This window comes from Pleurodeles waltl, chromosome 5, assembly GCF_031143425.1.
Source record: "Pleurodeles waltl isolate 20211129_DDA chromosome 5, aPleWal1.hap1.20221129, whole genome shotgun sequence".
NCBI lineage: Eukaryota > Metazoa > Chordata > Amphibia > Caudata > Salamandridae > Pleurodeles > Pleurodeles waltl.
Window position 1 is genome coordinate 1,535,321,729 of NC_090444.1, and position 144,179 is coordinate 1,535,465,907.

Below are 144,179 nucleotides of genomic sequence, written 5' to 3' on the forward strand. Positions count from 1 at the left end.
ATTTTCTTGCTTAAACGATTCCTGTGACTGCCTTTTTGTGGATTCCCTATTTGGGTCAGTTTGACAGTTGGTCTGGTTGCACCTCTCACTAGACAGTGACACAAAGGGAGCTGGGGAGTCTGCATTTCCTGATGAGCCATCTGTGCTAGGAGGGAGGGGAGAAGTGGTCACTCACACCTGAAAGGGCTGTGCCTACCCTCACACAATGCAATCTCCAACCCCCTGGTGTGTGTATGGGGCCTGGCCTGGGAAAGGCAGGATTTCACAAACAAGAGAGACTTTGCTTTGAAGTAGGCCTACTTCAAAGGGCAAAATGGGTATAAGAAGGGAACCCAAAACCACAGACTTTAGAACATTTCTGTAAACCAAGAGGAACCTCTGCCTGGAGACGAGCTGAGGAAGAAGAGTTTCCCTGCCTGTGACTGTGCTTTGTGGAGCTATGCTGCAGTTGCTGCTTTTGCCTGTGCTAGAGGACAAAGACTGGACTTTGTGTTGCATTCCTTCTTGTGAAGATCTCCAAGGGCTAGATTTAGATCTTGCCTCTTGTTGTTTGAAGTCTCAGGGACAGCAATGACTTCTCTCTGCCAGCACCTGGAGCCTCTGGAGAACCTCATACTCTGCCAGGTGGTGCCCATCCAGTTCCTGGGGCCCTGAAAAGAGAAGCTGGCAGCCCAAGAGTGAGAAATCCATGCACCGACCGCCGTGTGGGGAAAAGATCAATGTGACTCTGATCTGCGGCTGAAAAATCAACACGCCGCCAGTTTTGCAGCTGAAAATCAACGCTCGCCTTCAATAAGACTGGAAGATCGACACCCAGAGCTGGGGAAACAACGTGCAGTATCGCTGACGGAGGCTGGTGAAAGTGCAACCTGCGCTGTGTGGTTTTCGGACCATTGTGCGGCTGAATTTCTGACACAAACACCTCTGGGCGTGTAAAAAAAACGCAATGCCTGCCCGGACCTGAGCGTGCTGACGGGATCAACGCATCGCTCTCCTGCGGAGAGAAAAAACTACGCATGCCGACCCAACGATACAAGGTCTCACTTGTGAGTGATATTGACGCATCGCAAGCCCTTTTTGACGCAAACTCACCCATGCTGGGTTATTTTTGATGCGCCCAAGGTACATTTTCATGCTAACAGTGTTAGCGTTGTGTTTAAAATTACATTAAGCCTCTTTTTACATTTTTTGTGATAACTTGACTTGTGTATTGTGGATTTTTTTTGTTTTAGTCTTGTTTCGTTTAGATAATTATTCTCTATTTTTCTAAACCTGTGTTGTGTCATTTTGTAGAGTTTTCATTAAGTTACTGTGTGTGTTGGCACAAATACTTTACACCTAGCACTCTGAAGTTAAGCCTACTGCTCGTGCCAAGCTACCAAGGGGGTAAGCAGGGGTTAGCTGAGGGTGATTCTCTTTTACCCTGACTAGAGTGAGGGTTCTTGCTTGGACAGGGGGTAACCTGACTGCCAACCAAAGACCCCATTTCTAACAGCCTTGCACCATAGTGAAAGAATGCCTATGTTGGATCCAGACAGCTTCATCTGTGGCATCACAGAGAAAGAGATGAAGAGCGCCATACCTTAGTAAACATGCTGCTTTTCAGCTTTTCCCAATTCATGCAACTTGGCACTGCAACTTGCCTAGCTCTGTTGCATCGAATGAATGCTAAGTAGATATGCCCCCATGTGTGTAAAAAAAAAAAAAGCCAAGCAAACAGGGAAAAATAAAGGATTCAATCATGATCTGGCTTAGTAATCTAGCATTTGCATTTCTTTATTGGGGTCAGGTGCCTCTTGAAAAATCTTTAAGTGGTTAGAAGAGGGTGAGGAGAGTTACGTCCTGTGCTCGGTGTGCAGTCTGTTCCCCTCTTGTGTATCTGTTTGCTACTGTAATGACCTTCTAGGCACTCCTCTCCCCACCTGCTTTGTTGGGCAATTCTGTGTGCCGAATTTGTTGCAAGAGTGCTTCATTGTAAAGGTGGTGATAGGCAAGGTATTTTTGGGGGGAGGCCCTTCAGGTGATCATTGTGATTCTTGAGCTCCCCTTGTTTTATTAGCATCCCTTCATTTCCTTGTTTAGCTGCTTACTTGTAGACATCAGAATGATGGGAGGTGCAGTCTTCATGTGACTGGAGGTATGGCCTTCAACTGATCAGTGATGTGGTCTATTTCAAACACGTCCTCCATAACATGGATGCTTGGCTTTATTTTCCCCTTCATGTGTGAAGGATCTCCATCACCGGCTCCACCTTCCTTGTTGCCTGCTGTATTCTTTTGTGGACACGTATTCTTGGAGGCCTGAGGCAGCACCTTTTGTGTTTTTTCATTGAGGATCTTCATACCCATTTTTGCAAGGAGCAATAGAAGTGTTAGGCTGCAATAGCAACTATTGGTTCTTGATTATCTGCCCTTTCCCTCCCCACGTCAGTGCACTGTGTCTTAATTTGTCTTTATAGGAGTTGTTGAAATAGATTCCCAACTAGAGGATGATTGTTAAACACAGCAGCGTTGCGTTTTATTATCCTACTCCATAGTCATATCCTTTCTTTTCATCTATGGGGTGTTATCAACTAACAATATGGAAGTGCACTTGCTGCCTCTGCAGTTGGTAGAATATGAAAGAATTTTTTTTTTTAGATAAATTATTTTGTTACATTTTTTTTAATATGTAAGGCAGTAAAAATACATTCACGAGACAAAAACCATTGTAAAGGCGTTTCTATAGAAATAGTAATAATCTTATAGGATTTCATTAACCCTATTGGTGAGTGTGTCAGCCAATGGCTGAAACACACACACCCTCCCTGGTGCACGCCACAACCAGTAGCCAATGCCAGGTAAGGGTTTTTAAAATCCACTGGTGCTTTGCAGCAGAGGATTTTTTTTTAAATGTATTATCCCTCGAGAGATACAGAAGAGCTTCCATGTCTCCCCCGCCCCCTCACCCGCCCCTCTCTGACGTCAGTTCACCAAGAGGCGTGCTGACATCACAGTTTGTTTTCCCCACTGAAGCAGGAAGGGCAGGTAAGGCCACTTTCTGTTACGGTGAGGAAAACGGGCCCCCCAAGGGATACAAATTAAAAAAAGTTGTAAAAATAAATTACATTGATGGGGGTAGGCCAGGAGCAGGGCTGACCCCCTGTGGGGACAATTTCTTTTTATTTTTATATATATTTGTGTGGTTTCCCCTGGGAGCCATGGTTCCCCCCAGGGAAACCACACAACCATATAAAAGTGATCTCTTTACATATACTTAAGGAGAGAGTGACACTCTCTCCATAAGTTTTATATATATAATCTCTCTCTCTACATATCTCTCTCTCTCTCTCTCTATATATATATATATATAAAGAAGAAAAAAAAAATATATATATATATGAAAGGTAGGTAGGTAGATAGATATTCGATAGAGGTTGTCTTGCAGCACTCGACTTCAAAGCAATGCACATACTCCAACCTATGTGTTTTGACCCTAGCTTTTAGGAAGCAACAAAAATGTCAATATAACTCTTGTGATTATGTTCCTGCTCGAAAAAAAGTCAGACTTTTGTCTAGTGGCAACATTGATGCCATAAAGTAGCACAGAAGGTTTATCATCCTGCTGAATCTGTATTTTATGTGAATAGCAGAGTGGATTAGTAAAGCCAGCCATTACCTGTGCTTTAAAACAAATGAAATGTATGTGCAAGGGGGCTATAGAGAGATGAAGTGCACTTTTGCAGGGTTGTAGTGAGGCAATCCGAGGAGGAGGTCATAGGAGTGACCACAGATGCTAAATACGGTGAAGATGGGTCTGTAACAAGGTGAAGGAATAGTGTGTCTTTTTTGTTTTTGTTTTTTTCAGTGTCTTCAGAGGACCTGCTGATTCAGCAAAGAAGCGGAGTTAAGGTGACTGATATTTACCGTTGCACACATCTCACACACACATCAACCATCAATTTTGTGATCCTTAAATGGTTCCTAGGGGTCTTGAGGTCCACTAGGTAGGAGATCTTCTCCCTTTTCTCCTTACCCCAATAAGGTCACACCCATTGGTCTTCTAGCGTCCTGTGCTCCACTGGCTCTATCATCCACACTTTGTGGCCTGGCTGAAACTGGACCACAGCAGCCTTTAGGTGACACCAAATCTTCATTACCTGCTGGCTGGCTTTCAGGTTTCCAGTAGCATTTTTCCAGAAGCGCTTCATCCGAGTCCTGAGAGCCAGCATGAAGCTGACTACATTCTTGGGAGGTTTCTTGGTATCTTGCTTCCAACCCTCTTTGACAAGGCTGAGAGGCCCTCTCACAAGAGGGCCATACAGGAGTTTAAGGGACTGGAACCCCACTCCTCTCTCTGGCAGCTTACTGCAGACAAAATATAGGCATGGCAAGAGGATGTCCCACGTCTGTCTCAAGGGTTCTGATAGGCTCAAAATCATACCTTTTAGGGTATTGTTGACCTCTCAACAAGCCCAATGGTCTGGGGGTGATAAGTGATAGCAAAATTGTAACTCCACACTTTCCCCACATTGACTTCATGTAGGCTGACACAACTTTAGTGCCCCTGTCAGACAAAACTTCTTTGGGGAAGTCTACACATGTGAAAATCCTATCAGGGCCTTGGACACTGCAGGGTCAGTCAGTCCTCAGAGATATGGCCTATGGGTACCACGTGCCAGGGTCCATCAAGACCAGGATGAACTTGATGCCTAGGGTAGTCTTCGGCTTCAAGGGACCAATAATGTTGATACATATTGTAAGAAATTGGTTTTCTAGTTGGCAGAGGTATATACCCTTGTCCAAGTAGGGACCACAATCCTAGTCAGGGTAAATCAGAACACAACCCAAATTATCCTGTGCTCACCCTCTGGTAGCTTGGCACAGAGCAGGAGCTTAACTAAGAAGGCAAAGTATAACATATTTGTGCAATAACTCATACAGTAACACAGGGAAAACACAACAGAAATACCCCACACCGGTTTAGAAAAATAGTTCATATTTATCTGAATAAAATAAGGTAAAAACTGTGAAAATCCAATGTTTAAAAGCAAAGTTATCAATTTTTAAAGAGTAAATTCCACTTAAGCACATAGAAACACAATAGCTCCAACTGGGTCTATCACAATGTCGTTGACGGAGTCGTTCCCATAAATCCAACACCATAGGCATCGGTCACGGGCCCCCAGGAACAGTACATTTGAAAACAAAGAAACAAAGACATTGCACGGAGTTGTGAAGGTGAAGCGTCGCTGGAGCAAGTGGGGCGTTGGTCCCTTACGGCGTCCGGGGAGGTGAGGTGTCAGTTCCGTACTGCGAGGCAGGGGAGGTGAGGCCTCGGTTCCGTCTGGTTGCAGGGGGAGCTGGTGCGGCATAGGGGTGAGGAGTCGGTCCCCTGTGACCCAGCAGGGTTGATGAATCTAGTTGGTCAAGACTTGATGACTCAACTTCGTAGTGTTGCAATCACACTGCGTGACTTCAGCAGGGTTGCAGCAACGTCGGACCTATGCTACAGGCTGCAGTTGTAGCATGCAGCCAGGTCCGTGGGGCAGGAGCAGCTGCGTCGTCGGTGCTGGCATCGCTGAAGTCCTTCATGGCATCACTGAAGATTGAAAACTAGCTAAACATCTAGGTGGTGAAGTGCTTTGTTGGTCCTGAGACTTTACCACAGGAGGCATGCTCAATCCAAGCCCTGGGAGAGCACATTGCGGTCCTTCCAGCAAAGCCAGATGCCGGCAAGCAGCATTGGAACTGCAAGGCAGCAGTTCTTCCCAGCAACACAGTCCAGATGAATCCTTTGGGCAGATAGGAGGTCCTCTGACAGGGTTCAGGTGTTGATCCAGAAGTGTCTAATTTGGTGGGTGGGATCAGAGACCCAGTTTATGTACTCAAAAATGGCTTTGAAGTGGGGGAAATTTAAAAGAGTAGTTTTGAAGTGCACAAGTTCCCCTTTCAGCCCAGTCGTGTCTGCCAGGATCCCTGTGGTGGGTTATCAGTCCTTTGTGTGATGGCAGGCCACTGGCCTTTGAAGTGTAAGAGAAAGCCCTTCCTTCCCAGGGAGACACATTCAGTAATGCAGATGAATGCAGATATGACTGAGTGTCCTTTGTTTATGGTTGTCTAGGTAGAATATACAAGGGAGCTATCAACCAGCACAGACCAGACCAGATGTGGATTGGAGACAGGGCTGTAAGGCACAGAAGGCAGTAAGTGCAGGGAAATGCCCACTTTCTAAAAGTGGCATTTCTAAAATAATAATATTAAGTTCAAATTCACCAGTTAGCAGGTTTTTATATCACCATTTTGGCAATAATAAACATGACAGGGCTACTCCCTCCAGATCAGAACCCACCACTTAAAAGTATATGGTGGCAGTTCTAATGCTAGTCTATCAGTGGAGCAGGCCTCACGGTAGTGGAAAACTAATTGGTGAGTTTTTCACTACCAGGAAATGTAAAACACATAAATACATGTCCTGCCTTTTACTTACATAGCACCCTGCGAAATGGGGTACCTAGGGCCAACCTCAGGGGTGACATATGAAGATAAAGGGGAGTTTAAGGCTTGGCAAGTAGTTTTAAATGCCAAGTAGACGTGGCAGTGAAACTGCACACACAGGCCTTGCAATGCCAGTCAAGAGACATGGTTAAGGGGCAACTTACGTGGGGGGCACAATTAGTGGTGCAGGCCCACTAGTAGCATTTAATTTACAGGCCTTGGGCACCTGTAGTTCACTTTACTAGGGACGTACAAGTCAATTAATTATGCCAATCAGGTTTGAGCTAATGTTACCATGTTTTAGGGAGAAAGCAAATGCACTTTAGCACTGAACAGCAGTGGTAAAGTGTCCAGAGTCCTAAATCCAACAAAAATGAGGCTAGAAAAAGAGGATTTGGGATAGTATTTGGGAGAAACTTCCCTTAGGTTTTTTTTTGCCTCCCCCTCTTTCATCTTGTGAGAACCCTATCCACCCTTTTAGTGATTCCCTCGCTCCCCCAGATCCTGTTTTGGACACTCTGGTGCTGACTCAGAGTTCCGCCTCCTGGCAAGCTCCCTAAGTGAAGTGAGCTTGTTGTCAATGAGGTGTTGGTTCAACTCTGTAAAGCAAGTACTGAGCGTGTGCTCTCTCAAAATCAGATCAAACAGCCCATTAAAATCACTTACTTTGCTGCCCCTCACTCAATCACTGAGTGCAATACTAAATTAAATCAAGGAAATACACTCAAGACTGGTTTGGCAGCCTTTGGCTGTGTCAGGCCTGCAAACCTGGATGTGCTCCAGTCAAGAACTCTTAAGTCATTTATCTAACTTTGCAGGGACCAATGTTTTGCACATACCAATGCTTCTTTACAAAGACCAATGCTTGTTTAGAACACGTGTTGCTTAAGCCTCCAGCATCCCTATGACTGGGTATGGCTTCCTATCTCTCAGACTGGGTGTGGCTGGATGCCGCAGGTATTTAAACCACAACCGGCCTAAATTAAGTGCTTGTTGTAAAGGTCAACCGCTGCAGAGAAGAAGTCTCTGCTTCTCCACGTTTGATTTTCATGTTCAATCCTGGATGCAGCTTCTAGGGAGACAAAAAGATGGAGAGAATTGATTACTAAAAAGTGCATTAATGTGCTGCACATGGCCGAAAGGCATTTATTTGTGTAAACCTGACACTTTCTGAATTGATATTTGTCAGTCGGAGCACGATGCGCCTAATAAGGCACATCACTGATGTTTAAGGTCACTAGGATGCGCGTTGCTAGTCACGTAATAACGCTGATCATTGTTGCTTGCTATCACAGAAAGGACATTTTTTGCCATCACTAAGTTTAATATGACATTTGCATAATTGATGATGGTGATATGGAACATTCTGTGTATGGTCTGAAAGTTTCATTGTGATGCTCAACTTACGTTGTGATGTAACAGAGATAAAACCGAATGCTTGTGTCATTGGAATTATCTCTATGTTCCCAGAGTGATGCAAACATTGCACTGTGATCTTTTGTTACTAACCCTATGCTCCTAGAGTGATACAAACATTGCACTGTGATCTTCTGATATTTACCCTATGTTCTCAGAATGGTGCATACATTGCACTGTGATCTTTTGATATCAAAACTATGCTCCCCGAGTGATGCAAACTTTGTTCCGTAAACGTTTGATATTACCCTATGCTTTCAGTGTTATCAAAAAGCACCAAATTGTGTTCCTTGGAGTTCTAAGTACAGTGAGTTTATTAACCCATGAGTGTCTGCAAACCCGAATTGCATGAGAATTTGTTGTCATTATTTGTTATATATTTAAGTGTCTATAGAGTCGAGTGATTCAGAAAGATATCCACGGAACCTCAAGACGCTTAGGTACGCATTATTTGAGGTGAAGTGGGACCAATCTGGGGGTCACAGTGGGAGTAGTCATAGATAGAATAGGAGGTTCAAAGTTCTTATTTAATTACATGTAATCCACGTCATTTCCCGAAAATTCCTACAGAGAGGGAGAGCCATTGAAAGCAGGAAAGGGGAACCTGACAGGTACACCTATCTTGCACATAGTAATTAGAGACTAGTGTATACATGGGTTATGAATAATGAGCTATTTGACTGATAAGTAATTTATCATAGGAAATCCCGACTCTTCGAGGACCACCACTAGTTGTTTGGATCCAGACCTGAGGCTCCAGTTTCTCTCTCTCTCTCTTTCACCCATCCCCTTTTCCCTTAGGCGTTCCAGTGACGATCATGTGCTTTTAAGTAGAAGGCATGCAATGTCTAAGATGAATTGGGAACAAGAAACTTCATCAACATTGTGTCTTCGTGGACAAACAGGTTAGTGCTTGACAGGCTGTCCCTAAATCTCATGCAGTACTTCTCTGGGCAGAGCCCAAACACAGTGATAACAATGGCTTTCATGGCGGCATACCTCATCTGATCATCTACCTCTAGTGTTCGAAGGGTAACTCTTCCGACAGTAGGCATGTGTTTTCAGAGACAAAGCTTCTCTGGCACCCTGTGCATCCTTAGGGCTATTTCAAAGGTTGAAAAACGTTTATTAATTTCATCCCCCACCACACAGCTAGACACCATGTTTTAGGGAATGTAGATCCTCATGTCTCCACTAGACACTAAATTGCCATTGTTACTGCTGGGACCTGTTTGCTGCTTGGCTAAGCGGTCCTGCTCTTTCTTATATATCTCATTAGCCAGCAAAATGTTCTCCACCTCCAATACAAGTTCCTTTCCTTCAGGGCCTTCTGGGGAGGTGCCTCCCCCATTTTGAGCTTTGCTAGCTGCAGCTTGAGCTGCCTTTCAGCCTTCTTGTCCTCCAGTTCCTCTTGGGATAGCTTGCAGGAGAACCCACTTTTCCCTGCTCTAGCAGGGAACTTCACTCCTTTTGGCAAGGAGTCTTCCTCCCCCTGTGGGTGCTACAGACAAGGACCTGCGGCTAGGCTATATCCTTCCTCCAAGTCCATCTACCCATCCTGAGGGCCATCATACTCCTGCTCATCTAAGGTGGCCTGAATTCTCCTCCCAACTGCCTCAAAGGTTCTGATGGCTATCTGGAGGGCCATTGTGGCAACCCTCCCACATTCAGTGCTCTCTCCTTGCAGAGCCTCTGCAGCTCTACCTTGCCGAGGTTGTCTACGTTGCTCAGCTGCATCTCCAATGTAGCAAAAATAATGCGAGGGAGGAGTAAAGATTAGGAAAAAGGAAAAAAAAGACAAATCAGAAACTAACAAGAATGTAAAAAGAATCATGTTTGATGTCAGAATATTAGTGTTGGATTTGAGTAATGAACAAATCACTGAGTGCCACTGCACAAACACAAGTACTGGATCCCACCACTGCCACCAATATAAGAAATTGGGTGATTAGTTGAGGTGGGTGTTAACCCTTCTCAGGCAACAACCACAGGCCTTGTCAGGAGAAACAGTAAAAGCTACTAAATTAATCTGTGCTTACCCCTCTAGTAGCTTGGCCCAAAGCAGTCAGGCTTACCTTAAAGGCACTGTGTAAAATATTTATGCAGCACTCAAAAATTAATAGTGAAACCACAAGACAATAAATATCCTAACCCAATTTAGAAAAATAGAAAAAAATGTAGATAATAAAATGGCTCAAAAATTTATTAAATACAATCAGTAGAACTAGAGCTATGACTTTTTAATACTTTTAGTGCAAAACGGCACCTAAAAGATCAAAGCAATTCCCGCAGGGATCTAGTCACACAAGACCAGGGCAAAGTCAAAAGTTATAGCAGACCGCAATGGAGTGCAGGTCGGATCCACAAGGTTGATTAGGTCCGGTTTCAGGTTACCTTCGCATTTTGAAGAAATCCTGTAGAAAATTTCCTGAGAAGGTAGTTCAGTGGGGCAAGGCAGCAGGCAGTGCACAAGGAGGAAGAGGTATCATCAGCAAGTCACTGGATGATGTTGTTTTGAACATTCCTACCTTCAGACTAAGTCACATTTTTAAAAATTAAAGACAAAGCTACAGGCTGCAGAATACCAAGCCTCCACGAGGCCAGATACCTTTGTAGAGAGGTCTCGCTTGAACAGAATTTGCTGCTGCAGAGAAGAACGTATTGGGAGCTACCATGTAGGCAGGCTGCCTGGCGATGCACCTTGGGCAACTCAGCTGGAAGGTAGGTCCAGGTCATTTGTTGGTTCTCAGGGCACTATTTGGTGAACATTTTATTTTTTAGGTCCCAGGTTATTTTTTTGGGATGAGTACCACCAACACCACTTACAAGGGTCCAGGACCTGGGGCATCACTTTGGGTAGTCAGGATTTACTCCATCAGAGACCCAGTGCAAGCTTCGAGGCCCCAGGTTCCTATAGCCTACACAGGAAGCTAGCCAAGTAGCCCTCTGAGTCACTTCTGGTGGTACAGTTCTCCTTCAAGCATCAAAGCAGGCCTTCTAGCAGCAGGGCAGCTCTCTATTAGCAAGGTAGTCCTCTGGGGGTCCAATGCAGTCCTTCTGAAGTCTTCCACAGGTCCAGGAGTGTACTGAAGAGTTGTTCTGATGGTCCATTATTTATACTTCGTGCCAGCCTCTGAAGTGGGGGAACAGCCTGGACTACTACATCTAGTTCTGGAAAGTTCTTCTCTTCCACTATCAGGGCTTCAAGAACTCTGGGGTGACAAAAGTCTAGTGTCCGGTTCCTTTGTGTGTGCTAGAGGCAAGTTCCTTTAAGTATATGTGGGGCAGGGAACAGCTTCGCTCCCAGCCCTATCTACACCCAGTCCTCATTGTCTTACACTTGGCAAGAACACACAAACCCCAACAGCAGAGCAATTCACACTCATGTAACCCATGTCACTGGCAGCAGCAATCAAATAGTTAGTGTAAGAAAATGCTAACTTTCTAAAAGTGTCACTTTCAGAATAGTGACTTAAAATCTGTCTTTAGCATTGAAGAGGATTTTACATTACAATTCATTTGAGTCCAAACATGACATTTTACCCGCTCTTAATCAAAAGTCAGCACCCACTAAATGTAATAAGGTAACCCCATGTCATGCAATTGAAGAGATCGGCCTCACAGTGGTGAAAAACAGCTTCAGGAGTTTCTCACTATACGCAGGGGTGTGGAATTTATTAAAATATCTACTTGTCCAGGGGACAGGTTGCTTCTCAAATCTACTTGTCCTGTAAAAAGATCTACTTGTCCCTTTGGTGCCATGTAGTGTGGCGACAAATTATGGCAGCAATCTCATTATGTAAGAGCTCTGATAATAGCCTCTCTGATTATGCCAGGGCTACTACCATAGTAGGGCTTGAATACTTGCGTTTCAATCCCTACTGTAGCAATTTCCTTATTTTGCCACCTTTCTGCAGATCTGCATACTGGGGCTGGAGGAAGCAGTAAGCAATAGTTCCAGGGCTGGAATGCCTTTGAGTCTGCAAACCTACTAACCTGCATGTTTTAAAGATTTTCACCAGCTTCTCTCTAATATTTTCCCATAATAAGAAAGGTTGGACATTTACTCCTGACAATGGCAGAATTAGAACTTCTTCCAGGGTTGGGAAGAAAGTGGCTGGAGGGAAGATGAACTTGCAAATGCTCAATAGATTTTCACATGAGCAAATCTACACATGCGTATTTACCCATGCTAAAATACAGTTCACCAATATTTGATAGGGGTACGACATATACCATGGGTGCACTTTTGTGACTTTAAGAATTTGGGGCCACATGTAGGTAGGTTCAGATTTGCGACCCACAAATTGCGAGTCAGAGCGACTCGCAATTTGAGATTTGCAAATCCGAATGTAGGATGGTGTCCCTGACACCATCTGTGATTCGCAAGGGCTTCGCAAATGCCCACCTAATGAATAATCATGAGGTTGGGTCGCATTTTTCGACCCCCTTGTGAATGGCGGCCCTCAAAGGGATAGTGGCCTGCTGGAGACAGCAGACCACCATGTCTGTGACTGCTTTTCAATAAAGCAGTTTTTTGTTGTTGTTTTTTTTGTAATGCAGCCCGTTTTCCTTAAAGGAAAACGAGATGCATTACGAAAACGAAAAATGAAACGTTTTCGTTTCATTTGCCTACTCTGAAATTTTTTTTACAGTGACATTCACAATGGGGAAGGGGTCCCATTGGGACTCCTTCCCTTTTGCGAAAGTGTTAGCACCCATTTGAAATGGGTGCAAACTGCGATTGGTTTGCGCCCGCGTTCGCGGTCACAAAACAATCCTACATTGCACTGCGAGTCGCAATTAGGAAGGGAACACCCCTTCCAAATTGCGAGTCGCAAGCCCGTTTTGCGATTCGGTAACCAGGTTACCGAACCACAAAACTGGGTTTGTGCATCGCAATGTGCTTTTTGCACATCGCAAACAGCGAAAGTCGCTGTTTGCGACATGCAAAAAGCTACCTACATGTGGGTCTTGGTCCCTAATTAGGTCTGGTGTTAACTAAGACATTTTGTTTTTATTAAACTTCTTTTTCTCTCTCTTTCGGCTGGCTTTACTATGAGTGATCGCATTCTGCTCTTCCACAAGGAGCATATTGGCACACAAAGTAGTTTTGTTCAGTGTCAGGAACTACAGTGGCAATCAGCGACGTAACGAAACTGGAGGGTGCCCCTTTGCAAAGAACATGGAGGAGCCCCCTCTCCAGACTCACTCAGGGCAGGTGCTGTGCTGAAGGGGCCCCCTGGAGGGCGGCTGCGGGCCGTTGTTATGCCACTGGTGGCAAATTGTGCTTTCAGATTTCAAAAACTTTTTTTTTTTTTTTTTGCCAGTGTTTGTTACAATGTTGAGGGCCTGGTCGCTCCCACAACAATAAAGTGTTACAAAAGCCATGTCAAAACAAGACACGCATTGATGAAACTAAAAGACTTATAAAAATATGTGAGATCAGTTGGCTTTGTCAGTGTTTGTTTATTTTCATGCTTCCCATAATCGTGTTGAAAATGGTTACACTGATTTTCCATTAGAAATATTTTTGGGAAATACTAGCATGCATCAACACATTTTACTAAATGACATTTCATTTGCATATAATCAGAGAGCATTCTGGGAGCATTATACTTAGCCTCATAGCCTAAACTTTTCAAACATGTGTATACACGTTTTATTTTTTTTTAGTACTGGAACCAACGTCAGTAGTGAAGTGTGACCTTAAAACATTTACTTACAGCACTCACCCTAATAATGAAGGTTTTCAAATAATGAACCGTAAATACAAGTTCGAACAGCATTATCTTTTGGTAACACATTACCTCAACTGCAGAGAGTTCCACTCTCTGTAAACAGGCAGCCAAAGGGTTTGTGCTGCAGAGGGTTGGGCATACTTGTCCCAAGGACAAAGTACACATAAAAACTTGTTGCCCTTGACCCCAAACAAGATGTCCCGGGCGTCGGGCGATAGGAATTCCACATCCCTGTATACGGCATGTAAAACTTACACCCACGTACCCTGCCCTACATGTATTAAATAGGAAGGTTTAGGCTTGGCAAAAGGTTTAATTTTGCAGGTCAAATTGGCAGTTTAAGATTAAGACTGCACTACAGGCTACAATGCAGGGCCTGAGACATGTTTTAAACTGCCATGAGGCCCATTAGTAGAATTTTAATTTACTCGCCCTGGGTACAAGTAGTACCACTTTACTAGAGACTTAATAGTAAATTGAAGTCACCAGTCAGGTGTACACCAGTTTTGCCATGTTTAAGGGAGAAAGCACAAGTACTTTGGTACTAATTAGCAGTAATTAGCAGTCCTAATGCCAATAAAAACAAATTCATAAAATAGAAGGGGCGAAAGCAAAATGTTTGGGGGAAGTCCACACTAAGGATCTCAGGTCTAGCACGTGCTTGGCAAGAAAAAAGTGAGAAATAAATGAATACCCTCCACCCTAGTATTATGATTGCAAGACTGATTTTGAACCTGGTGCATCAATACCTAGTACTCTAGTACCAGCACACACGGAACCAGAAACAGAACATACTTAGACAGTATTTAGATTAAAATATGGCTAACAGGTTTATTAGACCATCACAATCACCTACCTCCTCTTATACCTGTTTTAGTAAATCAGATCCGAAAAGCCAAATTGTTCACTAAACTACCTCTCCGAAAAGCATACAATTTAGGACTCATGTGGATTGTGGCTGGGGAATTTGAGTCCCATAGAGACTCGTGCCTGGAGGTGCTACTGCAAGAGGGGTGGAGGAGACAGACACACCCCCTCACTAGCGCCTGAAATTCATTGTGAACTACTAAAACACAGGCCGTGCTCGGACAAAGCCTGGGTCAAGGGTGGGCCCATCCACAGCCCAGAGGAGGCTGGGCCAACCCTCTTTCATCTGTGACCGTGGAGGTCCTGTCTTTAAAGTATTTTTTGAGTGACTTGATCACTGTAACATGTGGTGGTGGGCAAGAGAAAAGCTGTAGGAGGTTTTTCCACATCAACCCCACCCCCTAAAACTACCGCAATCAACATGATGTTACAGAGAGCTATGGGGGTCATATCCACTGAAATAGAGTTAATAGAAAGGAGACGGTCCGCTGGTTTTGGCAACGCATCTAATGCTAATGTAGCCCCCTTACCCACTAACAAGGCAGGGCTATTATCAGATGCCTCCTCCAAAGCAAATAGTTTGCATGCTCAAGCTGCCAATCCATTGCCTTCCACAGACTCCCCACAGCCATCTGTGATTGCTCAACAGTCCAGGTGGATCACTCCTGCAAGAAGAATCAACGCACCACATGCTGTGCAGCAGAAATTTTCATGCATCGCCCAACAGATCAACGCAGCCTCCGTGACTTCGTCCTGTACACCCAGGATTTCAACGCATCGTCCCCGGGGCGTCCAAAAACTGCACAACCCTAAGAGGATCCCAGTCTACATACCAGAAATCGATGCAAAGCCTGCCCTGCATGAAAACTCAACAACGCATCGTCTGTGTGTGCCGGAAAAATTGACGCACACCTCCCCGTTTTCCACACAACTGCTCCTTTGCATTCCCTTGAACGCAAACCAGGTACTTTTGTGCTTGCAAGAGACATTAGTTACTTTTTTAGAACTGAAGACTCTTTTTATCATTTTCGAAGTGATATTTCAATGTGTACTTATTGAATCATAATTGTTTTTACCTACATTTAACCAGATACATATTATATATTTTTCTAAACACTGTGTGGTGTATTTCTGTGGTGTTATACTGTGTTATTGCATGATTTAATGCACAAATACTTTACACATTGCCTTCTAAGTTAAGCCTGACTGCTCAGTGCCAGGCTACCGGAGGGTGGCAACAGGATAATTTGGATTGTGTGTGACTTACCCTGACTAGAGTGAGGGTCCTCGTCTGGACAAGGGGTAACCTGACTGCCAACCAAATACCCAATTTCTAACAGGATTGTTGTCTGGAGCTTCTACTTTACACTGTACTTTAATGCCATAATGAAAGGTGCACTTATCCCTACATCTTGGGCTGAAGCAGAAATAATACTGACAGACAATAAGGGTTCCAGATTGCTCCTGATAAACTAGCAGCCCATAAGAACTTCTAGATAGCCCTCAAAAGCTGTTTATTAGGATCATTCTGGGTAGGCTACAGGTTTGGCTAACCGCGAATGAGACACTGACCCCACTGCAAGCCGGTTTTCATGAGTGCACTAGCACCACAGATAAAGTATTCCAACTCCAGCCCTTATTTTAGAATATAGTTGCTCTAGGGGGTGGCCATCTCCATGTGGTATTCGTAGATCTACCATCTGCATTGGGCTTAGTACCTACATCAACACTCTGACAGGTGTTAACTGATGCAGGGATCCCCCAATACCTCTTGGACACTATTATTAGGCTCCATGAGCATACTTAAGCACAGGTGAGATGTGGCCAATTGGGTAAATTGACCAATATGTTCCCTGCCAATAGAGGGGATAGACAGTGCTGTGTTCTTGCCCCCACTCTAGTCACACTGTATATTAACGATCTGGTAGACTACCCTGATCAGTGCTTGGCAAACAATAGAGCCCCCACTCTCATGTTTGCAGACAATACGCATTCCAAATCACTAATGGGACCATTTTGACTGCTTCTGCAGGCAGAGGGGATTTGAGATTAATGTAGATAAAATGAAGTACATAGTGCTAAACCCCTGTCATTCTGCAGGACCTAATCCCACGTTAAATGGGACCTCCTTTAGAGTGTGTGCATATGTTGGAGTACTTAGGGATCACACTAACAGGGCAGCTTGAATGGCATGGCCACATTGCGCAGCGTAGGTTTAAACTCGAACAATTAACTGGGTGAATAGTGAAAATGCACTGAGGCACCCATTTCCAGCCCACATCTCCAGCATTCCAAATTTACAATCAGCAGGCTTCTCGGAACAGCCCTACATGGTGCAGAGTTATGGGGTTTTAGGAATCTGAGCACCCTGGTGGCAGCTGAAAATCGATATATGCGTAACTGACGGCCCTCCCTATCAGTACCCCCATGCTCCCACTTAGGTTGGAAAAAGGATCTCAGACGAACCTCTGATGGGATTGGTGTGAGACCTGTTGTGTATTGGAGAACGATTTGGGCAACACCTGAGTTATGCTCATATCGACAGGGCTTAAAAGAAGTTCTCCTCATCTACAAGTCCGATAACATTCCCTGGATTAAGTATGTAAAAGAGACCCTTATAGTGCTAGGGAATAAGAGACTTTTGTCTACCTCCAGGGAAGCATGTGTGATTTCAAAATCACCCATCAAGCGTAATTTTCGGCAGCATAAGAAAAGAAACATGAAGGGCAGTCTACATTAGGGGCCAGATGTAGCAAGGCTTTTGCGCCTCGCAAACAGTGAAAATCGCTGTTTGCGAGGCGCAAAAGCCACATCGCAATGCCTATTCCCATTTCGCGAGTCAGTAACCTGGTTACCGACTCGCAAAATAGGCCTGCGAGTCGCAAACAGGAAGGGGTGTTCCTATTTGCGAGTCGCATCGCGATATAGGATTGCTTTGTGACCGCGAACGCGGTGGCAAAGCAATTCGCAGTTACCACCAGTGTCACACTGGTGGTAACCCATTCGCAAAAGGGAAGGGATCCCATGTGAATGGCCTTGAAAACATTTTTTCAGAGCAGGCAGTGGTCCTATGGACCACTGCCTGCTCTGAAAAAATGAAACTGAAACGTTTCATTTTTCATTTTGTAATGCATCTTGTTTTCCTTTAAGGAAAACAGGCTGCATTACAAAACAAAAAACTGCTTTATTTAAAAAGCAGTCACAGACATGGTGGTCTGCTGTCTTCCAGTTTCCTAAAATTAATGAGGTGGGCCTTTGCGACCCCCTTGTGACTCGCAGATGGTGTCAGAGACACCATCCTGCATCTGGCATTGCGAGTCGCCAATTGCGAGTCGCTCAGACTCGCAATTTGTGAGTCGCAATGCCAGAATTTCGTACATCTGGCACTAGGGGCCTGATTACAACTTTGGAGGAAGGTGTTAATCCGTCCCAAAAGTGACACATATACCACCAGCCGTATTACGAGTCCATTATATCCTATGGAACTCGTAATACCGCTGGTGGTATATCCGTCACATTTGGGACGGATTAACACCTCCTCCAAAGTTGTAATCAGGCCCTAGGTCTCTTAACTGATGCCTTCATTATGATGAAGGGAGAATTTGAGGAACAGCAGTTTCTAGACGAGATTGAACCTGTAGCTGCAAGGAAGCTCTTTTAACAATTTCGATATGGACGCTTCTGCTCCTGTGAAGAGCTTAAAGAAATGGTGGAGCACATATTATTTTGTTGTCCAGCCTACCCGAGTATAGGAAAAAATTAATTATACCAGTGTGCCGGAACTTAGGTGTCAGGGCACACAAAGAGGGATTAAGATTTTTGAAATCACACACCAGGCAAAGCATAGTTTTTGCAGTCTCACTGTATTTACTGTCAATGTGGAGAATAAGGCAGAAGCTGAATACCCAGCAAGTAGTATCCAATAATGTTGAGATACCGCTTTTGCACTAAATGTCTTATCCTGCCATAGACCACAGTACCTCAGTTGAGTGAGGATATAATTTAAACTTATAGATGTCTTATTAGGAGACTTGTGTAAATGTTACAGTTGCCAAGAATGAAACTTTCAATTTATGTATTTTATGGCACTAGATTTAAATATTTATTCCATTCTTGTTTTATTTACAGTACAGACTCAATTAATTCATCGCTGTATTTTACCATGTACTTTTATGGCGATTTGCCGAAATAGAGAGTTTTGAGTGGGATACGATTTCCTGAGAGTCCTAAATGGTGAAGAATGGAAAACTGTGATTCATAACCCACAGTTTGGGTTGAATGAACATTAAGTCAAGGTTTTCAAAGTCTGTAACACTCCTGCAGTGTTTCAATATTTCTCCAAGGAGGTTTTGGGAGGTACTTAGATGTAGTTTCGTATAATTTATTTGGATGATAGTTTGAATTATTCATACTCTGGAAACACACACATAACAGATCAAGGTAGTCTTAAAATGGCTAGGAGATCATCAACTTTAGTGAAGATGGATAAGTGTCTCTTTCATATTACTACTCAACTGCTTTCAAGACAAGGAGATACAAAGTTTTTGTAGGTTCTATAGAAGTTTCATTCATCAGTTTTCTGACTCAGCAAGACCCATAATCAGGTGACTACATAAAGGCTAATGAGCATGACAAAACATTTAATTTTTAAAAAATAAAGTGTTTCGAGTCCTCTTATTTTGCAACATCCCAATGCAAAGCATCCACGTATTGTTGAAAAGGACAAAGAGGTTTTTATCTCAAAGAAATCCAGACACTGAGCAGGTTAATCTAATAGCTTATTTTTTGGAGGCATTATATGTTGGGATAGGAATACACCCATCACAGAAATCTGAACTTTTTAAAATCAGCTGGTACATTAAATTCAAGATAACTTAGACGGGATTTGTTTCTTTCTCCTTTCTGAATACAAGAATGCAAAGACCAGGTCCTAATAATGGTAAATCAGACACCTTGTCTTGACAGACGCAATCTGAAAATGAGAACAAACTGATAAATGATCCACCAATAATTTTGCCATCCAAAATTCATAACAGTCATTCTGTGGATCCTGAGTGGATGGAGTGCATGAAGTTGTGGTGTTCTGAGTGGTGAGCAGGTTCCATCAGGTGAATATGTTGTTGCTGCGGGCGCCTGTGGGGTCTAGAAGGCAAAGGGTGTCGGTGGTGGTGGGTTGGGGCTCAATGTTTCTGTATATGGTGGATATCTTGGCAAAGTAGTTGGCAAGGGAGTCACGTAGGTCTTGGGAGGGGAAGGTGCTGTTTTCAATTGCTAATGGGTAGGAAAACTCCTTGACAGTGCTGAAGAGTTTTTTGCTGTGGTTGGAGCTGGCTTGGATGTGAATGGCTAAGACATGCCTTCTGGTGTGCCAACGGCCATGAGCATCACTATCAGCATGCCTCCAAGCTGTACATAGTAAATTGGTCATCTAACCTCAGTTGAGCTGCTTCATTTGAATATTTACAATATTTGTCTAGATCCTCTTTCATTGCGGTTGCATTGACATTGTTTTTTTTCTCTGCCTTGAATGGTTGCCTTCTAGTGTGAATTTCTTTCCCTTTGTTCCAGGTATTCTTTTTTTTCATTGATTTCTTGATCATTTGAGCTGTGGTGCCCTTTGAATTGACTTGTTGAATTTCTTTAGGTCCATTTTGGCCATCACCTATGTTCAATGTATTGTTTAGCAGAACACTTTTGGTAAGCCTTCTTGATGGATGTGATCCTGGTTTCCATGCTTTTACCTTGTACTCACTCTTGTGTTGACCCTTATTTCTTTCATTGTGTTTTTGGTAGGTTGCTTTCTCCTAAATGTCTTTTTGACAATGTCCTGTTGATGGCCATGGTCAATATAACCTTAAGGGCTGAAACATCAACCTATTTATAATATGGACTGCAATAAGTGTTGGAATAAATTGTTCTAATTGAGTAAGTTCAATTTACTAACTGATATTTGCATTCATTGTTTTTCAACTGCAGTCTATTACTTGAATTTCATGTTATGCTTGATTGCACCTGAACCCCTTAATTTGTTTTTTCATTCAATAGTTACATTTTGACTTGGTTTTCATCACTGTATTTGATTTTTGAAACTGACTGCTGAGCGCATTTAGTTAATTCACAAGGGAATTTATCACATTTTGGCTTACCTTCTTTGTTTCCCTTAATTTTCCTGTGTGAATCCATTATTTGAGATACTGATATTACCCTGGTTCTTCAGTTGTTGTGTTGACCTAGTTTATTGTTATAGTAAATTAACATGGTCATTCTTGACTACAGTGCAAACAGAAAAACAGTTTACATATAAAGAATATTATATTATAGAACAGGAAAATGTAAACCAAAAGGAGGGACTGCTGCATCAAAGGAGGGCCATGGACTTGCAATCAGTTCAACTAAGACAGCAGGCTAAGAGTTGGCTTCATGATTCTAAAACTGCTGGAATATCTAAAACCCTATCAATAGCTGAAAGATATGTTTGGGGGGCAAGCGTATTAGTTGATGTGAAGCAATGTATTCAGAAAAGATTCATTTGTGGTCCGATAAAGATTTGATAGATTATATATATATATATATATAAAACCTATGGACATTTTGAGACTACTTGTTACATCTAAACTTTGGGTGGAACATGTAACCCAGGTATAGCAGAACCTGCAAGCAGGTAGTTACACAACTGAAGGTAATTACAGTTTCAGAAAAGAAAGCAAGAGTATGACCAGACTTAGGATACAGAGAAGTGTGGAAGAGTACCTCACTCCTGCTGGATCTGCAGTCCTGGTTAGGGCATTCTCACACCTTTGGGGAGAGAAGAACACCTTTCCATAAGATATATTACCAGGACTTTCAGCTTACTCATTGCAACTTCAAACGTCTAATGTTGGTTGGACTGGAGGTGAAGAAGATAATCTATAGAAATGGTCTCTGTTCATTGTTAAGGCTAGATTATAAGTCGAAGTTCATGTCTTCAGCACGAAAAACAATCGAAGGAGAAGCATAGGATGATGGCTAATAGAGTCCGCAGTAGGGCCCTCCATCTGCTAAAAATGTTATATCCTAAAGAATATAATATCTCCATTCTCTTTTTTCCCCATTGGGCATTAAAGATCAATAATTGAAACAGATATGTTTCGGATGGCATTTTTTTTTTTTAAGCCATTTATGCAGCTGCTAGGACAGGTTAGTCCAACATAACCACTATTCTGCCGGAAAATAAAAAAAAAGTAAACTGTGAAACAATCGCTCTTTTTCAGTGATCGCCCCCATTTCTTGCAGACTGGTTTTGAACTGTGTATGCTACGGAACTGCTTTCCAGTCCAGTGTATCTGCTCTGATCCCTAAAACGTGGTAAAATTGGTAAATCCCCAACTGGCATATTTAACATTCCAATAAGGCCATGGTGTAGGATGCAGGAAAATATACCAATAACTTGGAAAGCTAAATGTCACATGTGGACTGCAGTACACCATGTGCCATCCACTAGGAGGAGAATAAAAAAAATAAAAAAAACATTTTCAGGTTTACATCAATGGCCTGACTAGTCATTGGTTTTCCCTCCAGGAACCAGTACTTTGATATGAAATAATTAAGAAATAAACAACTATGATTATATCGTACGCAGATTCTTAACATGTTTTGATCTTCAATTGTTTCATTGAAATATGATTTGAATTTGATAACCAAGCTAATGCAAATACATTCATGTTATTTAACAATATTTGCTGAAGCATATCATTATTAGCCGTTATGAACAAACTGAGCTTCTAGAAAGTTAGAGGCATATTTACAATCTTTTGATGCAGGGCGGCGCAGCAAGCCTTCTTTTTGTGCAGCCCTGCGTCAAAAGAAAAGGGCAGGAATGCACTGTGTCTACAAGATACATCACATTCCTGTCCTTGTCCCCTGTGCTGGCGCACATGTGGCTGCTATGTGCCAACGCAGACACCCTTGTGCCATGGTACAAGGGTGTCTGCGCTGCAGGGATGATTGTTTTTGTGCAGGAAAGGGCATCTTCCTGCACAAAAACAATCACAAGAGGTGTTTTCCTCTTTCTATGTGCGCTGCAGAAGGCAGCACAAAAAAAGGAAAAAGGGAAGAGAAATAAAGGTATTTCTCCTTGTTGCACCTCCCTTATGCCTCCCATAGGGAGGCATAGACTTTTAAAGCATTCCCAGTTTTACAAATCCTTATAAATCTGGGAATGCGTCAAAATCTATGGGCGCTGTGTGGGAAAACCCACAATACCCATGCAATGCCTCTGACACAGAGGAAGGCAACACAGCGACTTGAGCTGCGCTGCCTTAGTCCATATCTGCAAGGCCATGTAAAGCCACACAAAGTGACTTTGTGTGGCCTTGTAGATATGGCCCTGCAGCCTGCGTCATCGGTGCATAAAAAAAAAAAGACGCACCAGCGGCACAAGCCGCTTTTAAATATGGTCCAAGTGATTGTATGTTAAGTGTTGTTTTCTCTCAAGAAACATTGTGTAATATTTTGGAAAGGCTTAAAGTCGATTGCACTAATTCTTATTGATTGTTTATTCTAAAAGTCATTAGCAGGCCTCTGAATGTTACAAAAGTGAGCATAAAGGGATAGAAGATAGGGAGGAGAAATTTTGTCCAAGTTATCAAGCCAGGCCGGGCACTACTTCAGCACTCACTTCAATGGAGGGTTGCTGTGGGGTGGCGAGTTGCCTTCGTTGGCTGTCCGAGTGGCTGTATTTGTTCCTCAATACACAACAGCTGCTCTGTGAGATATATCAGGATTGCTATTCATTCTGAACAGTCCTGTTGTTCTGAACCAGGTATGAGAGGGTATACCACGTTTGAAGCTCAAGATGGGCTTGGTATTTGAGAATCTGCTACAGCTAGCATATTGACCAGAAGTAGCAAAAAAAAAGAGTGTTCATTCTAGAAGAACAATAACTTTGTTAGAATAGGTCTTGCTTTTCAGTGCTGATTCATTTTCTAGATTTACGGTTTATATATTTGTTTAATTATAATTCAAATCATAAACATTAGATTGGGTTATTAACCCCTTGGGTGCTGAGGATGTAACGGTTACATCCTCGACTGCACTGCTGGGGTGCTGAGGACATAACTGTTATGTCCTGGAACCAGCCAACGGGGGAGCGCTCGTGCTCTCCCTGTGGGCCTCCCACCCCTCTCCCCTGACCCCCCACCAGCGATGTCTAATGATGTCAGAATGCGATCGCGTGCTGACCTCATCAGAGGTCGCCCCCATCGTAACCGAGGAGAAATAGATTAGTTCTCCTCGGTACGGGGAAGGTGGAGGACAGAGAGGCATCTTTGAGTATTGCTGCAACATGATCGCATAGCGATCGTGCTGGAGAAATGCCCACTAGACACCAGGGAGTTTATTTTTCTTAATGAAATTGGCATGAGGGGAGCGTCCCCTTGGGCAAGGGTCGCTCCCCAAGGGGGCCATTTTTGCCCCCCATGGGGGCAGATCGGCCTATTATTATTAACACCAGGGACACCAGGGACTTTTTTTTCTCTATAACTTCGTAACGGGAGCGACCCCTTAGGCAAGGGTCGCTACCCTGGGGGGGGGGAATTGATTTTAGGCCATTTCTGCCCCCCTTGGGGTCAGATCAGCCTATTTCTATTATGCCCATCTGCTCCCCTTGGGGACAGAAAGCACTTAGGCACGAGGGATTGGTGTGTGTGTGTTTTGTTTGGGGGCACCCCCTTGGGCAAGGGTCGCTCCCCGTGGGAGTACATTACTGTTGGCCATTTCTGCCCCCTTTGGGGGCAGACTGGCTTATTTTCGTAAGGCCCAAGAAAGCCCACTGGACACCAGGAAAGAATTATTATTATTTTTTTTAAAAGAGGGATGGAGTATGGCCATACCCCCACCCTAAATACATGGAGAAAAGTTGTTCTGCCCACTGGTGGGCAGATGGGGCAATTACCCCCGATCCACTCCCGTGGGGGGGGGGGGGGGGGGAAGCAGAAAGCCTACTAGATGCCAGGGAATTAAAAACAAATAGTGGAGTGGTGGCTACCAACCAGTATGGACATGGTTATGCCCCCACCCCAACTGAAAGGGGCAACGGTCTTTCAGCTGAATATACGACGAAACAACGACTGCAAAAAAAACTACTGCCTTAACAACGAGGTCTGAACACCGACCTCGTTGCTACTACTAATGATTTTACCACTAATGCCTTAACAACGATATTTCGTTGCAAAGGCATTCCTGATAAAATCATTAGCAATAGGCACCATTCACCCTACATCCCTCACCCCACCCCCCCAACCCCACCCCAAAACCTAAAACCCGCTGACCCCCCACCCACTCCCCAAAACCAAAAACGCCCCACCCCCCCAACCCCACCCCAAAACCTAAAACCCCTTGACCCCCACCCACTCCCCAAAATCAAAAACGCCCCACCCCCCCAACCCCACCCCAAAACCTAAAACCCCCTGATCCCCCACCCACTCCCCAAAACCAAAAATGCCCCACCCCCCCAACCCCACCCCAAAACCTAAAACCCCCTGACCCCCCACCCATTCCCCAAAACCAAAAACACCCCACCCCCCAACCCCACCCTAAAACCTAAAACCCCCTGACCCCCCACCCACTCCCCAAAACCAAAAACGCCCCACCCCCCAACCCCACCCCAAAACCTAAAACCCCCTGAACCCCCACCCACTCCCCAAAACCAAAAACGCCCCACCCCACCAACCCCACCCCAAAACCTAAAACCCCCTGACCCCCCACCCACTCCCCAAAACCAAAAACGCCCACCCCCCCAACCCCACCCCAAAACCTAAAACCCCCTGACCCCCCACCCCCTCCCCAAAACCTAAACCCACCACTTACCTTCGCCAAGTCCCTTCTTTGTACCTTAACCACGCATATTCGTTGTTCAGAACATACGTAGTTAAGGCACAAAAAACCGAAGTCGTGGTTAAAAAAAACGTTGTTGCGCTTTCGTTAACCACGACCTTCGTAAAAAAAAAGTCGTAAAAAAGGATGTTTCCCCTTTCAGCTCCCCCCGCACACTAAAATATCTTCTCCCAACGGCAAGCAAGAGAACATTTGATTATTTTGGTTTTTAATTTAAATTTGAGCCATGAGAGCTTGGCTAAACCTCAAAATCGTCCCACTTGGAATGGTGAGGGCTGCACTTTTGGACTTTGGAATGCTGTCAACTAGGGACGCTGCCATCTAGAAAAATCTACGAGACCTAGACACATCTGAAAACTAAACATCTGGGTGAGTACAGGGTGATGTGCTTCACATGCACCCCACACCATTTTCTTACTCACAATGCCCTGCAAACCTCAAACTTTGGTTGAAATCACACATTTTCCTCACAGTTTTGTGATGGAACGTTCCGGAGACTGCAGGAATCCACAAAATTCCTGCATCACAGCATTGTTGCTTCTATACCAATAAAATTTCTGCCACACTTGTGAGCCTAAAACATTTTTTTTTGTCAAACCGCCCTTTTGGACCCCTTTGGTTCCCCCTCAAATTAGACATGTTTTTGGCCCTTCCCTGTCACAGGCACTAGGCCGAGCTACACAAGTGAGGTATCATTTTTATCAGGAGATTGAGGGGAACGTTGGGTGGTATGAAATTTGTGCAAGTGCAGAGATCCCACACAGAAATGTTGGGAAAATGTGATTTTTGTTTAACTAAATTTGAGGTTTGCTGAGGATTCTGGGTAAGAAAACACTGGGGGATCCACGCAAGTGACACCTACCTGGATTCCATTGGTGTCTAGTTTTCAGAAATGTCTGGGTTTGGGGGGTTTCGCTAGATGGTTGCTGAGCCAAGGACCAAAAATGCAGGTGTCCCCCCTGCTAAAACAGGTAGTTTTGTAATTGATAATTTTGATGTGTCCACATAGTGTTTTGGGGCATTCTCTGTCACGGGCACTAGGCCTATCCACACAAGTGCGGTACCATTTTTATCGGGAGACTTGGGGGAATGCTGGGTTGAGGGATATTTGTGGCTTCTCTCAGAATCCAGAACTTTCCATCACTGAAATGTGAGGAAAAGGTGTTGTTTTGCCAAATTTTGAGGTTTGCAAAGGATTCTTGGTACAGCCCCACAAGTCACCCCATCCTGGATCCCCCTAAGTTTCTAGTTTTCAAAAATTCACAGGTTTGCTAGGTTTCCCTAGGTGCCAGATGATCTAGAGGCCAAAATCCACAGCTAGGTACTTTCCAAAAAAACACATCAGATTTCATTGTACAAATGTGAAGTGTCCATATTGCGTTTCCTGACGCGGGCACTAGTCCTACCCACACAAGTGAGGTACGATTTATATCGGGACACCTGGGGGAACACAGAATAGAAGAACAAGTGTTATTGTCCCTTGTCTTTCCCAAATTTCCTTCCAAATGTAAGACAGTGTGTAAAAAATTCTATTTGAGAAATGCCCTGTAATTGACATGCTAGTATGGGGACCCTGGAATTCAGAGATGTGCAAATAACCACTGCTTCTCAACACCTTATCTTGTGCCCATTTTGGAAATACAAAGGTTTCCTTGATACCTATCTTTATATTTCACCAAATAATTTGTTGTATACCAGCTATACAATGAAAACCCATTGCAAGGAGCAGCTCATTTATTGGCACTGGATACCTAGTGTTCTTGATGAACCTACAAGCCCTATAAATCCCCCTGCAACCAGAAGAGTCCAGCAGATGTAATGGTATATTGCTTTCAAAAATCGTCCATAGCTGGAAAACGTTATAGTAGAAAACGTGGACATAAATGGCCCTTTTTTCACCTCAATTTCAGTATTTTTTTTATTCAAGCTGTTACTTTCCATAGGGAAACCTTGAAGGATCTACACAAATGACCCCTTTCTGAATTCAGAATTTTGTCTACTTTTCAGAAATGTTTAGCTGTCCGTGATCCAGCTTTGGTTTCACACTCATTTCTGTCACTAACTGGAAGGAGGCTGAAAGACCAAAAATAGTACAAATGGGGTATGTCCCAGTAAAATGCCAACATTGTATTGTAAAATGTGGTTTTGTCATTCAAGTCTGCCTGTTCCTGGAAACTGGGAAGATGGTGATTTTAGCAAACCCTCTGTTGATGCCATTTTCAAGGAAAAAACATATGCTTTCTTCTGCAGCACTTTTTTCCCATTTATTTGAAAAAAACTAAAGTTTAGCTGTATTTTGACTAATTTCTTGGTCTCCTCCAGGGGAACACAGCCTGGCAGTGAATGGGTGAAAAATAAACATTTTAAAATGCATATTTTGTTCCCTAGAGCTCTTTCAGTGTGTAATTCATTTATGAGAAAGGATCTGGGTTTCTATTAAAATGTACTTTTATTGTCACATGGGGCTCAATGCTCCCAGAAACACATATTATGCCCAGTGGGTTGTGTAGTGGGTGCTGACATACTGATCTTAAGGTTTAGGATGGCACATTGACTGAGTCCTTAGTGCCAGGGAGCTAGAGTATTGAGTCATGTTGTTCTAGAAGGCAATAGAAAACATATCAGACTGCTAAAGCTTTTACACCTGCAGGCAAACCTGTCAAAATAACTCTTTTGACTGGAAGGAACCCTACTTTGAAAGAGTAGGTATGTTACCTCTAAATAGTCCTTCTAGCCCACCTCAGGGTGCAGAGTATTTAAAATCAGTGTATGCAAGATTTAAATGATGACATGTTTCTACAATGACTAACCCCCAAAGCTATTTTCACTGTGAAGGGCTGTAGATGATCCTATGATAAACTCTGAAGTGCAATTATAAACCTATTTTTGATAACTTTGGTTTAAGAAAAGCTACAGAGATGATTAAACCACTTTTTCTAATATCTTTTAAATGGCTGCGTTGCAGTTTGATGAACTGACCTTTAAAACGCAAAACCTTGCCTGCTTGAAGGACAACTAGGCTAATTAACATTAGCCTGCCAGCGCCCCCCCATCACCTTTGGTGCTTTCCCCTTAATGAGGTGTGAAAATTATTCCCTGACCCAAAACCTGGAGGGCTGGACCTGCTGTTCATAACACTGATGGAAAACGGAAGTGCTAGACCTGCCCCCTTTTGTACCCTGGACTGAGAAGTAGTCTGCAAGGATCGTATGGCTGACTTCCTCTGTTGCTATAAGGACATACTAAGCTGTATGAGTCCTTTTTTTTTGGAGTGATCAGCTCACCAGTTGTTACAGTACTGGACCCTGCTGACGGTCTTCACTTGGAGTGAGTCCTGGCCCCAGAATACTGTCCCAGAGTTCCTGGGAGCCTTGTATGTGACCAAGAGGAGCTGTTCCTAAAAGTGTGAAAAGTTAGGACTTCTAAGACCTCCATAGCTTCACAATAAATTCAGGGTTAGTGAAAGTTCAATAATATCCCAAAGGTTTGCTGTGAAGAAGGAAACCAATCAAAGAGGACTCCAATTTCCAAAGAGTATTTTGTTTATTACTTCACAGAGGTTGTTGCCACTTTCTTTTTCTGGATTAGGAGAAAGGTCTCTCCACCGCTCTCACACTTTAAATCGCCAACGAGTTTTGGGGAATCATGGGAAAAGCATCCCATTTTAAAAGAGCTTTGTCAGGTATAGCTTCAGCCTTGTCCCAATGGAGAAATTTGAGCTAAAAAAAAAAAAAAAAAAAAAAAAAAAAAAAAGACTCTCAGAACTGGGCAACAAAGTGAAAACTTTCTTATCAACAAGAAGACTTTCTCAGCCATGAAATTAGAATTTTCCCACTCAGAGGTTTTCTGCCAAAAAAATCAACTACTTCAGCAAGACTTCATGCAATGGATAGGCAACCTCGAGAGGACTTCCGTCGCGAACGCCTCTAACCTTTCGCTGCTTGAGGATTTCTATTTCAATCAAAAAGACTAAGTCAGAAGGTAAATACTTTAACCAGGTCGACCCGCTTGGTCTATCCAACCTTTAACTCCCTTGCGATTGGCCTGAAATTATCCCCATCAACCACAAACAGTAATTTAAGATTGCCACTTTAATTTTTCTTATCACGTTTTGCCCTAAAGCATAAAAATAGTATATCTCGATTTTTATCATTTTGTGAAATGTTTCTAATTAAAATGTTCTGTCTTTAGAAACTGGTTGCATGATATTTATATTGTTGTGCTTTTACTTTGTAATTGTTTTAATACTGCTAAATACTTTACACTTTTCCTTTTCTTATGTCTGTCTGCTCTATGCTAGAGATGCCAGGAATTGAGCCCAGATTTCTACGTTGAACGTGAGTTTTGGTCCTGACAAGAATTTGGACTTATTACTTGGTCAAGACTCACATTATCCCCAAATAGCACATTTTCTTACAAAAAGGAAAAATAAAATTTAATTATAAAACCCAACTGAAAAGACAGGACCATACATCCCTTATATAATCTGATGCATTTTGTTTGTGTTAACTGCAGTCCTCTCCTGATTGAAGGAAGCACTAGGTCATGGGTACTCTCAAACATTTCTTCACACTCCAAAATACACAGTCTGGATATGACTGGGAGCAGCACTGATGTGTGCCAGTAAGGGGGGCGAGAGGCATGATGGGTAGCATGGGGGATGAATTTTGCAAGAAGGGAAGACACTATGCAGGGGATTCAGAGACTACAAAAGCTATGGTAGGGCTGCTTATATTTCTCAAAAGCTTTTCCAAATGACTACAAAAAAGCTGCACTGTGAAACAAAAACATGTGGATATGGTTGAAATTTAACTATAGTGTAGGTGTGCATCCCACCCTCAAGAAAATGTTCAATTAATTCAAAGAAAATGGTTCATTTTGAAATACAAATCACACATCTAAGGATGACAAGCTCTATTAATGGTTGCTCCCCCCTTCAAAATAAAAAAAAAAACATTTTAGGATTTGAAAGTACAGTCAATCCAACGCTTTTTCCTTAAAGTATTTTATTATCATAATACAATAGGATTTAGATTAGGTATTCCATGGATTCTGATTATTAGATACTGTGTGACAAAGTTGGCAAAATGCACATTAATATTCATAAACAAAAATGAAAAGCAGCTGAGGCATAACAGGTTTCTCATTACACAAGAATAGATTATAAGAGAGAGACAGAAAACGTGCTAAGTGTTCCTCTGGATGCAAGAATTGCACTGCAACCCTCAAAAACTTGGAAGCTGCACGTGGAGTGGTATTCTGCTCTTAATATGATTGTGTGAATGAGGTATATATAATATAAAAGCACACAGGAGGAAAGAACATCTGTTGTATTCAATGAACACTTGCATACATTGAACCAAACATACATATTTTCAGTGTGAATACCAAGAGCAGAAGAATTTGTCTGAGACCACAATTGTGTGAGAATTCTATTGGTTAACTACCCAAGAAAAAGGCTTCAAAATCAGAGTAGTGTTACAGGTCAATAAGTTTTGTCTCAGCTTGTGTCATTTTCAAAGCAATAATAAATTTATAATTCCTTGCACTAACCAAACATCATTTTCAATGAGTAAGAAGAGTGGGATGAGAACTCTCAACAGAGACAAATATCCTTTGATAGCTGCAGAATTGTCCTTCAGATATGGCCACAGGTTTAGGCTCAACAATATTTCTTGTGCTTTTTCGACCCTCTGAGTTAAAGCCTGCAGTTTGGGAAAGTGTCTCAAATCACCATCTTCTAGTTGTCCTCTAAGGAATATGAGTTTCCATTTAAAATAATCTAATCACGAAGCTTCTTGGTGCCCAACTGAGATTGTTAAAATCTTAGAACGTCACAATGAAAATGAAGCAGGGTTAGCCCTATCACATCAGTGCAGAGCAGAACTGTCCTTGAATGATTTAGAACTGCTCATGATTTAGAACGGCTCAGTGTCAGGAAGCAAAGAAATAAACCTAACTATTACTTTACCATTGCTTATTCTCCTCACATTTGTATGCTGCAATAGGTCTGCATATTCTGTTTCTGTCTCCTGCAGTAGTATGTAGAGTCTATGGTTAAGTGCTTTTGCACAAAATAAAACAAAAAAGTCTCACTACAATATCATTTTGTTTCCCTTGTTTTCTTTTTGCTCAGAGCTGCTTAATGGATGGCACACTGCTAATCTATGAAAGTAGAGTATGAAAGCTAGCTTCTTAGCAAAGATACAAAGCCCCCCTCGCGGCTATCAAATGTAAATGACACTTAAAAGATTGTTAAATGTCAGGTGATGCAACTGGAAGAAAATGCACATGCTGTTCAATATAGCTTTTTTGTGTGACAGTGAAGTGGCAGAAGACAGAAGAGCATTGTTACAAATACCTCAACTAAACCAGTAATCAAGCCATATCATCTTCATTTTTTGACTCATCAACAGCAATGTAGAAGCAAGGGGTTATTTTAACTGTGTGGATGACCTACAATTGAACACTGACACTTACTGCCTCAATTCTATGTGTGCATGTGGAATCAGACAACTATAACGCACATAGGGCCAGATGTAGCAAAAAAGCAATTTGCGACTTGCAAATTGCGAGTCCCTGCGACTCGCAATTTGCAAGTCGCAAATTGCTATGCAGTACGGTGTCTCAGACACCGACTGCAACTCGCAATGGGGTCGCAAGGACCCACCTCATGAATATTCATGAGGTGGGTCGCAAATTGCGGCCCCATTGCGAGTATAGGCACTCGCTAACATGGAGGCCTGCTGACGTCAGCAGGCCTCCATGTTAGCGACCTGCTGTTCAATAAAGCAGGTTTTTTTTTTTTGAAATGTAGCCCGTTATCCCTAAGGGAAAACGAGCTGCATTTCAAAAAAATCCGAAACCTTTTGTTTCGTTTTTTTCAGGGCAGGGAGTGGTCCCTTGGACCACTCCCTGCCCTGAAAAAATGTTTTGGGGTCCAGTCTCAAACTGGAAGGGGTCCCATGGGGGCCCCTTCCAATTTGCGAGTGGGTTACCATCCACTTGAAGTGGATGGTAACTGCGACTCCATTTGCGACCGCGGTCGCAAATGGAGTTGCATACCACTGCGACTCGCAAATAGGAAGGGAACACCCCTTCCTATTTGCGATTCGGAAATGCATTTTGCGAGTCGGTAACGACTCGCAAAATGCATTTCTGCATAGGAAACACGCATTTGCTAGTCGCAAACGGCAGATTTTGCCGTTTGCGACTCGCAAAGTGTTTCCTACATCTGGCCCATACTTCCTTCTTATTGGTAGATTATTAGAACAGTTGACAAATATTTTTTCTGCTGCCAAAAGGAAATGTTTGCTAATTAGGTCTGCATCTGTAAATGGATCCTTATGTTTAACTAGCAAGTAGCAAATTTTGAAAGATGTCTCAGTTACAACCTCAAATTCATTATTCTGACAAAAAGAGCGTGCACTGTGATAGAAAAGATTGCATCCATGATAGTACCTTTGCAGAACGCAGTTCTGATTTCACTGGGAAGTTATATGTGAATCATGAATAACAGGTTTTATACAGCCACTCAAGGTAATATATTTTTAGAACATTCACATTCCCTTTGCATATCAGATAAGTAGTAGTCTCTTTTGACCACTCCACAAAAATATATTATTCCCTGGAACACCCTGTATTCACCCTGTATGGGCCTTGGTCTTTTGCAAGACTTTATCGCCAAGCAGCATGACGGTACTGTGGGGTTGCTTATGAACAAGGACCGCGAATCAGGATTTTTCTTCACAATAGATGGGACAACCCTTTTCATGAACTATGACATCATCCATCTCATGGCCAATGGCATGACCCAGTCTCACAACAGATGGCACAACCCTGTCTTGGTTATAGAGGTATGCAAGTAACAGATCTGGAAACACCCTTGTGCTGCTATTTGTGGAATACATTTTAAAATAAAAAGTGGCGTTTACAAATATGTATATACTGAGTGTTCAATTGTTATTGTGTGTTTTGAGCCTGCCCTTTGTGCACACATGTAGAAGGTATTCATGCAGGTAAGGTCAGATTAATAGTCAGAATGCCATGCCCAAAACTTTGTGTTCATTGTACAGTCAGGACACTTAATAAAATCTTGATACATGAGTGTTCGCGAAAGGTGACCTTCAAGTTAGTATAGTGCAAAATGCATGCGAGTAACACATGCCTTGCTGTACATGGTTCCTTCCTACTGTAAATTCCTGCATGAAATACACGCTTATTTTGTGCAACAACAAAAAAGTTTATCTTGGTGTTAAAAAAATACTGTTCTCTTGTCCTGACTATTCAATGAACAAAAGTGTTTTCTATATGAATGGCACAGTGGTGTCCTTCATGCAGGTAAGGTCAGATTAATAGTCAGAAGGCCATGGTGGTGTCCTTCAGTTTTTTTTTAGCAGTGGGTGTTTTCTCACTATTTTAAATGTGTGTTGCTCATGCATACATATATCTTTTCATCCAGTTAGTCCAGATGACAACCATGAACTAAGCCCTAATGACGATCTCTCAAAAAGATGCCCCCAACGTTGGCTGTCAAAATGCATTGGCGATTTAAAGCGCGAGAGAAGTGGAGCGAACTTTTTTCTATTCCAAAAAAAAGAATGTGCACCAAGCCCATAGAAGTAATAAACAAAATACTCATTGGAAATTGGACTCTTTTTGATTGGTTCCTCTCCTCAAAGCAAACTGTTGGGATACGATTGAACTTTCACTAATCCTGAATTTATTGCACATGGGTAGCTTTTTGATTTATCTTCCTGGACTACCAAAAAATACAAACTTTATAAATGCTCATTTAATTTCTTCAAGTTTGCACTTTTTGACTGTCCGCAACATTAATTTTGAATGTACAGTTTTAATTTATGTTGTTCTCATCACTATTGTGTAAATATCTTAAGTTTGAGGTTTATTTTGTGTACGCTGTAAGCAAGATTTGAAATATAGGATATGATTTTTAAAAACTGTTTAATTACACACAGGGTTTATCGGCTGTTTTGTGTAGTAGCAAATGAAAAAAGTAATAGCGAATGGGGTTCTGTTCTTTGTGGTATATATTTTAAAGCATATTGTTTTGTATTCTGCTTAAGTGCCTTGTTCCTTGAGTCATTCGTGTTCCATCATAAGGAATAACCCTGTTCTTCAAACTACCCTTAGAGAAAAAATAATTAACTAGCAACTAAAAACGGAACTGTAAAATAGCTGTTAGCATGATAATGCAGCTTAAAAAAAAAATGCAGGACCCCTTATAAGGCATGTCTAGACACCCTTGCCTCTTGGGTGCAGAACCCACTCTACCTCGCTTTGTTTACAAACCCTCCCTTCTCATCTGCCTTTTTCTTCGGAGCCCTCCACCCCCTTCCGAACGGACTTGCATTGAGGAAATACCCACTACAGATCCTTGATGTGGTGGATCTGATGCCAGCTTCCATTCAGTTGTATTTCTGAGAGATCAGAAGCTGGGGACTGTAAGTAGCATGTGTCCTGACCTCAAAGGAACTGAAGACAAGAGCGTGAACTTGTTGTGGATGGAGGCCATGCAAGGTTAATGGAAGACAAATAAATGGAGAAGAAGGCTGGAGGGCAGCACAATGCTGTGGAGATCTTATGCTAAAAGTGCAGTAGCAGCAACTTACTTTCTAAAGGCATTTTGTTCGCACCAGCAATGTGAAGTCACTCAGAGAGAGACATCATAGCAAAGAGTGTTCATTCAATATAAGCTTGTTAGAGAATGCGGCCCCCAAGAAACAGCAGTTCACGTTAATTGCTGCCCGAAGTTATTGAGCGCTGCTGTTTTTAAGGGCTCCATGCGAAGTTCTGGTGGTCTGCAAGCAGTTCGCAGATCCTACTATGACTACCACTGCACTAGATAAAAGAAGGCCAAATACGTAAATCTGACAATTTACGGAAACACACTAGATTTTTGTAGCTCTTATGGCAAGGAGACTATTTCAGATCATGCATCAGTTCTAATACATGTGAAAGCATCTGTAGTAAAAATCATTGCTGGATGAGTTTTGTGGTCTCAACAAACACTCTACTAATACTGCCCCTGGAGGAAATCACAAGCTTTATCTTCTGAATGTGGCACTTTTAATACAATTTCATGCTAATGAAAAGAATCAACAAGGTTTTTAGTGGAACTATGTAAAACATGCATCATTACTCACAATGTGGGCAACTTGACTACAACCTTTTGAGCTTGACAGCTCCCTTCCTTCACATGTCTAAAGAGCTCAAACAGAGTGTCTATTAGAACACAGTTCTAGATGCATTACAGACAGCATGGGATGGGTTCTATTAGGCAAGGACTGTTAACACGCTACATATTGTAAGTAGTTTTATTCTGCACCTGTAATAGTGTGATGTTGCACAAAGGCAAGTGATGCATGGAGGGAAATAAGTTAGGATATTAAAGCCAATGTGCACTCACACATTTTCTCATAGACACAAAATTGGTAAAACTGATACACGAGGCCCTTGGTCACATTTTTCTAGATTAAGTTATAGGTAAGAGGTATGTGAGCAGAACTAGAGCAATTGAAACAACAATTGTATATCTCTAGACAATAAAACACCAGGTTCTCACAAACTAGGTATTTATGTTAAATTTACACTGTTAAGCAAAAGAGTTCTGGAGAGCAATAGAGAATATACACGTTATGGATTCTGATATAACAATGCAGTGACTTTTGCTTTGACAGGCATACACTTGGGCCAGTTCTGTTCCATCGAAATATGTTAGCAGATTTAGAGTGAATCGAAAACTGTGATAGTACATAGCGGCAATAAAAGACTATGTTCCTACAAATTGGGTATGTGTGCTAATGTTGCATTTTAAATGCGTTCTGGTGATCAAGAGAGAGTGCATCCAAGACCTTCCAGGATTTATTTAACTGTGCAGTAGGTCTGTTAGGTTAAGCTTCATTCAGTTCTGTTGCATAACAGCAGTACGCCATTTGACCAAAGCGATCTTCTAATTTTGAGGGAAGGGAAATAAAGGATGTAGAAAATTTTGGAACTATGATGTCTTCTTTTTTATATCTCCATTATCTTCTGCTAAGGAATGCTTGTCATGTTCAGATGACCTTTCAAAGTTCCAGTCAACAGGTGCTAAAAGCTGCAGAGTTTTTTTGTGTGTCCAATATGGATTTAATATGAAAGTAAGAAGGCTCAGACCAAAGAGGAATACCAATAAGTAGGAAATCGGGATGTGATCTAAAAGCTGTTCCCAATTACAAAAGCACACCCACCACAAGTGGTACGTCAGGATCATACGGCAATGAAACATGTGGATCATTATCCACTGGTTTGCTTTCCAGATCAAAGACTGCGACCAGCCAACCTGAAAAAGAGAAATAAATTAAATTAGTGTGACAAAACACCAGTCATCTACTTTTGTTTACACCACAGCCATTAAATCACTACTAATGCAGCACAGATGGTTTTCAGTCAGCACTAGGTAAACTACCGAACTGCAAGCTCAAATACATTTGAAAGTAAGACACTCACTTCTCAAAGCTTTCTTTTTCAAACAATCCCTTTCCCTCTCGGACCTTTACACCCTAATCCTGCTTTACCACAGATGGTGCTCAATTGGTTGCACTGCAACACAACACTTCTAGCCAATACAATAGAGATATTATTTATTTTTTTGCCTGAAGAATAGAGGCTCCCAGTTAAGCAGTTCAAGGAAGCGGGAATTCCACACATCTGTGTAACATTTATGAACAAGTATCTAGTTAAATGGATAAATGTACCTGCTGAAGAGATATGGGTTTACGGTACAGGCTTCAGGTTGACATTTCAGCACATCTTTTCACTACTCCACAAGAAACACCAATAATTGAATATATCGATGATGGTACGCACTTGAAAAGCTGTTCCATCTTTACTAGTTAAAAAATATGAGCTAGTAAAGTGTTTGTTACTTGTGGTTTTAATAGCAGTATACAGAACCTGTGAAAGTATTAACCAATCCGTGTACTAAATTTATTAGTCTAGGTATGATGATGAATGGCTGAGGTAGAATCTTTGATTCTTCAGTCTCAAAATGGTTTTCAGAGATGGTGCTTTATCACCCTTAGCAATCTTAACTGGTTTTAAATAGACTCTAATGGCACTTTCTACAATCGCATCTACAAATTTAGTGAAACTGTATTAGTACTTCAATAAAATACAATTACTTTAACACTACCAACGCTTCGCTCAAGGGTATTAAACCTTTACCGTGACAGTACTAGCAATTCTTTGATTAGGGCTGAAGCACGTAGAATTCAGACCTTGTTATTCCGGGCAGGGTTGGTGGCACTAACAGCCCTCATTAAAAAGTTGTTATACCTTTTATATGATAACAGGGTCATTTTTGTTGTGAGATTCAGCAGCCTCTCTCGGGTCTCAACTGACATAGAGTCTGAACTATTTTATTATAAGTTCATTTTCATTTACAAACCTCACGAATGAGTTAGGATCTTGGTACTGTCGGGAACACAAAACAACCAGAGAAAGGGCTGCAAAACTGAAATAAATATATACACATCGAGAAATAGAGATATAAAACTAAGGGCTAAATAGCCTGTTTTTAAGGATTTCTCTCTTTAAAAAAAAAAACACGATGGGCTCAGCTGGGAGCTAGAAAACAAGAGAATAAAAGCATTTTGCAGAACTAATCGAGAAAGTTCGGTTTCTATAGGTCACCATTCCAAATTTACTTAGGAGGCAGGGGTGCAGTAGCAGAATTTGGTAGGTATAAAATACAAACTGCCTGAGTACATATCCTTGTTACAATTGTCATAGCTTTAAAGAAAACGTCAGCGTAATGATCAAATCACAGGGGAGATGTGTTTACACAAGGAAAGGCCACTTAGTAGCCTTGCACTAGCATTTTGCACAAGTTCAAGAGCTCATTGTCTATTCTAGTGCATCTAGATACACACCATTGTCGGGACAAGGCCCTCCACAACATCGCACCTGTCCACATCAACCACTGCTTCTCCTTCTACACCCCCTCCAGGCAAATCTGCTTAGTGCAACTGGCCCTCGCCACCATCCCCAGTATCCAGAACAGCACAGCTGGGGGAAGATCCTTATCCTAGCTTGCAGTGCAAAACTGGAACATAATGCCGTTTCACTCCAGGCAGTCCCCATTGCTGGCTCAGTTAAGGAAGGACTTCAAGACCTCTCTTTGACTTACCCGTATCCCACAGCTAGCGCCTTGAGACCCCCTGGGTGATAAGCCTTGCTCTATAAATGACTGACTGACTGATATTGTTGTAACAGAACCAATTTTTGTTAGACGTGGCATCCTTGGTGTGGTCTCCCCTGTCTTTTTTGCCTCTGCTTCCCAGGTTTTGACTGTGTGCTGGACTCTGTTTTTGCTGTTTTTGGTACTCTGGGCACTTTATCACTGCTGACCAGTGTAAAAGTGCAAATGCTCCCTATGTAAAATGTATGTGTGATTGCATTATATATGATTGCCATATTTGATTCACTAGTAAATCCCTAGTAAAGTGCACTAGGGGTGCCTAGGGCCTGTAAATCAAATGCTACTAGTGAGACCTGCCACTGCAGTGTTTGTGTGTGCAGTTTCGACCTGGCAAGTGTACTCACTTGCCAGACCCAAACTTTTCCTTTTTATACATGGACGGCCCTCCTAACGTAGGTCCTAGGTAGCCCCAAGGGCAGGGTGCATTGTATGTTAAAGGTGGGACATGTACTGATGTATTTTGCATGTCCTAACAGTGAAATACTGCCAAATACGTTTTTCACTGTTACAAGGCCTATCTCTCTCATAGGTTAACATGGGGGGCTACCTTTAAATAACTTGTAAGTGCAAATTCCCTTTGGGAGCAGATGGAAATGTGGAGTTTGGTGTCTCTGAACTCACAATTTAAAAATACATCTTTTGGGAAAGTTGGTTTTTAAATTGTCAGTTTGAAAATGGCACTTTTAGAAAGTGGGCATTTTCTTAAATCTTAAATTTCTTAAACCATTCCGTGACTCTACCTGTTTGTGGATTCCCTGTCGGGGTCAGACTGACAGTTGTGCTGTTTCTGAATCCCCTCTAGACAGTGAGACAAAGGGAGCTAGGGAGTAGCCTGCATATCCTGATGGGCCTTCCAAGCTAGAGTGGAGGGAGGAATGGTCACTTACACATGAATGGGCTGTGCCTACCCTCACACAAAGCAGTCTCCAACCCCCTGGTGTGTGTCTGGGGCCTGGCCTGGGCAAGGCAGGATCTTGTGAACAACAGTCTTTCCTTTGATGTTTGCCTACTTCAAAGGCAGAAAGGGGTATATAAGTAGTGGACCCAAAACCCCAGACTTCTAGATTACTTCTGGGATCAAGAGGAACCTCTGCCAAGGGGAAGTTCTGATAAGCTGAGGAGAAGTGCTGCCCCTGCCTGTGACTGTACTTTGTTTGGCTATCCTGCAGTTTCTGCTTCTGCCTGTGAAAGGGGACAAAGACTGGTCTGTGTTGTGCATTCCTGCTTGAGAAGGATCTCCAAGGGTTTGAATTGAGCTTGCCTCCTGTTTTGAAGTCCCAGGGCCAGGGCCATCAAAGACTTCCTCTGCCAACACCTGGACTCTCTGCTGAGACTCCTGCCCTGCCAAGTGGTGTCCTATCCAGTCCCTGAGTCCTTGAGAAGTGAAGTTGGCAGAAAAAAGATTGAAATCCACGCACAGAACGCCGTGCAGGGAAATTTCCTACGCACCACCTGCAACACGGCTGAAAAATTATGTGCCACCTGCTTCACAGCAAAAATCTACCTGCATGCACGGCTGGATAAACGACACAACACCCGCTTGCGGCTGCTTTTACTGACACAAATCCCACGTAGCGCGGTTTTTCATCATCGTGCAGCAGGATTTCACATGCATTGTCAGTGGGTGTCAAAAGTCAACGCAAGCCTGCGTGGATCCGAGATGCCCGTCTCGAAATCAACTCATCGCTCTTTTGCGGGAGGGAAAAACGATGCAGCGCCTACCCGACCGGAGAAGAAAACGATGCAGGTTCTGGCTTCCAAGTGGGAAATCGACACATCGATGACGATGGCCGGTGCAACTGTATTTTCACTGCAAACCAGGTACTCTGTGTAACAACAATGTTGCCATTGTTTTCTATGACACTTATTCTTTTGAAAATTCATATCTTGATTTGTGTATATTAGATTTTTGTCGTTTTGGTCTTGTTTGATTTAGTTAAATATTGGTACAAATACTTTACACATTTCTTCTGAGTTAAGCATGCCTGCTCATGCCAAGCTACTAAGGGAGGTAAGTGGGGGCTAACTGAGTGTGATTGTCCTTTACCCTGACTATAGTGAGGTCCTTGCCTGGACAGGAGGCAACCTGACTGCCAACCAAAGACCCAATTTTTACCAATATTCAATCAGGGAATTGATTGCAGGAGTTACAAAACCATGGCTCAATAAAAACAAAGTACCTTTTTCAATGAGCTAAAGTGACAAAAATATGCTTTGGTACTGTCACTATTTTGGTATACAAAGTCAAATTAGAATCAATCTATGTTCCCAGATTACTCTCTACCTTAAATGGTGATGGAAGAGTGTCTGTTGCATGTGACCAGCAAATTTCAGCAGCTGGAATAGGGGATGACTAATAGCAAGTCACTGTTGGTGGGGTTTAACTTAGGAAAGTTAACCAACATCCACTGCTTGGCGATATTATAACAACTAGCCAAAGCAGAGGAATGATGGGTGTTCCTCTAGGTGTTGTCTGGATACGTGTTGAACTGGGCCCCAATGTTATGGAGTAATTTGGGCAGGGGCCATGTATATGCCAAAATTAAACAAGTGGGGCAATATTATACAGGATACTACAGCTAAATTTCTAGTTCTCTAACGTAAATGGTTAAAAAGCCACAGCCTGATCCTGGCTTTCAGTCAGCGAATCAGTTAAGATGGTATGGTTTTTGGTATTAAAAAGGACCACCATCTACTAGCATACGGAGGTCATCAACCACCAGTTTGTTTCCATTTCAAGGGCAAAATTTGTCTGGAAGTATACAGAATATATTTTTCATTCAAGAATAGTTGCTAGAGATTACGTGATGTTTTTAAAGTATTTTACCTAGGTAAGATAGAAAAGAGATGGGGCAGGCCTGATTTCAGTCCTTTATGTTCAAAAAGGGCTTCTTGAGAAGGTGCTTTACTATTGCAGACCTCTAGATTTTGGAACACCCTAGGATGCCTGGGAATTAATTGAATTAAAGCAGAGGTTCCTCCTATAGGTGCCTTCTGTCTCTTCATGACTCTTGGGTGCAAATGTTGTTTGGAGAGTTTAAAGGATGACTTTCCATGAGGGTAGCCAAAATTGAGACTCAGTATTTCAGTTAAACTGAGAAAAGGAACACACACTTAATGCAGTCAAGATTACCATTGTCAGGATGAGAAGAAAAATAGCATGTCACTATTGCATAAAATTTAGTAATTGTAAAGACCCTCATAAACCTGCAGTGAAGGGGATTCATTGTTGACCGGCAAATACCGCAAGATTGTAGAAAAAGTCCTTTGCTAAGATTCAGGACACTACTAATATACTCAGCATGCTTTTTAAACTGGGCCTTGTTAGTGGTACCATAGGCATCTTTTGAGTCCTCAGAATATAATTTCCGCCAGCATCTCTTTAATTGATTCAGTTTTCATTTCAATTTAGCAACTGGGAGAGAGACAGAGAACCAGTCATTTATTTTAGTTAAGTGAGTTTGGGTTTTATTAATATTCTGGTTTGAAAGGAATTTGTGAATGACAGTAAGTCGATCATAAAAAAAGAAAAAAACATGAGCTGGGCTGCTGTTCTGTGGTCAGAGAAGATGTGATTAATTCTGTCTGAACTGCAGTAAGGAGGAGTACGGTGGTCTTCAAATAAAAAAATTGGACATACTGATGAAGACAGTTAACAGGTTCCGCAAAAGTATTTCTCCAGTAATCTGTAAAAGTCACTAGTGGTAGAAGTGCTACCACTAAAGTTTGGGAATATGGGGTCCAGCAAATGACCTGCATGTTGGGTTCTACTACAATCAAGTAAGTTAAGGGTAAAATCTTTTCTAGTATTTCATAAAATGAAGTGTAGGTTCATTAGATTACAGACGTCCAACACATCACATTTTTCGCTTAAAGTAAAATGCCCAATCTTCTCTGCCTATGCATGTAGTCAGGGCTGTTCTTAGCGCTGGTGGCACCCTGTGCGCCGTTTGTTGGTGCCCCCCCCCAATAACCATCTCCGCCATGGATTCCATCAATATAACCCTTAGACAGTGCCCCTCAAGTTTCCATAACCATTCTCTGTCAGATGCATTTAATTAGTTTTCTATCGCCATTCGTACCAATGTAGGGTGTCTGAGCACTTTACATTGCACACACATTACACAGAAACAATCCACCATAGGTGTGTAAATCAGTGCATATGAAATGTTACATAAAACCGAGGACTACAGGGTGTACGAGTCAAATGTCAGCCATACTAGTAGGCTGTATAGTTTACGCCCATGACATATTGTTTGGGGTCAATGGCAATGAGGTTTCATGCTTATTTTGTCCTTGAGACAAGTCGGGCCAAAGCCCTGCAGCACAAACCCTTTGGCTGCCAGTTTACAGAAAAGGGAACTTTCTGAAGTTGAGGTAATGTGTGTGTCCATATGCTAATGCTGTTCTAACCTACATTTATGGTTCATTAATGAAAAGTCTTCATTATTAGGGTGAGCGCTGTAAATAAATGTTCTAAGGTCACACTGCACTACTGACAGTAGTTCCAGTAAATAAAAACAAAGTGTAAACACGTTTGAAAAGTTTAATAATATGAGGCTCAGTATAATGCGCTCTGATTAGATGCAAATGTTTGCAGAAGCTTGTAAGCAAGATTGATGGTTCTTTGCTCTCAAAATAAAATGTTCAGAGAAAAATGCAAGTAGGAAAAAAAAAGTTTAGCTACTATGAAATTTTAGGTGCTATTTCTTTGAAGAGTCATTTAGTAAAATGTGTTGATACATCCTAGTATTTCCCAAAAATATTCCTAAGGGAAAATCAGTGTAACCATTTTCAACAAGATTATGGGAAGCATGAAAATAAACAAGCACTGCCAAAGACAACTGATCCAACAGTCTTTTGGTTTCATCAATGCGTGTCTTGTTTTGACGTGGCTTTTGTAACACTTCATTGTTGTGGAAGTTGCCAGGCCCTCACCATTGTAACAAACACTGGCAAAAAGTGAAAAAAGGTTTTGGGTTACCAGTGGCTTAACAGAGGCCCTGCAGCCACCCTCCAGTGTGCCCCCTCAGCACAGCACCTGCCCGAGAGAGTCTGAAGCAGGGAGACCTCCCTGTTCTTTGCAGGCCCCCCCCCCCTCCAGTTCCTTTGCACCACTGATTGCCACAGTGCTCCTGCTACTGAACAAAACTACTCTGTGTGCCAATATGCTCCTGGTGGAAGAGCAGAATGCGATCACTCACATCAAAGCCAGCCGACAGATAGAGAAATGGAATTTTAATACAAACAAAATGAATCCTAATTAGGGACCCAATTCTTAAATAAAGTCACAAAAGTGCACCCATGGTATATGTCTTTGAATTAGAGGCTTTCATAAATTCACACAAACTTACAGAAGTAGACCAGGAAATCACACTCCTGGAAAATATTTGTGAACCGTATTTTAGCACACGCAAATATTTGTTTGCAAGCTCACTTTCCTTCCAACCACTTTTTTCCCAACCCTTGAAGAGCTTCTACTTCTGCCATTGTCAGAAGTAAACTTCCAACCTTTGTCATTATGGGAAAAGATTAGAGAAGAGCTGATGAAAAACCTTAAAACATGCAAGTTAGTAGGTTTACAGACTCAAAGGCATTCCAGCCCTGGAACTATTGCTTACTGCTTCCTCCTAGTATGTAGATCTGCAGAAAGGCAGTAAAATAAGGAAATTGCTATAGTAGGGATTGAAATTGCAAGTATTCAAGCCCCACTATAGTATTAGCCCTGGCATAATCAGAGAGGACATTATCAGAGCTCTTACATAATGAGATCGCTGCCATAATGTATTGCCGTACTACACAGCACCAAAGGGACAAGTAGATTTTTTTTTAACAGGACAAGTAGATTTAAGAAGCAACCTGTTCCATGGACAAGTAGATATCTGATTAAATTTCACAACCCTGTATCTTATAAACTGCAAGTAACAAAAGGATCTCTCTAGTAACCCACTGACCTATTTGCATGCTATGCACTTAATCTGCCTGACACACGTTCTTTGCAGCAGATATATTAACCTTCTACGCTACCTTAAAACGTCCACTAGACAATCCATCTCTTGCTAGGCAGAACGTTAATCAGCAGAGTTATCCTGACATATTTATTGTTGCCTGGAAACTTCTGGAGTGCTTTTAAAACCATAATATATTTGCAAACACAGCACCCCCATCCGAAGTCAGCACCTGTTGTGGTGGCACCGGTCACAGCGCCCTAGAGCCAGCCCTGCATGTAGTTTAGTTACTGAAGCGTTGGGGGTAAATACAGTAAACACAAAATTGTTCAGCATGCTTGTAACATTACTAGAAAAAGCAGATTCCTCACATTCTGTGAGAGAACCAGAGAAGGCAGAGTCTCAAGTAATAACAAGTAACTGGTGCACAATCACAGATTTCCACCTCATAACAATTTGCAAAAGACATCCTAATCATTTTCAGGGATCAGTTCATCAATAACAGATATGAATACATCTGATAACTAAGGCACTGTAAAGAAGAGTTTGTCAACAGGGTACAAGATCTGCTATTGTACTGCAGAACGGAAATTAGCTCTGTACAACTCTGAGTTTTATAGTGCTGCTCGCATTTCAATTTGAAAAGGAAGCTACTCAATGGAGTGGTATCAAACAAAAGATATTCTCCCGAAATATATTCTCCCGTCTTGCAATGACATATGGTCTAATTGTGAAGGGCAGAGATAAAAAGGAATTATGCCTCTGGAAAATATATGTTCAGGCATATTCTCCAGCGGCATAAGAAATTTCATCAGTGCAAGCTGGATGAGAATGGCTGATGTGGAACAGCACGGACGGGTTGAGAATGAGTAAGTCTTCAAGTGAACGTCACATTAACAAAAACTTAGGCCAATGAACCCCGAGCAGCAAGAGTATCATGTACGGGTTTCGGAAATGTTGGTGGAAAACAGATCAGAAACAAAACAATTTGTACTTGGGTGTTCTGAGCAATGGTAACATAACCAAGATTGTCAGGCTGCTGTGATGGATGTCAAGTTACATGACTCTCAAATCTGTACCGGTTATGAACAATGAGAGTCTGAAGAACAGGCCTACAAGAGTTACACACTCTTAAATTGCACTTACTAGCACAGACCAAAGGAAAATGGCAAACCTTGTTTGTGAGGCCATCAGGCAGAGAGGTCTTTAAACATAGAGGTATAGGTTGTTTACCTCTGATGACCCAGGGCCCATCCTACTTTGGCTCTGCAAACTTGGACAAGTACAATCCATTCTGCACTCAACTTTCAGATTTGTGAGAGTAACAGTCATGGGCTTCTCAAGGAGGTAGTGTGTGGATGTTCTAGCTCAGCACGCTACAATCAACGGATAGAAATAATAAAGTTGCTGTCCAGTCCAGTGCCTGTCTTTGAAAGAAAGATTGTACTTTAATCACATAGATGTACCAAATACTGCACACTTCAAGGAAATTGAACAAGTCTCTGCTCTGATCCTGGGTGCTATAACTCACTCTTCGTCCCGCTTGGTCCTACATTTTCTCTGCAATAAGGCAGTCTTGAAAGGTTGCATTCCCAACCAGACTGAAGTTAGGTGTAGTTCTAGGGCCAGAGATGGCAAAAAAAAACAGATGCAGCTCCCAACAAGGACCATAAAAGTTAGGCAGATGTAGCCCCAGACTCGCCCATTGGTAATCGGAAGTTGCAGCCCAGACCGGCCAAAGGTAATTGGCAGACTTGGCCCAGACAGGGCAAGGTCTACAGTACTCATGTAATTGCAACCTATTGCAGTTCTGCCAAGAACAAAGTGAAAAAATAGGGGTTCTTCCTGGGCACCCAACAGCCAGTGGGGAAGTGCTGGACCTCACTCTTCCTGGACAGTCTCACGTCCTGCAGGACCAGACACGCTTCTTCCCTCTCTCAGTAGGCAGGCAGGCTTTTAGTCACTACAGGGCAGAAACGCAGCTCCTCCATAATAAAATCCTGTCTTCAAGTAATGTCCCCTCATCTCCATTGAGTCTGGCTTTCAGGCAGACAACAGCATTGGTTGCATAGCAGGTTTTTCAGTGCTCTTCAGAGAGATTCCTTGCTTGGTCATAAAGGAGCTGGAACTGGAACAAATTGGAGTGGTTTGGCCCTCACTTTTATACACAACTTCTAGGTAAGGGATGTGCATTTACTTTCTCAAACTTTAGAACAAGTCTTGGGGGTGTGGAGGCAGAGGTTTCTCCTTTCAAGTATCCTCTCCAGGCTGTTCTCTAAACATAACTTTTATGTAGATTAAGGCTTCTCACAGCAGGTAGCACTGACAACATAGACTCAAAAAGATGTGACATTTCTGCTGCTGACTGTAATCAGCACAACTGAAGGAGTAATTAGGGAAAGAAAAAATGACAGGAACAACTTAGAGACTTTCTCACCATTCACAACAGTGTTTACATTATCACCCCTCAGTTCTACTGTACACCAAATGACAGTGTTAAGGAACACTATTCAGCAGCTCCTTGCGAATCAAAAATGTTCATAGAATTTCTAAAGCCAGTCCGATCTCATTTCCCTCACTTCAATTCCTGAAGAGACAAATCTTTAGTCCCACATAACTCTGGGCATGTAATAAGTGAAACTAGGACAAGTGAAAGACTAAATTTTACACAGAAATCTTTAATCACAGGAATTGTTATGATAAAGCTATTGAAAGGTATCTATAGACATGCTACTGCTGTAGTCAAAACTACTTGAACTTAAAAGAATTGGCGGACAAGTGTAGCCAATAAATTAGAGACAGTACAGTCTGTCCTTGCCAGATTATCCAAGTCACCTGCCCACCTAGGCTGCGGATGCAGAACCTACCCATCCCTCCCACTTAAAGGCTTGAAAGCACAGGATTAAGTTTTGAAAGAATGGTTCACCTTCTTTAAAATAATCATTTAGCTGCACCATGCTACCTGGGTGCCATGTTTGGCTAAGGAATGAAAACTGGAATGATTGAACATTTCTGACATATTAAGAAGGACTACCCTGCACTGCAGCTTCCACCGTGAAATTCTTCATTGATGAATTATGTCCTGACCAACAAGTCTCCTTGGAGCAGAGAAGAGCAGTCCATTACCAAATATCTGACCTGCAATTCGGATTTTGGAATACATTTGTATTAGTCCTTGTGACAAATAGTATGCTGGCTGCTACTATTCACCCCATAAGGAAACATATTGTAACACATGGATTTTTGGGGTTTTGGTCTTGTTTTATTTCTTAAATTAAGCTTTGTTTTCTAACCTGGTGTGGTATCTTTTTGTGCAGTGTTTTTACTCTATGAAGTGTTGCATAATACTTTGCACAATGTTTGAAGTGTTGCACAAACACTCTACCCACTGTCTTGTAACTTAAGCCTGAGTGCTCTGTGACAAACTACCAGATGGTGAGCACAAGTTAACCTAGGGTGAGTAACTAAGATTGTGGTTCCTGCTTGGACAGGGTACATACCTCTGCCAACCAGAAACACAATTTCTAACAAAGTGTTTTAATATTTGTCACTTTGTTTTGTCACACATAACTTCATGTATTATTCCTGATCAGCTTATGCTGTGACCTACTAAAGCTCAGAATTTAATTTTTTGTTACAGTTTACTCAAGTGGATATGAATTACTCACTTGGGGTATATTAGAGTTGCTAATATTGTCCTTAAGTCTACTATTTAGAATTAATTTAATTGGGACAGCAGACAATCTTTGGAATATGAATACTGCAATGAGACATGTGTACTCATTTCGGCTTTCATTCAATTGTTAACTCACATTTGGCCCAATCATATTTCAATCAATCAAACAGGAGTTATAAAGCACAGCTAATCAGTTGCGAGGGTATCTGGTGCTGAGATCCAAGCAGCTCCGGTGGCATCAGTTAAAAAAGGCAGGTCTTGAGTCCCCTTCTGAATTCCTAAAGAGAAGGTGAAGTCCGGAGATGGAGAGGGAGGCTGTTCCAGGAGGTGGTGAGGTTGGAAAAGGAGAATCCTTTGCTCTTGCTTGGGTGGATGCAGGGGATGTAAGCGAGGGAGAGGGAAGTGTATCACAGTATTCTGGAGGGCTGGTGGAAGCTCAGGTGGTAGTTGATGTATACAGGTCCTTGGTTGTGCAGGGCTTTGTAGGCACGAGTCAGAATCTTGAATTGGCATCTCTTATGGATGGGGAGCAAGTGGATTTGCATCAGGTGAATGGGTAGTGTGGGTCCATCTAGGGAGGTTGAGGAGGAGTCTGGCCGCTGGGTTCTGAATGGTTTGCAGTCTCTTCAGGAGGGGAGTGGTAATTCCTGCATATAGTGCATTGCTGTAGTCCAAGCGGCTGGTGACGAGTGCTTGAGTGATAGTGCATGTGGTGGAGACTGGAAGCCATTTCAAGATCTTTCAGAGGCTGGGCAGCATGAGGAAGGAGGTGGAGGAGACTGAGTTGATCTGGTTCTTAATGGTGAGTTTGCTGTCCAGGATGAGGCAAAGGTTCCAGGCGTGGTCGTAGGGGTGGGAGAAGGTCCCAGTTCAGCAGGCCACCAGAAGTCATTCCACAGGGAGGTGTTGTTCCCAAAGATCAGCACTTCAGGCTTGTCCATGTTAAGCTTGAGACAGTTGTTTGCATCCAGTCAGTGACGTTGGTCATGCACTGGTGGAAGCTGAAGGGTCTGTGGATTTAGAGAGGATGAGCTGGGTGTTGTCTGCATAGGAGACCATGTTCAGTCCGTGGTTTCTGACAATGTTGGCCAGGGGGGTCATGTAGGTGTTGAACAGAGTAGGGCTTAGGGATGAACCTTGAGGGACACCACTGATTATGTTCTTGAGGTCTGAAGTAAAAAGTGGAAGGCGGATCCTGTGTGTTCTTCTGGTGAGAAAGGATGCGGTCCACTGGAGGGTGTCCTCTTCGATTCCGATTTAATCAAGCCTCTACATCAGGGTGTGGTGGGACACAGTGTTGAAGGCCGCTAAGAGGTCAAGGAGGATCAGGACAGCAGTTTCTCCTAGGAGGGTTCAGATGTGTCAGTGGCTCCAATCAGGACGGTTTTTGTGCTGTAGTTTGTGCAGAATAAGGATTGGAATGGGTCAAGAAGATCATAGTTTTTGAGGTATTCTGTAAGTTGGTGGTTAATAGCCTTTTTAAGAACTGTGGCAGGAAAGGGAAGCAAGGAGATTGGCCGGTAGTTTTTGTCACGGTCAGTGGATGGTTTCTGGAGGAGGGGCTTGACTTCAGTGTGCTTCCACTCGTCTGGGAAGGTGGCTGATGTGATAGATGTGTTGAAGATGGCTATAAACTTGTCACTGATGATCACTGTTGCCAAGGTTGAACATGTGGCAGGGACATGGGTCCATGGGTGCTCCTGAGTGGATGGAGAGCATGATGTCAGTGGTGCTCTTCCTGGTGAGCTGGTCCCAGGCATTAATCCAATGGTCGGAGGTTATGACTGACAGAGCGAGGAGGCTGAGGATGTTGGTGGCGGTGGGCTGGGGTTTGAAGTTTTTGTAAAAGGGGGGCATCTTGTTGTGGAAGAAGTCTGCCAGGGTCTCGCACAGTTCCTAGGAGGGGGTGATGGTGTTTTCAGTCACTGAGGGGTTGGAGAACTCATTGACGATGCTGAAGAGTTCTTTGTTCTGGTTGGAGCGGACTTTGATACGGTATACTAAGGCATTTCTTCTTGTTTCTTCCAGGAGTCGGTGGTACTGGTTAAGCAATGCCTTGAAGGTGGTCTGGTCGGTGGGGTCCTTGCTGGTGCGACATTTCCTTTCCATTTGGAGTTTGCGGTTCTAAGTTCTGGGGTGTACCATCCAGTATGTTTGGTGGATCTCTAGAGTTTGGTTAGTTTGATGGGAATAACTGTTGGTGCAGTCGAAGATCCAGGTGATGAGGTTCTTGACAGCCTGCTCAAGGTTGGTGGTGTCGGGTTGGGAAGTGATGAGGGTGTCGGTCCACTGGCTTTCGGATACTTTCTTCCAGCTTCGGTGTTGGGTGCTGGAAGGTCTATTTGCACCGCTGGGGGCTGCTGCGACTGTGAAGTGGATGATTGCGTGGTCTGTCCAGGTAAGGTCAGTGGCATGTCAGTACTTGACTTTGTTGCTGGCTGTGAAGATGGATTCCAATGTATGTCCTGCGTTGTGTGTAGGGTCAGTGACTAGCTGATGTTGTTCATGCTTTCGAGAAGATTGACTGCGTTGGCAAGGTCGAGGTGAAAGTTGAAGTCTCTGAGGAAGATGTTGTGTTCGGTGTTGATGGCGTGGATAGCAATGAATTCAGGGATGGCGTCAAAGAAGCCGGGACACAGTCCAGGAGTTCTGTAGGCGAGGGTGCCTATGGTGGTGGTTTTGAAGTATATTCTGAGTTGGAAGTTGAGGTGTTCCATGATCGGGGTGGTGGTGTCCATGTGGTGGTGTAGTTGATGGGTTCTTTGTGGATGATGGTGATCCCACCTCTGTGTTTGTTGGTGCGGTACCTGTGTGCTAATTTGTAGCCATTAGGCATGGCTGTGGCAATGTCAGGTGCAGATGCAGAGTTGAGCCAGGTCTTAGAGAGGAAAACAATGTCTTGGGTGAGGAAGATGTTGGTGGCCGAGATATCAATGGCAGGTTTGAAGACCGATCGGGAGTTGAGCATGAGGCAGTGGAGTTGGTCATGCCCAGTTGTGGTTGGCGCAGTGGCAGCAGTTGCGTACATGGGTTGTCCGGTGTTGCAGGAGAAGAATCAGTGGCAGCAGGTGAATGGTCCCACTGTTGAGTGCAGAGACATGCGAGAGCAGTTGTTATTGTAGGGTCTGGAATCCAAGGCTCTGAGCTTGGTGCCAAGTATAGCTGCAGGTGTCAGAAGATCCAGGGTTCCTGGCGCTGGGCGCGGACAGACGCAGACGGGCTTGTCGGTGGCCCACCTTCGGCGCATCCGCTTTGTGGCCTCCCTGCGGCCTACATTAAGTAGGTCCTGGGAGTGGTGTGTGGTGCAGGAAGTGGGAGAGGGGAGTGATGGGAAGCAGAAGAGTGGGAAAGGAAGCGGCTGTCACCACAGAGACAATGAAAACACAGGCACAAATTACAACCAACAAAAGCAAAAACAACAGGCAGAAAGGCAGAGTTAGAAGCAGGCAAAAAAGTAACAAGCATGAGGTTAAAGTAACAGGCAAGAACAATGGCAAGTAAAGTAACATTGGCATGGCAAGTAAAGTAACAGTGGCAATGACAATGACCAGCACAAAATAAAATGGTGGGTGACTACTGAGTCACAGTGCTCAAGCAGAGAGGTGTGGGCTAGCAACCTGGACCAGCTCAAAGGGGTCACACTGCAGCATCCATTAAGTAGGTCCTGGAAGAGGGTGAGGGGTGCAGGAGGCCACAAGTAGGAAGCGGAAGCAGCAGGAGAGTAGAGTGGGAAGGTAAGTGGCAGGCACCGCTGGGACAAAATAAAAACAGAGGCACAAATTACAACCAACAACAACAGCACAAAACAATGTGAAATTAGCAAAAAGCAACAGGCACAAAGACAGAATTAGCAGAAGGGAAAAAGTAACAGGCACCGAGTTAAAGTAACAAGAACAATGGCAAGTAAAGTAAAGTGAAAAGGCAAAAACGAGTAGCAAGGCAAGAACAATGGCACTGACCTGCACAAAAGAAAACTGGGGGGTGACTACTGAGTCACAGTGCTCAGGCACTGAGGGGGAACTGGCAACCAGTAAATGTTCACCAAGTTCGAGGTTCATATATTTGTATATTTTCTAATCCATTGCAATATGCGGGGCGTGTTAATGTAACCTTGCGGCTCGGTGCAATAGTTTTACTGCAGCTCTGTACACTTTTGATTTATAGCACTATTATTATAAGTAACATTAGGTTCATTGTTTGGTACTTTCTTGCATTCATAATTAAAGCTGCAGTTTAAAAAATGAAATTTGGCTTTTATCTTTCCTGATCGGTTTTTCTAAATAAACAATGATAAGCAGAAATAAGATATTTAAGACAACATTTTTTCCCATGCTTTAGGTAATTATTATACAAAATATATAATCCCTGCATATTTCTACACGTTTTGAGCTATACGATTTTTTCCTGTATTAAACTGACTCTAATATCTTTGTGCAACAAATATCTAACAGCTTTTTAGTGTTGTAAAACGTGGAATACTGTTTGAAAGTGGTTTAAGCCTCACGCAAGTAACCACCATCCTTGACAGGATGATTCATAAAATCCGCTAATTTAATCTGTGCTTAGCCCTCTGGTAACTTGGGTAATTGGCAGTCCTGTTTAAATTAGAGGCAATATCTAAAGTATTTATGCAGAAGACAAGCACTAATAAAGATACAACATAAGAAAAATCCTAAACCAATGTAGAAAAATAGGTTACATTTTCTTAAATAAAGATCATTCCAGAACAACAAAAAATCAATGAGTATAACCACAGATACTGAATTTCAAAGCTTAAGAAAGACATAGCACCACGAAGCAGAAAGCACCACTTGCAGTTATCTGACAGTGCTAGACTGAGGGGTTGGTAGAGAGTCACAAGTTCAGGCTGACCACGATCGAGCACAGTTCAGACACAGGCACCAGATTAGTCCTGCTGAAGAATTACCTCCTTAAGCCAGCAGGCAGGCACAAAGACCTCCAGTCGCGATGGAAGAAACTGTGAGGAGCGAAGGGCAGGCTGAGTGTTGCTGATAATCATTGCTTTAGCACGAATAGCCAGTTATTCTTAGAGCCTTGTGATGGTGGTCACTGCAAGCTGTTCTGGTAGCGTAAAGTACAAGTCTCATGTTGCCGGTCAAAGTGGACGGTGGCTGTTGACACGAAGAGTAGGTCTTATCAGATCTTTGCACAGGCAGTCAGAGTGCGGCAGAGTTTTGCCGCTAAAGGTCCCATTTGCGATCACAAAGAGCATAAACTTCACAATTATCACACTTGTCTTGTGGGGGAGTTGTCACTGATAACAACAAAGGGTCCAGGACTTGGAGGGCACCTCTTGGCGATCAGAACTCACTCCAGCAGAGTACAGCAGCGGATTCAGACAGGTCCAGTTGGTCCTGGTCAGCTGGGTAGTTGTAGGGAGGCCTCTGGAAACTTGTTGTCGCTGCAGCTCCTCAGACAGTCATTCAATGGAACCTTGGAGTAACTCTGGGTATCCTGGGATCAAGGCAAGCAAGTCCAATCTTCATTCCTCGGACAGTAAGGCAGTCATTCAAGCAGAAGGGCAGTCCTTCCTCTGAATCATCCACAGGTCCACGGGTGATATGATAAGTGAATGTGTGGGTCCTGTTTCTATAGCTGGTGCCAGTCTTTGTTTGGGGGAATTCCCTGACCTATCCCCAAAACTGGTTCTGGTCAGTTCTTCCAGTCCCCTGGTCCTGAGACCAAATTATCTAGGGGTTAAAAGGCATGGGCAGACCTGGTACCAAGTTCCTTTGTGTGTGCTGTGGGCAAGGTCCTTTGAAATGTAATCAGGGCAGAGAACAGCTCCTCCCGAGCCATCCTGCCTGGAAGACAATCTACCAGCTATATTCAGGTCCTATTGTTCACAGTCTGGGCCCAATACACATTCCTCATGGGGGAACAGTTAACATGCCCAGGAAACTGGAACCTCTTAGAAAAGGCCTCAAACTTTGGGCAGAAAAATGCCGACTTTCTAAAAGTGTTTCTTAGTCTCAACCAGGTTAGACCACATAAAAGTATATTAACAAAATTACACCTTAACTGACAATGACTCCGTAACTAGATTCAGCGTAGGTCAAGAAACTTAATTACCTTGACCCATTTATTTATAAACTTAATGACTTACAACATACAATTGTATAAATTCAATTACCATGCATGCATCATAAACATTGGATAACAAAACAAAAGTTGTATGGGCACCAATCATATCATTTAAAAAAATAAAAAATATGTTTTTTGAACAGAGGTTCATGGTTAGAGTCGGTGACGTATTACATTTTAGTGTTTCACAGACTCCGGTTATCACTACACTTACAAACATTGCCTTTGGTACAGCTGTACACAAAAAGAAGCTTGCTGCATTACCTTGATTGATTCAATTCAATTTGCATTTTTAAAGATCGCTACTCACCCGTATGCTCTCAAGATGCTGTGAGGTAGGTCTTCAAGATTCAGTCAAAGAGCCTGGTCTTAAGGTCCTTCCTGAATTGAGGTAGCGATGGCAAGTGCCTGCGGTGGAGAGGCAAGGTGTTCCAGTATTTAGCAGCAAGGTAGGGGAAGGATCTCCCTCCAGCTGAGGACTTCCTTATGTGGGATACAATGGCGAGCCACTGCTGGGAAGAGCAGAGAGGTCTGGAAGTGGAGTAGAAGGTGATGCAGTGGTTGAGGTAGCTGGGTCCAAGGTTGTGGAGAGCCTTGTAAGCAGGTACGAGGAGCTTGAAGTTGATCCTTTTCTCGGCGGGGAGCAAGTGGCGATCTCTCAGGTGTCCTGTGATGTGGGAGATGTGTCTGGCGGAGGCATTGTGGATTCATGGTAGCTTGCTCAGGTTCTTCTTGGTGGTTCCGGCATACAGGGCGCTGCCGTAGTCGAGTCTGTTTGTGATCAGGGCTTGTGTTACGGTCTTGCGGCAGTCACTTGGGATCCAGATCTTCCAGAGGAGTCGGAGGTGGAAACAGGTGGAGGTGACGGTATTGACCTGTCTTGTCATGGTGAGCACTTAGTCGAGGTTGCATGCGTGGTTTGCAAGGGAATCATCCTAGGATGAGGATCTCAGTCTTGTCTGAGTTTAGCCTAAGGCAGCTCTCCTTCATCCAGGTGGTGACTGCTTTCATCCCATCTTGGAAGTTCTTCTTGGCCGTTGTAGGGTTTTCAGTCAGGTAGATGATCAGCTGGGTGTCATTGCCGTAGGAGATGATGTTCAATCTGTAGTTTGATGACTGGGGCGAGTGGGGCCATGTAGAAGTTGAACAGTGTGGGACTCAATGAGGTTCCTTGAGGTACTCCGCTGCTGATCTCTGGAGGTTGTCACAGGTGTGGCGGGAGTCTGACTCTCTGCGTTCTGCCTATCAGGAAGGAGTGTAGCCACCAAAAGGCTTTGCAGCGTATACCTGCTGCATGGAGTCTGGTGCATAGGGTGCAGTGGGATACTGTGTCGAAGGCGGCCGATAGGTCCAGTGGGATGAGGGCTGCTGTTTGGCCGTGGTAGAGGAGAGAGCGGATGTCATCTGTGGCAACAAGCAGGGTGCTGTGGTTGGTTCTCAATCCTGATTGAGGACAACATCATCCTGGACATCTCCCAATGTGTTGGCAGAGATGAGCACTGATTGCTTTTTTGGCGACCTTGGCTGGAAAAAGCAGTAGCGAGAAGGGGTGGTGATTTTTTAGATCCGTGGGGTCGGTCGTTGATTTCATCAGGAGCATGCAGATCTCGGCGTGCTTCCAGTCCTTGGGGAAAGTGGCCAACTCCAGGGAGCAGTTGATGGTCTTGTGGAGCTCGGGTGCGATCTAGGCACTGGATTTGTTGAAGATGTTGTGGGTACAAGGATCGGTGGGGCCTCTGGAGTGGATATTACTCATGAAGGAGTGAGTTTCGTCCATCATGAGGGGGGTCCGGGGGTGCAGGATCTGTATGGGTTCAGTGGATCTTGGCTGGGGTGTTGTTGGTCAGAGTCTTGTGGTATGAAGCTGTTGTAGATAACCTTGATTTTCCAATCGAAGGAGGCGGCTCGTCTGTTGCAGAGGTCCTTGGATGGAGGGATGTTAGTGACCTCAGCTTGTGGGTTGGTGAAATCCTTCATGACGGTGAAAAGTTATTTTGTGTTGTGAGTGGTGGCTTTGATATGGGCCTACAGGGTGGTTTCTGGTATCTACACACAAAGAAGAATCTCTAGTTAATAATAATGATGGCCCCACCCCCTCCGCTTGGGACGCTTCCTGGTGGCTGCCCTCACTGGGAACCGCACCAACACCCACCAACCACGCCCGCAACAACACCCACCAACCACCCCCACAAACTAGGTTTCATCCTTGACTCATTGCTCTCCATGACCCAGGAAGTCAACGCAGTTTCGTCCTCCTGCTTCAACACTCTTTGCATGCTCTGCAAAATCTACAGGTGGATCCCCACTGAAACCAGAAGGATGGTTACCCAGGCCCTCGTCAGCAGCAGGACTGGACTACGGCAATGCCCTGTACACGGGAACCACGGCAGCTCTCCAGAAAAGACTGCAACGAATTCAGAATGCCTTCGCACGCTCCATCCTCAACATCCCCCACCACAGCCACATCACAGCCCACCTGAGAAACCTACACTGGCTTCCTGTCAACAAAAGGATCACATTTAAACCCCTAACCCATGCCCACAAAGTACTCCACAACGCCGGACCAGCATACCTCAACAATCGTCTCACCTTCTACACCCCGAACCGTCATCTTCGCTCCGCCGGTCAAGCCCTCGCCACCATCCCACGCATCCACAGGACAACATCTGGTGGCAGATCCTTCTCCTACCTCGCGGCCAAGACCTGGAACACCCTCCCCATCCACCTACAACAGACCAAGGACCTACTGACCTTCAGGAGACTCCTCAAGAGCTGGCTGTTCGAGCCATAGCAGCTCCCCCCCTCAAAAAGCACCTTGAGACCCTCACGGGTGAGTAGCGCACTCTACAAATACTATGATTGATTGATTGATTGGTTGGTTGGTTGGTCCAGTCAAATCTATGAGGTAAAGACCCAGTCAGGAATCTCAGCTAAAAAAAGAAGTTCATTAAACTCTGTGCTACAAAAGATCTGAATGTGAAAAGACCAAAGTGATCTGACACCAGCAGTAAGAGAATGCTTATTACAATGCAGTCCCTCCATCTTATAAAAACTCAAGGGAACTTCCAACTTGTATGCACCATCTTAGATTGAGTATAAAGGTAAAATGCCAGGTGTAATGAAATTCTTCTGCTCAATAAATACCAACTGATGCAAAATGTTTCACCCGCACTTGAAAAAAACCAACAACTTTAGGATTTTACCAAACAAAAGAGACGGTGGAGTTCGCAAATATAGAAAAAATAAAATAAGTCTGGCGCAAATGGGTTGCACAAGCGGAAAGAAATATGAAGATGTTAGATCATTTCAATGGGTTCTTTCAGTGTTCAGCTCTTTATAAAATGCAACCATATCATTCCACAAATTCCAAATTGCTGCATAGCAAACCGCATGTTACCAAGGGCTAAATGCATTTGCAACAGAAAGAAATTAAACAAATCCTCTTTACATGAAACACAGAAGGGAGCATATCTTTTAAAGGCCTTGATTTGTTCTTTCTTTTTAAAAATAAATTGTAACATCGTATCGAATTATTTGCCGCAAAGAAGATTACATCAAAGCTGCGTCTCTCTAAAGAAACAAAACAACATCTGTTATATTGGGGTATACCAGAACGAAACATAGCTTGTTGAATAATGAACTGTGGACAATAGCACATTTTTCTCGCAATAGCTACTGCCAATTCCCTTTTTTTCTTTTCTTTCATTTGTTTAGAGCAATCCAGTCTTGGTTCTGAGGAGACCCCTGAACAGGAGGTTGAAACGCACCAACCTTCATGCACTAGGGAGTTGTAGGACTCTGCAATACAAACAGGCAACCTGAAAAGTCGAGATAGGCACCTTGTACTAAAAAATTATCAGTTGTAACAACCTCTTTGGATGCTATAAATTTAGGAGTCCTGAAAATTGGGGTAAAACAGCCAACTCCAAATACACGTGTGTTACGGTTGATTTTTGGCTTATTAAACTCACAATAGTTGAATTTTCTTGTTGAACACATTATGATGGGTTTTGAGTGACTGTTTTGTGTAATGTAAAATATCTATTTATAGTTAAATAGTTATCTGTTGACTTGATTTGATCAGTGTAGGCCCAACCGATCATACAACTTTTGGTTTTGTTATCCAATTTTTTATGATGCAACAATGGTAACTGAATTAATACATTTTTTTAAGCCATTAAGTTTATAAATCAATGGTAAGTCAGGGTAATTAATTTTCGTGGCCTACACTGAATTTACTTTCCAATAGTGGCATTTTATGAATGGTAACTTAAAATCTGAATTTACCATTAAAGATGATTTTAAATTACAATTCACTTGGGAGTACACCGCATATCTCTGTCTGCTCCTGATCTGCAGTTAGCACCTAAGTGTAATAAGACAACCCGGTGTTAATCTATTCGAGAGACAGTGAAAAATTACTTTAGTTGTTTTTCACAGCTAGGACATGTAAAACTTGAACACACATCCTACGTTTCAAATACCAAGCGCCCTGCCCTTTGACCCTTTAGGGCGTACCTTGGGGGTGACTTAGAAGTATTAAAAGGGAGGTTTTAGGTCTGGCAAAGTTTTATTTTGCCAAGTTGAAATCGCAGTTTGAAACTGCAATACAGGCTACTGTGGGAGACCTGAGACATGTTTTGCTACCTTAGTTAGTGGCACAATGAGTGCTGGTGCCAGGGGCGTAACACAGGCAGTGCAGGGGCCCCAACCATTCAGGGGACACACATTCAGTCCTAAGACTATGAATAGTTGTGAGATATAGGAGTCTTGGGGGGGGGGGGCATATCACATTCTACAAATCATCATTTTGCATTACACCACTGCTGCTGCCCACTCATAGCATTTAATTTCACAGAACCCTGAGCACATGTAGCACTATATGCTAGGGACTCAGAAGTAAATTAAATGTGCCAATCATGTGTAAACCACATATTACCATAATCCAGGGAAAGTGCACAAGTACTTTAACACGGATTAGGAGGGAAATGTGCACAGAGTTCTAACCGCCAACAAAAATGGGTTCAGTAATGGAAAGCAAAAATCTGGGGTGACCCTGCATAAAGAGCCAAATCCAACAAGTGTGCTTAATTTCGCACTACAGATTCTAAGTTCTTCATAATTTCAAATACCCCGGCTCTTTCATCTTAAAGAGCAACACACATAGGATTTATGCAGTTTGTGGAAAGGGTGATGGTGTGACTATGTATAGGGAATAAATCACTGTCTGTTATAAAAATATTTTAAAAATTTTTAAGTAATTTTGAAGTTCCATGACCTTATGAAGGAACTTGGCCTTTGGTCTTGTTTCTCTACATGGCCACGCCACTCCTCAGTGACTTGTAATGGACGGTGATGTACTTTACATGAGGGTGAGGGTGTGTGTGTGTGTGTGTGTCCCACGATCGGTCCTCATAGCCAGAGTAAACCCTGTCAAATCCAGACAAACACTATCCTTGTGAGACCAGTCCCGGTAGTGTGTTTAGGTGCTTTCGAGTGAGTGTACCAACAAAATAAAAGTGCAATTATAGTTGCATTGCTCTACTTTATAACCTTGCATACTATCAAAGCGTGTGTGGAGTTAGAACACTAAATACACACTTCCTTACAGTCAATGGCCAGTCCTCATAATTATAGTTATGTTGTGTGTGTCAAAAAATGCCATTCCTACAGAACTCTGACCTATCCTTAATTACCCTAAAGTTATTACTACCACTGAGATAGAGATATAGATAGATAGATACCAAATTTTCTGAAATTCTTTCCATTTTCCCTACAACAAGGAGTGTTGATAGTTCTTAAAAGTTTCCATTAGTATATGCAAACCTGTAACATTAACATTGAGGCTGCTAACGTGACAAGGACCTTAAGATATTTTTCTCTTTAGAAATGCAGTAAAATTATACCCGATTTTAGGTTTATGTCAAAGTTGTCTCTTGTATTAGTATTTTAATGTACGCATCACTCAAGTTGCTGGTTTGTAACTAATTATCTAAAGCAACCAAGAAGAGGAACTGTACAAAAAAAAACAGTTCCCTAAAACCAAAGACAGTAAAGAGAAACCTATTTTAAGAAGAACAATTGCATCGAGCTTAGTAGCTTGAGATTGTTCATTCTTCACAGAAAGGCTGACTGTGATGATCTATGGGCCCTTTCCAATATGCACTGGATAATTACATTAGACCACAAGTTACATTTTTAGAATGGCATCTCTGGTTCACAAAAAAAGGATTTCTAAGGCGATCTGCCTGTTCTCAAGTGCACACCATCTTGGTCGGCTTTTAAAAAGAGTGGGAAATAAGAGTCAGCCAAGCAAAACAATTCGAAGTCCCATAAAGTGACGACTTGTGGAAATAACGAACACTATATACATAAGATACGAGGTAGAATCGTTTCGAATTAAAAAAAGAAAAGAAAAGAAGATATAGACAGAAAAGGAAAGACCAAGAAAAGGGGAAATGTTAAGAAAACCGATGAAGTTAAATGATGATATAAACAGGCATCTGTACAGCACTGTTCTGCTATCAGGCTGGTCTCAGTGTTGTCGGATTCGGCTACGTTGGTCTAAAGGACTGTCCCGCAGACTGAGTCTCTTTTCTGTATGAGTAGGAGTATCAGTAGTGTGGGTGCAGTTAAAAGTTGGTGTATGTGTAGAGTTGTATTGTGCGGTGTGTGTGGCAAGTGATCTTTACCAATCCGAGGACATGCGAATTGAAAGTTTGTTATGACCACAACACGGCTTCCAGTATCTTTAAGCAATAACAAACTACTGTGTCTAGTTGGGGTCCAACATCCCTTTAAATCATTTTAGCTGTGGTTTCTTGGTTTTGGAGTGGTGTCGTTAAGATGAGTACTCTTTATGAAAAGTGTAGTGCTGCTGTGGGTTCAGTGAATTCAGACAACATAGTGTCTCAGCTACCTTCTACGTCTGCATTTTTCTGACTCATTGTCTGTTAAAGCTGTGATTGTCTGTTATTACGGTGTTTGCCGTTGTGAGATCGGTGATGCCCTGCTACATGGAATGTCTGTGATGTTTTATGTATGCTCAGTGTTCTGTCGAATGCGACATGTTGGATGCGGTCTACTAGTTCAACGCTATCTTCGTGTAAACAATGTGTTAACCGACGATTACAATTTTGAAAGATGTTAAGGGAACATCAAATAAAAGTATACATGTAAAAAAAATTATGCAGAGATTACAGCTAATAATTCATCGCAAAAAAAAATCAAATGCTGATCGGGATGTAATTGAAGTTTAATAGAAATTACATGTATCTGAAAGCAAATGAAACTAATTCTGTGGCCAACCAGCAGATGTCACAATAGGACTTGTGTTCACTAATTCCCTATTAAAGAAAAGAAAGTAGTGCAGCAGTGAGATACAAGCAGGAAAGATGACAAAACAATGTGGCAAATAATTCTGAAAACCACTATATTTGATAAGGATATCAGCACTTGAAGCAAATTATATGGATTTCGCTTACCACTGTACTCCAGAACAGCCAAGACAAACAGAATTATTTACATAAGGATATGTGTACCCAGTATGATTATGAAACACATTTGTATGATTGTGACAGGGACCTGTGAAATAATTTTCACTAGTTATATATATTTATTCGTGTGATATGCTACTTAACAATTGTCGAGTGTTCGGGGCGGGGGGGCATGAATCATAAGAGGCACAACATCAAGTTGGTCATGTTGCCCTATCCTCTAACTCAATAATGGTGATGTATGGTTTATTTAACACTAAGGCATCCCAAACCAAAATGCTATAGGAATGGTGTGGGATGCTCAAGACTAAAACCATCAGATACTCACCTACTGTGTAAAACAACCCTCACCCACTCTATTAGTGGAACAATGTTCATGGTGACAGGTGGTGTTGGGGAGGATGAGGGTGAACCCCTTCCAGAACTATTGCCTTCCAATGAACACAACGGGTCAGTGCAAAGAGTTGTCTTCTTCCCCACACTGACAGCAGAACAGCAGAGAGACTATCACCTGTTACAGGGACAAATTTCCTCTCTTTCATAATTTACCCCGGGATAACCAACTGGTGTATCATTAACATTGACATAGGGTACAGCATCCCTGTCAACAACAAATTTACAGCCTGTGTGATCAGGTAAGAGCCTGTATCAAAGATGAGGTTTTTAAGATGCTGGATCTGGGGGTTATCAAGCCCTCATGTAGTCCTTGGTCCAGCCCAGTGGTTCTGGTACCCAAGGCTGCCCCACTGTATCTCTGGTTCTGTGTGGATTACATTGGCCTCAATTTAGTCACCAAGACTGATGCTCACCCCATTTTCAGAGCTGATGAGCTGCAGTTTACCTTGCTGGCAGGTTGGGCACTGCCACGTTTCTCAGTACCTTTGTTGTGACGTCTGGGTGTTGGCAGATTGCCCATGGGTGGGGCTGAAGGAGATTAACATTCTCCACCCCGGAAGGACACTTTTAGTTGCTGGTTATGCCCTTTGAGTTAAAGAATGCCAGTTCCACCATCCAGAGTTTGATCAACTGGGTCCTAGCACAGCTGAAAAACGTCAGTTCAGCCTCCCTAGATGACATTCCTGTCTTCATCTCCAGCTGGGACAACTACCTGCAACATCACAGGGAAGTACTTCAGGCTGTGAAACACCCAGGCCTGGTTAGCAAGGCCAGTGTATGCCAGACAAGGTAGGGTTCTGTGGGTGTACCTGAGCCACCAAGTTGGTGGAGGCCATGTGCAACCTCTCCAGCCAAGACCCAGACTATTATGGCCTGGAAGTCTTCCAAGAACCAGACCCAGATGACAGCCTTTTTGGGCTTCACTGGATATAATAGTATATTTGGTAAGGGATATGGTACTATTGTCGCCGCCTGAACAAGTTGACTTTCAAATAGCAGCCAAAAAAGGAGATTTGGACAGATGTGTGCCTGAAGGCATTTGACACCCGAAAGGAAGTCATGTGTTAAGCACACGCTTTTAAGGTACCTCACTTCTGCAAACAATTCCTTGTGCACACAGATGCTTCAGGATATGGTACTGCAGTTGTTGTTTCACAGCTAAATGAGAAGGGACTGGAACAACCTATAGCGTTTGTCAGCAGGAGGCAATCGCCAAGTGAACAAAGGTTGAGTGCAATTGCAAGGGAAGCATTGGTCTGGGCACTGAAGAAACTGACCGTATCTGTTTGGAACTCATTTACAGGTTCAGACAGAACACAGAGCCTTCAGATGTCTGATGCAAATGCGGGGTGAGATCCTAAACTGTTGAGGTGGTCCATCTCCCTACAGTGGAACATCGCCCTGGGACTGCCAATGCGGATCGTCTTTCCAAATTTTCTGCTTTTGCGATGGAAATTCCATGGAGTGGATAATTATCCTCGCCTTCTGCTGGGGTTGGGATTGGACTCATGTTGGAAATTACCATCTTTTGCATGATGCACCCACAGATTACTGCCTTGACTGTTTTTGCTGGCTGCAGAACTCTGTGCACTTTAGTCCTACTAACCCCTGGTAAAGTGCATGGATTCCTCGTTACAGCATGATACAATTGGCATACACCTGATTAGTATATTTAACTTACTTGCAAGTATATGGTACTAAAGCCCAGATTTAAGAGGTCCTAGCGCCTCCTTGCGACACATTGGCATCATCGTTTTGATGCTAATGCGGCCCAACAAGGCCAAAATCACAGCGCCACATTTACAAGGTGGTGCAAACATGCATTGCACCACTTTGTAACCCCTTGCGCCACATTCTGTCTGTGCCAGGTATAATGTATGCAAGAGAGTGTTCCCCCATTAGGGGGGCAGAAAAAATGGGGCAATGAAATCTAAAAGATTCATTGGCACCATTTTTAGCGGCATTTTTGACACCTGCACAGAGCAGGCGCTAAAAGGAAGTACACCATTCTTTTCAATGGGCCTCAATGTGCTTTGCAGGATTAACATAAAATATGTTGGCGCTTATCCTTCAAAGCTCCAAACTACCGTCAAAAGTTTTGACGCTAGTTCCCTAACTACCACCATAGTGTGCCATATGTTAAATACAGAGCACACATGGTGGCGTTAGGGGGTGCTACGGGGCCCAGGAAAAGTGGCACTGCCTTGTATGCAGCAACACTTTTCTTAAATTCTCCTCTAAGTGTACCCAAGGTGTGTAAGTTAAATTACATCAGTAGGTTTGAGCACCAATTGTGCCACCCACTGCAGTTCCAGGACACAATGACTGCAGGCTTATTACTTGTAGACTGGCTGTGCAGTTAATTATAGCAGTCAGGGAATGCCAATTTCATAATTATAAAAAGAGGCACACAGGCACTGTAACACTGGCAAAAAGGAGGTTTACCCCACTGCTATAAAAGATTGACAGGCCCTTGTGACGACAAGTCTATTCACAGAGAAGTCTCTACCAAAATTATCCCAAAGAGTGTTGCCTGATCACACTTATTCTTCTGGAGCTTGCTCTGTTCCTCCCTCTCCAACAGCAAACGCCCCCACTTCTGCCACGGATTCAGATTCTTTCTCTTCTTCCTACAAATCCCAAGCTACTAAATGATCTAAAAAGGTGCAAAGTTCCCACTCCCTTCCAATTCCAACTCCTTTCACTTTTGAACCTTTGGAGATTACCCATCCCAAATCTTCTGATTGGACCCCTGCTCCTCCGGTGGCTGAGTACATGCACCTCCACCTCCACAAAGGCTTTGAAAAAGAAGCCCAATCCAGGCTCAGATCCGAATGCCCAATGCCGGACTTGCTGCATAAGACTGCTCTCACCCCTGACATAGGTGCCACGATGCTGACCTTCCTAAAAAAAAGCTCAAGAAAGACCCAAAGAAGGGTATGGACAAGGCCATCTAGGCCTCTCAGGGCAAACTTCTTGATGTCTATGGCCCTCTGGCCAAGATTTTTGAACTGGCCCTTAATGCACGAGACAGATGCCCCCGTCCACCCGGAGGTCCTGGCAGGGTGGACGCAGCGGGCAAACTGCCTCCTAGGAACGCTAATTGTGCTCCGGCCTCTGAACGTCGCAAGTCTATTGTTATGGATTGATTCACAATTAGTTGAACTGGCTTAAGCTGAACCAGACCCCCTCGCTGAAGGGCAGCTTTTTGACGTTTGCTTTGTCAAAGACACTGCAAAATTTGTGAATACTTTCACATCTCTCGACAAGTCTCAATCATGCTGACCGGTAGTCAATGATTGTCCCAGGAATTTTGACTCTACATAAACTGCTTGGAATTGCTAGCATACTCCTTCACCATAAAGTCCCTGTCTCTGATAAAGAACAGCTTTTGCATTCTCCTGTGGATGGACAATGTGTCTGACGTCCGATACACCAATTGTTTGGGGCGAACATCTCACCTTCTGGCAAACACAGTCAGGGACTTTTGCCATTTTTGTCTTTCTCAGAAGATAAGGGTTCTGGTGGGATTCCTTCCAGGGATGAACAATCTGGTGGCAGATTGGAATTCCAGATTCCTCGTGGGTTATAGAGATTGGAAACTCCATCCCAATGTTTCCAAGAATATTATGTCATCATTGGGACTGTGCCAGGTGGACCTGTTTGCGGAGCACTTAAATGCTCAACTGAACAAATTCTGCAGTTGGAGACCGGACCAGACAGCCCTTGGCGATGGATGCCTTTCCACAGATTTGGACAGCTCAAGTGAAATATGCGTTCCCACACTTTGCCATGATTCAGAGGGTCACAGCTCAAACCAGACGGCAACTGACATCCTTGGTTCTGATCACCACGGTGTGGAAGTCACAACCATAGTTACCGACCCTTCTGGAAATGTCAATAGCCAGCTAACTCTGATGGCCTGGAAGATTTCGGGATACATGGTCAAACTGAAGGCATTTAATTGGCAGCTGCCACTTTTATATACCAGGTTTGGGCTCCTTCTACCCGCAAACGTTATTCCTCAGCATTAAAGAAATGGGAGGTGGTTCCCATGGAATCCGAATTAAAAGATGGTTTGAATTTTGTTTCAGAATGTGCTGAATCTGGATTATATTACAGTTTGGCAAATAATTTCAGGTCGGCTTTGTCTGCTGGGCATGGTCTAGATGATGGTAAATCAGTAGGTACTCATCCTCTGGTGTTTAAGTTATTAAAAGGTATTAGGGTGGCAAATCCTCCTAAACCTTGTTATTCCCAGTTTTGGGATGTGAACGATTTTCTGTCCTTATTTGAGGCATGACAAGACAATTTAGTTTTATCTTTGAAGCAGCTTCCCGTTAAGCTGACTATGTTTTTATGCTTGTTTTTTTGCCGAAGAGTGTCTAATGTAAGAGAACTGGATCTCGCAGGTAGGTTGTTTTCTCCAGGTGGTGTTTCCTTTTTTTATCTCAAAGAGGACAAAATCCATGTTCTGGTCTATTGATGAGCCAGCCTTTCCTCATAATGCATAAATGTTTAAAAGTTTATGAAGAGCGCTTTGCTGTACATAGGGCTGACCTTTTTGGTCCTCTGTTGTTGGCTCTTAAGAAACCATTACATCTGTTTTCGGCAGTGACCTTAGACCATAGGGTTCTCTAGGACATGTCAAAAGCTGGCATTGATATCTCTAGGTAAGGGGCTCATTCAGCTAGGGAGACCATGGTGTCCAAGGTATTTGCATTGGGTTCTAGGCTGGAAGATATTCTTTGTGCTGCTGATTGGTCTTCTGACTCTATGCTTAAGATTTTTTATTATAAACCTAGTGTGAATGCTTTTTCTGTTGTGGTTGGTCAGCTTTGAACCAGCATAATCGGAGCCTCCAGTCCAGCCATAGAAAAGAACATTTTCTAGCTTATTTCTTTCTTTTTGGAATCTAACCTAGTTGGATTGGGGTAAACCTCCGTTGAGTATCTTCATCTTTTGTTCCTTGTTATGGACATGGTTCACTTTTGAGATTACTGTTTTTCGCAAAGAAAAAGGCAGGAAAGATGGTGCGTCTCTTTTTGTATGTTAAGCCTTGACATTATCAGTGGCTAAAGGAAGAGGCGTGGTTAAAAACCTCATGGGATATGTAGTATGGTTACAGTTTTTCCATCACCTGCTGCATTTTGAGTAGTAAAGATTGAGAAGCATAATCCTCGGCTCCACGTCCTTAATCAAATCTAAAATTCTTGTTGCAAAGCTAGAACATTTTCTATTGCCTGTCAGAATGTGGGACACAGATCCTAGTATGTTAACACAGTTGTTTTATTTGTCTGTTATTTTATGCAAATCCTTTCACTGTGGGGCACGTACCAACAAAAATTGGTTTGTTTTTCACTCCTGAGGGCCTTTTAAACATCGAGGGTTGTTGTAAGTTGCTCCAGCTTGTATGCAGGAGGAATGCTTGATATATAGAGTGTTTTCTCCAAGACTGTTAATGCTCGTTATTTTGGGAATTTCGAGGCAGTAATTTTGATTTGTTTCCTTATTATCTGTAGAACCTATGAGAAGGACCTTTTAAAGATAGCGCACATGAAAATTCTAAAATAGCCCTGATAAATGTGAATCATTGGGATGTCCATTCCTTCTATAGTTTGTATGTAGGAAGGATGTCTGGCACTTAGGGGGTCATTACAACATTGGCGGGCGGCGGTAACCGCCGTGCAGCCGCCAATGCAGCCGCACTCCCGCGGTGCCCATTATGACATCCCGCTGGGCCGGTGGGCGGAAACAGAGTTTCCGCCCGCCGGCCCAGCGGGGATGTGGGCCGCAACATGGGAGCCGGCTCCAAATGGAGCCGGCGGTGTTGCGGCCGTGCGACGGGTGCAGTTGCACCCGTCGCGCTTTTCACTGTCTGCTATGCAGACAGTGAAAACCTGCACGGGGCCCTGTCAGGGGGCCCCTGCGACTCCCCGTACCACCAGCCTTTTCCACCAGGAAAAGGCTGGCAGTAGGGGGACTCGTAATCCCCTGGGCGATTATCACCGCTGGGGCAAATGTGGCGGGAAACCGTCGGCCCCGGCGGTGCGACCGCGGCGCTACAACTGCGATCTTAATCCCCTCTGAAGCAGCGCCAGCCTGTTGGCGGTGCTTCAGCCAAAACAGCCCTGGCGGTCTTGGACCGCCAGGGTTGTAATGAGGGCCCAAGTGTTCCAACTTAGTAGCTATGCTCACTATTATTTTTGAGAATTGTTGGGAGGATACCACATTGAAAGTTCATTCTTTTTAACTCGAGTCGCTATTCCCTGGATTCGATCTTTTAACTAATCCTGCTACTGTGCATACTTTCTGTGTTTTCTCGCAGATAACTAACATTTGGAATTTCATAAGAGCTACTATAGCTTTTTTTGATTCATCCTTTTCTGATCTAAACAGTGTTGAGGTATGAACTTCTTTTATAGATGTGTTTTTTGTTAATGCATGAATTCTTCTCTCTTACTGCTTGGGAAACTCTTGATCACTTCTATTTGGGTCTGGACTGTAGGGGCCTTTCAGCTGACTGGTCCCAGTCAGTTTGTTTTCACGCTGGTGTCATGACTTTCATGGTATTTTCTGTCTGGGCAGAAGAATAGGAATGTTATATTAATTCTCATATTATTTTACATATTCAATCAGTATTCTTATGTGTGGCTTCATAACTGTCTGTTATTCACGAATTGTCACATGCAGTATACTTTGGTGGTTTTTATTGGCATTTTTTCACAAAGTCATGTGGGAATTGATGTAGGGATTTTTCTGTTAAGGTGCAATTTGTTGTATATGTTTCTTAATACATGACACAGAGTTTATATGTGTGAATTTAGTTATAATTGTATCTTTTACCGCCCTGAGGAAGTCATTGAGATCATTTTCTCCTAAGACGAAACAAGTGTTGACCGGAGGGGGTTACTCTACTCTCTGGACACGCTATTTCGTGTCCTCCTGGTATCTTTAGTTAAGGAGGTGTTTATACACACACCCCTTACAAGCTTACGCGGACTATTAAATACAGCACTATATATCGGATAACTAACATTTGGAATTTCATGAGAGCTACTATAGCTTTTTTTGATTCATCTTTTTCTGATCTAAACATCGTGTTGAGCACTGAGGAAGTCATTGAGATCATTTTCTCCTAATACGAAACATGTGTTGGCTGTTTTCTGTTTTACCAGTATATGAATATTACATCTCAAGAATGAATTGGATTCATGCTAACCTTCCACGGTCTACTTTGTACCTGATTACTTGGAAGAGGACTTGACAATATACGTACATCGATTACTGACCCTTTATTCATTCACGAGTGCCTTGACATCTGTTGATTATGCTGTGTTTTTCTTAGAGAAACATTGGAGGATGGGGGAGGATCCTCCTGCCAGGAGCACCGTGCCTATGATTGTTTAGATTATGCACTAACTTGATGATTCACTGTGAGCGCCTAGTCCTATAACCTTCTTCCCATTGCTGTCCTTTCTTTTGTACAGGAGGGGAGAGGACAACATGAGTGGGGAAAGTAAGAAGGAGCTTAAGGGTGGGAAGGAGAAGCAATGGGTGAGCAAGCAACTTGGTGCAGGCAGAGGGGAAGCACTTGGGTGTGAAAGCAACACAGAGGAGTATGTTTTTGGCATCTGTATAGCACAAATCTAGCCACAATGCAGCAGAGTACTGTACATGGTCCAAGACAAGAATAAGCTCAAGTAAAAGAAGAGGAAGCAATGTTACACACGCTTAATGCACTGTGATGTATTATTCCGTAAAAAGAGAAGTACAAGAGGACGAGCACAACATGGAGGGGGCATGGATAAGAACATGAACGATACGGGGCAACACAGAATATAAGGGAGGCAGTCGGAAATAAAATGAACTCTCATGGAGAGTTCAAGTTTATTTTAAATGCGTAGTTAATTAAAACCAATGCATCATACATACACTTAAAAAAAAAGATAGAATCAAATAAATACATACCATCCCTTGTACATTAAAAAACAACAAAAAAAGGATCAAGACTTCCCATTTTTAATCTAGGAAACCTTCCAGGTGTAGATGTGCAGTCCTGCATGCCTAACCGCGACTTTCCTAGTGTATATTCCATGGAAGAGTAAACTTTTTAAATGTTATTACTAACAGTAACCCTAACAGTAACCCCCTATTTCTATAGGTATATTTATTTCCATATTGTGTTAGTTGTATAATACATCTTTTTCTGTGTGTCCACATCTTTATACAAAAGATTCTAAAGACTATAAAGGTATATTTTAGGTCCGATTTATTTTATCTGAAGTTTCCCTAGAATCAGTCCAGGACTCTAAGTCTATAGGTACACATATGTTACATTTATACTAGTTTAAAACTTGTTGTAGTTTTTTAGATATCAAGCGTAAAACCTTTGTAAATTTTACGTTCAAGACAAAGTCTGAAGGATTAAAGCAAGCAATCACTGCTTGTCTTCCCCTTTGGTTAAATGCTGCCTTTAATAGAAGTTTTCGTTCATTTCTTAAGCTGTTACAGATGCAGATCAGGTGGATTGTTCTTCCAGTCCACATCCGCACATCCTACACTGAGGAATTGTTTAGGTGCGTTCCCATTGGGGTCGATGGGCATCACCATGAATAATGCCAAATCGATGTCTGATGAAAAGATCCTTGGCAGCTTTTGACCACCCAGCCTCCAAGTAAGGCTGATATTTCAGAAGTTTATATTTGTTTATTATCATCCAAGAATGTGATCTGGTAGCCAGTAGGCTCTTATCTACAATTACCGATCTTTTCTTCACTGTTCGGTTTAAGATTGTTTTGAATGTGTTGTAGGAGAGATTTGAATCCCATAGATCCCATACTTCCAGGCCTTCTAATGCCTGATCTAAATACTGTCTTTGCTTGGCTTTAGGATTGGAACTAATCTCCTTCCAAAGTCCTTGGCAAAGCTGATTTTCTTTAGTTAGCTCTAAGTGTTTCCAGATTTTGATATAACTGGATTGCCTAACTAGGCACTGGATTAAATTACCAAACTCCAGCCTAATTTGTACTTGGGGGGTATACCCTGGTAACTTGAATAGAGACCTAAATATTTTCCCAGTGATTCTGTTGAGGATGGTTGCATCTTGTCCACACAGTGCTCGAATTTAGTTTGGCTGCAATAACTTGCAGCAAGGGACAGTAGCTAGGGATCATTGAGCTGCTTCTTCAGGGTGTGAAAAGCAAGCAGTAGAGCGTTTCCCTTATGATATAGTTCCTGCTTCTGAGGTAGAAAAGACCCCCGTTCGTCAAACAGTACACCCAGGTCTCTATATTGGTTTACTTGTTCCAGTACTCCCCTTTGGGTGTGCCATTTTTTAAATCTTGAGATTTTATTACTTATTTCCATCACTTTGTTTTTTTTCTGATTAATTTCCATTTAGTTCAGCGTATTCCGATAACTTGATGATGAGCCAACGTAATCCTACTTTGGTTTGACTCAGAAGTACTACATCGTCAGCGTATAACAAGTTGGAGATAGGCATGTCTCCTACTTTAGGGGCCTGGGCGTTCACGTTATTTAGTTTCACAGTCAGATCTGACAGAAAAAGATTAAAAAGAAATGGTGCCAGCACACAGCCTTGTTTCAGACCTTGTTTTGTCTTAATTTCCCTTGAAAGGAAGGAACCGTCACCAATCTTAACTCTAATCAATGTATCTGTGTATAACAGCTGGATGGCTTTTAGCAGATTTCCCGGTATTTCCCAGGAGGCTAGTTTCTCCCATAGAAGGCGTCGCTGTACCAAATCAAAAGCTGATTTGAAATCTACGAAACACAGATACAACGGTTGATTCTTTTGTTTACATTTGTCAATGACAGTGGGGAGACATGGAATAATTGTGGTGGTTCCTGGGTCCTTTGCAAAGCCTGCCTGGTTGGGGGGGGAATAGTACTATTCTCGGTTGCCCACCTGCTAAGTTCCTCCAGTAAAATCCCAGCATAATATTTGGCCTCTACATCCATTAAAGTAATCAAACAATAGTTTTCGGGATAAAATTTACTACCACCTTTAAATATCGGATAGATTATAGCTCCCCTCCATAATTTTGGAATACTTCCTAGTTCTATACAGTTGTTGTAAGTCAGGGACAGTTTTTTCCCCAAAAGGCTGGGCTCATTTTGAATAGCCCGTTTGGGATCCCATTAGGACCTGGAGCTCCTCCATTTTTACTGTTCTTCATTAAATTTACAACTTCTGACATTTTAAATGTAAAAATTCCAGATTTTATTTGGTGAGTGGGGAGCTTTAATATAGATCCTTTTGGGCTTGACTCTTTTGTTATATCGTCCAGGTTTTCGATAGTTCCCTTTTTTCACCAAAATGGTAGATTAAATATTCAGTCCATACAGATTCCGCGATATTGGAGCTGGTCAGGGTCATTGGGTCTTTGTTTAAGTCATTTATCATTTTCAAAAATCCCTGTACATTAGATTTTTTGCTTAGAAATAAGGCCTTTGCCCAAAAGACATGATTTTCCTGTTGTTTATGATCCCATATTTGCTTCCGATAAATATTATTTACATTTTTTTAGATCGGCCTTCAAACGTAAGTCTGTTGGATGTGTCTTATAATGGAGAGTATAACAGAAAAGAAACAAGTAGTGCATGAAAGGCAAGCAGAGAAAGCTCAGAAGCCAGCTAATCAAAAGTGATGGTACAGAGGCAATGCTTCATAGGAGAAACAAACATAAGGTTGACACGTTGGAGCATAAATGAACAGCAGGAAAATCAGTGTGACAGGAAAGCCAGCCAATGGTAAGCAAAGGGCAGCCTTCAGGACCCTGTAGGTTTTAAGTAAGCCCACAATGTACTTGCAACAGACAATTCATTTGCTGTGTAGTAGGTGAGATTTAAAGCAGGTTCTTTGTAAAGCCCTCAGTTGCTCCCTGGATGTAAAAATGTGGTAAATAAAATTCCCAAATAAATAATATTCTATTGTGACAAGAGAAATTATTAGCACAATTCAACTTTACGTCGTAGATTTATAAAACTGCATTTACAATCTTACCTTAAGAAGCATCCATGACACACAGGTGAAAGGCGTGCTCATTTCCAAGAGCAATGTTATCATTGGTATATAATGTCCGGCTGTGCCACAAATCACTGCACCGAAGTAGCCAGCAAAAGCAACCAAGTGATGAATGGCTAAGAAAATATCGCATGTCGAGAAATAGATGTTGAACATATGGAGGGCCACATTTTCAAACAGAAAGAAGCCTGTTGACACCAGAATAGTAATCCATGTCCAATCATGCTGTGATCGTATTGGGTCTGCATACAAGTCCGTGTCAAAAAGCAGGGCCCTCAAGCCAACGATAATACTTTGAATTCCAAACACTGCACGGGTGGCAGCCAAATTCCAAAAGACTTGCTCTTTGGCCGACAGGCAGCGATAAGTAGAAATGAAACAAAAAGACAACCAGTGTGAAAAAAGAAATATTACCAGGTAAATGCCAAAGCCGGCACCTATCACCTTGATACAAACTTGCCATGAAAAATAGGGTAACTCATCATCAAAAATGGGTGTTGTTCCATCATCTGCAAGAAACATGCTTTTCAATTCTAGAGTGAGGCGCACGGCTCAGTTTCTTTAACTTCTTCAGACACACTTTGGGCTGCTGTACCTCTAGTGATGTAATCCATGCCAAACTTTGATCTGAAAAACAGAATTGCACTAAAATTGGTAGGGGTTTCCCAGCAGAATATAAATATGTGTATTATCGTTCCATTGTGCTTTGACAACCAAACCTAAATAAACAACAATCTGTAATGCATTACAAATGAAAGCTATTTCATTTCAAGTAAATCTGTTACTCAATGCCAATGCATTTTTTCAGAAATTAAATGTTACTTAAAGGAGATCCTTAAAATTATTACACGTCTCCAAATGTTGAGTTAGATTTTCAACTTTACAAGGATTGTAAAATATACATTTCTCGTTAAAAGAGTTGATTCGGAAATCAAAGAATCAAGTTTCTTTACAATTCGCATACTTTGATGACGTGCCTAACCCTCACAATAATCACCACTTATCATCATTCGTAACTATTCAAATCTTACCAATCTTACCAAGTCACCTCCTTCATGGATAGGCCACCTTCCTATCAGTAACAGTTTAATTACTGGAAGATGCTAAAAGAAAATTCAAGGGTTATATTGCATAACTTGTTCCTCGCAAATAAGTTTGCTGTGTGCAGTGCAATTAGAGGTCAGCTTAGTAAAGCATGTACTACTCTGACCAATACTAATTCAAGTGCAAGCACCACTGTTAAGGGACAATGTAAGCTTTTACTGTGTGTACCCGCATTCAGTAATCGAACAAGAACCAAGTAATCCAACAAATTTAGTAACACTGAATGGGTGTTAAAACCACTCCACTAAATACAGGAGAAGAGGTGAAACAAGTACTGGCAAAACCAATAGGCCTTGCCTATACAATGTGAGCAAGTGGTGGCTTTGCCAATATGTGTTTGTAAAGAATTGGTTTTTAAAGTAAAGGAAAAAAACAAAAACAAAAAAAAGTGAAAATACTGTATAAGAAAAAAATCTTAGGGGATAACGAAACTGTACACGGAATTCAAAATAGTCAATCTTTATAAAAAGAGTAGTTTATTTGTCAAAATACTTTCATACCAGAACCCCTGGATAGAATTTAAAAAGAATTAAGTAGTGTCACCTTGCAACTGAAAATGCTTGCAAATAACTCATTTTCTTGCTACAGAGCTCAAAACTGAAACAAACGCTAGAGCCATGAAGTGCTCTGTGTCAGTCCAAGGTGCAAATATATGGACCTCTTGGTGATGAGAGATCTTCTGTTCAATCCTGTTAAAAACAAGCCATATGCCTAAAAAGCCAGCTAAAAGATTGTAGCAGTCTGTCCCCCCCAACTACATGAATTCTGCTTTTGCGTGCCAATATTTAGGATTTAATGCAAAATGAGGGATACATGAGACAATTCAAAACCAACACAGTAATGATGGGGAAAATAGCACTTGGAAGAGAGAGTAAGAAAATGTGCAATCCAGTGTGGTGCTTTAAGGAAAAGCAATAGCTAGTTTCAAAATGTGAGCAGAAGGATACAAGTCAACCACTCAAAGATGGTAGGTGATGCTCCAGGGGATGGACAAACACAAGACGAGGAAGGCAAAATATTGAACAAAAAACAAGCAAATAAGATTGAAAAGGAAGACAATCAATGATAAACAATGGGCTGATACAAGTATTGATATTGTGGACTACAGGTCTTCAACAAAATACAGCTAAAAGCTGTCTGTAGGGGAGATCTATAAAAGGGACAAATTGCTTGTTTCATTGTTAGTGCAACATTACGTAAGCCCACATATTTGCTTTCATTATGTTTTAATGAAATTTTATGTTCAAAATCTAGCTTGTAATCAATTAAAAAACAATATCTATACCTATGAAGCTATGCTAACAAAAAGGTTGATTTCATAGTCAAAGGACTGGAAGAGAAAAAAGGCAAATCACGTTACTACGTGGTAACTGTGGCTTTGAATATTTGTAGCATTTTGCCTCTTTCATATTTGTTAGACCTGGCAGCTGTTGGCGTGGTCTCCCTGTACTTTTTGCTTCTGACCTCCTGTTCTTGGACCCTGCGCTGTAATTCGTTTTTGCTGTGTTGATACTCTGGGGACTTTACCACTGCTAAAGTGCAAGTGCTCTCTGTCTAACAGATATTGGTAACTGGATTTCCAGGACTGGCACATCTGATTTACTGGTAAGTCGCTAGTAAAGTGCACTATGGGTGCCCAGGGCCTGTAAATCAAATGCTACTAGTGGGCCTGCAGCACTGATTGTGCCACCCATAAGTAGCCCTGTAAACATGTCTCAGACCTGCCACTGCAGTGTGTTTGTGGGCAGTTTTGCACTGCCAATTCGACCTGACAAGTGTACCCACTTGCCAGGCCCAAACCTTCCCTTTTACTACATGTAAGTCACCCATGAGGTAGGCTCTATGTAGCCCCATGGGCAGGGTGCAATGTATTTAAAAGGTGGAACACGCACTGGTGTGTTTAACATGTCCTGATAGTGAAATCCTGCCAAATTCAGTTTTCACTATTGGAAGGCCTATCTCTCCCATAGGTTAACATGGGGGCTGTCTTTAAATATCTTTTAAATGCAGTTTCCTATTGGAAGCAGGTGGAGATATGGAATTTGGGGTCTCTGAATTCACAATTTAAAATGACATCACTTCATAGAGTTGTTTTTTAAACTGTCTGTTTGAAAATGCCACTTTTACAAAGTGGCCATTTTCTTGCTTAACCATTCTGTGCCTGTGGAATCCACTTCGGGGTCAGACTGAATGCTGGGCTGTTTGCGGCATTCCTCCCAAGTAGGTCCTCCAGAGGCCAACAACCCCTGCAGCTCTGGCAGTGACAATGAATCCTACACTTGTTCTGCTTCGGGTGGGGTCCCATCCCTCTCTGTCTGGAGTTGAAACAATGGGCTCATTAGCCAGGGCCTTCTCAGTGGCTTCCCTGATCCATTACTACCTTGTTCTGGACTAGGCAAATCTGGAATGATTCTGGTCTTGTCCTTAGAATGATAAACAGTCTTGTGTTCTAGTCAACACAGCTGACATGGTTCAAGCCACGTATGCATTGGTCGTGGTGCTAAAACATGGGAAAATAAATCAGTGCCTTAGAGGAATGTAGCACCTTGCTTCTCTCTCTCACCCCTCCATCTATCATGATCAACTGCCATTGACTTCTACCTCAACTCAGGTTACAAGGTACTCCATGTCTTCCCCACTGACTACCACACCTCTGCCACTGGCTCCAGGAAGAATCTCCGCAGGTTTAAGATATTCCTATTAACCATAGTCCCACACGTTCCTGCAACTTTAACAACTGGAACCTACCTCCAATAGACACTCGCTTCTAACATCAACCCCATTCTGTAAGGGTGATTGTGTTTTGAGTTATCTGAGTCTCTTTACAAATTTCCATAATCACTTGAGTAATAGGGTCATTTTGGGTCCCTTTATACACTGTCATGGTTGCAGCTCTTTCACAGACTTTCACCTGGCAGTCTCTCATGTAATACCTCTGCTAATGACATGTATAGCAAGCTATCATCTTGGGCTTGGAAGAACCTTTCTGTCCTCACGTCTCCCTGTGTTCTTATTGACTTGGAACACAATTCCCGTTTGTAAGAAACTGGATTATTTGGGGTGGATCACTATCCATCTCAAGGAATAATCACAATGTCAACGGAAACCTCAAAATAAAAAAATTAACATCAGCTGAACCCTCTGGAAGCTATGGCATAGAGCAGGCGCACTTGTCTTAGGGCAATCTGTAAGATATTTATGAAGTGCCAAAACAGTAAGAATCCCAAACCAAACTAGGAAAAAAAAAGAGTAAAAGTTAATAAACAATATGACACCAAAGCAACAAAAATCCGATGTGGTGAACTGGAAATATGTATTTTTTAAGTTTTAAAGTGCCAAAAACTACAAAGCACAAATCAAAGTTGCTGCTTGCAGTAGACTGGGACCTAGGTGCAAATGAAGGCGGACTGTGATGTAGCATGGGTCCAATTCACCAACCAGCACTGTCCTGGTCAAGGGTGGTCATTATGCCCCTGGCGGTCAGAAATGTGGCGCTATCACCGCCAACAGGCTGGCGGTAAAGACCACCAAATAATGACCATGGCGGTGAGCCCTCCCATAGACAGCCACTGTACCACACCAACCGCCAGCCCGGTACGAGCACCAAATACGGCAGTAAGCCACCTATAGGCATGCAGAAGACAAGGATACGCCCACCATATTATGACATAGCACACCGCCATGATATCCGGGGCGGTAGCAACACCACCAAAAGCCTGGTGGAAACACATCATATAAAAGGAGACACTCACCTCCAGGGACATACAGGAGTCCGCGGCCACCATGGAACCAGAACTACAGATCTTCCAGATGCTGTACCATGCCATATCCGTCTTGGAGCACCAACGCCAAAGACGACGGTGAGTAAAGCCACCTAGCACACAAGTGAAGGGGGGGGGGGGAAGAGTGACACACACCATAAACAAAACACACACCCAGAACCAGATGTGAAAATAACAGTAATAGAACCCCGAAGTAAAGAAACCCAGGACACATACACAGTTCCAACCACTGTATTACTGCTGTATGAATATGTAAAGTGCAAAAACATACACTACTGCAGAAAGAAATACATGCAGGCCCAAAGGCCAGTCCAAAGTCACAAATGCTCACAGGCAAAGTCTTAGCCCCAACCTGACCCCTGACAACAATGGGACTCCACTTTTCTGGGGCATCATTTTGGAATTGGGCAGGCACCTCAGGGGGTGTGGGCTTCAGGGGGCACCCATTGGAGGGGGCTTCCTGCCCATTGGTTCTGGAGGGGGCTGCCTGCCCACTAGTTATTGATGGTGCTCCTTGGCCTCTGGTTCTGGATGCTGCTCTTTGGCCTCCGATTCAGGATGCTGCTCCATGGCCTCTAGTACCGGATGCTGCTCCTTGGCCTCTGTTTTGGGATGCTGCTCCATGGTCTCTGGTTCCGGATGGGGCTCCTTGGGCACAGTTTTGAGTGGGGCCTCCTTGGCCATGTTTTCGAGTGGGGCCTCCTTGGCCATGTTTTCGAGTGGGGCCTCCTTGGCCATGTTTTCGAGTGGGGCCTCCTTGGCCATGTTTTCGAGTGGGGCCTCCTTGGCCATGTTTTCGAGTGGGGCCTCCTTGCCCATGTTTTCGAGTGGGGCCTCCTTGGCCATGTTTTCGAGTGGGGCCTCCTTGGCCATGTTTTCGAGTGGGGCCTCCTTGGGCAGGGATTTTTGTGGTGCTTCCTTGGCTAGGGATTTTTGTAGAAACTCCTTGGCCAGGGATTTGGGTGTGGCCTCCTTGGCTTTGGATTTTGTTGTCACCTCTTTGGCCTTGGATTTTTGTTGTCGTCTCCTTGGCCTTGGATTTCTGTGGGGCCTCCTTGGCCAGGGATTTGGGTGTGGCCTCCTTGGCCAGGGATTTGGGTGTGGCCTCCTTGGCCAGGGATTTGGGTGTGGCCTCCTTGGCCAGGGATTTTGTTGGGGCCTCCTTGTCCTGGGATTAGGGTGGGGCCTTGGCCCTAGGTTTTGGAGGTGGCCCCATGGTCTTGCCAGTGTGTTTGGGAGGGGGCGGCTCTTTAGTCCTCCGTTTTGGGAGGGAGGAGTGTCCTTGGTGTGGGGGGCTAGCATAACACTCATGTGCCCCTTAGTGGCAGCTGGAGACTTTGGTGGTGGAGCTGTGTCAGACTGGGCGCTTCAATCAATCAATCAAAGAAATTTGTAGAGCGCGCTACTCACCCGTGAGGGTCTCAAGGCGCTGGGGAGGGGGGGGGGACGGGACAGGGAGGGTCACTGGTCGAACAGCCAAGTCTTGAGTTTCTTTCTGAAGACCAGTAGGTCTTTCGTTTTGCGAAGGTCGGTGGGGAGGGAGTTCCAGGTTTTGGGGGCGAGGTAGGAGAAAGACCTGCCTCCTGTGGTGGTGTGCTGGATGCAGGGGACTGTGGCTAGGGCGAGGTCGGTTGATTGGAGGTTGCGTGTGGAAGTTTACTCTTTCATTGAGGTAGGTTGGGCTGGTGTGGAGGGATTTGTGTGCGTGGATGAGGATCTTGAATGTGATTCTCTTGTATATGGGGAGCCAGTGTAGGGATTTGAGGTGTGGTGAGATTCGTTTGTGTCGGGGGAGGCCAAGGACGAGGCGCGCAGCTGTGTTCTGGATTCTTTGGAGTTTGAGTGTGGTGCCGGCGTAGAGGGCGTTGCCGTAGTCCAGTCTGCTGCTGATGAGTGCGTAGGTGACTGTCTTTCTGGTATCTGGGGGGATCCATTTGAAGGATTTTTTTAGGGTGCGGAGTGTGTGGAAGCAGGAGGATGTTAGAGCATTGAATTGCTGTGTCATGGAGAGGGCGGGTCGAGGATGATGCCAAGGTTGCGTGCGTGGGTTGCGGGCCTAGGGCGGTGGGCCACCAGGAGGCGTCCCATGTGGTTTTGTTGGGGCCGAAGATGATGACTTTGGTTTTGTTTGAGTTGAGGTTGAGATGGTTAGTGGTCATCCAGTTGGCAGTGTCTAGGAGAGCGGCGTGTAAGTTGGTTTTGGCGGTGGTGAGGTTGCGGGTGAGGGAGAGGATGAGTTGGGTGTCATCTGCATATGAGAGGATGGTGATTCCGTGTGCTCGGAGAATGTTGGCTAGGGGGATCATGTAGATGTTGAAGAGTGTGGGGCTGAGAGAGGACCCTTGGGGGACTCCGCAGGTGATCTTGGTAGTGTTGGAGTGGAAGGGCGGGAGGCGGACTCTCTGGGTTCGGTCGGTGAGGAAGGAGGAGAGCCAGTCTAAGGCTTTGTGGCGGATTCCTATGTTGTGAAGGCGTGTGCGGAGTGTGTGGTGGCAGACGGTGTCAAAAGCTGCGGAGAGGTCTAGGAGGATGAGTGCGACGGTTTCGCCTTTGTCGACTTTGGTCCTGATGTCGTCAGTGCATGCGATGATGGCGGTTTCTGTGCTGTGGTTCTTGCGGAACCCAGATTGTGAGGGGTCGAGGGTGTTGGTTTCTTCGAGGAAGTGGGATAGGAGAGTGTTGACTCATTTCTCTGCAACCCTGGCGGGGCACGTGAGGAGGGAGATGGGGCGGTAGTTAGAGAGGATCTCCGGGTCGGGTTTTTTTTTTTTTTTTTTAGGATAGCAGTAATTTCCGCGTGCTTCCAGGGATCTGGGTAGGTGGCAGAGTCAAAAGAGGAGTTGATTATGTTGTAGAGTATGGGGGCGGTGGTAGGGCTAGCTTTGTAGTAGATGCGGTGTGGACAGGGGTCGGAGGGGGAGCCGGAGTGGATGGAGTTCATGTTTTTTTCGGTTTCTTCATGTGTGGTAGGGGTCCATGTGGATAGTGTGGTGGGGGGGTCTTGAATGGGGGTTGAGTTGGGTGGGAGAGGGGTATGTGTGGTGGGTGTGTGTGATGTGAAGCTGTTGTGGATGTCCATGATTTTGTGGAGGAAGTGGTTGGAAAGGGCGTCGCATAGGGGCTGTGTGTGTGGGGGGTCTATGTTGCTGGCTTTGGGTTTGGCAAGTTCGTTGATGATGGTGAAGAGTTCTTTGCTGTTTTGGGAGTTGTTGTCAAGGCGTGTCTTGTAGTGAACTCTTTTAGCGGTGCGTATGAGTTGGTGATGGGTGCGAATGTTGATTTTGAGTGTGGAGAAGTTGGTTGAGGAGGGTTCTAGTCTCCATATTTTCTCAGCTTGGCGGCATTTGCGCTTGGAGTCTTGGAGTTCAGGGGTGAACCATGCGGTGTTCTTGATGTTGCGGGTGGTGATGTGTCTTCTGAGGGGTGCTCGTATGTCTGCGCAGGTAGTGATCCATTTGGAGAGGTTGTGTGCTCCTGTGTTGGGGTCGTTGGTGTGTGGGGGGGGGGGGTTATGGGCCAGTTGGGAGTTTAGTCATTCTGTGGGGGTGCTTGAGGTACTGGGCTGGGGTGGCGGGACCTTCATCTTACGGGCAGGATTCGGGCAGGGGGAAGAGGTCAAGGCGGGCAAGGAAAAGCTTCTTTGGGACAATGGGACGGGATGTGGGAGGAGGGATGGGAGTGGAGGTAGAGAGTGTGGTTGTAGGAGGAGAAGGTGTGCTGGACTTGGGTGCTGGTGCATGGACAGTGTGCGTGTGTGAGGTGGATGGCTGTTGGGGGTCTGAGTGCGAGCGTGTGTGTGTCTCTGGGGAGTCAGACAGGGTGGGGGAGGACAAACAAGACGTGTGGATGGCTTTTGTGTTGTGTCTGCAAGTGAGGTGGGTGTGCTGCATAAGGGGGTAGTGGTGACTGGACATGTGGTGTGCATGTCTGCGGGTCTGCTGTTGTGGTGACTGTGGGCAAGGCTGTACAGGTTCTGGGACTGGTGATGCAGTGCATGCAGGTGTGAGTGAGGATGTGACTATGAGGGAGGAGGGGGAGACAGTGGATGATGTGTGTGCAACTGTGTGTTGGCTGTGTGAGTGCTTGTGGACTGAAGTGTGCTGCCTGGGTTTGTCTGTGCAAGTCTTGTGTGTTGTTTTGGGTGCATGCTTGTCAGAATGCGTGCGTGGGATGGGTTGGGGATGAGGAGACTAGGACTGAGTAGTAGTACTTGGAGGGGAGACGGATGTAACAGGGACACTGGCTGTCTTCGGTGAAGAGGCCAGAGCCTGAAACGATCTCTGTAGGGCCACCAACCCACTGTGGTTGACCTTGAGGAACGCACTGCATTGCTGCATCTAGGATGCCAGCCCCTGGATCGCATTCACTATGGTTGACTGCCCTACAGAGATAGATCTCAGAAGGTCAATAGCCTCCTCATGGAGGGCAGCAGAGCTGACTGGGGCAGGTCCTGAGGTGAAAGAGTTGCCCACCCTACTGGGGGAGCGGGCACGGAGAGGGGGGCTACTGGGAGGGTGGTGCTGGTATGGGGGGGTGGCGGTAGAACCTGTAGCTGGGGTGGCCCCAGAGGGGTCTGCCACCACCAGGGAGCTCCCATCAGAGGACGAATCAGAGTCAGTGGTATCAACTCGTGTCCCTGCCATGGTGCTTCCCTCACCCTCCGTCTCACTGGTCCCCTCGGCGTTGGTGGACTCTGTCTCCTGGGTCCTGTGGGATGCAGCTCCCTCACTCGCCGGTACCCCTGCTCCTTCACCAGATGATGCTAATGCACACGGATGGATGACAAAACAAAAGAGGGGGAGGGGGAAGAAAGAAAGGGAGCACAGGGTCAATCTCAGCATAGATGGCAGACACATCACTGTCACACACTAAGACTGAGAATGGGCAGTATGGACCACACTGGCATACCATTGGCTAAGTACCACAACAGGAGGAGCCAGCCACACACCAACTGGGACCAGCTAAAGCCTGTCTGAGATGAGAAGCCACCTACCTAGCTATCTAATACATGCTTCCCACCCAATTAACCCGAGCTGGACCACGCAGCAATGTCTGAACTGGTATATTGGGGCATCCACTTACTAGTACCCTGCACCCAAATCCCATGCCAGGCAACAGAGATTGTTGACAAACCCACTGTACTCACCCCCATGTGGCTTCTGTGATGCCCTTAAGCGCCCATCCAGCCCTGAGTAGGCCACCGCCAGTATGCGGGCCATCAGGGGTGTCAGGTTCCGACGGGCACCCCTCCCTCGTTGGGAGGCAATCCCCAGCTCGGCCTCCGCGGTCTTCCAGGCCCAGCGTCTCAGGTCCTCCCACTGTTTCCTGCAGTGGGTGCCCCGCCTGCTATATACCCCCACGTCCTTGGCGATGGCACACAACAACCCCTCTTCTGATGGCCGCTGACCTGCAGAGGAAACATAGAAGGTGGAACACCATGAGCCTGACAATCCATCCTGTCACACATATGGGCCATAAAAAGCATTATCCCCTCATCAGGCACACACATGACCCCGTACCCCTGCATTAGCCCTGCCACCAACAATACCCCCCCATCTGACAGACTGCCTGCACACACACAATCTCCATGCAGCCATGTTGCATGTAACATACCATCTCCTCTGACGTGAAGGCTGGGGCCCTTTCCCCTGTTGTACGAGCCATGGCATGTTCAAGACACAGGTCACAGCAGTACACGCAGTGGAGATGTTTTCCTGAGGAAAGTCAGGAATCAAGTGAAATGGTAGAAAGAAAATGGCGGTCACGTATGCGGCTGTGACCACCTTCACTGTTGATCATCATTGGTTCCCATTCTCAATTGAGGGCCATATTAGCCAATGAGGAACTGTACGGCGGTGCAAACCGCGTCCCGCCATGACGCAAACGCCAGCGGAGTGAGGTCACTTTCACCTGTCCATGAATACAGGACTGGCAGGTGCCATTTTCTAATGCTGGTACACATGTACAGATTGATAAGTGCATCATTGTAGTCAGATGTACTCACCTACGCAATTCCAGTGCCCGACATACAAGCATGCGCTGTGTACACTGCTGCACTGTGTTCATGGTTTCTGTTGTCACTCCTTTCTTACATTTGGGTAGCTGAGGTACCAACCACTGCGGAGGAATAGGAGGCACACACCCATGTACCAACCCCTTGTGGACTTGGCTACACTTGAGGACCGGCACATCATACTCACCTATCGTCTGGGCAGGGCCACAATCAAAGAGCTGTGAGAACAATTAGAGCCTGATCTGATACCTGCTATCCATAGCACCACAGCAATCCCCCCTCTCATGAATGTACTCTCAGTGCTCCATTTCCTGGCAACTGGCTCTTTCCAGGTGACAGTTGGCTTAGCTGCAGGGATATCACAGCCAATGTTCTCTATTGTGCTTGCAAGGGTTTTTGGCAGCCTTGGTCAAACACATGTGCAGCTACATCGCATTCTCCTAGGTAGATGATTTACCCGCTGTGAAGGCTGGATTCTATGCAATGGGACATATACCACATGTTATTGGGGCCATCGACAGGACCCATATTGCCTTAGTCCCCCCCAGGGCCAAGGAAGAAGTGGACAGGAATGGTAAGAGTTTCCACTCACTCAATGTCCAGATGGTGTGCCTTGCTGACCAGTACATCTCCTACGTCACTGCCAAGTATTCAGGGTTGGTGCATGATGCCTTTGTCCTGAGGAATAGCAGTGTCCCACAGCTGATGGCACAACTACAGAGGCACAGAGTGTGGCTAATAGGCGAGCCCGAGTCCCCACCCAATGTATGTGGGTGTATGCCTTCAGGAGTCATAGCCCATGCCATTGTGCAGGCCTAATTTGTGTCCCTTACTTCTTGCAGGTGATTCCGGCTACTCAAACCGGTCATGGCTCATGATGTTTGTTAGGAATCCGAGAACAGGGGCTGCAAATAGGCACAATGATGCTCATGGGCGTACCAGGAGGATTGTAGAAAGGACCTTCGGGATCCTGAAGGCTAGGCTCAAGTGCCTCCATCTGACAGGTGGATCCCTATGGTACTCCCCTGAGAAGGTCTGCTGAATTGTTGTGTGCTACATGTTGCACTATTTGGCCCTCAGGCGACATGAACCCTATCTGCAGGAGGAGGGGGGTGACAATGTGGCAGCAGTGGACACTGAGGACAGTGAGGAGGAGGATGTGGACAACAGATCACATTTGATCCTGCAGTACTTCCAATGACACTCAGGTAAGACTGTTGAACTAAACATTACTACATTTTAGTGTTGTACTGTGTGACTGCAGCATAATGCAAGTCATTCCCTTTGCATCCCACCTGACTGTCAACTATGCCTTCCTTTATTGCAGATGTTGGTGTTGTTCTAACAGTGCACTGCTGTGATGTTTACAGACTGCTGAGACACATTTGTTGGATGGAACAACATGTTACTGGACATTTACACAGGATCATGCAGTTCATTACAGTTTGATACATTGTACATTACCTTAAGATAAAGCAGTATTACTAAAGTTGTGTCCAAGAGTATTTATTGAAAATTGGTATACAATGGGGAGTGTAATAGAGTGGGGTGATGGTTGGGAATAGTCCAGTGTAGTGGGCCAGTCTGTTTGTAGCACAGGACCAGTGTCCAAGGGGCCATAGGAAGGGGAGCAATGGCAGTTCAGAGTGGACAAGGTGACACATTGAACACCAGGGGGACATTCAGGAGGGCCTCACTTCCTGGCGGTGGTCTTTGTCTTGGCAAGTGTCTTTGCTGTCTGTCTGGGTCACAGGGACCGTTTGCAAGGTGGTTCACCTTCTGCAGGGGGGAGGAGTTCTGGTGACCTGTGGGTCCTGTTGCAGGGTCTCCTATTCACTAGCTGCAGCAGATGTAGAGGGATGGTCAGTAGACTGGCTAGTGGAAGGGGGCCACTGGTGTGATGTGTAGTCCCTCATGATGTTGGCCATATCACCCAGCACCCCTGCAATGGAGACCATGGTAGTGTTCAGGGCCTGCAATTCTTTCTTGATCTCCTGGTGGTGCTCCTCCTGCAGCTGCTGGTTCTCCTGCATGATGTCTATCACCTGACCCATCTTGTCTTGGGATTTTTGGTAATCCCCCAGGACTTTAGCGAGTGCCTCCTGGGCAGTCTGTTCCCTGGGCCTGTCCTTCCCGGGTGCATAGCTGTCCTCTGACCGTCCCTGGTCCCCTGTGCCTGTGTCCCCTGAATGGTGTGCCCACTACCACTGACCGCCAGGACCCTCATTGTCTTGCCTGTGAGATGTGGACTGGGGTCTCTGTACTGGTGGGCACACTGCTGATTGACGTGTCCTGGGCACAGAGGTCTGGGGACATGGGTGGCTGCTGTGGTGATGGATACGGAGGGGGGAGGCTCTGTGGTGGACTGGGAGTGGGCTAAGGTGACCGACTGACCAGTGGTCCCTGATGGGCCAGGGAGTTCATCCAGATCCAGAACTCCAGGGTTGCTGTCATCACTGTGGGCATCTCCTGGTGGGGGACTGGGTAGCCGTGGCACCTCCTTGCCGCTGACACTGGATGGGGCACCTGTGGGTATGTAAGTGGTGTATTATGCTACATGTCTGTGACATATTCTGCATCCCTAGCTTCCCCTATATTATTGCTGTTGCCCTGCCTTCTTTGTTTGTGTATGATGATGGATTGTGGGATTGTTAATTCTCCATGCTGTGCATGAATTGTTGGTGGGTGTACATGCAGGGCTGGAAGGGATGTGCATGCAGTGGGTATGGCATGCAGGGCTTGGCATTTAGGTTTGTTAGTTGTGGTGGTGCACTGTGTGGGATAGAGTGGGGTGCTGGGTGTCAGGATAGTGGCATGCAGGTATGGAGGGGTCATAGGTAGTAAATGTTGACTCACCAGTGTACAGTCCTCCGGCAACTCCAGTGAGTCCCTTAGGATGCAGTATTGCCAAGACTTGCTCCTCCCATTCTGTCAGCTCTGGGGGAGGCAGTATGGGTTCACCGTCAGTCCTCTGGATAGCGAGGTGGTTCCTTGGTGCAAAGGAACGCGCCTTCCCCTGTAGGTCGTTCCACCTCTTCCTGATGTCATCCCTTGTTCGTGGACATTGTCCCACGGCGTTCACCCTGTCCACGATCCTCTGCCATAGCTCCATCTTCCTGGCAATGGATATCTGCTGGATCTGTGGTCCAAACAGCTGTGGCTCTATCCTAACTATTTCCTCAACCATGACCCCAACTCCTCATCAGTGAAAAGGTGGTGCCTTTGAGGGGACATGGGTGTTGTATGGCGTGTGTGTTGTGCAGAGGGTGCTGAGTAATGTGGTGGGTTGTGTGGTGCGTGACGGATGAACTGCTGGTTGTGGTGTGTGTGTGTTAAGTTGTCTCTGTGATTTGCGTGGCTAGCTGTTGCGGTCTTTTCGTGTTTGCAAAGGTTTGTGGGTGATGTGGGTGGGTGTGTTTTATAGTGCTATTGGTGGGTGTGTGTGTATTTGTGTCAGGTGTGGGGTTTTTGCTCTGGCCAATGTTGTCTTGTTTTGCCTTTGTGTTCACTGCCAATGGTTTACCATCATTGAATGTCCGCTCTGGTGATTGGTGGGTCATTATTTGGAGGGCGTAGTATTGGTGGCGTAACGGTATGGGTGGTAGTACCAACAGTTTATCACATTCAGTGGGTCTGGCGGATTTGTGGTTGTTTTCTGTCAGTTTTGTATGTATGTGTCAAAATGTGGTGGACGAATGTCCGCCTCCGCGGCAGGATGCTGGCAGCAGTCAACGTGGCAGTATTCGGTATTTACCACCGAGGTCATAATGAGAGCCAAAGTTTTAAACTTCTGATCACTACAGGAGTAAACTCCAAAAGGACACCAAGATCTAATGGGAGGTCCTTAGAAAATCATATGTTCTCAGGCAGAGGCCAACTACAGGGTTCAATTGCCGCTGGCCAACTGGGAACTTCAAGGAACGCGCCTCTTGCAGCTTGCGTTCCAGGAGCTTGAACAGGAGGTCAGCTTTATGATCATTGGAGGCCAATTCTATGTCCTAGGTTCAAAAGGAACTGGTCCAGCCTCCAGGACTCTTCCCAGTTCAAAAACAGCAGATCCTGTCCTCTTCTGGTCCAAGAAGTGTTCTGAAATGGGTGGTTGGAGTTTTCATAGTTATCCCTAGCACTAGCTAGTGGATGGGAATTACTTCTGGGCACTCCCTAACCATATGGGGGAATAGTTCCCACTATGCTCGTTTTCAAGATGGCAAAGGTCTTCAGTCATAATCAACCTGAGCTCTGATGGCAGGATAAGTATGGGGAGTGTACTATGGCCTACACTGAATACCAAAATCCAGTTTGAGGCAGCCACTGCACTGTAAGATTTGTCAGCCATAGGGTGGTCTTCCCCTAAACATGTGCCTTCATCCCCCATTTCTGCTGATCTTGTTTTTGCTGGCATTATGACTCTGAGCACTATATCTCTGCTGGCCAGTGCTAAAGTACACGTACTCACTCCTTAAATCATGGTAACATTGGTTGTATGTCGGTACGCCGCCTGCCGAAACGAGTGCATGAACAACGAGGTCGGAACACCGACCTCGTTGTTACCACTAATGCCTTTACCACGAATGCCTTAACAACAATATTTTGTTGTAAAGGCATTCCTGGTAAAGGCATTAGTAATAGGCACCCATTGATCCTGCATGCGTCACCCTGACCCCCCAACCACACCCCAAAACCTAAAACCCCCAACCCCCCCACCCCGCCCCAAAACCTAAAACGTCCCGCCCCCCACCCCGCCCCAAAACCTAAAACCTCCCGACCCCCCACCCCCGCCCCAAAACCTAAAACGCCCGCCCCCAACCTAAAACGCCCCGCCAACCCCGCCCCAAAACCTAAAACACCCCGACCCTCCACCCCGCCCCAAACCCTAAAACGCCCCACCCCCCAACCCCGCCCCAAAACCTAAAACTTCCCCCAGACCCCCAACCCCGCCCCAAAACCTAAAACCCCCGACAGTCCACCCCCACCCCAAAACCTAAAACCCACCCACCCCGCCCCAAAACCTAAAACCCCACACCCCCCCCACCGCCGCCCCAAAACCTAAAACCCCCACCCCGCCCCAAAACGCACACAAAGCCCTCTACGACAAGGGACCGGAATACCTCAACAGACGCCTCAGCTTCTACGTCCCCACCCGCCTCCTCCGCTCCTCTGGCCTCGCACTCGCTGCTGTCCCTCGCATCCGCCGCTCCACGGCGGGTGGGAGATCTTTCTCCTTCCTGGCAGCCAAGACCTGGAACTCCCTCCCCACCAGCCTCAGGACCACCCAGGACCACTCCGCTTTCCGGAGACTCCTAAAGACCTGGCTGTTCGAACAGCGATAACCCCCCCCCTTTTTCCCCTAGCGCCTTGAGACCCGCACGGGTGAGTAGCGCGCTTTATAAATGTTAATTATTTGATTTGATTTGATTTGAAAAAAAACCACCCCCCCACTTACCTGAGTCGTCGCCTCATCATCCGCGTCGTCCTCCTCAGCCGACTCCCTTGTTTGTGCCTTAACCACGCATGTTTGTTGTTCAGGACATGCATGGTTAAGGCACAAAATAACGAAGTCGTGGTTAAAGAAAGCGTTGTTCCCCTTTCGTTAACCAGGACTTTGTTATTAAAGAGTCGGCGTAGAGGACGTTTCCCAGTAACATTAGCTTATCCCAAGTTGACTAATATGATTTACTTTTAAGTTCCTAGTAAAGTGGTACTACGTGTATCCAAGGCCTGTAAATAAAATGCTAATAGTGGGCCTGCAGCACTGATTGTGCCACCCACTTAAGTAGCTCTTTAACCATGTCTCAGGCCTGACACTACAGCCAATGTGTGCAGTTTAAACTGCCATTTCAACGTGGCAAAATAAACCTGTGTGCCAGGCCCAAACATTTCTTTTTAATGCATATGTGAACCCTAAGGTAGGACCTGGACAGCCCAGGGGTCAGGGTGTAGTGTATCTAAAATGTTGGACATGTAATTTTAAGTTTTACATGTCCTGAAAGAGAAAAACTCTCAAATGTGTTTTTCACTACTGCAAGGTCAACCTCTACCATAGGATAACATTGAAGCTTCCTTATTATATTTATTAAGCAGTAATTTCCAAATGGGAATGTTGTTTGAATGTGAATTTACCTTAAAAAACAGAAGACACGAGGCGTTAAGCTAAACAAGAAAGGTTTGTTTAGTTAAACATTGTGGCCAGGAGAGCAGTTACAGAACCGGGGTCTGAGGGTGATCAGTATAGGGAAAGGTGAGGAAGACATTGTGACGCGAAGGGTTAATTAGCTTGAGCAGTGTAGATGAGCGTGATGCTTGCTGAAACCCCCGAACAACGTGGAAAAGTTCATGATATTATTTTCAAGCTTGTTTGTGTAGAAGACTCCGTCTCAACCTTGAGAACGAGAGTACAGGGAGAAGATGGAATGAAAACAAAGGCTGGGGAAGGGCAGAGCAGCCAAGTGTTGATAACATAGCTAGAAAATGCCAGAAAGAGATATAATCCAAGCTTCGAGTTATTTAAGCACTGAAGTGCGGGTGAGGGATTTAAAGCTCGCAGATGGGGTTGTGAAAGCTGCCATGGCCCAGCGCTGCCTCCCTGTTTTGCTGTTCAGAGACCGTGATGCTTGAGGGGGAGAGAGGTCCCAGCAGGCGGTAGAGGGCTTCCCAGCATTTCGTGGACTAAGTTAAGTTCCACACAGGAATGAAAGGCCTTTGTTTCTCTGCTCTATTATTATGATTGATTATTTATGCTTGCACTGTGTTTATAATCTGAAGTATTCAGCTTGTTTATATTTTGCTTTCTGAACATCGTAGTGTGAGCTTGCTGCAGTAATTGAAACATGCATTTTGGTGTGCAGTAAATCAAAGCTTATCTGAAATATTCAGCTCGTTTATATTTTGTTTCCTTAACAAAGTAGTGTGATGCATTTTGGTATACAGTTAATCAAAGCTTATATCTGTCAATTAACTCTTTGCTTATATATATGCATAGATGCTCTTTGTAGTGTACTTATATATAAATAGATACTTTTCATTGCTATTCTTATTCTACTATTGTTAATGTGCTAAATGCCTACATTTACCTGAAATTCTAGTAAAGCTAAATTGTGTTCATAATTGGCGTGTGGTCCTTCATTGAGTGTCCTTATTGACTTATACCGAACAGGTGTCAACCAGTCACATGGATAAGACATTTTGGTACCAGAAGTGGGGCATAAGTCAATAATGCCTCTTTGGGGACGTAAGAAAAGTGAGGCAGAGAGTGGAAGGCAGCATGGGGCAGAAGCCAGATCCATTCCCTGGTGGTTAGCAAGTGACCCGTTCTCTGGTGTGGCAGGACTCCTAGGCAGCGCCGGTGTTATGGGAGGCATTAGATGAGAAAGTGACTCCTCTCTTAGTGGAAGATGCGGTTGAGAGTGTGAAGCTAAGAGGGGCGAAGCTGGAGCTGAAACAGCAGGGCAAGTGGGATGGCTTTTCCTGTCTGCGCTCAGTACGGTATACAGGAAAACATTAACACAAGATGCAGAGATAAGAAAACTGCGGGATGAGGTTGCAGCCTTGCAGGAAAGGCAGTTACTTATGAAAGAGACCATAGAAAGTGCAATGACCCGGGTGATCAAATGGAGGCAAGGTGCACCGCATTAGCAGTACGAGTAGCAAAACAGAAGAGTAGGCAGAAGCCTAAAATGCCCTCAACTGTGCAAGTGAGGGCACTGGTACGCAAACAGAAGAGTAGGCAGAAGCCTAAAATGCCCTCAACTGTGCAAGTGAGGGCATTGGTACGCAAAGAAAATTGGGATCCATATACTTGGGATGGAACAGTCTCAGACAATGATGACTGGAATTGGGAGGATGAGGTGGAAGTACGTGTAACAGAACTAGGTGGAGTTGAAAGTGGAGAAGGACGTGTAGTTGAAATTGAAGGTGAAAGGGGAAGTGTAATGGAGGTTCGCCCACTCGTGCAAAATAAATCAAAGGGAGTGAATGGTGGGCAAATACAGAATTCTTGTTTGGTAAGAGATTATACACAGAGTGAGTTGTTGGAGATAACTCATATGTTTAGGCAGATGCCTGCAGAGCCTTTGTTTAAATGGTTGGTGAGATTGTGGGACACTGGAGCAAAAGATGCATTACAGAATCCTTTTAAGTTAGGTCCCATCACAGAAGGAGACCCGTTTGAGCTGGAAATGATAGTACAAGATGATGTAGATGATGTAGTGAAGTGGAGCCTATGGCAGAGGCAGGGAAAAAAAGAGGGTGCCACAATATTGGGCCTTAGTGGAAACAGAACACATAACTGATGATCGGCCGGTCACCTTAAAAACATGGGTCCCCTTACTAGGTTGGAAAAGAGAAGGAGGGGTTGGCAATAAAGTAGGCAGAGCGCAGGAGTTTACCATCGTGAAGTGGAAATGGTATCTGCAGCAGAGAGCAAAACCGGGACCAGCAGGAGTGTCGAAGTTACAAGAAGAAAAGCTGGGGGCAGTGGACTTGCAGGCAATGGCCCCTGCGCCAGAGCCCTCTGAAATGGAATCCTCACCATTTAAGACAGCCCGGCCTTTTGAACGACTCACCGAAGAAGAACAGCAAAATGCATGGTTCACAGATGGTACCGCCTGGTACTATCAAGGAAAAAGACAATGGCAAACAGTTGCATTCCAGCCTGCTACAGAAAAGATGTTGCTGCGAGGAGGGGATAATGGATCAAGCCAGCTTGCAGAACTGCAGGGAGTAGCAGCAGTGATCGAACAAGCCCCCATTGGAGAGAAAACATTTGTGTACACTGACAGTTGGGCCACTTACCAAGGACTAGTAAGCTGAGCCCCAACTTGGCGCAAGGATGGATGGAAAATTAAAGTCACCCCCATTTCAGAAGGCGAGCAGCTATGGGAAGAGATGTGGGAGAAAGGGCAAAAATGTCAAATCTATGTGGGACATGTGGATGCCCATTGCCCATCGGATACCTCACTTGCATCTCTATTCAACAACACCGCAGATCAAATGGCCAAAACACGAACGGTGGTCATCAAGGAGGAAGCTGAAGCTGCTTTAGCAAACAGGGCCCATGCAACATCCGGACATCTAGGAGAGAATAGCACTTATGCATGGGCACAGCAACGACAAATTCCAGTTACTAGAGAACAAGTGCAACAAGCAGTAAAGGAGTGCCCCATATGCAACCAGATTAGACAAATGCCCCTGCAAAAGAAGCCTAGCGGCCATATCAGAAGAGGAACTGCAGCTGCTACGGTGGGGCAAATGGACTATATCGGGCCGCTACCAAAAGAAGGAGGAAAAAGCTACGTATTGACCATGGTGGACACCTACTCTGGCCTTATGTTGGGTATGCCCTGTAAGTCTGCAGATCAAAAGGCCACTTTGCGAGGGCTAAACTACCTGATAAAACATTATGGGGCACCTGATGAGATCCAAACAGATAGGGGCACACACTTTTCAGGGAAAACAGTGCAGGGCTGGGCGCAGGAACAGGGAATTTGGTGGATTGTGCACCTTAGTTATTATCCACAAGCTGTAGGCATGATTCAGAGATATAACGGATTGGTGAAAGAACAGCTAAAAAAGTTATCAGCACATGACAGACTTGCACAATTGATTTGTGAACAAGCGTACACCCCCCACATTGCCCCCCCGAAAACACCCAGAGAGGTGAGGGAGGATTTGGAAGCACAGAAAGAACAGTATGGGTGAACCATCCAGGGAAAGAGCCAGAGGCAGGAGAGATATTGAGTCAAGGGGTGGGGAGTACGTATATTTTACTTTTAAAGAACTCTAATGTACCTGTATTTGTACCTGCAGTGAGACTTACCCCACTGTCATAAACAATGACATCTCCGTCGATGACGTGGTTCCTGTTTGCGGTCAGACCGAATGTAGCAGAGAATGTCGTTACGGACCTTCATGTCACTTGTGCATCTCAAGCCGCTAATGTAACTGATGACCAGAGATATGTTTCACTTTGCAACGTGAAGGTACCTGGAGGCAAGTGGATGGCTGCCAAAGTTGTGACCTGTGACCTGGAAGGTAACTGGACAGCAAATCCGACATGCCAATGGACTGAACGAGTTGCAGGGGACGCCAGCAACAGTACAGGCTTTGAATTATACGCTAAACATGATAAGTAAATATTGTGATACCAGGACATATGATGGTTGTTACAATGAACAATGGAACCAAAGGAGTTCGATACTCCAAACCACCAGCCTTCATGTTTTATGTAACCGAAAGACACATGGTTAGCAACTTAAGCAACGTTTCTATAGTTCGATATAGAATAGGATGTAAGCAAGCTCTGCATGCAAGCATAATTAATCGTATTGTGTTACAGATAAATATTGCCAGGGGAATGTCCCAAAGTATGATCCATTATGTGCACCATGGACACCACAGTTATGGCCCTTGCCAAAGTTACGCATTAGAAGAGATCTAGGGTCCTTGATAGCTGGGGCCACCGGAATCGGGGTAGGTGCCCTGAATTCTATTGATGTTGAAGCCATTAGGAATAAGCTATCTTCTACAGGATATAGTACAGGAGAGGCCATAAAAGCAATTTCTCAATGGGGGCCCGCACACTCACAAGAAGTATGGAAAGTCCTGCGTGGGTTGTATCGCGATTGGCAATGGCATTATTTTACTTATGAACAATTTGGAAAAACGCTTTTAAAACACACAAGCTGTCTCCAAGGGCATCCAGTGCATACTATGGCAAAGCATTGTTAATCAACACTATGCAGACTTTAAAGCAGAATGGGGACAGCTTCAGGGTGAATATTGGAGACAACAATTGCATTTGCCTGAAGAAATATGGGTAAAGCCCATACAGTCACTGTGAGGGAGAAATGTGTTATGCTCACTTTGATATAGCAAGAAGTGATTTTCCTCCTGAAATTGGTGCCCCTTTATATTGCTCCCCGTAGTGATAGGTAAAGAATGGTGGATACCTCACACTGACAAAAAGTGGATTGATTAAACAAATCACACTGTAGATCCCACTAGATGTGCAGATTGGTCTAAGGGGTGGGTATGTACCCACACTGGACGGGTGCTAGATCCATGTCTTCACACAATACCGGGAGATTGTGAATGGTTACCTTATCCTATTAAATGACACAGACTTATATCAGATAGGGACAGAGAGCATATGTTATGTCATTAATCATACCTTACTTATTAACCGATTTATACAAACCACCAGAGAGCAAGTAATGTGTATGCACAATATTACCAGCATTATTGACATAAGCACTCACATCTTGTACCGACTGACTAAGTTCACCATAACCACATTACAGACGCAAATGCTTGCGCAGTTAGAGTGGAACATCTTGCTTGTTGTTAAGCTACGCAGATTAGAAGCAATCAGGCACTACGCACAAGTTACCTTTGCTAAATTTGATATGGCAGCTAAATACACCAACGATACAGCCATACTGATGACCATAAACGCTAAACAGCTTATGCACACTGCTTCATGCATCCAGCAAATAAGTGAGCATCATTGGTATGACATCTTCTTAGGCTGGGCACTAGGAGCTATGAAGACGCTAAATATAGTGTTACTCAGCTAATTTTGTTATTGATTGTTTGTGTTACGCTAATGACTATACTATGTAGACTATATGTATGCACAAAACAGCTTTATACTAAGATGCAGGTGCTTAGAATAACACTGACAAGTATTAGTAGCAGCCTCGCTAGCAGAATGTCAAAGTAAATGATATCTGTTTCGCATGCATCGCGCTCATCTAAGGGGTGGAGTGATCAGTATAGGGAAAGGTGCGGAAGACATTGTGGCGCGAAGGGTTAATTAGCTTGAGCAGTGTAGATGAGCGTGATGCTTGCTGAAACCCCCGAACAACGTGGAAAAGCTCATGATATTATTTTCAAGCTTGTTTGTGTAGAAGACTCCGTCTCAACCTTGAGAACGAGAGTACAGGGAGAAGATGGAATGAAAACAAAGGCTGGGGAAGGGCAGAGCAGCCAAGTGCTGATAACATAGCTAGAAAATGCCAGAAAGAGATAGAATCCAAGCTTCGAGTTATTTAAGCACTGAAGTGCGGGTGAGGGATTTAAAGCTCGCAGATGGGGTTGTGAAAGCTGCCATGGCCCAGCGCTGCCTCCCTGTTTTGCTGTTCAGAGACCGTGATGCTTGAGGGGGAGAGAGGTCCCAGCAGGCGGTAGAGGGCTTCCCAGCATTTTGTGGACTAAGTTAAGCTCCACACAGGAATGAAAGGCCTTTGTTTCTCTGCTCTATTATTATGATTGATTATTTATGCTTGCACTGTGTTTATAATCTGAAGTATTCAGCTTGTTTATATTTTGCTTTCTGAACATCGTAGTGTGAACTTGCTGCAGTAATTGAAACATGCATTTTGGTGTGCACTAAATCAAAGCTTATCTGAAGTATTCAGCTCGTTTATATTTTGCTTTCTGAACATCGTAGTGTGCGCCTGCTGCATTAATTGAAACATGCATTTTGGTGTGCAGTAAATCAAAGCTTATCTGAAGTATTCAACTCATTTATATTTTGCTTCCTGAACATCGTAGTGTGATGCATTTTGGTATTCAGTTAATCAAAGCTTATATCTGTCCATTAACTCTTTGCTTATATATATGCATAGATGCTCTTTGTAGTGTACTTATATAGAAATAGATGCTTTTCATTGCTATTCTTATTCTACTATTGTTAATGTGCTAAATGCCTACATTTACCTGAAATTCTAGTAAAGCTAAATTGTGTTCATAATTGGCGTGTGGTCCTTCATTGAGTGTCCTTATTGACTTATACCGAACAGGTGTCAACCAGTCACCTGGATAAGACAGAGGGCTATCTTTCAATGTTGAGAGTGGAGTTTTATACAGTTCTCTGAGTGCAATAAAAAAACATAAAACATTCCTTTCTTGGTTAAGAACATGAACAGTTGTCATGGAGTCATAAATAACAAATGCAGTTTCGTCTCGACCTTGCATGGGCACAATGTGGGCTAGCAAGTATGTGTCCAGATGTCTGGCTTGAGGGGCATGTGGTTGATGCATGTTGCTGTGTTCTGATTGGTTAAGTGTTCCTAACTACATGTGGAATCTACATTTAAGGTGTTTTTGGAAATGCACTCACTCCTCTGGCCATTTGTGTTTTATTAGGGCCAATCTCCTGGGACTACTGCGGTGTCGCTGTGCCTATCTGTGGGATCTGATCTACGTTTCCTGTTTGCGTGTTTGTCTGCCGGCTACATGCCTCCCCACCTCCCCAGTCAGTCAGTGGCCTCAGGTGATGCAACTTTGTTCTTCGTTATTGACTAGTCCAATATTAACAGGAACAGGTAAACAGTTCATTTTTGGTGCTTTTGGAATTGTAATGGAAAACACTCTCTTATGGTAAACTTGGATTTAAAATTATAATTCTGAAAATGCCTCTCTTAGAAAGTTGGTATTTTCCTACCTTAGCCATTTAGTGCCTGTAGCCCATCCCTGGGTCACATGACTGGATAATGCTGAAAGTTAGGGCTTGTCTATTCCTCCTTGAAAGCCACACACACCAGAGTGCATAGGTGTGCCTCAATGGGCCATCACAGGCAGGAGGGGAGGGCAGAGCTGAACACAGCCCTACTTTAATGAATGAAGTTTATTATGCATAATTAGATAAAAACTTAAGCAGAATTAATTAATTGTAAAAAATAAATCACTACAACACATTGCCATAAGAAAAAATACCCATACAAAAAATAAAAACAATTATCTACAGCCAATATGTTAAAAGAAGGGCCAGACAGCCCGCAGATTAAGAAAGCAGGATCTCACAAGATTCCAGTTTTTGCCGCTAACATTTGGTAACATTTCAGTTCAGAAGAGTGACTGTTGCCTTTAGGCAAGCTGTCACGGCTTGTCTGGACGAACAGATGCCTCGCTAGTTAAAAAGTACCCCCAGCAGCCTTCTCCTCACAGTTATAGCCCCAGGCAGATACAAGTTATTTTTCTTCTCCCAAATTACACAGTCTGCCTGGATCGCCCTACTTCTAAATAGCACTGAGGCTTAAGAGTTTTATACTCATTTAGAATAGTCCAGGCGTATGATCTGGCCAAGAGAGACATTTTACCTGTTAGTACTTATGTTTTCCTCATAATGTCATTAATCACTTTTTTTCCCCATAGGGGTCGAATGGCCAGATCATCAATTGCCAGATCGAAATACTGCTGAGATGGCTCATTTATGCTTGACTGCACCTCTTGCCAAAGAGCTTGGCACAGGCAGATGGTGGTCAATGATTTTATTATTTTCCAGACTTTTATGTCAGTTCCTTTCCTTGCAACTACTTGGCTTAATAGACCAAACTTTAATCGTGTCTGGGAGGCGAGACACTCAGAGGGAGATGGAAAAGAGATCTAAATATTTTTGTAATGATCGTATTTGAAGTTACCACTTGTCTACCTCGTAGAGCCTTGCTACTGTGGGTGATAGTCAAAGGAGGCTTTGCTGATATTACTTTTATTAGGGGCAGGTAGTTTGGGTTGTCTAGAGAACTCTGTAACGTGTGAAAAGCAAGGAGTCCATTATTTCCCTTCCTCTGCAGTTTCAACCTGTGCTGGCGGAAGGAGCTCTTGTCATTGAATAGAAGTCCAAGGTATCTATATGATCTGACTGATTCTAGTTGTTGATCTTGTAGATACCATTTATGGGTTTTCTGTATCTTACTGCTCACTTCCATGGTTTTTGTCTTTTTCACGTTTATCGACATCCCACTGGCTATCGAATAGTGCAATAGCTTGTCACAGCATCCCATTGGCTATCGAATTGTGCGATAGCTTGTCAATAAGGCGTTGCAAGGCGATTTTGGTTGGTCTTAAAAGTACCACTTCATCTGCGTATAGAATGTCGGAGATATTCTTGTTGCCCAGCTTGGGTGTGCGCATTTGCTACTTCCAGGGATGGGGACAGGAAAAGGTTAAACAGGTAGGGCGTGAGAACACACTCTTGCTTTAGGCCCTGGGAGCTATTAATTCTCCTTGATAAGTAGGAGCCATCTCCGATTTTCACCCTTATCCATGTGTCCGAGTACAACTACTATATAGCTTTTAGGAGACAGGCAAGAATACCCCAGTTTGACAGTATTCTCCAAAGGAGATTGCACTGCACACAGTCGCAGGCTGACTTGAAGTCCACAAGTCAAAGGTACATTGGTTGCTCTATCAGTTTTTTCCTGTCCATAATTACTGAGAGAGACAGAATGTTGGTGGTCTTGTACCAGCCCTGTCTGATTTGGAGGATGATTTGTTTCTCATCTGCCCCATGCAACAAATCCTTTAGAAGTAGCCCTGCAAAGAGCTTTGCCTCAGTGTCCAGTAAAATCGATAAGGCTGTAGTTTTCTGGCAGATGTCGATCACCCTCTTTAAAAAAATATGTGTAATTATGGAACTCTGGAATAGTTTCAAATTGGAGTGCACTATTGAAGACCACAGCGTGGCTGGCCATCCAGAATATTGAGATCGGATTTTTACAAAGCTTGAGGAATACCGTTTAGGCCTGGTGCTCTGTCCTTTCCGCTCTTTCAAATATAAGTGCATATTTGTTCATCAGAGAGACTAGAAGTGAGGATGTCAGACATTGTGGACCTTGTCGTTGAGGCTTCGCAGGGTGATGCCATAGACCCCGACGGTAAATTACACATTTTTGCAAAAAGAGACCAGCCAGTTTGATTCTGATAGGTTTGAGTTCGAGACTGCTGATGGGGCTTGTTCAGATTGTTTACCATTCTCCAGAAGTCCCTCAAGTTTTTCTTTTAGCTATGGTAAAGAGCTGTTGCTCTGAAGCTTTATTTTGTTGTTTTCGCCTCCTAGATGAAGATTCAATATGTTTTATCAGTTTCAGTTTGGTATAGATTGCAAGATTCACTGGTTGCTTCCTGGCCTTCATCAGAATTCTGTTACGATTAATCCTAAAGCTGCGGCTTGAGGCAGATATTTTGATCTTTTTCATGTCTTGCAAATGCTATTTAAGTTGCTGAGGCTTTGGTTGGTTATTTGTCGAACAAGCGACCAGAGGTTAATCAGTGAAGAGTGACCACTTTGTTACCGGGTTGATGGATTAGTTGTTAAAACAATACCTGACAAGGCAAGAGGTCGTAGTCCAATTTACTAAGTTGTATTTTCCAACCAGCAAGAGCTCTGTAATTTGTTGTAACAAGATCTCCCAGCAAGGATTTCACCTGCTGCTGTAAAAGGCATCCGGTGTTGAGTTTTATGAGTTGTTGCCCATGATCACTATCCGCTGTTTTTTTAGTCTGATATAATGTGATTAGGTGGAGTAGGGATAGGCTTACTAAAATGTAGTCGATTGTAGATTGCGAGCTGGCCGACGCTGGTACGGAGTCCTGTTGGTACCTCCCATTCAGTGCACTTAGGTTGAGAGATTCAAGGTCTTTAACCAGTGTCACTGCCTTTACATCCCAGGTCTGTGGTTTATTGGTCTGGTGGTCTGCACTGGGATTGCCCAGAGGAGGTCCTGCTGTATTATTTTATCCTCTCAGACGAAAGGGGACAGCAGGTTCATATTAAAGTCACCTGTGACTAGAACTTCCAGGCTTGTTAGGTGTTGTGTACTTGCTAGTAATTTATATATAAGTTTTGAATGCAACAGTTTCATGGCTCGGGATGGATTTACAGGTTAATTAAAAGGAGGGGTTTTGCCGTTTATCTGTGTCATCTGTATAGTTTAACTATTAGAATGTTATCTTCATACTCCACTAGTTTGCGTTCTGTATTGAGTGCTGCTGCAATAAAGATTGTCAAACACTCCTTGGGGCTGCCAAATTTCGTTGGTTTAAGTGCTAGGCTATTATAGCTGATGAAACTGTCCATTTCAAATGGTGGAGATGCCCATGTTTCTTGCAGGGGAATAATTTTATATTCCACTTTGAGGTTTGTCAACTGAGTGTTTTAGGTTTTGGTATGCGCACCACTTATGTTCTTTGAGCACGATTTCATGTTTGCTGTTACCTTTTGCACTGGTGGTTGCTGAGATGACTGTGCGTTGGTGTGTCAGGGGGTGGCTACAACCATGTAGTGCCTCTGTTAGCCAGCCCAAGGTTAGTCAAACAGAACTGTAATTGCCATTTGGAGAGTTGTTTTTTGTGCAGAGGCATTAGGGCAGATAGAGAAACCCTTTTGTCAATCGAATTCCTAAGAATTGAATGTACTTGCTTGCTGGCTTTTTGATCTTACACCAAGGTAGACTTTTCCAGAGGGGCAAGCGGAGTTGAATAAGCTACTGAGTAAGAATTGCTGATCTTAACACCCTAGTTTTGGAAGCATTCCTCTTCTGAAGAACTTTCCTGACTAGCCGGCTAGAGGCCCAGGTAACAAGAGTAGATTCTTGCATTTTGTCTTACTTGGGGGCCAAAAACCTGACAAATTCGATGTCTGCCGTAGATGTGTTTTCAAGTGATGGAATCAGCCTTCAATGATTTTAAGATGTTTATTTGTCCAGGAAAGTCTGCCCATAAGCTGGGGAGCCCTTAGTAGGTTGCTCTTGGGCTTGAGGCAGGCCTGGTGTCCTTGTCAAAGGGCCAGTAGCTGCTGGATCAGTGACAGCTGGGGCACAAGACTGTATGTTTTTGATGTAGATTGTAAGGGCTTGATTATGATTCTATCTTGGTCCTCCTCAAGGGCTATCTTAGGCTCTTGATGGAAGCAAGCCCCCTCCCTTTGGGCCATACAATACAGGTCTAGCTTAACTGAGGAACTTGGGTCTGAGAGGAGTGATGGGTCGGCCAAAGCTGGGGCCTGGCATTCTTCAAGGAGAGAGCCACTTTGGGATGTTGACCCAGCTTTTCGTCAAAAAGGGGATATGGTTTCAGAGTCCTTGGCAAGGCTTTACTAGGTTGGCTTCTCATTTGTGCAGGCTCTTCGGTGGATTAAATTTAATTTTTTCATCCTTTTGCTGGCACTTCTACCGGAACAGGAGATGGTTATTAAGCTCATTTTTAATTAGTTCCTGGCCCTGCGCTGATTCTTCCTTAGTATTTTTGTCATTGGTATACCTAGTTGCTCTGCGGTCGACAGATGGGGTTCCTCGGGTGGATCTGGGGGGGGGGGGGGGCGGAGGCGGGAAGGGGGAAGCTCATACTTAAGTTGGGGGCGTCATTTGTGGAGTTGCCTTTCTCCTCAACTAAGATGGTTTGTTGATGGGCTCCCTGTGTTTATGATGCTTCGGGATCTCATCCTGCTGCATTTTTGAATCGGTTGGGCCAGAGATGCTGGTACCTTTTTGCTGCAAAGAATGTCTAGGTTTAGTTTTACATCTTCGGTTAAAGAGATCAGAAGATTTGGGATAGTGGCGAGCTTGTCGATCAAGGGGTCACAGGTACAGTCAATATAGGTTGCTGCAGCATGATTTTGTACCCACATTATCAGGTTATTTAGGTCGGCCAGCTTCTGGTCAATCGCGGAGACTGATTTTGCCATAATGTTTACCAGGTCCACTCGGACGTCTATTTAGTTTGACTGGTAAGTTGGTGCATCCAGCGTTAGTTGGTATGTCCTGAATTGAATGTCCCACAGAGTCCCAGCTCCTGTTGCTAACCTTTCACCTTGAATTTGGGGGCAGGGTGCTCTATGTTGGATTTCTATGTTGGTTTTCTCTGGGGTTTTCGGGACTGCAGGTGAGTGCACTTGAGGCCTAGGGATGTATTTTAGGCCTTTGTAGTGGCATTTTTGGTTAGCCGTGGAGTGCTCCATCAATTAGTTTCCTCTTCTCTTGAGGGAATATGCCATTTGTCCTCTGGCCTGGCCTTGCTGAGGTTAGTTTGCAAGGATAAGGGTCATCTGTTAGTTGTGCCCTTGGTGAGTTCAGAATAGGAAAGATGGGTTCAATATAGGTCTGGGGCTTGTCTACTCCTGCCACCCTGCTGTAGTGTAGTAAGCATCTAATTGGTCCTACTGATCCCCCAGATGCTGGTGCGATTCCTGCCCTTTACCTTTACAAATGGTTATTCTGACCTCAATTGGTAGTGGTGCGCTGTTTCTCAGTAGTGGTCACGGACGTTTGGGGGTAGGGGTAAACTGTATGAAGTTTGTGGAGAAAGGGACCTCAGTGAGAATAACTCCAAGTCTGTTGGGGGCCTCCTTGTTCTCTCCATACACGGGCTATTACAACCTCAGTCCCCATATGTGGCCCAGTGAAGTGGTGCGAGTCGCAGTAGGAGCTATTTATGTTTAAGGTTGGTTAAACTGGAGCTGGCAGAATATTTGGGTCCCCTGAGATGGAGAAGATGGTGCCAACAGGGTCCTTTAGAAAGTCAAACTTGTGTGGGATTTTTGTGACTTTCTCAAACATACGGGACAGAGGTGAGGTTAGTGACTGGTTCACCTGTGCAGGTTTTGCCTTAATAATATCTGTTGTTAGAGTAGCTGCAGCTTTCGCTTTCTCCTTACAGGGGGTTGAGGCGCCCTTTCTCTGCCTGACCACATGTTCTTTTCAAGGTTGCTGGCCTTATGGGCTGTGCGCTTCCAGGTGGGGTTGGGGAAAGGTTTGAAGGGTGCCTTACGACGGAGGTCAGTCGGACTACTCTTCTGGGGGTTTCCCGTTGAAACTTTGCTCTCCTTCAGCTGTCGGGGAGTGCAAATGCTGAAAATGGGTTGCTTGGATGTAATTCCAGGCTAGCACAGAGGCACAGAGCCCTACTGACTCTTGAAAAGGCCATGTCCTGCCAGGCAGTTAGTCTCGAGCCAAGACAAGAAAGGCAGGATGCCTGTAGAATTCAAAAGGGAAAACTCTAGAAGCTTCTCCCCCACTTCAGAGGCAGAAATGGATATATATGCTGGACCTCAGACACAAACTCTGGAGTACACTTCTGGACCTGTGGATTCTCTGACAAGAAGGACTGTTGTGCTCCTGAAAGGACTGGCACTCTGCTGGACTACTGCCCTGCTATGCTGACCTGCTGCTTGCTGTCCTCCTGTCTAGGTGAGAAGGACCGGACATGCATCTGTTGAAACCATAACCACCATAGTGACTCCAAGGGCTAGTTGGCTGGCCTCCTGACTTGAGCCTCAGGTACATAAGGCTTCAACAACTTTGGCCACAGCACCTGGACTCTGCCATCTTTGTGTCTACCCTGCTAAGTGGTGCCACCCGAGTCCTCTACCCTTGGAAGTGGGTTTAAGGTGCTCTGCAAGCATCTATCAATCTAATGGAACCAACGCACCTCATCTTCTGCATGGCGGAACCCCAAAAATAAATTATGCATCACTGATGCTGTGTGGATCGTCTCTATTGCAAAGACCCACATTGCAGCCCATCGCTTCATCAGAACTGCAGCTGCGCAACGCATCTTCTGGTTCTGGCCCTCCCATTCCTTCTCAACAGCAGCCTCAACGAAGATCTGGACTGCACATCCCAGCCTTGCATCTTCTTGAAATCAATGCATCACCTCGACTGTGCAAGGCATCCTTCATGCTGGACTTCGCATCACAAGCCCTCATTGATGGGATGCTTAACGACGATGCAGGACCTTGCACGCCAGCTTCACTGCTTCTCTGAGTAGACGTATCACTTCAGATGCATGACACATCTTAGACATAGACTCTCGTAATCCTCCACAAACCAGGATTTAAGGTACTTTGTTCAGCTGGCCCAAATAGGTCCTTGTATCTGGCCTCCGCTTCATCACAGTTGGACTGAACTTGAGACTTTGTCCTGGTCCAGTGCGACCACAGATCTATAGTGGGCGCTTTGCAATTTTGCCGCTATTTTCACGGAAATCTTGAAAGTTAACTATCTCTAGTTTTACTGATTGTAGTTTTGGTCTTCTTTAATTTATTCTTTTTGTCTAAACTGATGTGGGATTGTGGGTTTTCACTGTATTGCTGTTTGAAGTGTTGCAGTGTTCTAGTGATTGGAATTTGTTGTTTTGGTCTTGATTTATTTAACCTTTTTCATTTGTTTTTATTTTTCGAACTTGGTGTGGGATCTTTATGTTTAGTGTTTTCATTGTTAACTGATGAAAGTGTTGCAAAAAATACTTTACACATTGCCTCTGAGTGAAGCCTGGCGGCTCTGTGCCAAGCTACCAGAGTGCTGAACACAGGTTAATATATGGCTTTCTTGTAACTACACACTGACAAGGATTGTGGTTTCTGCTGGTTTCATTCCCCTCAATTAGTAACCGAAGTTCTTCCATGTATTCACAATAAATGCAGCGGTAGAGGTCTGGTAGGACAAAACCAGACTTCTTCAGCAACCAGAACGTGGATCTACAAGAATTGTCTTGGCATCCAGTTTTATACTTTTTCAGGTGTGCCCCAACTGTTGTATGTGAACCCAGGCAGAATTTGACTCTGTAATGTCAAAAAGGATGCTCACAGCCCTTATTCTGCATATTCAGAGAAATCATCTCTGCCTATTCCAGCCAGCATATTGTTTGCTCCGAGAAGGCATTCCATAACTATTGAAGAGTAATTTATTCTAAGAGAAACGAGAGTGCTAGTGCAAAGTACCCTCAGGTACCTTAGACAGGGAAAAAGTAACTTTCCCAAAATTACTTTTCTGTAATATTTATTAAAAATCTAACTTCACAATTGGACTGGATATTTAATAAATATAAAAAATAGTTGTTTAATCATTTTTCCAGCTAATCCCATTCCAGAGATAAGGCATTAGTATTTTAATCTGTAGTCTGGTTTCTTACATAGGACTGCTAAGCCTGCCAAAGTGAAAATAGATTTGGGGTGCTAGTCAGTGTGAGGACATGCTAACATTAAATTTGGACATGTCCTACTTTTTAATGCCATGCACCCTGTCTTATGCGCTACAAGGGCTACATAGGGATCACTTAGTGATATTTAAAAGGTAAATGTCTACCTCTCATTGACAGGTCAAAATGTAGTTTTTACACTGCTACCGTCAGGTAAAAACAGAAGGCCTGAAGCAATGTTTGCACTGCCATGGTAGTGGATGGAACAATAGGTGCTGCAGTCTACTGGTGGCATTTAAATTCCAGGTCATGTGTCACTTTGTGCTACATACTACAATCTAACAGGCAGGTTAAATATGCAAAATAGGAAGCCAAATCAACCATTTTTAAACAAGAGTATAGGCACTTAACTAGTGATGAGCAGGGGTAATGTGCAGAGTCCTAATGCCACCAAAAATATAGGATCCAGCAAAAGGAAAAAACCCAGGGTGGCCACAGAGAAAAGGTGGCTATCCTACACCTTTTAACTGCTGTCCTCCCTAGGAACCTTAGGAGTTGCCCTGACCCCTATTCTCTAATTTTGAACCAGTCTATTGAGAGTTCCTCTCTCCCTTTGGTTTAGAGTCATGATGCTCCTGTCCTTTGTTAAACTTGTTAGGTAAACATCTGTAAGCTAACACCACCAGTTTTCTCTAGATCCCTCTCAAAGTCACACCTGATGGATATTTCCTTAATTGGGTAGAACACTGCTCCCTGAGTACTTCTGTCACCATCAATTGGTTTAGTAACATCTTCTCCTCTGTCCCTCTCATCCACACTATGAATCTAGGCATCAAACGGGCGCCCTTCCGATCTTTTGCCTTCTTTAACACTCTGAAAGTACTGAGATGGCTTCAGTACAAACCGTATAATCAGAGCATCCTTCATTTGCTCATAGCTTATTTGCTGAGCCACAGATATTCAATATCTGTCAAACCTTCTGTGGGACGTCATTCATTTAATTGGCTGCTTTAGAGACATCATTCAAAGCCTGAACTCAACAAATGATCTCTAAGCTCACAAATCATTCAAACATAGCTTGTCCCTTCACATACACAAGCTCAAGCTTGTTTAGAACCTTGGCAGCTACTCTGGTACAGTTGGAAGTGGAATCACATGCATGTGTATTGTTAATACATGTTATTTAGGTGGGAATAACCATTTCACTTAACATTCAAAAAACTGCCTTTACTCCACACAAGTTTCTTACAGCTAGTGATGAATGAGAACCTTTCTGTATCCAACTACTGGACAGCAGGGAGAGGAGGTAGCAGCTTCCCAATATGGGCTAGAGCTCCCACAAAAAAACATTAAAAAATTCAGCCATTCTGACCACCCCCATGGCGAGGGCGATCAGGGAATTTACCTCCAATCTGCTCTCTGCAAGACAAGACAAAAAAGATTGGAGTGGGTGTGGCACACCATAACCATCAATCCTGACTAGTCCACCTCTAAAGCTCCAACAGTCTTTCTACCCCTTTCCTTTAACAATATCTGCCTGGAGCACCCTCATGGCAAGCAAGAGAAAAAATAGATTATTCTCTGTGTAGTTTGGACACATTGGCAACAGATAGAGGGTAAATTCCCCTCTCACCATGCTATCTCCCCTGGGTGGTAGAAAGGCTGTCTGGTTTCTGGAGGGGGGTGAAGAGCAGCACTAGGATGGTAAACCACTGTTTCCCACGTTTTCCTTGATTTGCTGGACGGCTTGGAAACCCCTTCTGCCCCCCACCTCCCTACCCCTGGGACAGGCAGATAGGTGGTAAAAGCCTCACTCTGAACAGCCAGCAGGCTAAAAGCCCACTAGACTATTAGGGAAAAAAAGTGAGAAAAGGACAGGGGATTCAATGGGGGGGGGGGGGCTAACATGGGTCATTGTAACGGACCAAAGCTATTACCATGTGACAACCTCACTGCCACCACACTGACTTCACTTCACATAGTTCAAGCTTTGACCAGTCCCTGTCGTGAAGGACATGCATTATCACACAAGTGGGGTACCGTTTTTATCTGGAGAAATGTGGGAATGGTGTGTGGTGAGTATTTTGTGACTTCCTACAGATTTCAAAACTCTCCCCTCAAACAAAGTTGAGGAAAATCTGCAATTTTAGCCACAGGTTGACGTTAGTAGAGCATTTTCAGTATGGAAATGTAGTGGAATTCACTCAAGTCACACCACACTCCTCCTTGATGTATAGGTTTCAGAAATGTCTGGGTTTGGTAGCTTTCCCTAGGTAGAGTTAGAGCTCAGGCCAACACGCCAGAATGGGCCAATTTGTAAGGTAAAGCTTTGATGTGTCCACATTCCGTTTTAGGGCCTCCCACCCAAGAGGTGTACTATTTTATCAGGAGAAGTGTGTGAACAAAGAATAGTATAACATGTGTTATTATCACCTGGATTGATCTCCATTTCCAGCTTCCAAATATAAGCCATTGTGAAAGAAAGAACACATGTTGCAAAATGCTCTCTAAATCAAATGACAGTATGGGTACTCCCAAATCCAGAGGTGCACAAACACCCACTATCACTAAATTCAGTATCCCAGACCCATTTAAAAAATACATAGGTTTCCTTCATACCAATTTTACATTCATTAGATTTTACCATATGAAGTGTTGCATGGTCAATGAAACATCATTAGAAACTGTAGTTCAGTTGTTGGCTTTTAGGTATTGCACGTTGTTGACAAATCGTCCCTGCTACCCGAATCGTCTGACTGACATAGTGGAATGTTATTTTTGTAATCATGCATCGAGGCAAAATATAGCAGATGAAAACTATGTCACAAATTCCTGTTTTTCCCTACTTATTTTCACTGTTTTATTATTTCAATGATTACTTTCTTTGAGAACACCATGAGCAATCTATGCAAATGACCCATCATTGAATTCAGATTTTTGTCCAGTTTACAGATATATATATATACACATTTACAGATTCACCCATGAGTTTCACACCTGTTTCCCTCAAAAACTGCATGTAGGTAGAAACCACAGAAAATAAGAGGAGTCACCCCACCATGAAAAATAAAAATACTATGGTAAAAAAATATACTGGGTACAACTCTGTTCCTAAAAGCTGGGAATATGTAGATCTTAGCACATCAAAACATTTGTTTATGCCATTTTTACAAAGTAAAACCACACACTTTGTCAAATTAACATAAATGCTGCTATACGTTCTGCTATTTTGTTGGATCAAAGGAATCCACAAACCATTGGGTGCTTTTAGAATCCAGAACAAGTGAGGGGGAGGGGGGTTAAAAGAAGCAAATTTGGCCTGGATACCATTTGCAGAAAAAAAGTTAAGCATGAAATTCTCTCAATATATAAAATAGGCTCAACTATTCCAGAGGAGGAGGTGAGGGCAGAGGGGGCAATGGGATAATGGTCACTGCACAGCAAAACAATGTTAGCAACCATTTTACAAACACAAGATCTGGAACTCAATTGCAAAGAGAATCAGACTAAATTGATTGCATTAAATGAAGTGGGGTATTCTTTAATTTGAGAATTAGGTTAATTAAGGCCTAGCTCATGCATGTGGATGGGAATGCTTACTCTGAACAGCTATACATGGGGCGAAGTATTTTTAGCAGGATGGAAACAATAAAAAAATCCACACCTACTTGCAAGTGAAAATAAGGTGTTACACAAGGAAATAGAGTCATAGCAGAATTATTTTAGAGAGGTGGCATTGCTTCTCCACATCACTGTGAGGCAGAGGGTGAAGGGAGATAGCAGAAGAGGACTCCACAGCTGTGGGAGGGTACCCAAAGGGTGCACTACAGCTCATTTTTGTGGTGGCAGGAGACCATGGTTGGTGTTGGTCAAATGGTGTCTCAGTAAAGTAATGGAATCAGTCCTGAAGCCGGCTGAACTGTAGATAATAATGTCCTTTGCCGAGGTGACTGTGCTGAAGACTGAGCAAAGGATCTAGCTGCCACCACCAGAAAATAAACAAGAGAAAACATTGGTGTTTGGCGCTTGCAATGCAGATCACTACAGAACAGGGAGCAGACATAAGAGAAGGCAGCTGCGGTTGGAGGATCGGTAGCTCAGCAGGCACACTGGAAATCAGGTCTGCACCCCTCCATAACTGGACCACGCCTAGTGCCACGACTCCTAGCACTCCCGTCCCCCAGAGACACACCATTGTGAGCTTCACACCCTCGACCCAAGACGTTGCAGCAAACACTGCCACCACGCCAACCCACCCTCCAAGGTAGGACCATTCACCTGCACCCACTGCCACTTCACCCACCACAGCACACACCAGACCACCGACCAGCACCAGTTAAAACACACCACCTGGACAAAAACACCAACCTGCATGCGCCCTTCTCAACACAAGCTTACTATGCAAACACACCCCCAGGATTTGGGACCTCATCTGCACTGTCACATTTGACATCCTCTTTCTCACTGAGATCTGGCTCAACCTCACTTCCACAAACAACATCACCACTGCATTACCCAGAGGATACAAGATGACCCACTGCGACTGCATCAACAAGCCTGGCGGAGGGATTGCCATCATACATAAGACAGCCATCCAATACACAACCACAAATGACAACATCGCCCCAGCCATAAAACACTTCTAATTCTGACTCCAGACAGACAGCAAACCACCATCAGGGGCACCCTCGACTACCGTCCTCTAAGAGGGAGTCTATCCTTTTGCAACTTCATGACCCCCCACCACAGACTCCAACAACTACATTTTCCTTGGCGACCTCAACTTCCATCCCTATTCCCACAATGACATCACCACTATTAATCTCCTCAGCAGCATGAACAACATCGGACTCACCCAACCCATCCACGGCCCCATGCACACTGCAGGCAACATGCTAGATGCCATCTTCACCTCCAGAAACTGCACCAGGTACAGCAACACCACATAAATCTCCTGGACTGACTACTCCATTGTCTACTTCAACATCACCAGCTTACAGACCTGCACCCCCAATCTGCCCAATGTCCCCCATCGTAACTGGAGCAAAGAACCAAAGGACACATGGATCAACACCCTTAGAACCACCCACCCCATGTTCTCCAACAACCTAGACCACAGTGTCAGAAATTTCAACAACTGGATCACTGATTGCGCTGACAGCAACAACACCCACAGAAGGTCCACCAAGCAGGCTATCTGGTACACTGAAGGCCTCAGAACTGTTAAATGACACTGTAAACAACTAGAAAGGAGATGGTGCACCAGCAAAGACACAACAGGCAAGACAGCCTTGAAGACAGCCCTCAACCTCTACCAGATATTTGAGAGAATTGAAGAAAAAGGCCTTAGCCTCACACATTGAATCAAGCTTCAATAACAGCAAAGGACCAACACTGTCAAAGTATTTTCCAATCCTTCAGCTGCAACAAACAACATTACCCCTCACAAGAACTCTGTGACAACCTTGAAGAATTCTTCCACAAGATCACCATCTACAGAAACTTCAAACCCAAGCCCAAGGCCACAGACTTCTTCAAGCAACAAAATGACCCCGCTACCACCACAGACATCTGACTAACCAAACAGATCTAGCTCGTCCCACAGGACACGGCCTCCATCATGAACTCGGTCCACTCAGGGGCCCCAACCAACCCATGCCCTCACCACATCTCCAACCTAGGCAAAGCCAGAATCAGCCACCTTGTTCCACACCTCAACTTCTATGTCCACCGTCCCAAGGATTGGAAACACCGCAAAGTCAATGTCCTACTAAAGAAACTATTGGCAGGGCCCTGCAAACTCAACAACCATTGACTGATCGATCTCCATCATCCCGTTGCTGGCCAAAGTATTAGAAAATATCAACAAACAACAACTCTCCTCACATCTGGAATGGAAGCTCCTACTCAACTCCTCCTAATTCATATTGCATAGCAACAACAGCAATGAGAATCCTTATTGCAGCTACTGACGATATCTGAGCATTTCTCAACCGAGGACAGACTATGGCTCTGATCCTCCTAGACCGCTCAGCAGCCTTCGATACAGACTCCGACCACACATTCATCACAAGGCTGCACAACATAGGCATCCAAGGAGCCACCCTCAGCTGGATTGCCTCTTTTCTCACTGGAAGAAAGCAAAAAGTCTGCCTTCTACCCTTCACCTACGTAGCCAAGCAAATTATCTGTGGAGTACCCGAAGGGTTCTCGCTCAGCCCCACACTCTTCAACACTTACAGGTCACCTCTGACCAGCATCGTTAAAACCTACAGACTCAGCATCATATCCTAAGCTAACAACACACAACTCATCCTCTCCCTCCTCAAAGACACCACCAACATCAACTTTCACAACTGCATGACAGACGTCGCTAACTAGATGACGGGCAACCGCCTCAAGCTCAAAATTACAAGACAGAGGTACTGAGTTTTGGAAACAGGAAACAAAAGCTCCCTATGGGACATATCCTTGTGGCCTCAAAACTCAGACCTACTCCTATCCCCACTGACCACGCTAGGAACCTAAGCCTCATTCTGGACAACAAACTAACCATGATGACCCAGGTCAACTTCGTCTCTGCTTCGTGCTTCTTCATGCTCTGCATGCTTCATAAGATATTCAAATGGGTACCTCAAAGCTCCAGACGCACCGTCACCCGAGCCCTTATCTCCAGCCAACTGGACTACAGCAACGCTCTCTACGCAGGGATTGCTGCTCAACTTCTCCAATGACTACAGACCATACAGAAAGGTGCAGCCAGACTTGTCCTGGATCTCCATAAAACAACCCTCATCACCCCCACCTAAGAGAACTCCACTGGCTCCCTGTTCAGAAAAGGTGCCAATTCAAGCTCCTGACCCATGCATGCAAGACCCTACATAACTGCGGACCCACCTACTTGAAACCACCTCCTCAACTTCCATTAGCCCACCAGATAACTCCGCTCTGCATCCCTTTCTCTAACCTTCACCGCCTGCAACCGACATAGCAGATGCAGAGGTCATTCCTTCTCCTGCCTAGCAGCGAAGATATGGATGAGCTACCCTTTCATCTACAGACCTCCCCATCTCTTCCAGAGTTCCAAAAGTCCTTAAAGACCTGCCCATTCAGCTAATCAACCGCTCTCTGTCACTGCCTGGATATCCTCACTGGTGACATGCAGTGCTCTACAAATCTTTGGATTTATTAACTGACTTCTATATAGGAATGAAGCACTTTTCCAAAAGGCAGCAAATGAGGCTAAAGAATTGACATGCATTACTTCTCTCCCATAAAACAAGAGAGCCACACATGTAACCATTGGCACTTGAGGCCACATGATTCAATCCTCAGAATCCCTGAAAAGACCTCTGCACATTTTCATTTGCTCTCTTCTCTAAGGAAACAAAACCACAGAAGAGACTCACAACATTGTCTGTGACCTGTCCTTTCCGGAGATTCACACCACATACGATGCACAGTATACCAAAATACACGACTGACTCATAGAATTATAAAAGAATCAAAAAGAGGTATTAAAGTATTAAGTTGGGACAGGTGTCAATTGAGCACAAAATATAGTAGGATGTTTGTCTCAAAAAAGTGTAGTATGCACTGCTGTTCAGAAGAGTGGCTGCTTTCGCTATCATAAGTCATATGGTAAAAATGTAATACTGTATTTCAGTATATCCAATTCCTACAAAGTATGTCATGGACTCAGGAAGAAAGCAGTTGCTTCATTTGTCTTCTCATAAGGGACTCATTAGTGGTGGTTTTATGTCTGAGACAGGGCATGTCATCAGATATGCAATCAAGTCTCTGTAAAGCACGTGTTTTAATAAAGGTTACGATCTGAGAGGCAGAGGAAAGAGCATTGACTCATGGACAGAGAATAAGGGTAAGTTAACTTAGATCTATAAATGTGATTAGATGTCTGTCTGACAATCATATTTACCTTCATGGAAAGTGTGTGAGGGCAGCGAAGAAGGTAATCACTCTAAGCAATCATTAGCTGTCCCTACACTAACAAACACTGGCAAATAAAATAGGTATTCACTTAGCCCAGCTCTTGACTTTGCCATTGGTTTGCTGATTGCACCCGCATGGCTGGAAATCTTGAAATGGATTTTACATTAAACAAAACTCATCCCAATATAAACGCTGATGTTCATGCATTAAATGTTTAATCTACCTATTTAATATGGAAGGGGGCTCTGTTAGAATGGTAAACTATTATTTTTTTTACGTAAAGAAAAATAAGTATGTGTAAAGCAAGAAAATGGATGTGAGTGGCCTGATAGCACTTTTCAGTTGTCAAGCCCTCATAAAATAAATACATAATAAATGAATTAATAGAAAAAAAATTGTTTAACACGGGGAACGGTAAAGGGAGTGGGACCGGAGTGTGGATGGGAACTTTGAGGAGAGGAGCAATGAAGAGAAATGCTTTGTGGAAGAGACAGCAAATACAAGAGAAGAGAGTAAGGAAATGTGTAACAACGTAAAGAAATAAAATCACTGACAAACCCAACATACTAAGTGCTACTAGATGGCCCTGAAGTCAGATACAATTGCTTGAGAAGTCTTTAGCAAAGTTGCAGTACTTCAAATTGTTACTAAATGATCCTCTCGATTCAGATGCAGTGCTTGAAAGTCTCTCACAAATCTGCAGACCCACAAGGTGTTACTTGATGTCCCTCTCGAATCAGATGCAATAGTTGGAAAACTCCTTCTCAAATTTGCAGATCTCAGGCAATTACTCGATGTTTCTTTCAGGTCTGTGGGAATGCTTGAAGCTGCTGTCCACAAGCTGTTTGTTACTAAATGTTCCACCTTCAGTCAAATATAACTGTGTGAAAAGTCTTTCTCAAGGTTTCACTCCAATAATTTGGTGTTACTTGAGGACACTTACAAATTGGAGATGCATGAAAATTCTTTCACAAACATGTAGTACTTTGTTTTTACTTGATGTTTCTTTTGAGTCAGAAGCAACTTTTTAAGATGTTTTGCAAAGCGCTACAGTGTTGCAAAATGTTTCTATACGTTTCAGTCAAGTCAGGAGCAACTTCTTGAAGACTTTCGCGAAGCTGCAGTACCACAAAACGTTACAAATTATCCCTGTCGAGTCTTGAAGTGTATACATTAGACTTTCTCAGCGCACAGCCATTAAGAGCCAGAAGGATGTTTTGGAAACTGTGACACGGGTTTAAAGTGGATTTTACAGTTTTCTGCAAATACACCGATAGAGGCCTTATGAATAGCATTTGACCCTGGGAAAATATGTGGCCTTTTCTGAATTGAGAAATATGCAAAGACGTGTCATTTTATGACTGTTTGCCTACCATCACATTGTAACGGCATTACAAACGAGCTACGTCTGTTGCTTCCCTTGCTCATCTTTGAACGACTAATCATAAAAAAGAAGAAAGAAATCACTACACAAGTAAAACGACTTAATCTGGTTCAACTAATCCCACACAAGGGACTGCTCTGGACCGCATGGCACCCAGCTTAGTTGTTGCTTTGTCTAGCAGAGTGTGTATCCTATGGGTTACTAGCCAAGAGTTCAGTGTATGCACTGGGTTCCAGGTTATATAGGGCAGGCATTAGGAAGAAAGGTGCATAGCTGTATGCAACGAGCAGCAGAGTAGACAACGCTCTGGACAGCACAGTGCTCGTCTTAATCTCTATAATTTGTGCAAGTGATATCAGTAAATGTAGTAGTGAACTCGGTCAATGTGGTGAACAGCATCGTGCTCTGCTTAATTTATGGTTGTGCAGCAATGTGCACAGTGCATGGACTGGGAGACAAGATGCTCCCTTTATTTCTTGGGTAGCACGGTCCAGATGGCATGCTGTGGGCAGTACGAAGTTAGGCTTGCCATATGCTTTGTGCAGTAGGGCGCACAGTGCATACTCTTGACATAATGGTGCAGTGGGCGGCAAGATCTACAATGCATGCACTACACATCACAGTGCCCAGTTTAATTTACTTTTTTTTGCAGCAGGCTGCTTGGTACACGTATTAAATAGAAGGGTGAATAAAGAGTTGTCTGCGTAGCCCGCTGCTGTGCGTAGTTTATTATTTAAGCAGCAGGACGTTCAGTTGGATCCACTTGACAGTAGACAGGAATCGTGAAAAGCACAGAGTGCAATAACGTAAATGGGTGGGCGTCCTTGTGGTGGCAAATAAACACCGAAACAGAGCGACTAACAAAGACATTCAGTGAAAAAAAACAATTAAGTAGAGGAAAATGGTGAAGTTATTCAAAATTGTGGAGTAAATTAAAAAGAGGGTTTGCCATTAATTCCTCACATCTGAGCAAAAGGAATGATTGGAATTGAACTGTAACCCAAAGGAGGCAGATCGTAAAAGCTTCCTTGGATTGTAGGGCCAGGCGAAAAGTCACGAAAAAGGACTCCCCCAGAAAAAAAAACATTTTTAGGCCGGTACAAAGCGACTAACCATGATTCACGTGTGAACTGGGAGCCAGTGAAACGTTATTATGTATAACGAGATAGACTCTTCTATAACGTCCTCGGATACACGTACTTGCAGAGGTCTTGGAGGCTCGAGGCGTTAGACATGTCAAAGTAAGTACCACCTTAACAGCCTTAGCACGAAACTATGTCTGCCTGAGCTCTTTCGATGGTAAAAGGGAAGTTGGGGGATGACCCTATTCTGTGTTTCCATCAGCTCAAAACAAGCGGAAGGAACTCTTTTCAAATGAAGAATCACAGAAAAGTCTGTTTCCAATAAATTCTAGGATTCCCTCTAAGGAACGGGTTCTGGTAATCAAATCGCTCGGCGTAGGAACGGGACTATCTGATCCTCAGCGTGCACGGGGTACTAAGGAAAAATATCGGCCAGTATGATGCACCACATAAGCAACAGGCAGAAAGATTAGCAAACCACGCTCTTTATAGCGGACCTTTGTTTATGGCTTATGTTCTGATAACAGATCTGCGGTAGCTCATCTAAGTGCACGCTGGTTTGCTCTTTGAAAGGCAGCGTTACCAGCCTCTTCCAGCACGACAGACGGGTTAAGGACGTATCTCGATGTTTACCTCGCTCTCTTCTTGGTGGTTATTCTGTTCGGGTGAATCTCCAAGTTTTAACAGGAAGCTGCATAGTTGCCTCCTTTTATCCTTTTGAAAATGTCTAAATTACACGTCCACAATCTCTTCACAAAAACGAACGAATGCCTGCAATAAAGTTTCAAATTGGTCTCGCATTAGTTAACAGAGACCATGCTAATTCCTACAATCTTTCAGTCAGCGTATGTAGTACACGTTCAAGTCACAGCAGGTGTGAAATACGATGACAATCTGCTCGCTACTTACAAAGACCATTCCTGAATTCAGCCTTATGACCGTCGCAGGATGCTGAGCTTTTAACGGGTGTCACGTGGCCGTAATTCCGGGACCCATACTAACCAATACTACGGCTGTGCATATCCTGGGAGTCGCCTGGCAGTGGGCTGTTCTGGTAATATGTAAAATAGCCTAGGATTGGAGCACTGGGGGAGCCCAGCCAATCCTACTGTGCGCTATAGGAGTCGGAGGTGCTCTTTGGCTGTGGAGTGCGCATCCTGTTTTGTGACTCGTCTTCTTTCAGTCGACGGGAGCTGCCTTGATTTTGAGTGGGAGGGAGTCTGTTTTATAGGTCTCCGCGTTAGAGGACTTTTAGTTACTGCCAGGACGATGACGGCCTATTTCCTGCGAGTTTTGTGTATTTCCTAGTCCCTTCCCCTGATTGACTTGAATTTCTTAACCTTCCTCCACGGGGAGAACCAGACCGGAGAAGCAGCATGCAGAGCCAAGCTGCTGTTAGTGTGCAACAGCCTCTTGGTTTAATGTGTTTCTTTTTACTCGAGGACAGGTCCGAGGTATGTATCGACATACAGCATCGGGCAAAACAATGAGAAACGGCGAAATAAACCAGGTCAAGTGAGAGTAAAAGGGCGCTTTTATTAGAACAGGTATGCAGCTATGAAGCTCTCTAAACATTTTACAGTTTAGAATTAATTGCCTCACTAATAGGACAAACAATTCCTAACACCCCACCCGTAAACCCCTCCCAACAATAAAATCCCTTAGGCATTTTTACATGCAGGGCTGGCGTTAGGCATAAGCAGTGTGGGCAGTTGCCTAGGTCTGGGCGTAGTTCTGCTATGTGGAACTTCGCAAAGCGCTGAAAAGAACTCAGTGGAGTTTCGTGAGCAGCGGAGTTTGGGTAAGTTGCGCTGTATGCGCTGATTTTCTGTGGAAGGTCTCGTGCTGTAAAAGCAGCAGGAATGGCATCATGTGGAGCGCCAGAGGGCGCTAACTTTCTGCTGCTTGAGTAGAGAGCAGCAGCTTTCTCATCAGGAGCGGTCACAGCCTATCGCGACCACTCGCATTCAGAGATCACACTCATGCAAGTGCTAGCGCACCTGGTCCTTAGTAAGTAAACTTACAAGGGGACACGTATAGGTCGATTAACCTTTTAGACCGCATGGAGTATCCCAGCTGAGTGGTAGACCAATGGACCATTAATAAGCACTACAATCAATATTCAACCATCAAGAAAACCCCTATCTAACAAAAAAATTCCATCACTCTCAAGCAGGTTAATCGTTTTTTATTCCCTATTAGTTACAATTCTAATCAAAACCTTTATTCGGCTTTATTGTTAATTAAGCTTTATTAATCATCACAAAGCAATTGTTCATCAAGAAAATCTCGAGCAATCAAATCAACAATATAAGTCAGCAAATCCTTTAACATTTATGGAATTATTCAGCAAATTCAATCCAGTCAGTCAGTCGTCACCGTTAAGGTCACCACTGTCAGCCTACCTAACCCAAATTAGCATCAGCATGCGGGTCTTCATGCAAAAACAATTTAGACAAAAAAAACAAAACATTAATTTGGAAAAATCTATCTAAAAAAACCTCATTTTAAACAGCGCAGTTGGTACCTAGAAGAAAAAGCACGCATTAGTCAGTCATTGTTATAGCTACCTATCCAAGATAGATCAGCAACGAGTCAATCTTCGTCTCCAGGTCATCAGTCATCAGCAAAGTATCAGGCTCACAGATAGTAAGTCCAATTATCAGCACTTTGGACAGAGTCTCTTGACATCATCAACTTTCGCCTCTCCGCTCTAAATATCCTTCCCTTGTCATCACTTTTTATTAGGATCTCTCAGTCCATCCCACTAATTGCTAATTGGTCAACCTTATCAGAAGTTATGACTCTAACCTATATTTTTTGTTTACCACATATACACGTCAATTCAGGATTCAAGTTCCATTAGTTTGATTGGTTCTTCTGTCGATGAAAACATCATCCGGCTCATCAGGTAACACAATTGTTGCTCATAGTCTTTCAGTCAGTGCTTTCGTTGTTCAAGTCCTGGGAAATTACGTTTAGCCTACCCTACACATAATTGCATCAATGTGTCCTCATCATCTCCTGTCCACTGGTTCATTTACAGAATTTTCTAGCAGAGCTCTCTGAACTCTGTACAGTTCAAGGTCCTTTTCTCCAGTTCCAGTCCTCGGCAGCTTGTCGAGTCTCCACGTTAAGCAGGCAAGGCCCAGCGAAAACCCAGGCCTCCAGTATGGCTACCTTAAGAACACGAATTAGCATAAAACATAGGTTATACATTCAAATAAGACATATTAATACGGTTTTAATATATATTTTTCATTATTTAGCATCTTGTTAATACATATGGTGACCACTCCCAGTGGGCACATTTTACCCATACACGTTATTTTCAAATATTAATTTCTTTTTCAATAGTTATCATTAGTATTCATATGCTAATCATTAAAACTTTCTCATATTAGCATATCTGCTCCAACAGTCCCTCCTCGGATGACTAAATATATCATCACACCTTTCCTTGTCAATCGTTTTGCAAATTACTTTCAGCTACATTTTGATTTCTCCTTCTTGTATTTTCCATATAGATTCTTCTTCTGGGTTGTTCTTCCCTCCTCTGGTCATTTTTGGCCCTATTTAATTTAATTTTCTGCCATATTTTACATGCCCTCCGTAAGCCTAATATGACAATAATCACAATTAATATTCCTTGGATGATTTTCTACAGTATACCACCCCAAATTTGACTAAACCAATTTCCCACTGTAACAAAACCATTCCAAACCTTTTCCCAAACTCCTGGTCACTTCAATTCTTTTAAATCCTTACTTGCATTAGTTAAATTAGTAAGTAGATCGTATCTCTTTCTCATTTGCAGGAATGTAAGAACAACAGTGCCTTGTATTAATCATTTTACAGACTCCTCCGTCCTTCGCTAATATTATGTTTAAAGCAAGCCTATTTTGAAGCATCATAGCTCTATCCGCAGCTAGTTCAGTGTTTAGTAAAAGTATGGCTCCAGTAAAGTTAGTTAGCATATTATCCACCGTAGTAGACAGTTTTCGTATCTTATTTGCATTCAATATAACTCCCACAGAATGAATTATTGCTCCAAATATATCCTCTACAATTGCAGAGGCTGTTTTTCTCCTTTGTCTCATCTGGTGTAAATCAGTCATTTTCGGTATCTTTTTCAGATCATCTATTTGATAAATCTTAGGAAAAACTATTCCCAAGTAACATGTCCCGTACCATCCCCTAGGAAGACGGTAATAAGCATTAAGTCCACAAATATAATAAATTCCAGGAATCACAGGATCTGCACCATTCAGCATAAATGTCCATTTACTCTGAAACAAAAACACATGCCTACGTTCACTCGTTCCCACAAATAAAGTGTCAGTGTGTGATTTCGGCCTATATACACGAAGCTTCCCTACATGCAATGCATCTAAAGTTAATCACCCTTGTGTTTTAATAGCAGTGTAAGCATAATCATTCTTATAGGTTCTTCTCTCTAACCCTTTTTCTATTTTCTCTTTTAGTGCTTTTCTCCTGTCATCAGTATGCCCAATAAAACTCTTCTCCATAGGTGTTAGTAAGCAGGTTAAATTGTTACGATGCGCATAAGCCGTGCCAAAAGTCAGTGTAAGCTCAATGAATCCTCTCACTAATACTATATCATGATCCTTAGCTATCTTACTCAAATATCTAATTATGGGAACAAAGGAAAATACAACGTCATAGTTTGAATAAAAGTACTGTATATACTCCTGATTATAGAATCGGGTTAGTAGCAAACTATAAGTTATACCATAAGTCAGAGGTAGACAGTGATAAGTGACCCCCTCTTCCACAGGGGAAGGAATCTGCGTGCACACAAGACAATCCTTTGCATCCATCGTTTCCACATATTCACTCAACAACCAATAAAAGACGTTAGAAGACAGCTCTCCCTTTGCATTAGTATAATCATACAAATATTGCTCATCTAATTTAAACCCCTCTAAAGCTGTTAGTGTAGTAGTTTCAGATACAGATGTAACATCAGCTTCTCTCATCTCATGAATAGACAGTCCCACAATCATTATTACAAACAATATACCACACACAATCGCCATTCCTACACTCAAATACCTACAATACCTAATGTTCTTAATGTTATTATCTAATCCAGCCATGATCTGTAAAGAATCAGAAAGTAGAATGAACTCTTAATTAAGGTGCAACAAGAAAAATCAAAAATACACTTTTTCTTCCTTGTCTGGATTTTCTTGTAATGTTTTCAATTCTACTAGGGTGTCAATTATTTTCAATGCAAAACTTGCACAATTGGTCTTTTCTGTCATCAATTCCCACTTATCCTTGAACGATATGCAGTTCAGGGCGCAAAACCTTGCAACCTGATCTGCATACACATTTCCCAAGGAAATGTAATCCCGCGTCTTTTGATGTGCACTGCATTTTACTACAGCAATTTCTTCAGGTAACTGAATTGCATACAGTAATTCTTTTATCCTATCGCAATTTCGTACTGGTGTTCCACTGGAGGTCATAAAACCTCGCTGCACCAGGATTGTCCCAGAAATTTATGACGGGGAAGGGGACCTCGTTGTGAGACACCCCAAAATAGCGAACTCCTTTGCCAGATACTATTGTGCACTATACCAAGCGTCTGCACTGATCCATCTTGGTCAGGCCCGCCGATTATTGGACGAGGTTCCCCTCCCTCGGTTGACCACGGTGGAGGTGCAGACCTTGGAAGAACCTATTAACGCAGAGGAAATTGGGGCAGCCATCTCTGCACTAGGTACGGGGAAGGCGCTGGGTCCCGACGGGTTCCCCTCGGAATATTACAAAGCACTTAGAGAAGACCTAATTCCACACTTGTTGAACCTCTTTGCAGAAGTGGAGAATGATGGATCCTTCCCCCGAGAGTTAGACGCCGCCACTATTGTAGTGCTTCCCAAAACCCAACCCCCCTCGCTGACTGTGCGGATTATAGGCCGATATCGCTGATTAATACTGAGGTAAAAATCTTCGCCGCTATCCTCGCAGCTCGCCTCAAGAGGGTCCTACTGCAACTAATCCACCCAGGCCAATGTGGGTTTATGGCAAGCCATAGTACTCGACACTGTATCTGCCGACTACACGTGGCTCTGGCTGAACGTCGTCGATTGCCCCGAGACCTTGCCCTTTTACTCATCGACTTTGAAAAGGCCTTTGACTCGGTTGACTGGGGGTTCCTCTTTTTAGTGCTCCGACACATGGGCTTGGGACCGAGGTTCCTTCGTCTGGTCCAGGCATTATACACCAACCCTACAGCCTGTGTACAGGTCAACGGGGCCTTATCCTCCATTTTCGAGGTTCACACGGGCACACGGCAAGGATGCCCCTTGTCCCCCCTTCTGTTTACCCTGGCCATTGAACCTCTGGCTCAGATGATCAGGACAGACCCAGTATATCGCAGCTGGAAATGGGACCCCTCCCGAGAGGATAGGATAGCACTATACGCCGACGACGTCCTGTTGTACATGGGAGAATCCAGTGTAACGGGCCCATGAAGTCTCTGCCTTTTACGGCACTATGAACAGGCGTCGGGACTCAAAATGAACTCTGCCAAATCAATACTGATCCCAGTGGCTAGTTCGCGCGACTGCTTTGACTGGCAGGACACAATACCTCTATGCAGGCTCAGCTTTAAATACCTGGGCATCTGGGTGTCCCTCCTGCCTGAACTGGCATGGGCCAAAACCTGTCACCGTTGCTGGCACGCGTCAAGATGGACCTGCAAAGATGGCAGACCCTACCGCTAAATGTGATGGGCCGAGTGGCCCTATACAAGATGATGATCCTGCCAAGGCTCCTATACACATTTCAGAACTTTCCCCTCCCAATCCCTCGCTCCTGGTTCAGAACTCTTGAAAGCGCTACAGGGCTGTTCCTCTGGAGGGGTGCCAGGCATCGAGTAGCGGCACAACACTGCCGAAGAGGGGTATATGACGGGTGCCTGGGTGCCTCGGACCCCTATCTGTATTATTTAGCCACCCAGTTAATAGTGATCCACGATTGGTTCACCGGGGTATGGGACGACCCGGCCTATCAGATAGAGTTGGAGATCCTGGGCTTCCCACGTATCCTTGACGTGCTATATGGAGCACCACTTCCCCGAGACATGGAGGAGATAACTAGGGTGGTTTTCTTGGTGTGGCGCGCCGCATTACGATATGCCCGCTGGAACACCGTTGTCACCCTTCAGACCACACTGTGGAGGGGGAGATGGTTAAGTGTACCTGCAGCGCTGGAAGGGTTAGCAGAATGGGACCTGCTGGGCATTTCCTTGGTGGGAGATGTGTGGAGAGGGGAGGCTTTGAAATCATTTCAGGATCTGCAGGTGGACTTTCAGCTAACTCAGACACAATTCTTCAGGTACCTCCAGCTGAGACATGCCCTGAGGGTCCACTTGCCAACCGCAGGCCCCGTGCCAGAATTTAATCCACTTGAGGCCAAACTACTTATGGGGAACCTGGGGGGGAAGGTATCTCCCAAATCTATAAAATGCTAATTAACAATGCTCCCGGTGACCTAGGCTCAGTAAGAACCAGATGGGAGTCATGGGTTGGGGCCCTAGAAGAAGCGGAGTGGAGGGAGGCCATGCTGGCACCTGAGGTACTGGTGGTGTCGGCTAGAATTCGCACAGTGCAATTCTACTACTTATACGAAGCGTATCTGACACTGTCCAGACTGCACAGGGCGGGACTCTGCCCCTCTGCCCGGTGGCCACGATGCTCAAGTGAGCCTGCAAACTTTTTGCACATGGTTTGGACCTGCCAAGTGATACAGGCATATTTGGTCAAAGTGATCCAAGAACTGGGAAGGGCCCTGGGACAGGAGGTGCAAAGGTCCGCGAAGTTAGTCCTGCTAGGGGTGATGGAGGAAATGGGAGGATCATGCGCGAAATGCGCCCTGGCTGCCACAGCCATGCTAGTCGCCAAAAGAGACATTGCTGCTGCCTGGAACTCCTCCGAAGGCCCGTCACTCCGAAAATGGAGAAGGGGTGTTGATTGGTGCGCAAACCAAGAAAAATTGGTATATGAATCCAGGGGTTGCCCGCAGAAATTTGAGAAAATATGGGAACGATGGGTGGACTTGCTGCCATAAAACAAAGGGAGAACACGAATATGAATGTTGCAACAAGATCTGAATTGTTGTTTGCTTTCTGGTTCGCATTACTGTCAATTATTAGTGTTGATGATGGGTTGAAGATGGAATTCCATGTACCGTATGTGTCTTCTGCTCTGCACCTTTCCTTGCCTTCCCTTTTTCTTTTAAAAACAATAAAAATGTGTTTATAAAAAAAAAAAACTCGCTGCGACCACAATTGACCAAAATCATGAACAATTCCAAATCCATATTGACTATCAGTGTATATTGTCACTTGCAGCCTGGTATAAACATAACAAGCTCTAGTAAGAGCCACCAGTTCTGCTACTTGTGCAGAATACACACCGGGAAGCCATGATGCTTCTAGAGTTCCTGCAATCGTACATACAGCATATCCTGCTCTCAAGGTGCCTGTCCCATCTCTAAGACATGAACCATCCACAAAGACAATTTGATAATTTTCTTCTAAACGAGTACCTCTAATATCAGGCCTCGTCTTTGTACACAGTTCGGTCACCTCAAAACAATCATGCTCTATAGCCTCCTCCTTTTCAATTTCAGCAGTATCACTTGGCAATAATGTTGCTGGATTCAACACTGTGCATCTTTTCAAAGTTACATTTGGAGCTCCCAAAATGCTTGTCTCATACCTTGTCAGTCTGGCCCCCATCAAATGTTGTGTTTTCGTTCTTGTCAATAAAATCTCAACAGAATGTGGGACCATTACCGTTACTGGGTATCCCATGACCACCCTTTCACATTGTGAAATGTCCAACTGCGGCTACTGCTCGCAGACAACCTGGTAAATCTTCTGGAACCGGGTCCAAGGTAGCTGAAAAATAAGCTACTGGGCGATAAGCACCTCCATGGACCTGTGTCAAAACAGACAAAGAACAAGCATCACGTTTATGACAAAACAATGTGAAAGGCTTTGTGTAATCAGGCATTCCCAATGCTGGAGCTCTGCACAAACTCTCTCTCAATTCATTGAATGCCCTCATCTGGTCCTCATCTAGGATAATATGATCTGTAACTCCTTTGTGGGTTAACCGCTGTTGAAGTTTGGCTATCTCAGCAAAATTTGGGATCCACTTTCTACAGTACCCTACCATTCCCAGAACCATGCGTACATCCTTCTGGGAAGTCAGGGGATTTCTCTGCAAAATTATTGTTGTACTCTCTCTGGAAATTCTTCTCAGTCCTCAATCAATAAAACATTAATATAATATCCTCTTACTCCCTTCCTTGGTAATATCAATCAATAAATATTAATATAATATCCTCTTACTATATTCCTTACAAAAATCACTATAAAATTCTATCATTCTAATACCCAATATCACATGCCTAAATTCCCATACTACTACATTTACAACAATTACTACATCCCTTGTTACACTACAAAGCAACAAGACTCTCCACACATCTCCCCATATACAGGCAGAGTAAACCTCATATTGTAAATATGTGTCATGTTTTATATTACCCTCCAAAAACTTCCATCCAATTATAAAAGAAAAAAAGAGCCCCTAAATGTAACTCAGTCCTTACAACAAACAAACAAACTTCAAACCCCACGAAACCTGTACACAACCTCATTCAGTCAAGCTACACTCTACCTTCATCTGTGTGTGAGCCCTCGTAAAACTGATTGTTGTCAAAGCAAACCGCAACCTTTCAAAAAGCACACTTTTATAATCCCCTGGGTTCACGTACTCAACGTAACAAATTGGTCCCAGCTGCCAAATCCCTATGGGGATAATTATACCAATTAGGCAGAGCCTGATTTTAAACAGGAATCTGTGTGCTCAACACGCTCTGGGTGTATGAGTGTTTAGGCAAGGCCTAGATATGTGTGACGCAGTCCAAAATAATGCCATGTGGGCCCATGAATTCGGGGCTGCCTGACCTGTAAAGTGGGACAGGGGTATATGAGGTAACTGCGCTGGCGTTGTACACTGTTGTGGTAGGCGGTTGAATACCACGGCGCAATCCTGCATTGGTTAACATTGGACCCTATGGGTCCCAGGAGCCAATGACGATGTACGCCGGCAGTGACGGTACGCACTGCCGCGGACGTGACCGCCATTTTCTCTCTGTTCAATCACTTGATACCTGATCTTCGACAGGAGAGGACCTACACTGCAAGTGCTGCTGTGACCTCAGTCTGGAAAAGACAATGGCTCGTGTGTCTGGGGAAAGGGCCCTTTACTTCAGCACGGAGGAGTTGGAGAAACTCATGGATGGGGTCCTCCCCCAGTACACGCTATTCTACGGTCCTCCAGACAAACACTGTGAGCATGCTGTATGGGCAATGCCTGTGTGGAGTGGGGTGGATGAAAGATAGGGGGGGTGAGAATGAGGCGTGCATGAAACGACGGTGAGTGCATGTGCGTCATGGCAAGGGTAGGGATGCGGGCCAATGACTGTGACGGTGCCGATGGTAATTACTTCTCTTTTTCCCCTGTACAATTCCTGTAGGTCAGCGCCCACCAAAAGAAGGACATTTGGCGTGCCATCGCCAAGGAAGTCTGGACCCTGGGGGTCTACCACAGACGGAGCACCCACTGCCGGAAAAGATGGGAGGACATTCGCCGCTGGAGCAAGAAGACGGAGGAAGCCCAGCTGGGGATGGCCTCCCAATGTGGGAGGGGTGCCCGTCGCACCATGACCCTCCTGATGTTCAGGATCCTGGCGGTGGCGTACCCGGAGTTGGATGGGCGCTTGAGGGCATCACAGCAGCAACAAGGGGGTGAGTACACTCTCATTCTGCTGATTCAGCGCACATTGTAGGTGTCTGTGTGGGGGAGGTGGGCTGTGGGTTCCCCTAGGCCAGGGCGAGTTTAGTAGGACCCTTCTTAAGGCAGGCCCTGTGGCACCCCACCCCACCTGTGTACAGTGCTAACTACACCTAGTCAGGCTCCTGTGACATCCATGTGTGCAGAAATCGGCCATAGCCTTGTAACCCATGTCCCTGGAATAGAATAGTGGACTCCAAGTGTGCGGCGTAGTGCAGGGGGCTTCTGTGTCTGTCGTGTCCACCAACGGTAGCGGTATTGCATGCACTCAACATGCCTTTCTTCTGTCTTCCCCCCCCTTTTTGTGGTCTCCCTGTTCTTGTGTGCATTAGCATCATCAGGCAGAGGAGCACTGGCACCGGAGCAGGAGGGAGCTGCATCCCACATGGCCCTGGAGGGTTACACTACAGAGTCTGATTTCACCAGTGGGACGGAGGACGAGGGGAGTTCCAAGGCGGGGACAGGAGCTGACACCAGCGATACGGACTCCGCCTCCGATGGGAGCTCCCTTGCGGTGGCGGGCCCCTCTGTGCCCCCCGCATCTACAGGTACAGCCGCCACCCCCCCCACCAGCACTGCCCTCCCAGCAGCCCCTCAGCGTTTTCCCCGTGCCCGCTCACCCAGGAGGGTGGGCATCACCTTCGCCCCAGGCACCTCAGGCCCTGCGCCAGTCACCCCTGCTGCCCTCAGTGAGGAGGCCATTGACCTCCTCAGGTCCCTCACTGTTGGGCAGTCTACCATTTTGAATGCCATCCAGGGTGTAGAGAGGCAGTTGCAACAAACCAATGCATACCTGGAGGGCATTCACTCTGGTCTGACAGCCCTTCAGCGAGCTTTTCAGACTCTGGCCTCAGCACTGATGGCAGCCATTGTCCCTGTCTCTAGCCTCCCCCCTCCAACTTCCTCCACCCAGACCCAATCCCCTGTACCTCAGCCTATCCCAAGCACACCATCAGACCAGCATGCACACACGTCAACACACAAGGGAAGCTCTGGCAAACATAAGCACCACACATCCCACAGGCACTCACGCAAGCATCAGACACATGCAGACACACCAGCATCCACTGCCTCCACTGTGTCCCCCTCCTCCTCGTCTCCCTCCTCCCTCCCTGTCTCGTCTCCACTCACACCTGCATGCACTACATCCTCAGCCACTACCTCCATCACCAGCACACCCACCACCACACCCCGCTCACGTGCAGTCACCACCCCCACTACCATTCACATGTCCCCTGTGTCCTCTCCCAGTGTATCTGTGAGGCCACCTCCCAAGGTACACAAACGCAGCCACACACCCACCCAACAGCCATCCACCTCACAACAGCCTCCAGCCCATGCACCTTCACCCAAAGTCACCAAACGTACACCACCTACAACCATTACCTCTTCCTTCACTCCCAAACTCCCTCCAGCTACCCGTCCCAGTGTTCCTAAGAAACTTTTCCCGGCCAACCTTGACCTCTTTCCCTCACCTCCCCCACCCCTTCACTCTCCTAGGGCCCGACTCTCCAAGTCCCAACCCAGCACCTCAGCCACAACATTGGCGGGACCCGTGGTGCCAGTAGTCACCGGATTCTGGAGTGCACCAGGCAGCAGGGCAGCCAGTGTGGCAAGGAGCCAGAGCACGGACAGTCCCCCACCTGTCAAGCATAAAAAGTTGGCCAGTGTCCGGCGGGAGAGGGGAAAGAAATCAGCCACCAAAGCAGCTCCCAGGGGTACAGTTGGGAGTGTGGAGACAGCTGCAACACCATCCAAGGTGGGGAAGGGGCACAGTAAAACCGGGAAGTCTGGGAAGATCAGCACGGCGGACAAGACCGCCAGCAGCCGCGCTGCCCAGGACAAGACCGCCAGCAGCCGCGCTGCCCAGGACAAGACCGCCATCAGCCCCGCTGCCCAGGACAAGACCGTCACCAGCAGCCCCGCTGCCCAGGACAAGACCGCCAGTAGCCCTACTGCCCAGGATAAGACCACCACCAGCAGCCCCACTGCCCAGGAAAAGACCGCCAGCAGCCCCGCTGCCCAGGACAAGACCGCCACCAGCAGCAACGCTGCCCAGGCCGAGACCGCCAGCAGCCCCGCTGCCCAGGACAAGACTGCCACCAGCAGCCCCGCTGCCCAGGACAAGACAGCCAGCACCACCGCAGGACAGTGAGCGCCAATGATTACAATGCTACTGAGGCCGACACAGGCAGGATGAAGCACTTGGGCACAAAGCCCCCTCCTGAACCAGTGGAGAGTTACATCCACTACCTCAGTCCTTGGCAGGATGAAGCACTCTGGGCACAAAGCCCCCTCCAGAACCAGTGGAGATTCACATCCACTATCTCTGTCCTTGGCAGGATGACGCACTCTGGGCACAAGGCCCCCTCCAGAACCAGTGGAGACTTTTATCCACTTGAGAGACTGTGGCTTTGCACTCCCCAGGATTGAACAGTGGGCAACCCACCCACTTGTCAGGCTTGAGAGACTGTGGCTTTGCACTCCCCAGGATTGAACAGTGGGCAACCCACCCACTGTAGAGACATGAGAGACTGTGGCTTTGCACTCCCCAGGATTGAACAGTGGGCAACCCACCCACTGTAGAGACTTGCGAGACTGTGGCTTTGCACTCCCAAGGATAAAGCAGTGGGCAAACCACCCACTGTAGAGACTTGAGAGACTGTGGCTTTGCACTCCCCAGGATTGAACAGTGGGCATGGAGCCCCCTCGTGGATCTGGCGTTGTGCACTCATCTGGCTGAGGTGCCCCCCCCTTTCCTTCCCCCTGAGGTGCCTGTTTTATTTCTATCTGATGCCCCAGCAGTGTTCTCTCTGTCTTGTTCGGGTATTGAGTGTGGGCCTTGCCCATGCCTTTTGGGCTCAGTGGTCAACGGACTATGATGGTGGAATCCCTTGGACTTGTGTTCTTGGTGTATATAATTGCTTATAGTAAATGTATATATATGTAAATATTTTTGATTTATGTAATTGAATATATCACAATTATTCGACTAATTTCCTTTTGTCCTTACATTCTTACAGGGGGGGTTGGGGGGTGTAACTGTAATGTATCCTGCTGCATTTGTGTGTGTGTTGTAGTGGGTGACGGTGGGGGTGGGGGTGTTGCGTATTGCGTGTGTGTGTCACTGTTTTTTCACTCCCCTGTGTCGTAGGTGCAGTACTCACCGTGGTCTTTGCCGCGTCGTTTGTGCTCCTGGTAGAGGAGCAGGAAGATAAAGGCTGGGAGTAACTGAAGTTCCGGTTCCATGGCGTCCTGGTTCCTTCGTGGGATGTGTAGAGGTGAGCGTTTTCCCTTCCAAGTCCTGTTTCTGCCGTGTTTTTGTTCGTGGTGAATCCGCCCCGGAAAAGGTGGCGGATTGGACTGTTGAAAATCTGTGGGCGGTACATTGTCCTCCGCCTGTCTGTTGGCGGTTACCGCCGCGGTGTTTGTTTGTACCGCCTTGGCGGTCGGAGTGTTAAAGTGGCTGTCTATGTTGGCGGTTTCCGCCACGGTCGTAATTCCAATTTTTTTTACCGCCGGCCTGTTGGCGGTTTTACCGCCGCTTTAACACCGACCGCCAGGGTTGTAATGACCACCATAATGGTCAATTGACTACCATTGGAGTCAATGGGGAAAATCCCAGTGTGCAATCGGTCACTTGTGGGGTAAGCTTCAGGGAGCCCACTTGCAGTTAAGGTCTTGCAGGTCCCTAGACCAAGCCTCAGCAGTCAGTTTCTAGTTACCTTGCCCAGGGAGTCCAGGTGCAAAGGTGCTCTGGCTGTCCTTGGTTCTGATGGGATCCGCTGTACTGTCAAAATTACAGCATTTGACAAAAGCACATTTCACAGTGGACTCTACCCCGGAGAGCAGAGGCCTTTTTGGTTCCAGGACCTGGATTCCACAGCTGGAATTTTGCTACCACATCTGGGGGCTCCGGGTGCAGTGGTAGCCTTTTCAGCAGTCAATCATAGGAGGGTTGCGCCAAAGATGTTTTGCCACTTCTCTCGAAGTCGCGTCCTTCAGGATGCAGGATCTCAGGAGTGGGGTTGTTGCTGATGTCGGGCACTATGCCGGGAACAGCACCGGGGTCGGTGATGTCCGAGAAGCTGTCAGTCACCAGGCTGGTGACAGACAAGCCTCGGCAGCGGCAACAGTAGTGCATGGTTACTTTGTTGTCTGGAGGTCGTCCAGAAGGAGGTATCAGCTCAAAACTTGGTGAGGGCCTGCCTTCCACTCCCAGGGTACTGACTTTCTTTGAGCTCACTCAAGAGGGGCCCAACGGGTGCACTTATTGTGAAACAGTACAACAATTCTTCCTCAAGTTCCACCAGTTAGGGAGTCTGCATCAGTTTCTGGCATCCACTGGAGTCCCTCTTGCTGGGAGCAACGAGTTTTCACACAGGCACACATCGATAACACAGTTCCAGTATATGGTCTCCTCCGGGCACCTAAGTGTCCTCTCTGCATGATGGTGGAGTTCCAAGTCCTCTTGTCGGTGATGGCATCTTCTTTCTGCCTCTTCTGTAATTCAAAGTCAAAACTGAGATTCTGGTGCCAGGGGAGCCCTGTAAATCCTGGTTTAGGGCGTGTTAAGGGTGTTCGGACAGTTGCCAGTGGGCTACTGGTCCCTGCTGCTAGTCCGCCCCTGGAGTGACGACACACCCACTGTCGCGTAGGTTCTCATTAGGGTAATGAGGCTACTGGATTTGGGTGGTAGGATAGCCTGGATTGTGGGTACTGAGTACAATTCCACGCCAGGTGACACCTGTTGGCCTAATCCGGGGTTTCCGGCTAACTAGCAGGGCCCCACCTCTTACTGAGATGATTGTGGCAACCGGGCTAATGGCAAGATACACTCCCAGGGAAACATGGTACATCAGATCTCATCCCTTTCTCTCACGTACCAAGATCTCACTCAGGCAAAGACAACGGAGGCAGAATATATTTCAATAACCATTTATTATCAAAATATCTGCATCTTGAATAAAAGCAGGTGCATAACAATAACGAGGATTATAAAAGACAATAGGAGCAGGCATGTGACTAAAAGTGTAAAACACAAAAATTGCCCTACCATGCTGTCTAAACGGGAGTGGATCTCTAACCCATCACCTACACTAAGTATGAGCACAGCATGCTAAGCCTAATCCGCCCTTCGGGTTTCCCCTGGGACAACATTATCCCTCATACCTGGAGAAGAGGCGTGGAGCCTAAAAAGACACCATCTGGATCTAGGCTCGGTCGTCTAATCAGGTAGCTGTAGTGAAGCTAGCAGCAATCAGCATACAGTCATGGTCATCTGGCTGGAATCTCCCTCTAACGTGTCTAGGACGAAGGGGTGTTTTATAATAAAACAGCTAACATTCTAAGAAATGGTCCCAACGTATGAGTGTGTATTTTTCTGTGAATGTTGGAGACACAGCATACAATGTTTGCGCTATCTAACTGTAGCGTTGGAGAAAGCACAAAGTGAACTACATGTCCTACTAAGAACGTGGTGCTTTCCTAGGTGAAAGAACAATGAGATAGAGAAAATAAAACACCACCGCAAATGCAGCTATTGCTAGAAAAATAAAGCAATGCAGATTAAAATGTAATTGGGTTGAACTGCCCCACGACAGGCCTAGTTAGCTAAAACAACGTGTTTAGAATATTTCTAAAATAGCTATACAACACCTTCCCTTTAGTGGAAGGTGGTTCAAAACTATCACAAAAATAAGGCATACAAGCCCTAAACTAAAGCTTCTACTTAAGGCATCAATTGTGACAAGTTCAGGAAACACAGGCTGTGAGAAAAGGCAATTTCAAATGACACTACTTCAAAAGTCATAGTCATTTTGGAAAACACCAATTATATCCAGGACAATGGAAGCCAGGAGACGGTCCACTTCAGCAGGTGATAAAACATCCAAGTCATGTCAAAGGAAGACTAAAGAGCACTTGTGTTCCAGAGTCTGAACTTCAGCAGAGGCAGCAGCATTCCATGTAGTGCCCGTCAATGAGTCAAGAGTTGCAGCATCCACAAGGGGCAACTCATAGACAGCCACCCGCAGCAAATGCACCCTCAGCACACATGTCTGATAATGAGCCCTGTTAGGCTTTTCATCTTTGGCGGGGTCTCCCTTAACATTTAGCCTCTGTTTCCCAGGTTGTGGATGTGTGCTGGACTCTGTTTTTGTTCTTTTTGTTCCTCTGGGGACTTTACCACTGCTAACCAGTGCTAAAGTGCAAGTGCTCCTGTACAAAATGTATATTTAATTGGTGTATCCATGATTGGCATATTTGATTTAATAGTAAGTCCCTAGTAAAGTGCACTAGGGGTGCCCAGGGCCTGTAAACCATAATGCTGCTAGTGGGCCTGAAGCACTGGTTGTGCCACCCATGTAAGTAGCTCTGTAATCATGTCTCAGACTTACCACTGCAGTGTCTGTGTGTGCAGTGTTAACTATAAATTCAACTAGGCAAGTCTACCCACTTTCCAGGCCTAAACCTTCCCTTTTCTTACATGTAATGTGTTTTATATGTCCTGACAGCGAAATATTGCTAAATTCATTTTTCACTGTTGCAAGGCCTGTCCCTCTCATAGGTTAACATAGGGGCTACCTTTAAATATGAATAAAGTGTAGATTCCCTTTGGGAGCGGATGGACATGTGGATTTTGGGGTCTCCGAGTTCACAATTTAAAAATACATCTTTTAGTAAACTTGATTTTGAGATTGTGTGTTTGAAAATGCCACTTTTAGAAAGTGATCATTTTATTGCTTATACCAATTCTGTGACTCTGCCTGTTTGTGGATTCCCTGTCTGGGTCAGTTTGACAGTTGGGCTGGTTGCACCTCACACTAGACAGTGACACAAAGGGAGCTGGCTTGTAGTGTGCATTTCCTGATAAGCCATCTGTGCTAGGAGGGAGGGGTGCAGTGGTCACTCACACCTGAAAGGGCTGTGCCTGCCCTCACACAATGCAGTCTCCAACTCCCTGGTGAATGTCTGGGGCCTGGCCCGGGCAAGGCAGGATTTTACAATGAAGAGAGACTTTGCTTTGAAGAAGGCCTACTTCAAAGGAGAAAATGGGTATAAGAAGGGCACCCAAAACCACAGACTTTAGAACGCTGAAGAGCTGAGGAAGAAGAGCTGCCCTGCCTGTGACTGTGCTTTGTGGAGCTATCTTGCAGTTGCTGCTTCTGCCACAGTAAGAGGGCAAAGACTGGACTTTGTGTGCCTTCCATCTTGTGAAGATCTCCAAGGGTTTGATTTAGAGCTTGCCTCCTGTTGTTTTAAGTCTCAGGGACAGCAAAGACTTCTCTCTGCCAGCACCTGGAGTCTCTGGAGAGACTCCTACTCTGCCAAGTGGTGTCCATCCAGTTCCTGGGACCCTGAAAGAAGAAGCTGGCAGCTTGAGAGGAAGAAATCCATGCACAGAACGTCATGCGGGGAAAAGATCGACGCAACTCCTATCTGCAGCTGAAAAATCAACGCGCCAAAATCGACACGCTGCCGGCTTCGCGGCTGAAAATGGACGCTCGTCTGCAATGCAACCCGAAGATCGACGGCCGGGCCTGGGGAAACAACGCACAGCATCATTGACGGAGGCTGGTGAAATCACAACCCGCGCTGCGTGCTTTTCGGATCATCGTGCAGCTGTATTTCTGACACAAGTACCGCTGGGTGTGTAAAAACAATGCAAGGCCTGCCACAACTCGAGAATGCTGACCGGATTGACGCATCTCTCTCCTGCGGAGAAAAGAAACAACGTACACTGACCCGACTAAAGGAGAAACGATGCAAGGACTCACTCGTGAGTGAAATCGACGCATCGCAAGCCCTTTTTGATGCACAGTCACCCGTGCAGGGTTATTTTTGATGCACCCAAGGTACATTTTTACGCTAACAGTGTTAGTGTGTGTTTAAAATTAGAGGAAGACTCTTTTTGCATTTTCAGTGATAACTTGACTTGTGTATTGTGGATTTTTGTCATTTTGGTATTGTTTTGGTTAGATAAATAATTTCTATTTTTCTAAACCTGTGTTGTCATTTTGTAGTGTTTTCATTAACTTAATGTGTGTGTTGGTACAAATACCTTACACCTAGAATTCTGAAGTTAAGCATACTGCTCATGCCAAGCTTTGATTTTTCTCTTTTGCTTGGATTTTTCCCTACATCCATTTTTGTGGTAATCTTTGATTGACTTCTGAATTTCATTTGGGAACTTGTTTTCTGCCTTTTGGAACTTTGCACTTTTGTTGACTTTTTATCATGTCCGAATCTGGCGATGCATCAGTTGGAGCTCCTTTTGACCTAGAGAAATGCTCAGTTAAAGCAGTTCTGTAAAAGTTTTGTCTGTCCCATTAAGAGCTCAGCCAAGAAGGAGGAGCTACAAAAGGCTCTGAGGGCCTGGGAGACAGAGGAGGAGGAGGAAAAGGAAGAGCATTCCATACACAATGGTATTGTGGAGTGCCTGTTATACCCAGGGAGAGGGTCTCCAGGGCAGGTAGCAGTGTCTCATCAAAGGGTCTGACCCCTGAAGAATTGCAGGACAGACAGGCAGAGAGGGAGCACCAGAGGGAGTTGGAGAAAATGAGGATGGCCATTGAAGAGAAAAAGTTGTTGTAGGCTCATGAGCTCAGCTTGAGATGCTGGATCAGAGGAGCCAGTCTAGTAGGGATGGTCCAGCCACATCCCAGTGCAGCCTAAGAGGAGGGGGCACATTCCTAAAGCTCTTGTGAAGGATTATAAAAGGGAGGACGACATATACTTGTTGTTTAAGGGCTATGAGTCTGCTCTCCATATGAATCTGGACCCTGAAGCTCATTGGGGGATGGGTCTGTGGAAGCACTTTGAGGTAGAGGGGAGGGATACACTGACAGCCTTAGGGGATGCTCAGAATCTCACCTACACTATTATGAACAATACCCTGCTCACAAGGTATGGTCTCACCCCTGAGTAGTATAATGATAAGTTTAGGTCCTACAAGAAGAAGGAATCCCAATCATGGTTGGAATGTGTTGATTCTTATTGCAGGTCACTGGATGGTTGGGTGAAGGGCAGTAAGGTAACTACGTATGAGGGGCTTTACAATCTGATTGCTTGGGAGCACTTGTACAGTTTATGTTCTCCAGAGCTGCGCCAGCACCTGATTGACAGCAAGCTGACTGACACCAGGAAGCTTGCACAGGAAGCAGATTGCTGGGAGAGGACCAGGGTCCAGAAGAGGTATGGGGGAGACCACGCTAAGGGTGGGCAGGGTCCCTCTCAGAAGAAAGGCGGGTAAAGGTTTTCACGGGGAGTTCTCTAAAGGGCCCCAAACTGATTCCCAGGGTAAGGATTCCCAACCGCCTTGTGAGAAGAAGCCATGGTTCTCCAAAGGGAAGCCAATGGCAGGTGGTCCCCCACATAAGTACTATGCATGTGACCAGGTGGGTCATCTGAGGGGGGGACCCCAAATGCCCCTAAAGGACACCGGAACCCACTGGTGCGCCATCCCAGGGTTTGGCCAGTGTAGCGCTTGGGGAGGAGTTGGTTCCAGGTGGGTGGGAGCCAGCTGAGATGACCCTTGTCTCATTAGGGGGCAGTGAGATGGTCCAGAAAACCCTTGTGCCTGAGTACACTAAGAAGTAAAGGCAATGGGTGACCATCAATGGACAGAGGGTGAAGGCTCTGTGAGACACAGGAGCCAGTGTGACTACAGTGAGGAGTCAGCTGGTGTCTGAAGAGCAGATTGATCATCGGGTATTTCACCAAGTAGTTGCAGTGGACAACTCAGAGCACCTGTGCAGAGTGGCGCAGGTTCCCTTTCAGTGGAGGGTGGGGGATCTCAGGTTCCTTGATGCCTGTTGATTGTTTGCTAGGCAATGACCTGGAGGACTCCCCTTGGAAGGAGGTGGAACACAGATCTCACTTGGAGGTGTTGGGTCTGCCTGGGTGGGTATGTGTATCCACCCGGTCAACGGCAGCCCGTCAGGGTAATCAAGAGCCCCTATTGCCTGAAACAGTGGCCCAGGGGACACCCAAAAAGAGGAAGGGCAGGGGATGCGGGAAACCGGTCCCAGAAGTTCCCACTGTCCGGGAGGAGGCGGAGCCTGAGGGTGACGCCCTAGAGCCTACAGGGGAACAGGTGGCTGAACTGGGTGAGGTCCCTGAGCTGTCGCAGTGGCAGCAGGAAGGGGGGCCCACCAGGGACGCATTCTGTGCAGCACAGAAGACATGCCCTACTCTGGAGGGTTTGCCGCAGCAGGCTGCAGACCAGGCGGCTGGCAAGGAGCCAGGACCACACCTGATTTATTGGGAGCATGACCTCCTATATAGTGAGCCTAAGGTTCCTGAGCCTGGGTCAGTCCGTGTGTTGGTGGTACCCCAGTGCTTCAGGGCCTTCCTACTGGGGTTGGCTAATGATGTCCCTTTAGCAGGACATTTGAGGCAGGACAAGACCTTTGAGAGGCTTGTCACCCACTTTTACTGGCCCCTAATGCGCAGGCACTCAGGTGCACATTGCAGGTCTTGCCAGACTTGTCAGTCAAATAGCAAAAGTGGGGGGAAATGTAAGGCTCCCCTCCAACCTTTACCTATTGTTAGTACTCCCTTTGAAAGGGTAGGAATTGACATTGTGGGGCCTCTGGATCCCAACACAGCCATAGGCAACAGGTTCATCCTGGTCTTGGTGGACCATGCCACCCGGTACCCAGAAGCCATTCCTTTGAGATCAGTCACTTCCTCTGTGGTGGGTCATGCTTTGATGGGTTTTTTTACCCGCATGGGGTTCCCCAAGGAAGTGGTATCTGACACGGGTACCTACTTCATATCCACGTAAATGAAATCTCTGTGGAAAGAGTGTGGGGTAACCTACAAGTTCACTACCCCTTACCACCCCCAAAGTAAGGGTCTGGTTGAGAGATTCAACCGCACCTTGAAAGGCATTATCATGGGCTCGTCAGAGCCCTTGAGGCAGAAGTGGGACGTCCTCTTGGGAGGTACCTCAAAAGGGACTTGGGTTTAGTCCCTTTGAGCTCATCTATGGCCACCCTGTGAGAGGACCATTAAGTCTGGTCAAGGAGGCTTTGGAAAAAGCTCCTAGTAACCCCCCCAGGATGTATTCAGTTACATGTTGGCATTGAGAAACCAGACTGCCCGCTTCAGGAGTCTCGCACAGGACAACCTGAAAGCAAGCCAGGTGGACATGAAAGGCTGGTATGACCAGAATGCCACTGTGGTCGACTTTCAACCTGGTCAGAAAATGTGGGTGATGGCACCAGTGGAGCCTAGGGCACTCCAGGATAAGTGGACTGGGCCATTTGAAGTGGTGGAATGCAAGAGTGAAGTCACCTACCTGGTGGACTTGCAGTCTCCAAGAAACACTTTAAGTGTTCTGCATGTCAACCACCTCAAGCCGCACTTTGAGCGGACTGAACTGTCCATGCTGTTTGCGACAGATGATGGGGTGGAGGAGGAGAGTGAGCCTCTTCCTGACCTCCTGTCTGCAGGAGAAAAAGCTGGGTCTGTGGAGGGAGTGATCCTCTCCCCCTCCCTGACTGAGGAGCAGCAGGATGACTGTTGCCACGTGTTGGGACAGTTTGCCTCACTGTTTTCCCTGATCCGAAGAGTCACACACTTGTGCACACATGATGTGGACACTGGGGAGAATGCACCAATTAAACGAAATTTACAGGGTGACTGACAGGGTCAGGGCTTGCATTAAGGATGAAGTATCAAAAATGTTAACCCTAGGGGTTATTGAGCATTCCAGCAGTCCTTGGGCCAGCTCAATGGTATTGGCCCCAAAGGCTGCTACACCTGGTGCCACTCCAGAACTCAGGTTCTGTGTGGACTACCGGGGACTCAGTGCAGTCAGCAAGACTGACGCACACCCCATCCCCCGAGCTGATGAGCTCATTGACCGTTTGGGAGCTGCCAAGTACCTCAGTACGTTTGACTTAACATCTGGGTACTGGCAGATTGCCTTAACTGAGGGGGGCAAGGAGAGGTCAGTATTTGCTACCCCAGATGGAAACTTTCAATTTAAAGTGATGCCATTTGGGATAAAGAATGCCCCTGCCGCCTTTCAGAGGTTGGTCAACCAGGTGTTGGCTGGGCTGGATGAGTTCAGTGCCGCCTACCTGGATGACATTGCTGTGTTTGGTTCCACATGGGAGGAACACCTGCAACACCTCTGGAACACCGCTAGAGGCCCTGCAGAAGGAGGGCCTCACTATTAAGGCAAGCAAGTGCCAAATAGGGCTGGGTTTGTTGGTGTGCTTGGGACACCTGGTGGGGAGTGGCCAGGAGGCACCCCTACAGCCTAAAAGTGACACCATTCTGGCTTGGGAGCCTCCCAAGACCCAGACTGAAGTGAGAGCCTTCTTAGGTCTCACAGGATACTACAGGAGGTTTGTCAAGGGGTATATTACCATTGTTACCCCCTAGACTGAGTTGACTTCTAAGAAGCAACCCAGGAAAGTTACCTGGACAGAGGCTTGCCAGAACGCTTTTGATGCCTTGAAGGCTGCCATGTGCACAGCACCTGTGCTAAAGGCACCTGACTACTCCAAGGAGTTTGTTGAGCAAACAGACGCCTTATCGCATGGTATTGGAGCAATACTCTCACAGCTTAATGAAGAGGGCCTAGATCAACCCATAGCCTTCATTAGCAGGAGGTTACTTCACAGGGAACGTAGGTGGAGTGCCATAGAACGTGAAGCGTTTGCTGTCGTCTGGGCGCTGAAGAAGCTAAGACTCTACTTGTTTGGGACCCACTTCCGAGTTCAGACTGACCACAGGCCCCTCAGATGGTTAATGCAGATGAGGGGTGAGAATTCAAAACTGTTGAGGTGGTCCATTACCCTACAGCGGATGGACTTTACTGTGGAACACCGTCCTGGTACAGAATATGCCAGTGCTGATGGTCTGTCCAGGTTCTTCCGCCTTAGTGTTAAGAACTCCCGTGAGGTTGGGTAGTTGCTCCCCACTTTCAGCTGGGGGGAAACTTGTTCGACTTTTCATCCTTGGCGTGGTCTCCCTTAACTTTTTGCCTCTGTTACCAGGTTGTTGATGTGTGCTGGATTCTGTTTTTGTTACTCTGGGCACTTTACCACTGCTAACCAGTGCTAAAGTGCAAGTGCTCCTGTATAAAATGTATATGTAATTGGTTTATCCATGATTGGCATATTTGATTTACTAGTAAGTCCCTAGTAAAGTGCACTAGAGGTGCACAGGGCCTGTAAACCAAATGCTGCTAGTGGGCCTGCAGCACTGGTTGTGCCACCCACATAAGTAGCTCTGTAATCATGTCTCAGACCTACCACTGCTTTGTCTGTGTGTGCAGTTTTAAGTGTAAATTTGACTTGGCAAGTATACCCACTTGCCAGGCCTATCCCTTCTCTTTTCTTACTTGTAAGACACCCCTAAGGTAGGCCCTAGGTAGCCCCAAAGGCAGGGTGCAGTGTATGGTTAAGGTAGGACATATAGTAATGTGTTTTATATGTCCTGACAGTGAAATATTGCTAAATTCGTTTTTCACTGTTGCAATTCCTGTCCCTCTCATAGGTTAACTTGGGGGCTAACTTTATGTTAGACGTGACAGCCTTAGGGTGGTCACCCCTAACTTTTTGCCTGCCTCCCTCCACTTTTGAGATACTGGTTTTGCTGCTTTTTAGACTCTGCGCACTTTACCACTGCCAACCAGTGCTAATGTGCATATGCTCTCTCCCTTTAAACATGGCAGCATTGGATCACACCCAATTGGGCTATTTAACTTACTTATAAGTCCCTAGTAGAGTGCAATATATGTGCCCAGGGCCTGTAGATTAAAAGCTACTAGTGGGCCTGCAGCACCGATTGTGCCACCCACTTAAGTAGTCCCTTAACCTTGTCTCAGGCCTGCCATTGCAAGGCGTGTGTGTGCAGTTTCACTGCCAATTCGGCTTGGCATTTAAAAGTACTTGCCAAGCCTAAAACTCCCTTTTTTCTACATATAAGTCACCCCTAAGGTGTGCCCTAGGTGACTCCTGGGGCAGGGTGCTGTGCAGGTAAAAGGCATGACATGTACCTGTGTAGTTTACATGTCCATGTAGTGTAAAACTCCTAAATTCGTTTTTACACTACTATGAGCCCTGTTCTCTTCATAGGCTAACATTCGGGCTGCCCTCATACATTGTTGGAGTGGCAGTTGCTGATCTGAAAGGAGTAGGAAGATCATATTTAGTGTGGCCAGAATGGCAATACAAAATCCTGCTGACTGGTGAAGTTGGATTTAATATTACTATTTTAGAAAGTGAGCATTTCTCTGCACTTAAATCTTTCTGTGCCTTACAGTCCACGTCTGGCTGAGTTTAGTTGACAGCTCCTTGTGCATTCACTCAGACACACCCCAAACACAGGGTACTCAGCCTCACTTGCATACATCTGCATTTTGAATGAGTCTTCCTGGGCTCGGAGGGTGGAGGGCCTGCTCTCACACAAAGGACTGCCACACCCCCTACTGGGACCCTGGCAGACAGGGTTGAACTGAAAGAGGACCAGGCCACTCTTTGAAGTCTTCCCCCACTTCAAAGGCACATTTGGGTATAAAAGCAGGACCTCTGCCCTAGCACCTCAGACACTTCCTGGAGAAGAAACCTGAACCAGAACCTGCACCCTGACAAGAAGAACTGCCTGGCTGCCTAAAGGACTCACCTGACTGCTTTCTGAAGAGGACTGCTGCGTTGCTGTTACCCTGCTGTCTTGCTGCTCTCTTGCTTTGCTGCAGAAGTGCTCTCCAAGGGCTTGGATAGAGCTTGCCTCCTGTTCCCTGAAGTCTCAGGACCAAAAAGGCTTCTCTCCTGCAGCTGAAATCCCCGTGCGTCGAGAATTCGACGCACCGCCTGCCAAGAATGACGCACGGCCTCCTTGCAATGAAAAATTCACTGCACGGCAAGTCCGGAATGACGCAGCCTGACTTTGCAACAGAAGATCGACGCAGCGCCAGCTACGCAACCGGAACTTCAACGCACAGCCCTACTGGTTCGAAGCAAGCCGACTCAGAATGACGCCGCCCGACTTCCTGAGAGGAATTGATGCAGCGCCTGCCGTGCAGAAGAAAATTCCATTCATCGCCTACCGGAATCGACGCAGCCACTGTGACTGTGCTCCACAAGCCCAGGATTCCACGCATCTGAAAACCCTGCAGCCCGAAGAGGATCCAAGTCTGCGCACCGGAAATTGACGCAACGTCTTCCCCGTGTGGAAAATAACAACGCAAGTCCATGTGCGAGGGGGCGAATCCGACGCACACTCACCGTTTTCCACACATCTCCTCCTCTGCGGTCCCTTGCGAGGATTTTTCAACGCAAGCCAGGTACTTTGCCCTGCAAGAGACACTTGTTGTTTCTAGGAGAAATTAAGACACTTTTTATTGCTTTTACAGTAATATTTTAACTCTAAAGACACTTGATATCACTTTCAGTGATATCCCTACATTTGCTTATTTCATCTTTAATCGTTTTGACCTGCAGTTATCCAGATAAATACTATATATTTTTCTAAACACTGTGTGGTGTATTTCTGTGGTGTTATATTATGGTGTTGTATGATTTATTGCACAAATACTTTACACATTGCCTTCTAAGTTAAGCCTGACTGCTCAGTGTCAAGCTACCAGAGGGTGGGCACAGGATAATTTGGATTGTGTGTGACTTACCCTGACTAGAGTGAGGGTCCTTGCTTGGACAGGGGGTAATCTGACTGCCAACCAAAGACCCCATTTCTAACACTTTAAATATGATTAAAGTGTAGATTCCCTTTGGGAGTGGCTAGACATGTGGAGTTTGGGGTCTCTGAGCTCACAATTTTAAAATACATGTTTTAGTAAAGTCGATTTTGAGATTGTGTGTTTGAAAATGCAACTTTTAGAAAGTGAGCATTTTCTTGCTTATACCATTTCTGTGACTCTGCCTGTTTGTGGATTCCCTGTCTGGGTCAGTTTGACAGTTGGGCTGGTTGCACCTCACACTAGACAGTGACACAAAGGGAGCTGGGTGTAGTCTGCATTTCCTGATGAGCCATCTGTGCTAGGAGGGAGGGGAGGAGTGGTCACTCACACCTAAAAGGGCTGTGCCTGCCCTCACACAATACAGTCTCCAACCCCTTGGTGAGTGTCTGGGGCCTGGCCTGGGCAAGGCAGGATTTCACAATGAAGAGAGACTTTGCTTTGAAGTAGGCCTACTTCAAAGGAGAAAATGGGTATAAGAAGGGCACCCAGAACCACAGACTTTAGAACATCTCTGGTAACCAAGAGGAACCTCTGCCTGGAAAAAGAGCTGAAGAGCTGAGGAAGAAGAGCTGCCCTGCCTGTGGCTGTGCTTTGTGAAGCTATCCAGCAGTTGCTGCTTCTGCCAGAGTAAGAGGGCAAAGACTGGACTTTGTGTGCCTTCCATCTTGTGAAGATCTCCAAGGGATTGATTTAGAGCTTGCCTCCTGTTGTTTGAAGCCTCAGGGACAGCAAAGACTTCTCTCTGCCAGGACCTGGAGTCTCTGGAGAGACTCCTACTCTGCCAAGTGGTGCCCATCCAGTTCCTGGGACCCTGAAAGAAGAAGCTGGCAGCCTAGGAGGAAGAAATCCACACACTGAACGCTGTGCAGGGAAAAGATCGACGCAACTCTGATCTGCGAGTGAAAAATCAATGCGCCGCCGGATTTGCGGCTGAAAATCGACACTCGCCTGCAATGCGAGCCGAAGATCGACACCGGGGGCTGGAGAAATGATGCACAGCATCACTGAAGGAGGCTGGGGAGATCGCAACCCACGCTGCGTAGTTTTCGTATCACTGTGCGGCTGGATTTCCGACGCAAGTAGCGCTGGGCGTGTAAAAACAACGCAAGGCCTGCCCGACCCAAGAGTGCTGACCGGAACCAACGTATCACTCTCCTGCGGAGAGAAGAAAAAACGCACTCCGACCCGATTAAGGGAGAAATGACGCAAGGTCTCGCTCGTGAGTGAAATCGACGCATCACAAGC

The 144,179-nt window shown here is 44.9% G+C and overlaps 1 protein-coding gene across 2 annotated transcripts; it reads right to left on the minus strand.

The window, feature by feature from the left end:
• Nucleotides 1–30,381: 30,381 nt before the first annotated feature.
• Nucleotides 30,382–117,342, minus strand: CLN8 (CLN8 transmembrane ER and ERGIC protein). Of its 2 annotated transcripts, XM_069235821.1 has the most exons (4): nucleotides 117,222–117,316; nucleotides 116,946–117,083; nucleotides 73,284–73,931; nucleotides 30,382–36,713 (listed from the first exon to the last, which is right to left on the minus strand). In XM_069235821.1, exons 3-4 carry the CDS (start codon nucleotides 73,824–73,826, stop codon nucleotides 36,390–36,392), a joined length of 867 nt encoding a protein of 288 aa, XP_069091922.1. In that variant the 5' UTR covers nucleotides 73,827–73,931; nucleotides 116,946–117,083; nucleotides 117,222–117,316; the 3' UTR covers nucleotides 30,382–36,389. The 2 variants fall into 2 exon arrangements, with proteins under 2 accessions (XP_069091922.1, XP_069091921.1); XM_069235820.1 differs by lacking the exon at nucleotides 116,946–117,083 and having other exon boundaries at nucleotides 117,222–117,342.
• Nucleotides 117,343–144,179: the final 26,837 nt, after the last annotated feature.

What these genes read in the sequence shown, in the direction of transcription:
- CLN8 (XM_069235820.1), bottom strand. Translation starts at nt 73,826, where the DNA reads ATGTTTCTTGCAGATGATGGAACAACACCCATTTTTGATGATGAGTTA. An exon ending in TGTCATGGATGCTTCTTAAG is followed by an intron (nt 36,714 to 73,283) that starts GTAAGATTGTAA and finishes TCTCTTTTTCAG; the next exon opens with GTTGGCTGGTCGCAGTCTTT.